The sequence below is a fragment of the Aulonocara sp. 'chitande type north' Nkhata Bay genome, linkage group LG12 (assembly GCF_057382095.1).
Source record: "Aulonocara sp. 'chitande type north' Nkhata Bay isolate Kocher_YH1m ecotype deep benthic linkage group LG12, A_spYH_male_GT1.1, whole genome shotgun sequence".
In the NCBI taxonomy this organism is placed as follows: Eukaryota; Metazoa; Chordata; class Actinopteri; order Cichliformes; family Cichlidae; genus Aulonocara; species Aulonocara sp. 'chitande type north' Nkhata Bay.
This window is the reverse complement of record NC_141355.1, coordinates 33695517-33839695: the sequence shown is the minus strand read 5'-3', so window position 1 is coordinate 33839695 and position 144179 is coordinate 33695517. Positions and strand designations below refer to the sequence as shown.

The window sequence follows — 144179 nt, the reverse complement described above, 5'->3', positions numbered from 1 at the left end:
GCTATCAGAGGCAATAGAAAAAGGAACACAGCGGAATATGTGTAACACTGAGATCATAAAGCTCATCATAGATCAACATCAAAGCAGAGAAAAACATGATGGAGATTTAAAGAGGAGTCCTTGAATGGAAGTGCCTTTGAGGAATTACACTGGAATACAGATGCAAACCAATAGCAATCGTGAATCTTCGCTTTAAGAAGAACAAAGCCGCTGCTTTTGTGCTTCCCCTCCATTTCCTTACTTCCACTGCCTGTGGCGGGTCAATATCACAGATGCTGGAACCTGAGGGGAAGACAAAGATGGAAGAATGCAATCTCCTCACTAAGCCTCGACCCCCTCTGGAGCTTTGGACTTTATATTTCATCCAGTACTGTCAGCTTGCGCCTGTAGCTCCTGATCACCACCACCCTTCATTGCAGGCTCACTGTAGTACAGAAGCAATGTCTCTTCAGGTGGGTCGCTTAAGACCAGCATTGATTTGACGGGTGTTACTCATTGGTCAGCAAGTGGAGGTCAGCACTGTAACAAGCCAGGAGCTGATGGCCATGTCACTGAGTTCTATGATTTAGGCTTTGGACTGAAGCTCACTCTTCAGTAACAAAATGAGAGTTCATGTTTAATCCACATTTTTTTTAAGAGTGAAGACAGCGGCTGTCATAATTCTAATGTTCTCTGTGCTTTTGTTGCCCATTGCTCACTGTGAATGAGCCATTATGCTGTCAAATGTAAACACCATCTAAAATAAATTATGAATGATTAATTCATGAATATGGTAGTTCCATAACTTGTGATATAAATATCCAATGCATATGAAACATATTAAGGAAACAAGATTTTTTGGTGTGCTGTTTTGGCTTTTTAGCTTCAGCATGAAAACACTTGACAACTAATAACTGTTATACATAGCAAACGAGAACATGTATGGAAAAACTAAGTCAGGTAAGAAATAATTCATTCGGCAATAAAAAGAAAGAAATAAACCAAAGGGAAATATATCAAAATGTAAAAGTAAATCATAACCAGAGCAGCAGATGATGATGCAAGGTGCTGGGGAGGAGATGATGCAACTGACATGGATGATGTGACGAAGAAAGAATTTACACACAGCAGGGGGAGCAGGGTAATGAGGACCAGGTGAACATCATCAGGGCAGAGCATATGAGAACAAAGACACAAAGTTAAAGGATTGGAAATGCACAGGCAAAAGCAATTACTAACATAAAACAGGAGGTGGTTATAATGAAGACAAAGACAAGAAAACACACTGGTGAAAGTTTCATTTTATTTGGGCAATTTGTGGTTTTCAGACAGGGGAGTGAGAGAGTCAGTGTGCTTTTAGATAGACATCTTGTTTCAGGGAAACTTTCAAATCCAGCTTTCTTTCCATGTATTCTCAAAGTTTATCTGTGGGTGGTAATAACCTTTGACCCCTGCATAACTTACTTATGCTAGGGAACCGAATCTGCCACAGTAATTCAGAGTCAGTGCTCCCAGTAGCCAATTCAGAAAGCACAGCTGGGGGCAGCGCACACAGACATAATCAGTATATCTGAGGTGTGTTTGTTCAGCCGAGAACACCAGTATCATATTTCTGATAAGAATGAGGTTTAGTGTGGAAGTCCCAGTTTAATTTTGAAATGCTCATATTTGCAAAAACAAAAATGTCCTATGATAAAGTACATTCTTAACATAATATAGATATTATTACATATTGTATATAATAACTACAGTAATTAAAATTCAACCTTATTTTTTCAGAATCGGTACAAAGCAGGAAATAAAGACAAACACTGTGATGCATTAAGTCAAGCAGGAAAACAAGCAGAATTTCAGATTAGCTGAAATGGAATATAAATTATTTACATGAACAACATGACTAATATTACAGGAGAACTATTATACTTTTCCTTTTTTATGACATAAAAAGTTATGCCCGAAATAATCCCTCTCAGCCAAAAGCTCAGGCTTCAGACTGCAGTAAAGGCTCAGTTTCAGGCAATCTTTTCTTAAAGGCAGAGGAACCACTGTTGGTTCAGACTGTGGATACACTGTGTTGATGTACCACGGTTTACTAATCTGGATTATTTTGTGCTTTGAGTCATGCAATGCAGCTCTAGTAGAGTCCAAGAATAAAAATGTAGAGTTGGAAAATGAGGTCCTCTTTAAAATAAGAATTTTTTTTTTAATTTAAATTTTCCCTTAATTCCCCATTTAAAGGGACTAAAGTTCATAAAAGCACAGCCTACGTCATGCTACAGAAATGATTTGTAAATGTAAAAGTTATCAGAATGAATGACTCAGATTGACTCAGACTGACAAATTACATTTTTTCAACTCAATTTTATCTATACAGCACCAAAACAAAACAGCAGTTACCTCAAAGTGCTTTATATTGTAAGGTAGACCCTACAATAATACATACAGAGAAAATATTCCATGTGAAAGACCAAGACAAAGTGGTGTACACGTGAGAAGTGGAACGAAAATCATACATGATTCCAGACATTTTTTACAAATAAATAACTGAATAGTGGGGCATGTGTAATTATTCAGCCCCCTTAGTCAATACTTTGTAGAACCACCTTTTGCTGCAATTACAGCTGCCAGTCTTTTAGGGTATGTCTCTACCAGCTTTGCACATCTAGAGACTGAAATCTTTGCCCATTCTTCTTTCAGTCAGATTAGATGGACAGCGTTTGTGAACAGCAGTTTTCAGATCTTGCCACAGATTCTCGATTGGACTTAGATCTGGACGTTGACTGGGCCATTCTAACACATGGATATGTTTTGTTTCAAACCATTCCATTGTTGCCCTGGCTTTATGTTTAGGGTCGTTGTCCTGCTGGAAGATGAACCTCCGCCCCAGTCTCAAGTCTTTTGCAGGCTCCAAGAGGTTTTCTTCCAAGATTGCCCTGTATTTGGCTCCATCCATCTTCCCATCAACTCTGACCAGCTTCCCTGTCCCTGCTGAAGAGAAGCACCCCCAGAGCATGATGCTGCCACCACCCTGTTTGACAGTGGGGATGGTGTGTTCAGAGCGATGTGCAGTGTTAGTTTTCCGCCACACATAGCGTTTTGCATTTTGGCCAAAAAGTTCCATTTTGGTCTCATCTGACCAGAGCACCTTCTTCCACATGTTTGCTGTGTCCCCACATGGCTTGTGGCAAACTGCAAACGGGACTTCTTATGGTTTTCTGTTAACAATGGCTTTCTTCTTGCCACTCTTCCATAAAGGCCAACTTTGTGCAGTGCACGACTAATAGTTGTCCTATGGACAGATTCCCCCATCTGAGCTGTAGATCTCTGCAGCTCGTCCAGAGTCACCATGGGCCTCTTGGCTGCATTTCTGATCAGCGCTCTCCTTGTTCGGCCTGTGAGTTTAGGTGGACGGCCTTGTCTTGGTAGGTTTACAGTTGTGCCATACTCCTTCCATTTCTGAATGATGGCTTGAACAGTCTGTGGGATGTTCAAGGCTTGGGAAATCTTTTTGTAGCCTAAGCCTGCTTTAAATTTCTCAATAACTTTATCCCTGACCTGTCTGGTGTGCTCTTTGGACTTCATGGTGTTGTTGCTCCCAGTATTCTCTTAGACAACCTCTGAGGCCGTCACAGAGCAGCTGTATTTGTACTGACATTAGATTACACACAGGTGCACTCTATTTAGTCATTAGCACTCATCAGGCAATGTCTATGGGCAACTGACTGCACTCAGACCAAAGGGGGCTGAATAATTACGCACACCCCACTTTTCAGTTATTTATTTGTAAAAAATGTTTGGAATCATGTATGATTTTCGTTCCACTTCTCACGTGTGCACCACTTTGTATTGGTCTTTCACGTGGAATTCCAATACAATTGATTCATGTTTGTGGCTGTAATGTGACAACATGTGGAAAAGTTCAAGGGGGCGAATACTTTTGCAAGCCACTGTAAATACCTCGTCGATCAATCATGTATAGTGCCTCCTCCAATGGTCAAAAATAGCCAGTGCAAAACCAATTGCACCCTTGCAGCATGCTCCAGTCAAGTCTTCTACTGAGGGCAAAATAAGTGTCTGAAAACATCAGCACAAGAGGCACAGCTCTTTAGCACAAGAGCAGCTGTAGTGGGAACAAATTCAAAACATGCCATTTCTCAAACGCTTACATTGTCGTCTGCATTCAAGTGGCGCCGTCCGTCACCCTGGCATTTTCACGCTCCGAGCCTTTATGACCACATCCATTCCCATGATCTCTCCTAACACATCAAACACAATATGAATTCTGTCTCCTTTTCTGCCTCTTTCCCTCCATGCGCCAAATGTTGCTGCCCCCGGTCACTCCAAGCTCATCTCATTATCGACAAGGCCATTTGTCTGCCAGGCAGATAGTCTGCTAGATTTGGATCTGTCAGATGTCAGGTAACAGCCTTCGAACAGGATTGCTGTTTTTTTTTTCCACAGGTCTCTCACCAGAAAGCAAAGCTGTGTTTTGGCAGTAGCAATAAGGCAGTGTCAGAAGAAATGCTTGTTGAAGCTGTAGAGTAAGGCTCTTTCTCGGTGGGTGAGTGAACACACACAAACACAAAAAACAGAGCTAGAAAAGAAATGATTTAAAATTTATAATCAGGAAATAAATTATGAATATTGGCTTATTTACTGCAGTTTCTGAAAAGGAATTCAGCAGATTCATTAAGTGCAGTCCTTGTTTACATGTCTTTATAAGCAGATGTGTGGACTTGAATTTTGACTCACCTAAGGCTACGTCCAAACTACTGTACGTCTGAAAACGATCCGTGTCCACACAATCGTTTTCACAGAGTTGTGCATCCACATTGAAACGACCGAAAACACTTACGTTTCAGTACTGCGCATGCGTTAAACGCAAGAAGATTCGACCTGCCTCATTTCTGTCTGCCGCTTATTTACTTTCCGGCTCTTTGAAACGTTGCGTCAGAATGTCGAGGAAAAGCACAGAGTTTTTTAAATGGACTAACATTGAGGTGGAGTTATTGCTGCGAGTAACACAAAAGTACAAAGTTGCAAAATTCAATTCAATTTTATTTATATAGCGCCAAATCACAACAGCAGTCGCCTCAAGGCGCTTTATATTGTACAGTAGATCGTACAATAATCGATACAGAGAAAAACCCAACAATCATATGAGCAAGCACTTTGGTGACAGTGGGAAGGAAAAACTCCCTTTTAACAGGAGCTACAGTGTGCTCTAATCCCGCTAATAGAATACTATGGTCAACAGTATCGAGCGCTGCACTGAGGTCTAGCAGGACAAGCACAGAGATGAGTCCACTGTCAGAGGCCATAAGAAGATCATTTGTAACCTTCACTAAAGCTGTTTCTGTGCTGTGATGAGCTCTGAAGCCTGACTGAAACTCTTCAAATAAGCCATTCCTCTGCAGATGATCTGTTAGCTGTTTGACAACTACTCTTTCAAGGATTTTTGATATGAAAGGAAGGTTGGAGATTGGCCTATAATTAGCTAAGACTGCTGGGTCTAGAGATGGCTTTTTGAGTAAAGGTTTAACTACAGTCAGCTTGAAGGCCTGTGGTACATAGCCAATCATTAGAGATAGGTTGATCATACACTGAACAAAAATATAAACGCAACACTTTTGATTTTGCTCCCATTCCCCATGGGATGGACGTAGAGACCTAAAATTCATTCCAGATACACAATATAACCATCCCTCCCAAACAGTGGTCACAAATCAGTCCAAATGTGTGGTAGTGGGCACATCTGCTATATTGAGATAATCCATCCCACCTCACAGGTGTGCCACATCAGGATGCTGAATGTTTCTTTTCCAAATATTTATTTATAAGTGACTTATGTATGTATGTATGTATATATATGTATATATTGTACTATTCTTAGTTAGCGTATTGTCTGTCTTGTCTTAATGTTGGTTTAAAATGGAGCACTGTAACAAAAAATAATTTCCCCCAGGGATCAATAAAGTATTCTGATTCTGATTCTGATTCTGATCTGACATCATGAGTAATGCACAGGTGTACCTCAGACTGCCCACAACAAAAGGCCACCCTGGAATGTGCAGTTTTTTGCGCTATTGGGGGTCTGGGGACCCAGAACCGGTCAGTATCTGGTGTGACCACCATTTGCCTCATGCAGTGCAACACATCGTCGCATGGAGTCTATCAGATTGTCAATTGTGGCCTGTGGAATGTTGGTCCACTCCACTTCAATGGCTGTGCGAGGTTGTTGGATAGTCGTGGGAACTGGTACATGCTGTCGTATACGCCGGTCAAGCACATCCCGAACATGCTCAATGGGTGACATGTCCGGTGAGTATGCTGGCCATGCAAGAACTGGGACATTCTCAGCTGCCATCTGCCCTGAACAATGTGAACAATGATTCATCCGTGAAGCGCACACCTCTCCAACGTGCCAGACGCCATCGAATGTGAGCATTTGCCCACACAAGTCTGTTACGGCGACGAGCTGGAGTCAGGTCAAGACCCCGATGAGGACGACGGGCATGCAGTTGAGCGTCCCTGAGACGGTTTCTGACAGTTTGTGCAGAAATTGTTTGGTTGTGCAAACCAATTGTTCCAGCAGCTGTCTGAGTGGCTGGTCTCAGACGATCTTGGAGGTGAACCTGCTGGATGTGGAGGTCCTGGGCTGGTGTGGTTACACGAGGTCTGCGGTTGTGAGGCCGGTTGGATGTGCTGCCATATTCTCTGAAACGCCTGTGGAGACGGCTTATGGTTGAGAAATGAACATTCAATGCACGGGCGACAGATCTGGTTGACATTCCTGCTGTCAGCATGCCAATTGCACGCTCCCTCATTGCTTGTGGCATCTGTGGCATTTTGCTGTGAGACAAAACTGCACATTCCAGGGTGGCCTTTTGTTGTGGGCAGTCTGAGGTACACCTGTGCACTACTCATGATGTCAGATCAGCATCCTGATGTGGCACACCTGTGAGGTGGGATGGATTATCTCAATATAGCAGATGTGCCCACTACCACACATTTGGACTGATTTGTGACCACTGTTTGGGAGGGATGGTTATATTGTGTATCTGGAATGAATTTTAGGTCTCTACGTCCATCCCATGGGGAATGGGAGCAGTAACAAAGGTGTTGCGTTTATATTTTTGTTCAGTGTATTTAAGATTGAAGCATTAATTAATGGCAGGACTTCTTTGAGCAGTTTTGTAGGAATGGGGTCTAAAAGACACGTTGATGGTTTGGAGGAAGTAATTATTCAAGTTAACTCAGAAAGATCAATTGGAGAAAAAGAGTCTAACTTAACATCAATGGTACTAAAAGTAGCTGTAGATAATATTACATCTGTGGGATGATTATTGGTAATTTTTTCTTTAATGATTAAAATTTTATTTGTGAAGAAGTTCATGAAGTCATTACTAGTTAACGTTAAAGGGATGGTTGGCTCAAAAGAGCTCTGACTTTTTGTCAGCCTGGCTACAGTGCTGAAGAGAAACCTGGGGTTGTTCTTATTTTCTTCAATCAGTGATGAGTATTAAGATGTTCTGGCTTTGCGGAGGGCTTTCTTATAAAGCAACAAACTATTTCTCCAGACTAAATGATGATCTAAATTTGTGACATGCCAAAAGCGAGTGAGAATTAAAGAATTTGAAGAAAATTCTTTCAAACGAAAACGCATTAGTGTGGATATTAGCCTTAATGTGAAGTGGGATTGATTACTGGTGTAAATACTTGTGACTTAGAGTTTGTGTCAAACAGAGAACTACATGAAATTTTAAAATAATAAATATAAAAAGAAATGCCTTTGAAAGAGATTGTTTATATGGCTTTCCAACCTCTTTGTGAACAGTCAGTTGTCTATTAATTATTCTTCTTATATGTAGACTTCTGACTTTGATATGCCACAAACAGCTCTGCTGTATTGTGCTTTGGAAATTATCTTAAGTGTTATTCTTTTTCCATACTGTCCTCCTGCAAGAATTACAAGAATACGTTCTTCTAATTCACTTGTAAACCACACTCAGTCCTCCAAGGTCTGTAGTTCTATAGGTCTGTAGGTCTCCACTACTGTTTCCACATTGTGAGTGAACCACCAACACATGTACAAGTCATTAACAGGGAGGTATAATGTGAGTTCTGCAAGACCATCCACTCAATTCATCCTAATTCCAACCTCACCTTCAGTGTCTTTGCCCTCAGAAATATCTGAGTGCTACTCAGCAGCTCTTGAAAAGTTGCCAGGGCACTGGCTGGACAAAATGTCCTCAGTAAGCAGAAATTTGGACTCATTTCCATGAACCTAGTAATGTTTTTATACATGGATTTGCTGGTGGGGTTAAGTAGAAACAGGAAGCTTACATTTATGCGAGAAGCCCGATCAGTCATTATAAATATCTTTAAAAAGCTTTTAAAGAAATATCTCTCAATTTGTGTAATTTAAACAGACGTCTGTGGAGCTTTATGCCAGAGGATGCTTCATGAGGCTGGTGATCTAAAAAACACATTTTCTAAGTGGATTATATTTAAAGGGGACCTCTGCTTTTTCTTATAGTACATATTCCAGCAGTGGATGCTCACTATAAACGCGGCCAATATTTATAGTTTTACTCTTGCATCTTTATTATGTCAATGAGAAGCGGTATCCTTAATGATGTCATCTTAGGCACACAGCTCAGGTTGAGAACACAAGAGTCCAGCCAACTGCTGATCCGATCTTTGAAATGCAAGCAGCTACCAGTAAAGGAAGGGAGAAGGAAGCTTGAAAGGGCTCATTTCAAACAGAAAATGAACTCACCAGCTGCAAGAAGGCCGAGTACAAGTTCAAAAGCATTATTTTGAACTGTAAATTATGGCACAAAAGGTGACGTTTAAAACTGTCTATAAAACTCTTTGAAACTATTTTATATTAATATTTCCAATATTCTGTGCCGTGACTGCCGTCCAACATTCATGAACTGTTTATATGTCAGTATGATGGTATATTAAAAGTGCACATCCCATAATTCTTTCAGTGATTCTATACAGTATGATGAAAATTGATCCACAAGTATGAAAACTTCCAGCCTGTTATCCCATTATTGGGCCCAAAACTTGAGTGCACTTTTTTGTGTTTTGCCATTTAGTGATTGTCGGCCGCATTGCATTTGTCTTGACATAAATGCGATGCATACTGTACTTTTTTGTTCAAAATTTAGAACTTGTGAATTGCAGGTGGCACTGCCATGAAATCCTCTCTAAGATCAAAAGCAGTGCAGAACGCTCACAGAGCAGAAGCCGCTAAGTGTTACTTTTGTGCACCCAACTTTTGTATGTGTCTCCTGTCAACCGGCACCAGAATTTTTAACAAGGCACATTTGTCAGAGAAAACTTTTTCTGACACGTTTTTCACAAAGGTTAGCTTTGGTTCATGCGGCATCAAAAGAGTCCGCCTTATGAAAGAAATACAAAATGAAAGCATCAGGACTACCTGTCATTGTCAGATGTTTTGCATTAAATATTCAACAATCTGCCTGTTTGTTTTTCTCCGTTTGATGTTTGCTGAAGTGTAGTAACACATCTGTTCAACAGGAATTGAATGAATGAACACTGACTGACAGAGGGTAGAATAAATGCAGTGATTCCTTAAAGCCCAATGCTTTTCAAACAGCCTCAACCTTTCCTTTACTGACAGACAGTATGTGGTGATTCTTATAAAAGAAACAGACAGCAGACAATATTGAAGTTACACCTAAGTACAGAAAGCCATTAAGAGTCTTAAACTGATCTTCTTAGCTCCAGCGAAATATGTATTTTTAGATAATTGTAACAAATTATTCATTTGTAAAAGTCAGAATTTAGTAAAAAGTTCCCATTGCTGTTTTCTTCACAACATTTTTTTTTTAAATTTCAACCTCCATTCAGTGGGGTTAAAGAGGGATGATCTGATATCCTCGTGTTGGTGTTGTTCCCAGACCATCATGAAAATGTTGTTCCAGGTTCAACATTGCAAGTGACCAATCACATTGTTGTGACGTTATTCTTTTGCGCACCAAGCCAATTCGTGCATTTATGAAATTCCAGTGTTGCAAGGACAATATCAATTCTGCTTACTGTTTATTAAAGGGTTACGGTTAGGGTTAGGGTCAGGGTCCGTTGATCGGCGGACAGAAGCGGTTTCACGCAGCTTTAGTACAGTTTTTTGTTTTACGCCGGTTTTTCCCGAAGTGGCAAAAGTATGACGTCACAACATTGGTCACTTGCAATGTTGATCCTGGAACAACATTTAGTATGATGATCTGGGAACAACACCAACATGAGGATATCAGATCAACCGTTAAAGAGACAGCCTTTGTTGTTTGCCTTCATTCTTACTACATGCTCAGGTAAGAAACACAGTGGCACAAACTGTAAACAAACAACAGCAGGTAGTAGCATACTAAATCTTAAATACTGACATATTTAGCTTTTATAGTTCACCCTAGACACTGCATGTCGGTGACAGAGAACCCTTCCCATATGGTTTCAACTATCACGCCTGTATTTTAAACCTTCACAAAGAACATAATCATGTGACCCTGTCTTCAGTATCTTTGATAAGCGGCTAATTTCCTGGCAGCTCAGGTATGAGCAGAAAGGAACAACATGCAAAATAACCACCAAAACATTAAACCCTAAAAACTGGACAACTGCAAAATATGACAAAGTTTTAATTATTCAAACACGTCACTGACAATCAGAGATGCGCAGTAACGTGTTCAGAGAAATCCCCGGATCCTCCCACTGACATGACTGCTGCAGCACCGGGCAAACCTCCGCTGGCCCCACTCCTGCTAAACAGGTGAAAACAGACTTAAGAGCAATGGGACTTATAGGATAAAATGTTAAACAAATTTTTTCAAGTCAAAGACTGTTACATATAATTGATTGTTTTTCTTGATGCATAAAGTTAAAAGTTTAAAACTAATAAAACAAGTTTTAAAAAGAGACTTTTTTATTAGATTTAATTTTATATGATGGATTATGCAGCAAAAATAGAATTTGGCTGAAAGGTCTATTGCTGTATTACATATTCAGGGTGTGTATCATGTTTTTAAAAAGTAACTAAGTAATAGATTAACTAATTACTTTCACAATGGCTATTTAATAACTGGGCTGGCCTTATGAAAGTCCCATTATTTAATAGCCACACCTCATATACTGAAAGTGACAAGCTGAAGGGCAAAGCAATCTGAGCTGCTGCTTTCCAGCTGCTAGTGCTGAGACTATAGAGTGGATTTTTTATTGCTTCAGTCCAAAGCCAAAGATCATTCAGCTTGGAGATAACTATGTTATGTTGTGGTATGTAAATGTACCATACACTGTTGAATAGCAACCCTGAGTACCTTGACCACACAGGCTTCTTCAAAGGTAACAAGTTTAATAATCTTAAATGAAATGCATAGACTATATGCTGAACTGTAACCACCTCGGTGCTTGGCTGTCATTCCTGAACAACTGCCGGCAGAGATAAACTCCATCTTAGCTTTTAATAACATTTAAGGATGATGGCACTGGAATTTTTATTGCTATTTTTTTTATATTATTGTTATTAATCATGTTATAACACATTATTTCTGTTTCCCAAAAACAAACCAATAAACAGACATATTTTTGAATGTACCAGTCTTCACTGAAATGTATATTTGTACTAAAATATACATCAATTAGACTCGGAATATGAGTGCATCATTAGGTATCCAGGTTTGGAGTCGTCTCCCACCCCCATTCTCTGCGGCCTGCTGGAGCGGGGGGGCTAGTAGGAGGAGTTGGCCGTCCGGCTGCGGTCTGGGGTGTGGGGCCTCCCTGCTGCTGCGGAGTCGGGGTGGTCTGCCTCTCCCCACCGCAGGGAAAAGGGTAACACCACCTGGGTCTGGGTGCAATTCCCCCCTCCAGGGGCAAGGGTACCTAGACCCGGTTTGTAGAGTACGCTTGGGGAGTGTGATTGTGTGTACAGCGTCTCTTTATGTCTGTCTCCACGTTGGTTGAGTGTGGAGTGAGTGCATATGAGAGCATGAGGGTGGGAATGGATGTTTGTGTCTGTGTGTGCCTGTATGTCTGTGTCTATATGTCAGGTTGGGTATCAGACGCCACCTCTCTGGGGACACCTCAGGCCCTCCAAGGTTTGGAGGCCTATCTCCACCCACCACCACTTCCCCTGCCGGTGGCGGACTCCCTCAGGTGTCGGTGTGTTGGTGGTTCTTTGTGTCTGGGGGTGGGCGTCCGGGTACACACCGGCTCACTCCTTGGCGGCCGCTTGTCGGGGCCTGGGGCCTGGGGCTCGCTCGGGCCCCTTTGGAGGTGGGGTGCCCCCGGCCTCTCGGCCTAGGGCTCGGTCACTCAGGCGCGGCTGGGGGCCGGCGGAGCTCACGGGCGCGTCACTGCAACCCCCCCTGGCTTCTGCTCCGCGGCTGCTGAGTGAGCCCTCATCTGGGACTCTCCTCAGCTCTTACTGGAACAGTGGCGCGGCTGCCCCTCTGTTGGTCTTCCATGGTCTCTTGTGTTCTGGGGGCCTCTGGATGTCTGGAGTTTTGATCTCCTCCATACCCGTTTCACACCCTGGAGGACGGGGCTGTGGCCCCCCCACACTCCCTAGCAGATCATTACATGGAGAAACCTTTGGAATGCAAGCATGCTGATCCACACAGGTATGCACACATGGGTATTCACAGACGCGGACTAAAGCTTTCTTGGCTGCTGCCTCAAAGCACACTGTGCGCTGTCTATCTTGCGTGCTGCACAATATCGTTTATTACTTAGTAAATACTGATATCTATGACTAGCTAGTTTATTGTGATGGTGCTTTGTTTTCTCTATTATTATGTTGCTCTTTGTTGTTTGCTGTCTCCTCTGTTTGTTTGTTTGTTTGTTTGTTTTTTCTCCATACAGGTGACCCAGGAGTTTTTTTTTTTTTTTTTTTTTTTTGTCTCTCTTCCCCCCCCTTCTCACCGTCTCTTCTCCCCTTGGGTTTTCTTTCTTTCTCTCCCCCTCTCTCTCTCATTCATTCCCCCTGTCCTATTTATTAAAAAAAAAAAAAAAAAAAAAAAAAAAAAATGACAAAGGATGAACTGAAGCTCTGCCATCACGTAATGTCGCATACTGCTGTTTCTGATGTCATTTATAAAAAAAAAAAAAAAAAAAAAAAAAAAAAAGGTATCCAATTATTCCAGAGGGACAACCTGCTAAATGCTATTTGGTAGCTAACAAGTCACTAACATTTTCTGTCTTATAGTTGATGCTGAGCAGATAGTGTAATCTCTCTAAGTTTAGCTTTTCACTGAAAACGATACTCAGTGATGCTGGAAAGATGGAAAATGTCCTCTCTCTCACTTTGCTATCAAAACCGGTTAATGTTGGCCAGAAACTTAGCACCACCTCTTTGGCCAAATGTGGTCACTGCTGCAAAAAACAAGGTGATGATGTAGTAAATATGTGAAGTCACAATGGCTATGTGCATCTTTTATACACAGTCTATAAATGAGACCTGCAAGAGTGTGCTAAAATCAGTTAAACTGTGGGCTTATAAAATATGGAAGATCTGGTGGTTGTAACTTAATGTGGGTGGTCTATATCATTACACAGAGGCACACAGGCATTTGCATCAGTGTTAATGGACAACATGAATTAGAGCAGCTTTACACCAGTGTAGGTGTGGGAAGGTGTAAAAGCTAGTTTTCCTTTAGAGTAAAATAACAATTTACAGTTTTATGCTTAACCAAGAAAAGACACTACAAGACAAAACAAAGGTTGTTACCTCACCTTCCTGAATTATTGTCTCTCTACTAAGAAGCATAGAGGTCACATCTCTGTGTTCTTTTTGTCGGCTGCTACAGCTCTTCTTGATGTCTCTACCTTTTCTCTTTCTGCAGGATGTGGAATCTCTGGTCCTACTTAATTACAGATGCCAGTGCCTGCAAAGTAGAGGAACTCAGCCAAGAGTCATAAATACAGCGGGGCTCAGTCAGGGTGCTTTAATAATGATATATGTGGACAAACCACAAACATCAAGAATACACATTAATCTCCCGTCTTTTTCAGAGACGTAAAAATACCATCAAACCAAATGAGTTATGGTCAAAAGTCCTTGTATGCCATTAGAATAATTCTTCACAACATGCACACCTACACAAACACACTCAAAATCACACTGTAAATCATCCAAATCAGAGCGCTCCAAAACAGCAGGCAGGCACAAATGACAGCTAACTAGAGCATTATGAGGGAAACGTGTTATGTCTGGCCAGATTAATGACTTAATTATGGTTGTTTAGCTTCCAACCATAACCTTTCCTCAAATATTGTTTGCTTGTTTTTCCTCATACTGCACGCCTAATTACCTTTGTATTAATTCTACGGTGGAAAATTAAAAGACGTAGCATTGAAGCAACTGTTGAGGTGACTTTGCCAGAAGACCAACCGAGGTAGCATAGCGCCATGTTTCTTAATAATTTCAAAAGAGTAGCTGGCTGTCTTGTGAGTGAAAGAGCCTTAGAAAAACAGGTCAGAGTGCAGGATGTGATGAAGCTTGTTATACTGAGCAAGAGTGGAGTCAAAGTAATATGTACTGTGTTGGCTGTGTTCGCCTTTGTTGCTGGAATCAACTGGATTTCAAAAGGACTATTACAGGGCTGCATGTGCTTTAAAATGAAATGAAAGCTCTGGTTTACTTCATATGGATGTTGTTGAACCACAGCAGTCAACAGAAGTTGAAATAAGACTGACTCTCAGATAGGCAGACATCAAAACAAAATGATAATATCCAGGAACATATAAGCAAGTCTAAAAAATACAATACCATTGATGCTTTCAGTGCAGCTGTGTCACGATGTATTGCATTTTGCACTAATTAGCAAACTGTATTACATTTAGCAAAGCAAATGAATAAATAAATTAAAACTATCTAACATTAGAAAAACTTCTGAATGTTATTCTCTCATTGCATCATATAAAGTGAGGCTCTTCAACATATGAAGATTCACTTCAACTTAGTTCAGTTCAGTTTGATTCATATGGCACTAAATCACAGCAACAGTTGCCTCATGGCACTTGTTGTTAGGTAAAGATCCCACAATAATACAGAGAGAAGGCCAACAGTCAGATTACCCTCTATCAACAAGCACTTGGCAACAGCGAGAAGAAAAACCCCCTCTTAACAGGAAGAATACTTGTGCAGAACCAGCCTCAAGCAATCTGCCGGGACCAGTTGGACGTGGTGTTGTTGGGGAATTTGGCTAATAAGCAAAATTGCTCAATTAAAGCATTGGGTCTCAAACTTTTTGAAGCATAACTTCACAAGCTGCAAAACATTCATGTGTTAACCCAGCACTATTTGTATTGTTCATTAATATGCATACATATATAATAACTAGACTTTGGACCACGAAGGCACCAAACTAGGGAATATCTTTATATAGAATGCCGTTCCATCCCTTCGGCAGAGTTCCAGACACTTGGAGAAACAATTTCCCATGTGCACTTAAGCTGTTTATAAATAAAGTGATGCATTACAAAGACACTTTATGTTAGTTTTTCCATTCATTTTTCTGTTGTCTGTTGCTATTGAGTCTATGAGTCTACTGCTCACAATGGTCTAAAAAATGCCAGAGCACGGTCAGTATATGCCCAGTGAACGGGAAAAAAATCTTATGTTGTTTATAAAAGCAAAGCATAACAATCTTTATAACATTCAAAGTAGTCTCCATCCTACTTCTGCAAAATGTTCAGGAATATAGATTTTTTTTTAATATTTAGAAACCAAACTTGTCCATAGAACCAGTTGCCAATAACTCAAATTAACAAGGCGTGAAAACCAGAGCTTCAGAGCTATGACCTTTTGACTTTTCATTATTCTGGTGAACTTTTCTTTCCAGGTGAACTATCGTTTTTTTCTTGTGAAACAGGTGAGAAGTGGCATAAACACCTACATACAGTGGGGCAAAAAAGTATTTAGTCAGCCACCGATTGTGCAAGTTCCCCCACTTAAAATGATGACAGAGGTCAGTAATTTGCACCAGAGGTACACTTCAACTGTGAGAGACAGAATGTGAAAAAAAAATCCATGAATCCACATGGTAGGATTTGTAAAGAATTTATTCGTAAATCAGGGTGGAAAATAAGTATTTGGTCAATAACAAAACTACAACTCAATACTTTGTAACATAACCTTTGTTGGCAATAACAGAGGTCAAATGTTTACTATAGGTCTTTACCAGGTTTGCACACACAGTAGCTGGTATTTTGGCCCATTCCTCCATGCAGATCTTCTCGAGAGCAGTGATGTTTTGGGGCTGTCGCCGAGCAACACGGACTTTCAACTCCCGCCACAGATTTTCTATGGGGTTGAGGTCTGGAGACTGGCTAGGCCACTCCAGGACTTTCAAATGCTTCTTACGGAGCCACTCCTTTGTTGCCCGGGCGGTGTGTTGTGGATCATTGTCATGTTGGAAGACCCAGCCTCGTTTCATCTTCAAAGTTCTCACTGATGGAAGGAGGTTTTGGCTCAAAATCTCACGATACATGGCCCCATTCATTCTGTCCTTAACACGGATCAGTCGTCCTGTCCCCTTGGCAGAAAAACAGCCCCATAGCATGATGTTTCCACCCCCATGCTTCACAGTAGGTATGGTGTTCTTGGGATGCAACTCAGTATTCTTCTTCCTCCAAACACGACGAGTTGAGTTTATACCAAAAAGTTCTACTTTGGTTTCATCTGACCACATGACATTCTCCCAATCCTCTGCTGTATCATCCATGTGCTCTCTGGCAAACTTCAGACGGGCCTGGACATGCACTGGCTTCAGCAGCGGAACACGTCTGGCACTGCGGGATTTGATTCCCTGCCGTTGTAGTGTGTTACTGATGGTGACCTTTGTTACTTTGGTCCCAGCTCTCTGCAGGTCATTCACCAGGTCCCCCCATGTGGTTCTGGGATCTTTGCTCACCGTTCTCATGATCATTTTGACCCCACGGGATGAGATCTTGCGTGGAGCCCCAGATGGAGGGAGATTATCAGTGGTCTTGTATGTCTTCCATTTTCTGATGATTGCTCCCACAGTTGATTTTTTCACACCAAGCTGCTTGCCTATTGTAGATTCACTCTTCCCAGTCTGGTGCAGGTCTACAATACTTTTCCTGGTGTCCTTCGAAAGCTCTTTGGTCTTGGCCATGGCGGAGTTTGGAGTCTGACTGTTTGAGGCTGTGGACAGGTGTCTTTTATACAGATGATGAGTTCAAACAGGTGCCATTCATACAGGTAACGAGTGGGGGACAGAAAAGCTTCTTACAGAAGACGTTACAGGTCTGTGAGAGCCAGAGATTTTCCTTGTTTGAGGTGACCAAATACTTATTTTCCACCCTAATTTACGAATAAATTCTTTACAAATCCTACCATGTGAATTCATGGATTTTTTTTTCACATTCTGTCTCTCACAGTTGAAGTGTACCTCTGGTGCAAATTACTGACCTCTGTCATCATTTTAAGTGGGGGAACTTGCACAATCGGTGGCTGACTAAATACTTTTTTGCCCCACTGTATGTTCCAGCCCTCTGCTGTTCCACTTCTTATTTGTTATCTACTGAGCAGCTGGCTGGTAATATTTCACCCACAAGTGGAGCCAAGCACTTCAGCCTGGGAGGGGGCCACGGAGCACTTATGTTCCAGCATGCTAATTTGGCTCCGTTTGGTACACCAAGTGCACCAGTTTAGCTTCGAGGCATGTCTGCTCTATTTGCATACCACCACACCCCTGATATTACTTATTAATCTTCAGATGTGACATCTAAGTCCAAAATGCACCAGTCTTAATTAAAGTGTGTTTCTATCAGCATCGCTAATGACTCGTATCTTCAAATGTGCAAAAAGTTTTTCCCTAGAGTAGCTGCAGGCTGCTAAGAGTGTGGGAGGCGACTCAATGACCTTGCCTCAGACATGACTAATTTTGTTAGCTCTTTGTGCTTAAGTGACTCTTACTTTTGTTGAACTAATGTTTATTATTATTTATATTACTATTGGTTAATACTTTATAACTTTGAGGCAATTGGATGCCTTTATGCCTCTGTTTGATGCAAAACATACACAAATGCAACGATGCTGGATGTGCTTGAATCTACCACAAAAGCTGAACAACAATGTGCTGAAAGGAATGGGTGGTTAGCGAGGGGTTGGCTGTGGGACAGAATAAAGCTGCAGAGTCAATGATGGCCTGCAGCATTTGGAGTGACAAGAAAATAAAAGGCATTGAAGCCAAGCAATGTATCATCAATACGCAAACACACAATGGAACTTGCGTTTGAAAGCTAAGAGGCTCTGAAGTGAAACCCCATTATGCCTTTTCTCATCAGCACCGTCTGTCTATCCTACCAGTCAATAACAAGCCAGTCTTCTTTGTGAAAGTGAATCATGACCACTAATCGGAACCTGGCTTGAAAAGCTTACTAAAGATGAGAATTTTTGCAAGAAGTACTTGATAGGTGGATAAAAACTGACTGCAATGTAAAAACATAGACATTTGTGTTTAATGGTAGGGTAGTGGTGGTGGTAGTGGTTTTGGTAATGGTGGAGGGCGACAGTTTTTAGCCAATCAGATCATGAGTTGCATGGGTTGCAGCTTGTTGCCAGGCAACAAAAAAGAGATTTTCCAGTAGGTGAGGAATCTTTACAGTGATTAAACCAACTAAGATGTTATGGCTGTATTTTGAATTTACACATCACTTCTACTCTCAAACCACAAAGAATTCCCTAAGTGAATCCTTAATAAAATTAAAGGCGTCAACATGGTTAATTTTTGCAGGGTGTGATAGTAATTCCACTTTAACTGTATGACATAAACAAGTGCAAACACATTTCCTAAATCTTAAATCCCAATAATAAATGCAGCAGAAGAGTGCAACTTTGGCAGTGTTCTCCATCAACGACAGCGTGATGAGAAACAGAACTCGCAGTTGTGTTGACAAGACAGCGTGGGATGTTTCGCGTCAACATCACCAGAGAAAAATGGCAGACCGCGACAACACAAGCTGGTGCAGTCATAAATGACAGAGTAGCACTGCCAAGGGTAAGAGCCAAAACAATCTCATTAGGCTTTGTAGTGACTATTGAGACAAAACAGGAGGGAAAGATGAAACAAAACTGGACATTCACTGAGGCTTCGCAACAGATAATTTCATGGCACATTACTGTGAATCTGACAGAAGTGAGTAACTGCACATTCAGGGCATGGATGGGTTTGTGAAATGTCAGTAAATCGGTCTTAACATGCAACAAAAGTTAAAGGAAAACCATTTTAAGTGCACACAAAGTAAATCTGTGGTCAAGGAGCCAATCAATTGTCACATTTATGTCATAATTTCCACCTTGTCTTTTGAAATACGAACAAGCGATATTATTACAGCTGTGCCTGTTCTTTTGAGATTATATAAATAATGTGACAAATTCACGTCCTACAAATGAGGATTACTGCTACTTAAAATACACTGACATTATGTAATATTATTATTGCCTTTTCCTCACATTTGCTTCCTTTTTTCTGTCTTGTGCATTTTTTTTTATGTCTGACTGACAAAGCAAGCACACTGCATGCTTATAAAGTAGTGACTTGTCAATCCCGACGAAGGCCTGCCCTAAGGCGTGAAATGCTTTATCATCCTTTTTGACACTAATGGATTCCGTGGATTTAAAACTAGCAAGCGGTGCCATAAACTCATAAGAAAAATGTTTATTGAGTTTATATCTCAAGTGAATGGTAGAGTAATTTTTTCAATAGATTTCAATACAGTTTCACTTATTTAATGCAACCAGAGAAACGGCACCCCTCTGGCCTTTAGAAAGAATGAAGGTTTAAGGCACTTCAGTATAGGTTTCATTGTTCATCTTCCAGCCAAATCCATCTTTTATGTGGTTAAATGTAGAGCTGGACCCATAAGGTGGTTAGTATAGCTTTAGCATGAAGGAAACCTACAATAACTAAATTTTAGCTATATATTCTTTTAGTACTGTCAGCGTTAATCTTGTTAAAATGACGTTAACGCCATGACCGCTTTAACGCGGCAAATCTTCGTTAGCGAGTTAGCGCGGATCGCTCCGTGTATGGGACTGGACAGCGCTAACGCGTTAACGAGCTAAATGCGCTAACGCGTTGACGCCTTGCAGCCCCACGCACAGGGCGATCTGCGCTAACTTGCTAACGGAGATTTGCAGTGTTAATGCAGTTATGGCATTAACGTCATTTTAATGAGATTAAGGCTGACAGCACTAATATTTTTACATTTTATAGTTGCACAACTCACAGTATACAGCTTGAATAGCTTGGTCACTAGATCAAAAATAGGATGGCAACCTCCTTATGATTATGAAAAATTGGTGGTTCATGATTGCACTGACTTTTTCGCAGGGGTTGAGCATGCGACACCCTCAATGCGATGCATCTTATTGTAATAAGGGGAACAACATCTGGGATCTCTGTCCAGAAGAGTGCAGTCCTAGGAACAGCTAGGATACTGCACAGCTCCTTTAAGCTCCCAGGCCTCTGATAGAGGATACAACCTTAAAGGATATATAATCCATTCTTTTGCATTGGACTGCGAGCAGAAATGTTATTGTCAGAAACATCAGCATGGTTAGACACCACTGGATGCAAGTAAGAAAATGTTTTGTGAGATGAGTGAACTAAATCTTTTAGTGTGTGTGCGATCTAGTGAAAGGTGATGATGTATATAGATGGTTATATTTTCCCATTATGATATGCAAAATACTTGAAAGACAGGCAGCAAGGTGTCGAAGGTTTCCATGCAGCTGTCCGAGCAGAAAATCAAATCCAGGCTGATTGAGTTTAGGAACTTCATGCAGGCTTGAAAAGCAGTGAGATGTATGAGTTTTCAGCCTGTGAACTGACAGAGAATGAGCTGCCATTTGGCCTAAAAGCCATCACAGTCCCAAATCATTACTACTGTATTCACTTACAGGGATAAACAGCCACAATTCATCAGGGGGGTTAGTTTCTCCTGTGAAAATGGCAACCTTTCCCCATAACACCTGTATGAATAATTCAGCACTCTGAGCTCTATCAGAGGCTGTCAGAAATGTCAGCCGGTTGGAAGTACCCTTAGCTGCCCCGAGAGGATGTTGTCTCTACACCCTGTGGTGGGGTTAGGGGGTTGCACACTCACTAACCACACATACAGATGACCAAATGCCATAGCTTTTTCAGTGCCAGGATTCCACTGCCTGCAGGACACAGAAGTGCTGAAAGCTCAAGATACCTGCAGTGAGCAAACTGTTGTAGTTTTAAGGTTTTTTTGAGATATGATGCTGGTAGATGTGACCGTTTTTCCATAGGTGATACTGCATTCCTCAATTCCTTTGCTGAAAATAGGAGCTAGCAATTGTTATCTGCACTGCTGTCTTTGAGAAATAAACAAACTGGATTTTTTTCTGTCTTTGCTAAATACTTAAAGATGCTAATCTCACCTGACTTGGCCCAGATGCCTCCTCAGGGTAGCGATATCGACTTTGTTCCAGGCTGAGTACAACCAAATGACAAACTCTGAAAAAGAGGCTGTATAAAAAAGACACAAAAACAAAAGAAGTAACTATTATCAGTTTGCCTTCTGAGTCGAGAGCACTTCCTCAGTCATGAAAAACTCTGCAGCATCCTCATGTGACCTCTGTGGAGGCAAACTGGGCAGCAAGCTAGGAGCAAAAATTGAGATGACATTGCCTATTAAAATGACAATGGCAATTTGTCTTTACATAATTAACTTCAGTGAATAAAACTATAATGATTCTGCAAGATAAACCAATGTTTTCTACAGTATAAATTAAATAACAGGCTGTGAGAGGAGTATAAATGTGGCATATTCATTCAGCAGTCATACCTTACTTCCTCTTGTGGAATCTGGAGGGTTTCTGTTAATGGAATGACCGCCGGTCCTTGGTGGGTCATCTGTAGTCTCTTGTGAATACATCATACGTCATGGGCATATATGTACATATGCCCCTATTAATATGTGGTTAAAGATCCTTTGGCAAGTTACACCTTGACCCTGATATTTGACCACTCTTCTCAGCAGAATTGGTAAAGTGAATTTAAATTACTTGGTTTCCTGGCACGGACCCAATATTTAGCTCCTGAACACAATAACCAGTTTCCCTTCATCTGAGGGTGACGGATTCAGTCAACGTCCAGACAAAGAGGTGATACATCCAAATAACATACATGTATGTATAATTCTTTGAACTGATGATCCTGGAGTCACAAGCACTTGGAAATCAAATCTATAATTCTCATCCTTAGATCTTTCTCATCGTTCTGAGTATTAGTCAGTCCACTGAGTGCTGTCAAAAATCCTTTTTTAAAATCCAAAAGTAGTCAGTCATGATCACAAATAAGAAGTTAATGGTTCTTGGCATTATTGAATTGGCATTATTACTCAAATATTTAAACGAGTGTATATATGTATACTTTTGACCCATTACAGATCACATAAAATCTAAAATAAATTCAAAATTTGTTGTTAAAGATGTATGTTGATTAATCATACCACCCTGGAAAAAGAACAGCTCAAAGAAATTAATAATCACCCAAAACTACCATGACATGCATTCCCATGAGTGTATGTAAATTTCTGACCACTACTGTATCTTGGAATATGCTTGTAATATGTCTATATTTAACTTATAACTTGTATGTAATAAAATTTGGTTCAGATCATGTGACTGTGGAGCAATGCTGGTTCAGTATGTTTTGAGTTTTTAAATAAATCCACAACAGTGTCACCAGCAAAGGACCCCCACCATCACATCACCTCCTCCATGCTTCATTGATGATAACCATACATGTAGAGATCATCCATTCACCTTTTCTGCATCATACAAAGACACAGTGAGTGGAACCAAAGACATCAAATAGACCAAAGTACAGATTTCCACTGGTCTAATGCCCATTCCTTGTGTTGCTTACCCAAACAGATCTCTTCTGCTTGTTGCTTTTCCTTAGTAGTGGTTTCTTAGCAGCTATCCATCCATCCTCTTCCACTGTCTTAGAGTGAGAGGCATGGTACACTCTAGACAGGTCACCAGTCTGTCACAGAGCTAACACATAGACACAGACAACCATTCACACTCACATTCACACCTATGGGCAATTTATTGTTACCAATTCACCTATCCCCACAAACTGCATGTCCGTGCCACCGTGGTGCCGTTCTTAGCAGCTATTTGACTGTAAAGGCCTGATTCGCACAGTCTCCTCTGACCAGTTGATGTAAAGATGTGTCTGCTACTAGAAGTCTGTGTGGCTCTAATCTGAGGTGATGTTAACTTGTGATTTTTGCACCTAGTGACTGGGATGAATTTATCTTCAGCAGCAGAGGTGACTCTTGGTCTTCCTTTCCTGGGGCGGTCCGCATGTGAGGCAGTTTTGTCGTACCACTTGATGGTTTTTGGGACTGCACTTGGGGACATGTTTAAAGTTTTAGCAATTTTCCGGACTGACTGACCTTCAGTTCTTAAAATAATGATAAACTGTCATTTCTCTTTACTTACCTGATTAGTTCTTGCCATATTATGAATTTTAACAGTTGTCAAATAGGACTGTCACTTGTGTACCAACCTGACTTCTGCACAACACAACTGATGGTCCCAACCCCATTAAGAAGGCAAGAAATTCCACAAATGAACCCTGACAAGACACACCTGTGAAAACCATTTCAGGTGACTATGACGGAAGGGCAAGGGTTTGCAGCTCTGTCAATAAAGCAAAGGGTGGCTAAAACCCCCTAAAATCTAAGCCATATTTAGAGTTATTTATCATTTTTTTCTTTGCTACATAATTCCATATATCTTGGTTCATATAACTGATGTCTTCAATATGTATCTACATTGTAGAAAACAAAGAAAAAAATTATATGGTAACCACACACACACACACACACACAAATATATAAATAATAGCTGGGCCGCACTGCAGTGCATGGACAATGCTGGACATTGGACATTTAGCCTCACTTGTGTGGCAGTCTTTTAGTGCAGTATCATTATATGGGCATCAAGGTTATGTTCAGCACCCTTTTAGCAGAATTCTTCCTGGAAACATTAATGTCAGCTGGAGTCCACTTTTTTCCAACAACTCAATGAGCAAATGTTTACTTAATTATAGGGTTAGCTATCAAGAGCTGGGCACCAATTGTTAATTGTGAACCCTTCTATTGTCGGGGACACGTTGTTTCAAAAATAACCAAGAATTTGAAGAGTTAAATCTGATTTTCGAAGCTCTTTTGTGGCAAGAATGACACACAATAGAAATAATTACTAGGGAACTGGGGATAGATGTCTAGAAATTAACTTTAAATAACCACAAACACAAAGCGCCCCTTAATTTCAATAAAAAGTTCTGCATGTCTGTGAGAGTTTCTAAAATATTGTTAGGTTAAATGGAAGCCTTCAGTCAGTTTAATGTATAACACAATGCTAATTCAACTTTAAAATTGCATTATTTACCCATGGGATGGTTTTCCTCCCCTCACAATGAGAGATGGCACAATGTTTTAATGGACGCATGATTCAAGCTTTCACCAAAAAGCAAGCCAAAGAACAAATCAGTCATCAGTCTACTTCATTTGCTCCTTCAAGGAGTCACTTTTACAGCTAAGATTGCTGCTTCAAATTATTTGTTGCTATATGGAGTGCATCCCTTGCACAAACCTTCTGTTTAACCACTTATGTTGCAGAGCAAAGCAAACCGACATCTTTTAAAAATGTTTTTAAAATGTTTCAGAAGTAAAGAATGAAAGAAACTTTTAAAACAACCTCTCAGATATTTTAGGTTTGAGTATTTAAGTCAGTGCAAATAAACATGAAATGCTGATTAAAGAAGACTATAGTACCCAGAGAGTGAATATTGATTTTTTTGTGATTAATAAAGAAAGAAATGCCAGTCCTTTACAATGCATTCCTGCTTAAATGTATGTGAAATATTGAGATGAACTGGACAAGAACCATGCTGAGCTCAAGACTTCAAACAGGACAAGAGAAGGTGCTAGAGGGTGTGGAAATGGCAAGTCCATCATATTTCACTTTGAGCCTTCACTACGAGCGGTCCTGTCTCTGTTCGGCCCCTGCCCAGCACCACCGTCTCTCTTCATCTTCCTCCTCACCCTCCTTCTCCTCATCATCCCCCTGTCCCCACGCGCTTCTGCTGATGGATGAGCTCATTTGCTGCAAATCTCTATCGAGTCAAACCGGGACACTGTTGTTGCCTCTCTGCTACATCAGTGGGCACCGAGGATTGAGATCTCAGCATATAAATACTGTATGTGTGCATAGGAACGCACACAGAAAACGCATGTTCCAGACAGTAAATATGTGTCTGAAGGTCTGTGAAGCGGTTCTTAGTCTGTGTATTTCTGGCAAGAGCCAAGACACACACACACACACACACACACACACACACACACACACACACACACACACACACACACACCAATGCTGTTAGTATTGCATTTGTCTTAACAGCACCACTGAGAGCTGAATCAAAAGCATTGTAAATGCAATACTTTTGAGCCGGAAAGTGCAGAAGATGAGATTGCCTGTTTTTCTTCCTTGGTGATTTACACTGTATATGGCCGCCTTCTTGTTTGCTGTAGTAATAGAGACAATGGATTGGCAGCAGGCATGGTTGAACCAATTCAAAGAACAAATTTCTTTGAGCAGTAACATTTTTTCCATGTTCAAGCATTGCTCGATATTATTTCTGACTCCCTACTAGCTGCAATAACTTGTAAAACAGCTTTCCCAAAATATATTTCGATAGATAAGTTACCCCATTGTAATGTGTCAGTTCTGATACAGACACGTCTCTCTATTTGCCGGCCAGACGGCCGACTGAGCCAACCTCGCAATAACTATGATGAATGCAGTGTCCACAGGAACAAACCAGCCATTTGACACTTCATCCCCCTTGATGCATTATCTCCTAATATCCTGCGGATCCATGGCAGGCTGTTTGAAGCCTTTTGATTTGGTGTGACTGGCCTCTGCTGAGCCCTCTCCTGTGCATAGGTGGCTCTAATCATCTTAAAATGGGCAATGTCTTACTTCAAATGTGTTTTGTTAGTGGGGGCAGTCTTTGGGGGATAAGACAGCATCTGTGTTCCTGATTAGGAAAACTGCCTTCAAAACTTCAAAAGTAAACTGGGTCACGGATGCGTTCCCCATTGTTTGACTGCAAGTCCAAGATGTGTTGTCGTCTGGGTCTAGAATTGTTTATTTTGCGACACAGTTGCGTAAAGAGAAAACTCAGCGTCCATTAAAAGTAGACGAAGTGACAGGTCTGGATGAGTCTACTCTGTGTGGCCTGTGGGGAGGGGGAGGGGCTGATGAATGAGTGATAGAAGCCCTGCCGTGAAATGAAAGGGATCACATACACAGAGAGATATAAAGATACCACTTGTGAAGGGTATTAGCAGTTCAAGGCAGGAAAACAGGAGGGACCATGAAGATGTTCTGATTTTTAGCAGCTGCCAGATGGGATGGCATGAATCAGAAATCAGGAAAAAAAAAAGAGAAAAGATGGAGAAAGGGAGTCTAGTTCCTTCAAAAGACATTTATTATTTTGGGCGAGATGAATAAAGTTCCAGTGATCTTTGAAGTTAATCCTGATTCAAAGCATCAAAACGATTTGGCAATGATGTGTTTACAGTGGGGTGGGGAAACTCATCATCTGAGAGAATATATTCTGAAGTCTCTCATTCCCCCTTATTCTCACATTAGCACACACACAAACAAAACTGTACTGAACTGGGCTGGAGTCATGCTGTCTATGGAGGCTAACAACAACACATCTTTCCATGTGTTGCTCCTATATTCATGTTCACTCGATTTCCCGGATGTGACGGCCATTTAGGATTTTCACTTCATACCCGGGGAGCTTCTTTATCAGCGCTGCTCTCAGCAGCAGTTCTCAGCAGTGTGATTTTATTTTTTGAAAATTAGTTTTTTTACTCTGTTTCTCACATCAAATGTAGAATTTCTGTTTACATGCATAAGTATCTAACTCCATCCACCAATCTTCTTATGAAGAGTAATGTGAAAAAGAAAGATTTCAGGGACTCCAAGCAGTGCGATGAATAACCCGCCCCACGATTTAGTTGCTTGTTAGAACCACTTTTAGCAGCAGTAACTTGAAGCAATCATTTTCTACATCGCTTTATCAGATCATTGTGGAACAATTGTGGTTTACTATTCTTTACACTGTTGCTTCATTTCATTGAGGTTTACAGGCATTTATTCGTGCACAGATCCTGGGACAGCAGTTTATTGGGTTGAGGTTTGGACTTTGACTGCTCCACTGAAGCACCTTTGGTCTCCACTTTGCTCTTGTCTGGACATTGTTCCACAAGTCCTGTGGTTTGTTCCAATGCAACTTTGCAAACCTAAGCTATCCCCACTATGTTCTTGTTGGAGAGAAGAGACTTACTCCTACTAAGACTCATCCAAGATCCTGTCACAGTTTCACTTGTCACTTGTGTCACAGAGGAAGGAAGAGGAACCAAATGCAGACACTTGGAACTAAACTATAATTTAACAAAAAGCAAGCCGTTTATTTGTGGCTGGGAAACGGTACAAAACAAAAGGCAGATGCACACTGAGGCGAAACTGACTAGAACTAAACTGAAAAAACTAAATGCTAAACACAACAGACAAAGAACGAAACCTTGACGATGATTAAAAACCTGGAAACATGACGAGAACTCGACAGGCAGCCTGAGAAGCAATGAATGAAAACACGCAGACTAAATGCACACAGAAGGTGATCAGAGGGAGTGGAAACACACGAGGAAACAGCTGATTAGAATGAACATAATGATGCCACAGGGGAAGTGAAACCAAACACAATGAACATGGGACACCAGACCTCTGCAAAATAAAACAGGAAACATTAGGAGACCTGGACATGACAACACGAGCTTGACAAGATAAGACATGCAGACATGAAACACATGAAGGGCGAGGGAGACTTAAACACAGAATAGAATAGAATAGAATAGCCTTTATTGTCATTGTACAGAGTACAACGAAATTGGAGTGCCACTCCCTTGGTGCAAGTTTCAATAATAAATATAAATGTAAAATATAAAAAGTACAAAAAAAACAATCGTAAGTACTCAAACAATAGTATGTACAATATGTACAGGATAGCAGCATTAATATGATGACAGTATGAATAGCAGCATAATATAATGACAGTGACGGTATGGAATAGGTTCAATTGTTTTTGTGCTTATTTACTACGGTGACAGCTCTGGGAAAGAAGCTATCCCTGAATCTGTTTGTCCTGGTTTTATGTGACCTGTACCGTCGGCCTGACGGTAATAGTTCAAACAGTTGGTTGCTGGGGTGAGAGTGGTCCTTGATGATATTGCCAGCTCTGCTGAGGTACCGAGAGTTTGCAGTGACCTCCAGGCTGGGCAGAGAGCAGCCAGTGATCTTCTGGGCTGTGTTGATGACCCTCTGCAGTACTTTCCTGTCTGCAGCTGAGCACCCTGCATACCATGTTGTTATGCCGTACGTTAGGATGCTCTCTATGGTGGCTCTGTAAAATGTCACCAGCAGCCTCTCCTCCAGGTTGTTCCTCCTGAGCACTCTCAGAAAGTGGAGACGCTGCTGGGCCTTTTTAACCACCGCTGTAGTATTTGCAGTCCAGGAGAGGTCATCAGATATCTGCACGCCCAGAAACCTCATGGAGCGTACCCTCTCCACACAGCTCCCGTGAATGTAAAGTGGGGCCGGGTCTGCTCTGCCCTTCCTGAAGTCCAAGATAAGTTCTTTAGTTTTCGTGGTGTTCAGTTGGAGGTTGTTAACTGAACACCACTCAGTCAGTCTGTTGACCTCATCTCTGTAGTCCGACTCATCCCCCCTTGAGATGAGTCCAACCACTGTGGTGTCATCCGCGAACTTTATGATGGTGTTTGAGAGATGGGTAGGGGAGCAGTCGGATGTGTAGAGCGTAAACAGGAGGGGACTCAAAACACATCCTTGTGGAGACCCGGTGCTGAGTGTGATGGTGCTGGACCGGTGGGGGCCGAGTCTGACAGACTGTGGTCTATTTGTCAGGAAGTCCTTGATCCAGAGGCAGATGGGGGTGGAGAGTCCCAGGTGAGACAGTTTCTGGACCAGGATCTCCGGGATGATATGATTGAATGCTGAGCTGAAGTCCAGAAAGAGCATTCTCACATAGCTTCCTCGGTGCTCCAGGTGACTCAGCGCAGTGTGGAGCGCTATGGTGATAGCGTCCTCGGTGGAACGATTTGTCCTGTAGGCAAATTGGTGGGGGTCCAGAGTGGGAGGCAGACCGGCCCTGATGTGCTGACAGACCAGTCTCTCAAAGCACTTCATCACTACAGGCGTAAGTGCAACAGGCCTGTAGTCATTTGGGCTGGCCACAGCTGTCTTCTTGGCGATGGGGATGATGGTGGAGGTTTTGAGGCAGGGCGGGACGGTGTTTGATGACAAGGAAAGGTTGAAGGTTTTAGTGAAGACTCCGGTCAGTTCGTCAGCACATGCTCTGAGAACCTTTCCATGTATTCCATCGGGACCTGCCGCCTTCCTGGGATTCACTGACCTTAGGGAGCACCAAGTGAGGTGTGTTCTAAGTGTTAGTGTGCCAGTGCTGGGGGCGGGTGGAAGTGGTGTGGCAGCTGAGGGCTTGGTCGTCTCAAAGCGGGCGAAGAAACGGTTTAGATCCTCAGCCAGTGAGGCATCAGTCCTAGATGTTGCCTGGTTATTGCTTCTGTAGTTGGTAATGTGATTGATCCCCTGCCACATTTTTCTGGGGTCGTTGTCAGCAAAGTGATCTGAACACAGGGATGAAGACACAAGGGGAATCTAAGAAACAATGAACTATAACAGGGCAACACAGGCAAAATAGAAATGAACTTAGATAAGCTAATGCCATGGACATTTTTGTGCCATGGACTAGTTTAATGTCAGACAATATTTTTACGGACCAGCCTTTAAGGTGTCGGGGACAAAAACAACAAAATCAAATGATACGACCAAGACAAAAACGGTGGTATTTTGTAAATATAATAATTAACTCAAATTCAGTGTGTTGTTGTGTAACTTTATTAGCAGCGTCCTCCTGAAATGCAGCAACAACATTGAGCGTAACATCCTCCTCTCTGCCCCTTAATGTTCTCTGGTCGCTATGGTGAAGCATAAATATTTCTTTCAAAATAAGACACACAACTACAACACGGGAAAAGACCCAGGGAAACCGAGTTCACGATAAAAACCCTGAAAACCATAAATTTCACTCCTTAGCCTCCACTCTCACGGCCTGGTACCAAACGACTCATGGACTAGTACCAGTCCGTGGCCCGGAGGTTGGGAACCGCTGAGCTAATGAACTTAAACATAAACCATAAACATCAAAATGTATTAAACTCAAAACGCTGGGTCAAATGACCCATGATTGTGACAAATCTTTCTTCCGTTCCTCTGATTTTTGCTTCTTACCTTTTTTATTTTGTGGAAAAGTGTAAACTAATATAATTTTTACCTTTTAAAATAAATTACCTTCCAGTTTCTGAATGTGCCTTTTCACCACCAGTATACAGTACCTGCCATGAAAAAGACATATTATTCACAGATTGCTGTTCACAGATTACTTCAGCTTTCTTTGTTTTTATCAGAGTTCATTATTTGGTTAAAGACCGCTTTAGGGAATTGCCACTCAGTTTTGTGATTATACTGGCTGTTTTGATCAAGACGTTTGAGAATATTTTATTAAATCAGCCCTCTGAATGAAATCACTCAACATTAATTAACCAGAATGTGGTTGGGAAATCAAAAGTAATTTTTCATCTAAGAACAATCAGGTGACTAACCTACCTTTTTATACCTTATAGCTTCCATATTGACAGTTCTTGAGTTTAACCTTGAATCTTAACATGCTGAATATAAAAGATTACGCTCTTCCCCTGAGTCCAATTATTTATTTCAGACATATACAAACAAAAAAAAAGGTTGGAAAACAGAGAAGACATGAACAGGAGCCACTTGAACCTCTGCCACTAATTAACAACCAGAGGAAGTGCAGAGGAGGAAGTAATCAGGAAAATTAGCTGCTGGTGTTTTGCTGAAACCTGCTTGGCTAGCAAGTGTTTCTGTACAGCTGCAAGCCCACATATTGGCTGATAATATATTTGTCCAAGAAAGAAAAAGAAAACCCTACACATGCACAAAAAAGGCAGATATACTATCACAAACAAAAAACCTCACAGCTGAGAATATAATTTGATATTTTGCTGTTAAATGTTTTCTTTAAACTAACACAACGGAACCTCCATTAAATAACACCTACAAAAATATATATATATATATATAAATAATTCTAACAAGTCTTAAAAATTGTAGTCACCCTGCTTTGTTCTTTCCACATAACTGTTAAATTTCTTATCACTCCCACCCCAGCTAGTTTAACGAAGAGTACGAACACCCTATTGCACCATCAGTCTGTGTGTCCTGCTTTCAGCAGAGATGGAATCTTTAATGATGTTTGAAACAAAGGAACCAATTTTTCAGGCAACTCCAGCAGCAGCAGGCAAGAATCCCAATTTAACCGCTCACAGCGTATCCTGCAGACAGAATCTGTGGGTGAGGCATCACACGAAGTGTCAGAAACATCTGTTCAATTTGCTTTGTGGTCCAGTGGACATTGTGCCAAGATCTCAGGGCACACAGCTCTAAAAATGAAGCAGTGATGTGTCTGTCACACTTGATAAAAGCGGGAACAATGATAATCATTCTGAAAGTGGTGGGGAAAAGAAAAATGGAATGAAAAGGAGCTTTGTAAACTGGACACACACACATATGCCACTGAAACATTTAAAATAACAGCAAAAAGGAGCAATTTTGTCTTCTTCTGTCTTCTCACCGAGACAAACTGTTACCACTGCATGTCCTTCGAGGGTAAAAATTCAGGGGAGTTATGACTGGCTCATGACAAGACTGAGGAGTCCAGTCACTGCTGACAAAATAGAGTTCACAGGGATGTGAGAGGAACAGTCTTCAGGCGACACATGTAACATTTCAAACACAAGCCAGCCATAGCCTGCTTCTGCCTATTTGCCATCCTGCCTATAAAAGTTATAAATATAACTAATTAGTCTGCAGCCTTGTTCAGGCCAGCAAAAGGTAGCAGCCTCGTCTTCACACGCATCACCCCATGCCGATGCAGCCTTCTCATGGGATCACATGAGTGCTTAATAAGTGCTAAAATGGACAGGAGCACTATATAAACCCCCTCTGAGTTTTCTGTGTCTCATCACACTTTGCTTTTATCCTTCCCTTGTCCTTTAAGTAGATTTTAATTGCTGGAATTTCACTGATTTAGCCTCAGGAGTTCATAATTTACTGGCTAACTATCATCAGAAGAAATCTGCTGTGTCCTTTTTAAAATCTTCTTTCATTTCTCAAAATATGAGCGAACAGGTCAAAGCAGACACATCGTGTGGGGAGTACAGCAGGGGTGCCCCTTGGTACCCCTTGAGAAAGTGGTGGCATTTGAGCCAGCTTTTCAGTCAGGATGCTGGCCTGCCATCTTTCCTGGAGTCAGGGGATGCTCGCTGGATGGATGTGGACTGGTTGCAGAGGAGTTTGGCAGCCTGCTCCTGGCCAGGGTACATACCCGCTCCGCTGTTTGTGCCCTACATCTCTGGGTCGATGCATCATCCAAGCCAGACGATTAGTAAGTGGAGGGTCATCATGGATGTGGCTCACTTCACCCCCTCAGAGATTTCTCTCAGCATCAGAGATGGATTCCTGGAAGTCAGAGGTATAGAACATTGGCTTACATCTCTGTTAATTAAACAGCTTGAAGAGTTCACTTTATTAACATTGCTAATTACTTTTACACACAGGATAGTCTCGGGTCTTAATGAAGTATTAAAGATCTTATCTAGCTATCAAATATTATCTCAAAGAGTTATTTAAAAATACTTTTCTTATAGTTCACAGGGAAAAAAATCCTTAAAATGAAACACTGATGGAAAAAAGCTGAATGTAACAAAATTAGAAAGCTGCTTAAATAATGTGCTTGGGGAAATTAAAATCACTGCTCTGTGGCAGAAATTAATTTCCGTGTTGAGTGGTTTCTCTATGTTGCTTGATTCCTCTGTGTGTCCTCGCATTCTTCCCCATAAATGGTAATCCGTCCCCAGGGAAGCACGAGGAGAGGCCAGACGAGCATGGATTCATTGCCAGATGTTTTACAAGGAAGTACAGGTATGCAAAGTAAACACTGACAATAACCTGCAGATGATGAAATATGCAGTTTAAGCCATTTAAAACATTAGTCAGCAGCCAAGCATGCACCACTGATGGTATTTTTTCAACAGTACTCAATCTCTCAAATGTTTGCTGAACTGAACATTTAGATATTAGGTACATCTGTTTCAGTATTTACGCTTTGTATGTCATGCCACTGTAAACCTGTTTGTGTCATTATCAGGCTCCCAGTGGAGATGGATGCTACCAAAATCTCATCCACATTTTCTGTGGATGGTTTTCTGAACGTGGAAGCTCCAGTTCCCGAAACTTCTGTCCCTGCTACAATCCCCATTCCCATAAAGGTGCTGATAACTTTAAAGTTGGTTAAAGAAATACTCTATATTTTGATAACTTGCCAAGGGGTGGAAGAAAAGATCAGTACCACTGACATATTTGTCTGGCACATGTAATTCACAATGCTAGAGCGAGTGGGTGGCTTACTCAGATTAGGATGCAGACAGATGTGGAGAAATTCAACATTTCAGGAATTATCTGATGTACTGTTTTTTTGTAGATGAGCCACAAAACATGACAACAGTACAATATTTACCACGCAGACATCAGAGAGGTATTGATCTTTTTGATTTGCTCCTAAGAAACGGTTCCTTTAAAATACAGATTTTTATAGACAGTTTCCTAACAATCTTTTCATATTATGTCCAGTTTAATAACTGTCTTGATTTTGCTGTTATTTATTTTAGTTTTAGTTTGTTTTTTTTAACATATTTATGCATAAATGCAGGTGATAGTAGAGGATAATGGAGAACCGGAGGTAAAAGATGAGAAAGAAGAAGAGAGCGGGAGAGCACCAGACCACCCAGAGTTTGCTTCCTCAGAGGATCACGGGGAAGGCTGTTCATTAGAAGTCCATAGAGATCAGGCCCAACCTGAAGGTGCCACAGTCGGGCTTCAGCAGCATGATGAGAGGATGAAAACAGAAGAGGAGACCCATGAAAAGCCAGCTGGAGATTCCCCCTCCTCAGTGCCTGAAGGTGACGAAAGCACAGACGGCCTTCAAGATTCTTCTACAAAGCCAGAAACAGTGGAAAGCCAAGAAGGCCCAGACACAGACACATCTAGCATAACTCAGCCTGGGGAACAGGTCCAGAGCCAGCAATTGGAAGCAGCAAATATACAGCAAGAGATCACTGAATAAAAACAATATAATGGTGATAAAGTAATGAAACAGCCAGCACTGCTTGCCTTGCTTAGTCTCACAGATGCATTGTAGTCATTAGATATAACAGCCTCGCTATGGGTGGAGCTCCAATAAAGCACTAGCATGTGAAAACAATAAATAATATGCTGTGTGTCATGTTATTAATGTCTTAATGGTTTTATGTTCTCACAATTATAAAATGCGTCGTTATGTGTGATTTTGAAACTGTTTATCAGCAACAAGGAATCACATTTGTAAGAATCATATTCACAATTACCTCTGAAACTATGTTATCAAGCTGTTTCAGCAAAGTGGTTTTGACACTAATCAGGTGCTATATGTTTGCACAGCTGTGCATTAGTCAATTCAACGTGAATTACTTGCTTAAGGGAAAAAAAAGAAAAACTGGTGTGACTCCAGTATTGCTGCTGCCATGGCAACAGCATAATTGAAGTCCATGATTATAATACCAATAAATGCAACACTTCATGTGAGCTTACACATCGCACACAGCGGTGACTTTGGAAAGCCGAAACAGTCCAAGCCTTTTGTTGTTTCCACCGCGTGACTCCAGATTGGAAACTTTTTCAATTCAAACCGATCATCCCTCTTGATTCCAATGCACAGGGAAGATTACATTATTTTGCATCACACAACGGGCAATGGAACGGCCCCAGTCTTTTTTTTTTTTTTACACTCGCATTCAAAGGCTCTGGCAGGGCTGCCTCAATGAGTTCAGCCCATTCTGCAGCACACAGCGATGCCAGTCTCACCCAGCACTAAGCCCTCCGCTAATCTGCTGCCCAATTCCTTCTTTTATTCAACAATAACACCACAGGCTCTCTGGAGCCCTGGAACGGGTCCCTCGAGTGGCACAGTTCTCAATGTAAGACACAGATGTTAAGACACACTGGGCGATTGGCTGGACATGTTTATTGCATCAGTCAATACAAAGACATCAACAGAAAAGAAGGCAGTCTGTCCTCTCCAACAATCATGCAGCCATCATCCTTAATGCTCAAATAGAAAAGAAAATTTCAAACCATATTGCAAAATGCAGAACATTTCAGATTAAGATTTATAATGAATTGGCACTATTATATTTACAATACACTGTGAAATAATATTATATATTGTGTGCATTAATGCAGAAAATTAACCTTCTGGATACACAGAAATATAATATTACCTTTATTTCTTGTCAATTTCAATGACATCATGTTAAATAAAAAAACCTATAGAAACTGAAGGAAGGAAAGGCGAACGAAAGAACAAAAATATATGCTGGAAAGGCTGCTACACTTAAAACTTCACTTTTATATGATTTTCTTTGATTCTAAAGTTTTAAAAATTGAATTAAGCCCGACTGAAAGGAAATCAAAAAGCAGTCACATTTGGCCTTCTACAATTTTTATTAAAAACTCTGCCATGGGCAAATTGTTTACCTGAAAAGAAACAGCCAAATTATTTCATAATTACACCTGTTAATTACTTAAAAAAAGGGACTATTGGACTATTCTGGAAAATTCATAAGCATCTATTTGTTAATGGGAAAATGACACTTTTCATCATTGTCTGAGCTTGTAAAAATAGATTTTCCAACAGAAAAAACAAATGCCTGGTTTAACTTTAATCTGGACATCAAATACCTCCAGGTGTCAAACAACATGAGGCTAGAGGCAACACATTTCACATCAAACTGGTAACTGATTGTCCAGAATGATGTGTTTAGACCATAGGAGCCATCTGGGGCTTGGAGGCTTCCACCTCCTGCTTTTCACCACCTTGGGATCCCTCGTCGCTGAAAAGGTAATATGGAGGTGTCTGCCGAGCTTCGATGATGAGGACGCCCTCAGGAGACAAAGAGGCGAAGACTGTCAGGGGGTCCACGTCTGTGGGGATCCTGATGAGACAGAAGAGAAGAAAAAGTATAGTTTGATTGTTTTAATGTAATTGATTAGAAGAAGTTTACTTGGTCAGGATCATTTTTACGCTGTTGTGTGTTCAGTGTGTTTTTAAGTGTGCGTCGGAGAAAACTGAGAAGAGCAATGATGAGAAACAGCCTAGAGAAAGAGTTCACTTCCTACCTGGAGGTCATGCAAAACTCTAATGTGAGATTTCCTTGTGTAAGAACGAGTAGTGTTGAATGCTGGAGGTTTTTATTGATAACTAATCAAAACTCCTAAACAACCCTCAGTCGAATTATTTTGGCACTTTATATCTAGGTGAGACAAAAAAGGACTTGAAATGAGTCACCCTGTGCACCTTGGATAGCTTTTATTCTAACTCACAAAAAGAAACAGGAGAAATCTCCCTTCAAAAATAAGATATTCTTCAAAAATCCCCCATCTCTGTCACAGAGAGGAAAACAAACACACACACACTCGATCCAGGTGTAGCGTTCCCAGGAAACGAAGCTTCGATATCAGTTAATGAGACTGCCTTACTCGAGTCTGTCTGCAGAATTTTAACACCTGTAAATTTCTGACTGTGTATACTTTCCTAATCTGCAACTCACATCCAGGTAACAGCTGATTTTGTGTCAAGCATTTTTTTTCTCCTGGCTGTTTGCTTTATTTTTTGACACCTCTCATACAGAAAATGTTAGATTTTCCAAAGTATAGTGGGATAATTGGTTTCCAAAACCTGCAGGAGGATAGAAAGTGTTGAGGGGAAAATAAGCCCGAGTTACTATGTGCAAGGATGTCATTGTTTAAAACTTCATATTCATATAGAATGATAGTATTCTCATCAGCTTAAAACAACATTCACACTTGGTAAGTAAGTTATTTAAATCCTATTGTAAAGAAAAAAGAAAATAGGCAGCTCATTTTTGACTGAAGGTACTCTGAAAACTGGGGGTTGGGGGAGATCTCTGTTCTTTGTCAGTGTGGCCAAATATGGTTATTGGAGGGTTTCTGTGCGGGCAGCCAAGTGTTTCAGGGAGTTAATATAAACACAAGACTGGTATGTTCAGAGGATGAGACTTGTGGCCCTCCCCTCCATTTAATTAGAGAGGACCCTCTACTGACTTACCACTCCACTGTGAAATACAAGTCAGAATACACTCAGGAACCTCACAGACGCACACAGGCTGAGAGGTCAAGTCACATCTATTAATATACGCAGCTCAGTGTGTCACTGAGCTTTAAAGTTACCTTTTAATAACAACTCTGAAGCTTGAGCTCACTAACCCATAAGTAGCAACACCAGAAAACCAAAAATGAGACCAGGCACAAAAACACAAAAATCCAGGGTTGCCAATAGAAAAACGGAACAGATGAATATAAGCAGACAATAACATGAATATCATAATACAGTATCCTGTGGTGGAATTATACTAAATTCAATTTAGATTTAGAAGACAAACAATTGGTATAAAGAGATAAAAGTGCAAGGGGAAAGGGAACGTGGAGTCAGCTGGGACAGCAAACAGAGACTCAGAGTTTTAAAGACAAACAGAACTTATGTTGCATGCTGTGTGTGTACTGGATGATATCAACACTCATGTCAAACATTTTCATTCAGCATATTCTTAAAAAAAGTGGATCTTGGGCCTGTCAACTCCCTCTAATTCAGGTAATAATTCAAAAAGGATTTCAGAAAGGTTTGTGTAAGCCAGTATTAAGTGTGCAACCTTGAATAATTTTAATAATTTTAAATGTATCTTTGCCCCTTCTGACAAAGTCAAATAACTCAGTTGGTCCATTACGTGGGACTCCAGCAGAAACCTTATCTTTCCAGCTCGGGGAGTTTATTTAACTTTGGCAAGAGTACAGTTTATCTCAAGCATTGATTCTGTAAAGCTGCCAAAAAAACTAGGCAATATGCTTCCCCCCTGCAGAGATTCGGAGACACAGAGAGACGAGTGAGACCTGGCACAGTGAGCGTGGGTGTTCATGAGGTGTGTGTGTGTAGCACATATAACCCTTTCCTCCATCCCACACACTACACATTTCAGCTAAGTCAGCCTAGCAGTATTATCGGTATTTGTCTTTTGAGAATAGAAGCAAACAGAAAAAAAGAGATTACTGAATAACAAAACATTCACACTTTCACAGACAAACAGAGCAAGGTTGTTGTTTTGCAGCTGAGCTACATGACCTCAAAGTTATCTTTGTCCCCAGGGCTGATTTAACAACATTTTTAGTTAATAACTTACAAATTTCTCAGTTTGGAGAGCAGAAGAAGTCACCCTTGAGTTCTCAGTAAGCTTAAGCTAAGCTGTCTAGTCACTTATTTATCGAGAACATGTGCTATGCCCTATACTGTATTAACTTCTTGCATTTATTCACCGCAGTTGTCTCATGTAACATTTACTAGTTTTTTGTTTTGTTTCCAGTGTTTTGTGTCACAATTGAGGACCAAGAAGCAAAACTCCTGTAATCTTTGTATCTTTTCTTACTGTTACATCTGAATGCCGTTCTGTGCTCCTTCCTTCTTGTTTTTGTTTCACAAGCCCAAGCAACAAGCAACTGTTCCTCAGTGTCACCTGATAAGCATTAAAAAAAGCAAACCCTCCGACTATCTCAATTTCCCTCAGCCAGCAGACTCTGTGGGGGTTTTGTCTCCCCACACTGAAGTATCTGTTCCTACTAAATCCTTGTCTTAATAATTGTAAAACCTGGCTTAATTCATTTGTGTACATGTCGCTACATCCTGAGGGTTGAAACAATACGCATACCCTTCTTTTTCTCTTGCCATTGGACTCTAGCCCCTTGAATCAAAACTTGTGTAATGTGATTGAGACCAATCCTCTGTTTTTTGTCTGCATCTCAAACACTCCAACGCCATCAAAGTTAAAAGTGCATTTTTACAATTTCAAAAGAAGATGGAATTTTTTTTAAGCAAAAGAGTTCAAAGCACACTATGATGTAAATTTCTACCATACTTGACTTTCTGCCATTTTAATTTAATGGAAAATTCTTTTTTACAGGTCAAATTCTTTTCTCAAGCTTTGTCAAAACGGGCACATGTGGTCTTCAGAATAAGTCTCAGATGGAGTTAGATTTTTGGGGGGTATAGAAATTTGGGACAATAGAAATCAATGCCAAGTTTCTGCCAAACAGAAAGTGAGCCCATTGACATCTGGAATGTCTAGCCTTCCATGTATCCCGTCCATGTAGTCCAAACTGCATAAATTCATGGCAAAGTTTTAAGGTAGCCCCAAAATCTTTCTGTCAGCTGTATTATTATTATTTTGGGAGGAGCTAAACTGCTTCTTGGTGCAACTTCTTTGAAGTTATTATTATTATTATTATTATTACAAAAGACTTTAGGTATGAGATACCTTTTTCTCGTAACAAAGCAAGATTTAAAAAAAACAAACAAACGTTTTTTGCTCTGAATTTTTCATATTGGAGTGCAAACAGAAGCAGCAGGCAGATAAATATCTGCATTTTGTACCTTTATCTTACATTATACAGAAAGAAAGGTTTATTTACTACCTACTTTGCAGACAAGGATGTTAAATATAAAGAATAGTTACAATTGGCTTACCCGCTGTAAAATGCAGCATACAGGCTGCTGCAAATCATAATAATCCACACAAAACTTTAGTGCCACTAAACACAGCATATGTACGAGAAGAGCCAAAATAAGAAGGTTGTAGCACTTCAAGTGACATCAACAACCAATCAAATCTCGAGACAGAAGAATGTGTCTACCATGCTAACTCTCTCTCTTCCTCCTTTTCATTCTCATATAGCCCGTGTATTTGTGTATCGAGGACAGTTATTTATATTTGACCCATTGACACCACCAGTCACTCCTGTTCTCTGTATAGTCAGCCTGTCCCGTATATTCAGCTGAGGAGCCCAGGTGTGATCTGAAGGCATTCCAATTAAAAATATTGTGATATGAACAGTGAGGGGCTTGAGCACCTGCTTATTAATTAGCCAGTATGAAATTAGTAGAACTGGACTGACGTGCCAGTGAGATGGTGATTCGCACTGACGATTATCGCTTCCGTTTGAAGTCTTTCCACTGCCCAATTAAATGGGCAAAGGCTTAGAGGCAGGCAGCATGTGGAAACTATTGTGTTGCTCATTTGGGTTGGATTAGTTACCATATGAATAGTCTCTGTAAGAGACTCCTGCTTTGCACTGATGCTGCTTTGTCTATGTAAAACCTACTTTAGGATTCTAGTCATGTTTGGTGTTTTGACTGGAGAGTTCAACATAACATTTAAAACGAGGAATGCAGAATTCACCTTGACAGGTAAAACATTCAATTATACATGCAGGACGTTTTCATGTTGTTCAACAAGCGAATACTTCTGCATGTATCTACATACTCCTCCACTTATGAGCTTCGTATAACATTGGTCGAGCATTTCTTCGGCTTATCTCCCTCCAATTAGTTCTCATTGATTAAAGGCATTTTTCTCCATGATTCTCAAACTACATGAAGATCTGTGCTGTAATGGACTATTTAATATGAAAACCATGCAAGCAAGCAAGCTAACTGTCATGTTCTCAACCATTTGTCCAATTTAGCTGTTATAGGCAGAGGCGGGGTACACTTAAGACATGTCGCCCATAACTTTACATACATACAGTGGTTCATTTTCAAATCTGTAATTAGAGAAAAGGTAGAAATAAAAGTGCAGAAGAGGGACAAAAGTACCAAAGAAGACAGAAAGTCGGGATAAAACTTTAGTACAAGCTAATATTTAATACTAAATTACCTTCTATCTTTTTTTTTCTCTATGAGCCAACTATGCGTTATCTTTCTGGCTGTAGTTTTGTGGTGTTTATAGAACAATGTTTCAATCCCAGTTAAACCTGGCACAGTCAAGTAATACTGAGGCGCTTTCCACAGATTTCTGAAGGAAAGGAGGCTTTATCTTTTTTCAGAAATCAGCATTAGGGAGCTTCAGGGTCAGAAATCTGATGGATAAGTAGCTTGTGGCTTTAAAGAGCACCAGTTCTGCTTTTCTTTATTTTTATGTTCTTCACACTGTTACAATCTGTTCTTATTAAATATATCCAAAGATGAAATCACAGGTAATCCCTAAGAAGAAAAAGCTCCAGCTCCTGCTGTAAAGTCCTGGCTCTATTTTATGCAACACAAAAGATATCTGTAATAAATATTTATCTGAGGAATGCAGCTCTGACTGTGAGCACAGAAGCCCCACTCACCTCCTGTTCAATCCTGCGGTAAATGAGGCGCAGCCAATCAGAAGAAAAATGGCTTAAAGGCAGGTTACTTTAAAGGGAAATGAACTTGTTTTAAACAGTAAACTGGGGGAGCGACACTTACACCCACTAAATGGTAAATATAAAATGTGGAGTTTCTGTTTAATTATTTCCTGTTTTATTTTGGAATCATTGATACTTGTCTCTTGCTGTCACTTTTGTTTTCTCTACGTAGTATCCCTCCTTGTGTTAGTGTCACCTGTGCTGTATTTGTTATTTCCTTTATATTTTGAAATTTCTGGTTGCCAGGTAGTTCCACTCCCATGCTTTCTTCTGTTTCACACCCTTTTTGTGCCACGCATGTGTTCAGCCAGTAAATAGTCTCATCAGTGTGCATAAATGCAGATGAAGTTGTCACATTGTTCCAGACAATAGGTCTTAATTTTTAGTGTCTTAGTCTTCCTGAGATTTTTCTTGTTTCTTTGTGCCCAGCCTTCTGTTTTTGGACTTTGACTTTTGACTGATCTACAATACTGTTTGTCTTGCTGCCTGCTCCATTTTGCATGATGCCTGTTTTTGGATTGAAGATTTGATTTTGACTTTGCATTATATCCTGGGCTTGGTTCTCCCTCGTGTGGAATTGGAAGTGAGCGTAACATTTCGTTTAAAACTATAAGATTTTTGTGCTTCCTTCTTGTGTTTGAGCTGTCAGTGGTTCATTCAAGGAGTGACTGTAATATGTAAATAAGTAAAAGCCAGAAAAAAATATTTTGTGTACGAGAGTTTTGTTCTATTATTTTGTCCACTGGTTACTGACCACCCTATCTTTGCAATTGATTTGTTGTGTAAGTTTCATTTCAAGCTTATTTACACAATGCCAATCCACAACAACAGCTATTTCTTACATTATAAAACAGAGAGCTTAATTTACACAGTAAATTGCAGAAAGGTACGAGTAAGTTTTTGCCAGTGCAAAAACATCACTATGCTAATAATTCTATTTGTCCAAAGTCATTAAAGAAAATTGTCCCATAATCATAACAGCTAACAACAAACAGCTTTGCTGTTAACATTGCACTGGGCTGTATTAGTAAGTATAATGTCTAAAATGCAATGCATTTCACTTTCACATATTCTATAGTCATTATTTGTTGTGAAATATTTCAAAATGCTTCCAGTTTATAGCTCCTGAAAAGCAGAAATCCATATCTCAAATTATTAGAATTATTTCTAAGATAAAAATCTGGGGTTCAGGTCAGGAGAGTTCTCTGTATCATAACAATATTTACATTTTATGACATGCACTAGTATGTGGCCATATATAATGAAAACTGGAGCCTTTTTCCATCCATTATGAGCACCAGCACAGGAAAACAAAATGATAATGGTGCAGATCAAGAATTATACTTACTGTATCTTCTTTGTGAAATTCTTTGTCACTATTCCACCTTCTTCCTGTTTCTCTTCGTGCTTTCCTGTTTGGGAAAAGGAGTGAACACAACTTCAGAAATGATGTAGTCTGACGTTGCGCAATGATTAGGCAAGGTCATGCATTATAAATGTCTCTGTCACCAGTTCAAATGGACACAGCTCATAAAGAGTCCACCCATCACCTTTGACTTCTTAGATCTTTAGTATGGTGTAAATAAAAAAAGGTGTTGATATAACTGAGCTCAAAGCTTGGCACACATCGTGCAGTTTTCCATTGCTCATTCCTTCCAGAATGTTTGCTTTGTGATTGCAATGAACTTGTTGACATGATTTCTCTTTCTTCCTCTTTAGCTGTTTCCTAAAATGATTCCCCAGCAGAGAGACTAATGTTAGAGAGAACATATAACCCTAAAAAGCACCTCTTCCATCTTCTCCTTCACTGTTTATGGCCAGTCTGTTTGTCAGCCTTAGCAAGCAGCTGCTCCTGGACTGCTAAATGTCAATGCCGCTGCCAGCAGCATGGCCTGCCCCACCCCTCGACCCCTTTGTATACCCGACAGGCTCGACTATGTCCTATCCTATACCCCCGCAGTGACGTTTCTAGCTGCTCAAAGTGCTGGACTCCAGAGATCGAGGCTAGAACATGTGATGCTCTGGAGAGAAGTGAGCTACGATCAGCAGTGATGTCATGGGATAATTATGAAAACGTCATCCTGACTTAAGAAGTACAATCGGTCCCCTGATTAAAGATTTAGTCAGGGGAGTAGTCCAACAAGGCCCTCATTTATGTGTTTCTTACGACAGAGATTATAGATTCCAGATGTGTAATACATCATGTTCTTGGAGGAGAGTGGTGTTTTTATGTAACAGATACAATTATCTGTCAATACAAATATCAAGAGCTTGGGTGTAGTTTTCTTATTTGCAGATAGAGGATACAGCTTTTTGTGCTACTTATGAAGAAATTTTATGAAACATCTGATAGGATAAGATAATGACGTTATACTTTTCGAGCCATTACTCAGTGCCATAATTTAGTAACACTAGGAGAAATTAGGTAAACTTGACAGACACACAAAACGCAGTAATTTAGACTTTTCTATGAGCTGGTTGCAGGAATCGACTGTGCTGAGGTAATTTTATTGTGTCAAGGTCAATGCATATTGTATGTAGTTTAAGGTTGGCCAATCTAATCAAATGCAGATCAGACCACAGGTCACAGTACTAATTTAGAGCTCTATTTAACAATGTTTCTCACATTATTCATTTTAGTCTCGGTTCTTCAGTATGTTTAGTGTATTTCTTGTTTACTTACTATTAAGTATTATTGAGTATATACTCATATATTAATATTCCATTAGAGCAGATTTGATCAAAAAGACTTTTTCCGTGCCTTCCAAATCATGAAATATAAGCAAATGTCCTTTGCATGGGTGATTTAATTTACTGCTGTATAATCTGTAAAAGTTAGAGCTATGATTTCATAGCTCTTTGCAACATTAATTTTATTATACAGTAACTCACTCATTTAAATTGTAATGAGTCTTTTAGTTTGCAATATAAGAAGCACGGCCACTTTGACTGATAGGTGGATCCTAACAAAGGGAACTGTAGTTAGACGCTGCCTACAAGGCTCCAGCCAAGCCAATTCAAGCCTTTTGTAGCATTTTTTACATAAGTATCTGAAAAATGACAAGCCTTACTATGTGGCTACAGATGCTCTAAAAAGTCTGTTTTCCCATTTTAGTGTGTGACATTTTTTGTGTGTCACTACTTGCACTAATACAGCAAAGCATCCTGCTAACAAAAACAGGCAAATTAGCAGATAAAATAAAAAAAATTCTTATCTCAAATTGGGCAAAGCCTTTTAATAAGTTCTACATATTATGGATTAATTAATAATTATTAATATTAAGAATCTATTACCAACTTAGTCGTCCAATCTATCATATAAGTACGGTCACTTACTTATACGGCCACCAATAATAATCGTAAAATGCTAAAAATCTGGATTAAATTGTGGGACTTCACAAGCCAATGTTCATCTCTTTTCTCTTGAACTTCTCTTGAGCAACCAACAACAAGGAGATATAAATAGAAACTAATTTTAGGCATTTGAACAAAACACATGTGCTGACATTTTCTTGCTGGGGACACGCGATCTCTCCCTTATGCGTTGCATTTCAGGTTTCAGTGAATCTGATGGACTGCAAAGTTGCTTGGAGTTACTTTACAGACCACCAGTGTGGGTCTCTAAGACCAGATATTCTAATTTAACTCAAATATAAAAAAAACCCCAAAGATCTGCGTTAAAATGCAGCTACACTGTACTTTTCCAGACAATATTTGTGTTCAGCTTGGCTTTCTTTTAATCTTTGCCTCCTCTTTCAGTAAACTTTGAACATGCTTACATGTTAAAAAGACTAGTTCATTCATGTACTGAACACCTCTAACTTGCTTGTATTACATTCACAGTCACACTTCTTGATCACGATGAGTCACCATGACAGACAGCCCCAACATGGCGCTGAGTGAATGACCCAACTGGCATACCAACAATGTGTTTAAAAAAAAGCCTCGGAGCTGTGGGGCCGCTGTCCTCTGTGGCCTCCTCAGTCCTGGGTATCCCTGGAATTCAGCTGTCTCTTGAAACACTGAGTTAAGGAAGCAATTTGTAGAACTCACTCCAGTAATCAGTGACTGAGGAGGAACGTGACAACATCAGAGACACAACCTACCCGAGAACTGTGGGTAAAAGTGAGGCCCTATTTCCAGAACATTCTCTCTCTGGTGTTTAGTGACAGTGAGCAACTCTTCTTATTGTAAACAGAGACTGTTGTCATGGCCTTGCCTTAAATCTAAATTGAGCTCATGGGTGGCTGTGGGAGTGATTCTCCAAGAATCCAAAACAGGTGTCTGAGCTTGAGGATCTGCCTGCCTTGAAGTCCCAGTCACCCAAATCTGTCCCACTCTTCCATATCGAGACTCATTAATTCTGAGGCCATATCATACCACTGAGGCTTTTTCACTGTACTGTGTCAGTCATGGTGCTGAAGGGAAAGATCAGATATTTCATGACCAGATTACAAAAAGGAATTTCAGATATACTGTCTTTAAGTTTTCTTTAAACTGAATACTGATTTTCTCTTTGATTTGGTTGCATTGCTATGACTTTACATGATGCTTGGTCTTTACAAATAAAAACACTTTGCATAGTCTCATGAAACCCTGGAATGTTAAATTAGTAGATGAACAGGCATACTTTTACTTCATTTTAAACATGCAAGAATGATTTGCTGTACTTCAACTGTAAGCATCTATACAACACAAGAAATGAAAGTTATAATGGAAAAAAAATAAAATAATTTATCTTAAAGAAGACAGTATTACTTCAGGCTGCTAGTGGCAGGTGTACTTATGAAGATATGTGCTTTCACAAGTACATGGCACTCTATTTGTGATATTTATATTTAATAATAGGCTTTAAACATAACGTTTTGACCTGCTAATTCAGGTCTAAAGGAATTTAGAAGCATGTTATTAAATGTGTCATATAAATAGAACTGACTACCACAGTGATATACTGCATTTTGATATCAGCGTGTCATTGATGAGACATCAAATTTCCCCAGAAGGTTTTTTTTTTTTTTTTTTTTTAAATGATTCATTTAAAGCTGTTATCCTCATTGAACTTCTTCTTCCAGGAAAAGCGTCTAATTTTCATTTCTCCAATCATACTTCAACTCACCTGACACTTCTACAAATCCGTCTCTCGTTTTTACGTGCAACTCTTCTGGTTTGAAGCTGTGGACGTTCACGCAGACTTTCCAGGGTTCCCCACAAGTAGTGGTGGGTGAACTCCGGGAGGAGGGCTCGCCGTATCTGCTGGTATACAGCTGGGGGCCTCCCGTGGTCTGACGCGGGGGAAAACCTGTGCGTAAACTGCTGCTAAAGGGCGAGGAGCTGAGACGCGTGCTTAGCCGGCCCGGACGAGCCCACCCCGGCCAGTCCATCGACAGATCATCGGGGAAAGGTGGCATCCCAAATTCATCTTCCATAAACCGAGACGCTAACTGATCCCTGAAAGGAGACTGGTCTCTGAATGGAGACTGATCAATGAATGGCGATTCTCCAAATGGATCTCTGGGAAACCTCTGTCGGTTTCCCGTCGTGTAAAAGTCTCCCTCTGCCATATCCACTTGAGTTCAAATCCAGTAATGAAGTTCTGGTATTGGTGCAAAATGAAAAAAATAAAAATAAAAAGTGACTCTCTCTCTATGAGGAAAACTTTATATTGTTTGGGTTAGGCACATCACCATTACTCAATAAGACATTTGTTGATCCAAAAACAAACTTCGAAGTGGTCTCTGAGTTTCTTGAACTGATCTCATTTCTTCTGGCGCTTGATTTTATACCTCGTAGCAGATGAGTCTGCACTGAACAAGTGTCCGGAAAGTGCTGGGAGGATCTGGAGAAAGCGCGCTGTAAAAAATATCCATTAAAGTAGTAATACCAAATCTTAAAATCACAAGACAAAAACACTGTAACAAAACACAATGATTTTCTATTCGCAATATTTATGCTTTTTAGAATTTGTTTTAGCATTCACATACGCGTTCAGGCGTAAGTTAAGAAAAAAATATGGCTTGTTGATGTGACGATTTTCTTTTACAGTGGGCGCGCAACAGCTGATCAAGGCCAAGCCTACTCTTTACCAAACTAAGTTGCAGAGGCCACATGTCACTCATGCAGTTTGAGCTCCCTGGTGACTCACAGACTTTTTAATAGAAAGTAACGCAGAGCTTCGCGTCAAACGCACTGATGTCACGGTACAGATAAAACAAAACAGCTAAGAGCTCGACTTGTGATTATGAAATCTGTTTACTGATCCGAGCGTATTGATTTTTTTTTCTTTTTGAACGTAAAACAAGACTGCAATCATCATCATTCAGAACACGATTTTATATAGCTTTTTCTGAACACAGTCAAAAGGAAATTTCATGGGGTCATAGAGGGGGCGATTCAATTTCAAGGTGACATTACAATGTAGAGTTCACACTGACGCAAGATAAAACGTGACAGTATGAAAAATATGCTTTTTCGGTATGCTCGTTCATGTGAAAAACGGGGAGAATATGCATAATTTTACAATAACATAGAATCACTATTGCTATATGAGCTTGTTATTGAAATTCTTAAAATAGCAAAATACATGATCAAAGGGACCTTAAGCACAAAGACAGCTAGAGTCTGTTGACTGATGCATATCGTCTTCTTTTTCCTCTTAAACTGGTTGATACATTTTATCTATAACATCCAAGGAGGCTCCAATCACATTCTCTAAACAAAATAGTCACACCCTTCGTATAATTTATACAATGCAGATGCATATTTACACCACATATACAAAATAATTTTGCACAAGAACTGATGTAAACTTTACATTGAGAAATGGGGGGGGGGCATTGCCCTGGGTGCCCATCTAGAAAAATCTGTCAACTTGACTGCACAAATCTTCCCATGGCTCCTAGTCAACACTGCTTGTCACGAGTCATCATCAGTTTATAGTTTATGAATGAGTTCTGTGCCAAGTTCCTTCCTCTTCCTGCCTCATATTTCCCTCATTCCTCCAATTTAGATGACATTCAGGGAAATAAGCTGAGAGTATTGAGTGCATAGAGAGCAGTCTGTCAGGCCTGGAGCAGTTACGCAGACAGGATGATGGATTTGAAATGATTGAGAAATATAACTCTTAATCATAAGCCAAGGCAGCTTCAAACTTTTTTTTTGCAGATTGAAACTATGGAGTTGGATCACCCTCAAAATTAACTTTGAAGAAATCTTTTGATACCTTAGGAGATGCAAACGCGAAATGAGAACATTGCCACGCTCATGTCTGTGACATAGTGATCAGCTGCTGGTTAGCAGGAAATAGGTATGTGATTCTATCCAAAGGCAACACATTCAACCTACTACAAGCTTTAATACCCACTAATTAACAGTTTTCTTTGTTTTGCAGTAACCTTGGAGTGCATAGCTTTACTTCAGTCAGGCCACAGACTCAAGCTCAGACACAATCCCAGCAAATGCACTGATCTCTTTGCCAGCCCACATCAGCCTTATCTGACACCTTTCAACACATCCAATTAGCTTACAGAATGTTTAACTTGTTTTAGTCTGTGCACATTTGCTGCATACCTGCAAGCTACTTTGCAACCCACCCTAGCTCCTCCTCTCATGCTGTTTCTGACTAATCAGTGTCACCCCTAATGTGAACCCTGTTGTGTGCTTCTGGTCTCATCTTTTTCTGTTTTGACACAAAAAGACAGCGAGTTCCCAGAACAGAGTCGTGCCTAGAAATATAAATTACTGCAGATGGAAAGTTTTCTTTTGATCATTTGCTAGTTTTTAAAAATGTGAATTACTGTATAAAATGTAAGTTGGTAATTAGCAGGCTTCAACTATGGTGAAAAATTTGTTGCCTTTGGTTAGTTTGGCTTTCCAGTGTTTTTAATAAGTTAGGCTCTATCTTCTAGCTGTGGTGTTATATTTAGGAAACAGACTTGAGCGTGGTATTGATCTTTAAACTCTTGACAAGAAAGCAGATGAGCATATTTTACAAGAATGTCATATTTGTGCTTTAAAAATACACAAAAGATAAAAAGCTTAGACAGTGAGGATAATATTCCACCATTTCATCCAGTCTGTGTTGAACAATATGTATGAGCCGGATTATAATTTACAACAAAATCAGTTACAGCAGTGTCATAAAAACTACAAAGTGACAGTGTTGCATAGAAAGACTGACTACTACTGGGAGTTACAATGAAACAATAAATATTAGACAAGTAATAAATATGTATAGTGCTGCACAACTCAAAACTAGACCTTCTGTTGAGTAACAACTCAAAAATATAATGGTTTATGGGTTTATTCCAGTGGTGCAGCAAGAACACAATTTTCCAAATAAATTGGGAATGTGTGCTGTTTGCAAATTTAGACTAATTTTCAGCAAAGTACAGCTTTTCTCTGTGCCTAATTAAAAAAAACGACCTAGCAAATAAAGTCAGAGACTATTCCCTACATGAACATAGCTACAAATGTGATCTGCTTTGGAGCACAAAAAAAGTTCATCATCTTATATTTAAAACATCCTTTTCTCAAAACAAATTCATCAGATGTTTTGTCAAAAGAATCTCCCCTTGTTTCGATCGCTCTCTGTTATACTACATGGACTGACATTTCAATTGTTTTCCACTTGATCAGAGGATGAATTAATTTGACATTTGAGCTGACAGCCAGTTTGCGTGCTGTCAGGAGGCGGAAACATGTTTGTCCTCCACCTTGTGAAGTGTTGAGATCAGAGCGACAAACCCTCTCTTTATTCCTGATAACAATCCCTGTGAAATCATTTGTAAGTGGATCAAACGGCTCAAATGTTACCTCTATGCTTCATCTATTAGTGCAAAAACTAGGACACAGGTATGCTAAATGCTTGATGTCATGTTAAACATTAGTTACATGTTAACCATATGCACTGTGCACTTGCATATGGCTAAAACATATATTGCAATTCAAAATCAAAATGGGAATGAGGTAATTTCAGTGCTTGTTGAACCCATTACTAAGCTGCATTATGTGCCATAAATTATGAAATAAATAACAGCCTGTTAAAGCATTTGCAAAAATAAATTAAAGTGAAATGTACAGACATCTGGAAAGAAATATATAGAACAGGGATGTTAGGTGACTAAATTCATTAATAATGTTTCTTATATGCAGCTTGCATTGTAAATATCTAGGAGATGAACAGTCTCAGGCCATTGTGAGTGCAGATGCAAAGGATGCAATACAAAAACAAAAGAGACAAAAAGACATTCAGTCTCCTAGCTGTCTGTGGGCAGAGTGAACAAGACTGCTTCAATGGTGGTTGGCCCACTGCTAGGACATTTCCACTCAAGCATCAAAGCTGAGCACTGAGACACACACAGTTGATTGCACTGACAGCCTCTGTCCTCGTTCTCAACGGGAACCACAACTGCAGATTTGGTCTCCTAATGTTGAGAAACCTAGTGCCTGGTTTTGTTCCGTTTGTTCAACGAACCGCGGCTCCGGCTGCGACTGCGGCTCCCAAAGACTGAGTTCCACGATGAACTGCGGCTGTAGCTCCGGTAGGAGGAGTAGCTGTGGCTCTGGCTCCTGCTCCTGCTGCGGCTGATGCTGTACAGAGGGCTGCGGCTGCGGCTGCGAGTGAAGAGGCTGCTCCAGGATGACACGCTGGTGCACCGACTGCTAGAGGATGGGCTTGGTCGGAAGTAAGGAATGGGTCGCTTCCTGGCACTAATGAGAGCAAAAAATATAAGTGATGTAACAAGGTAAACAAAACATTGTGTCTCTTTAATCTCCCAACTTCACTAACCCCCATCTGAGACATTCAGACTTCAGCGGAAAGCCAGTATCATCATCAAGGACCCATTGCACCCTGGACACTCGCTTCCCCCCCATTCCCTTTGGTAAATGCTACAGCTCCATCAGGTCAAAGACAAACAGACTCAATAGGAGCGTCTACCCATGCTTCTACCCAACATGCCCTACCTCCACCCTGATTGAAAGTTAACTGTGCTGTCAACACTCATGGACACTTGCACTCTACTTATCTATATACAGTATTCATTACAGCATTTATTTATTAACAGTACTCATTACAGTATAATACAATCAACATTCCTACCTCTATTTATATAACTGTACAGTAGCAGCCAGCATTCCTACCCCTGTGCAATACCACCAATCACATCGCACCTTATACTGCACTGATCCTACTCCTTACACTGTAGATATATTCATATGTTTTGTTTCTGTATATAATGTGTGCATTACCTCTTAAGCTTATTTTTATCTTTATTTATCTCATTCTCCTATCCAAATAATGTGGAATGTAAAAACCTACAGCTGCAAATGAAGAGATGCCAAACTGTGTTTCATTGTTCTGGTAACAGTGACAATGAAGATCTAAATTATCTTATGTCATCTTAATAACCCAGAAGATCATTTGTAATTGTTGTGTATACAGTTTGATGTGTTGCCCCTAGTGGCCAAAAGCTAACATGCTTAAGGTCAGCAGAATGACTGAAACCCAAGATAACTGGGTCTTCATTATTTATTGTCCCACTATGTTCACATGGTACTCAAGCATGGACTAACCTAGACTTGATAAAGTGATGTAGAGACAAGACATAACCGAACCATAACTTTATTCATAATTTAAAAAACAAACAAACATTTATTTGTATTGGCAGCCCACCATGTGCCTCCACCTAGACTCAGTCACCCTGTAGGCACTGTATCCACATCATTTTCCAGTGCTGACCAAACCCTTATAATCCTTTGGTTATAGCATTTGTTATGTGTTCAGACCATAATAACAGTCTCTCGTTGATTTCTACATGGGCACACTTTTAAAAATTTTAATTAAAATCTTCAAAAATATGGAAATCTTATATGATTGTCACCAACTCATTCACTGCAGGGATAGGAGCGTCCAAAACATTCATAGCCTTTAAAACAATGAAACGATAACTAAACACTATTAACATTTAGTTATAATAATTACATTGTGCTATTTCTGTGGCTGTTTCTGAGTGTCTTTTTTCTCCAAGTAAAAGAAGTGTCATGTTAAAGTCATGGTCAACTTTCTCCTTTCTTTTAAATTTCAGATTTCCTTCTGTCACCATCTGTTTCTTTAGCCCCTGTGGTGGCTTCTGAGCCAACACTTGTCTCATCCTCAGGCTAAATGCCATTTCAAGGTACATAGCTCATCAACACGGGTGAAAGATTTCAGGTTGGGAACTTGTCCAACCGAGGGGGTGGAGGGTGGGACCAGCAGTACATTTTTGCTGCCTTTAGGCATAAAACTGTACATTGTACTATAAATAACCAGGCCAGTAGAGCTGTACCTTGTGATTCGCCGTGCTTCCAGATGGCTTGGTGAGTCTCTCCTCCTTTTCTTCATAGGAGAGTAGGATTTGCGTCTTCGCCTTTTCCCACTAACTTTATGTGTATGCTTCGCATCTGTCTCTCTGGAGCTAGCTGTTCTTTTTCTGTCTCGCAGTCTGGGAAGCAGACATAACATAGTGAAAATTTAATTAACAACAATGTCAATATATGTTTATTCCCATGCATTGCAAATGAGGACTCATTAGTATTTGAAACATGTAGTGAAGTTCACCTGTCGGGACTGTATCTCGAGTAGCTTCCTCTTCGCCTCAGATCAGCTGAATTACTCATTGAGCGTGAATATGAGCTACAGTGACAAAATGAGGAAACATTCTATTGAAGATTACTGACATTTCTGCAAAATAAAATAACAAGTGACGTACTATGGAAACATAAAACCTGCAAGATGAAAGCGAGGGGCTTCGAGAGTAGCGTCCAGAGTATCTGGAACTCCCTGAGGATCTGCTCCTGCTCCTGCTGCTAGATGACCGGGTTTTTGGTCGCCCTTGAGACAAGTCGCTCCTCCTCTCTGAGCAGCTTGATGTCTTTGGGGATCTCACAACCTCTAGCCGACACCCCAAGGTTATCTGCTCTCTTTAAAAGAAATACATTAAGATGTTTCACAACTTTGAGTGAAGAAACCAACTGTGTATCCAAGGTTGGGTTTAAATAAATGCTTCCCTTTATTCTCCACTCATCAGATTAAAGATTCAAAGGAGGAAACAGAGCATATAAACAGCAGCTAAACAAGCTTGAATTCATTCAGATGGATGATTTATTGAGAACAAAAAAAATTACCTCTTGCCATTTCCACTGAAAAGGGTTGCAGACAAACCGTCTTCCCCGTAAGGTTTGCACAAGGAAGCATAGCTGGTCACAGAGTTTCCTGAATCAGAGACATTGTCTCTCTCAGTGAACTTTAGCTTCCCTGGCGAGGCCACACGTTGACAGCTGTTGCTCTTGTTGTCAAGAGTGACACTCCCCTGAGAAACACCAGTTTTGCTTGATGGCGGCGAAGATGTGTCATTCCCAGAATCGTAATCATGTGGACCTACAGTCTGGCTCGTTAAATGCTGAGACCCATTTCCATGTAAAATCTCACTTGCAGGTTTTGACGACAAAGTCTGCAAAGAGACAAACAGGCTGCAGCTTAAAGCCAGGTGTGAACTGATACATGAAACCTGCTACCTGCTTTGATGCACTGTGAATACTCTAGTACAAAGGCACATATTCCCTTGAAAACACAGTGAAGAGATTTCTTTCTTTTTTCTTGGGACAGAAAGCTTTGAAAGATAAAGACATGCAAATTTGAAGCATGCGATTAACCTCGAAAGAAAGTCTGAACCCAACTAAAGTCAAAGAAATCAACAAGAAAACAGTTTTTAAGGAAAGTCTAAACTAAAACAATTATATGAAAGGAACAACAAAAAGCAGAAAAGAAAGAGAAAAACTATGTGTGAAAAGATCTACTGGCTCTACCTCGAGTAAAGAGAAGAAGAGTAAATAATAGACCCCATTGAAAAGCCTCATTTAAAGAACACTGAACAAACATCACAAAAATGGGTATTATGTAGAAATGAAAAGGATTGCAGACAAAGAGGGATCCCATCAGTCTAACTAAGAAAGCCCTCAGAAAAGGACAGATGACTGTGCTCTTTCTCCTGTAAGAAGTAAATAATTAGCCTGCACCGACCTACAAGTAAATCCCTAAATCTGCTGATAACATCCACTTACCAATCAAGATTTCCTCCTTAAGTAGGTAAGGTGTAAAAAAAAAGGGAAGAGCGGGCAACATAAGTGCATCATTAGAGTCGTAAATTGCAAGAAAAAGACAATAACCCTCTCTTCAAAACCCAGAGCTAGTTAGCCTTATATCGGCACTTTTTTTTGTTTCTTCAGTGTTGTTTTAAAGTTTTGGAGAGCGAAACTAGTTACCTTTTTGATTAACTGACCTCTCAATTTCAAATTTTAGTTTTTCCTTAATTGCAAAAAGTCCACAGATGGATAAAAGTAGTGACCTCTTAACAGTGACAGTTAACTAAGCTTTGATTCTGACTCCAAAACACGTGTAAGAGGTTAAGCCAGCCTCTTCTCCCAAAGGTTTCCCATTATCAAGTCTACAGTCAACACAGCAGACCGACCCTGAGGGAAATTTAAGCAAATCTTTGTCCATCTACAATCCTCTTTAACATTTGCAGTGGCACATAATCTGTGTATACTCAGGGGTAAAAGATTTCACTTACAGAAGTACATATTTAAACAAACACATTCTTCATGGCACCTCAAGATATTCTGACAAGGCTGACGTCAAGTAAACATTTAATCTCACATTCTGGCATAAAGTTCTTTTGTGCTTTTCTTTCAGGTTGGTGCCTCAAACACACTACACACTTTCAAAATATAAAACCAATTCACCACATGAACATATGGTGACATATTTTAAAATCAACCACACTCTTTTTTTTTTATCCACTCATACCTACCTGTCCCTTTATGGATTGCTTTTTTGGGGGGGAAGAAATAATAAGCAAAGATCATTCTGCATTACCTTTTGGATTATGTGCCTTTATTCACAAGATCAAACTCCATAAATAAACCTTATGCAAACACTTTAAAGCAAGGCTACCCCCTCAGCGACCAACTGTAAAGTCCTTCTGAGAGACTGTGGGAAATTGAATGCCAGGCATAATTCGATATATGGATTAATTTATTGAATTTCAATTAAAACCCTGTGGTGTTTAATTAAAAACATCCGTCTGTGCAATTAGCATAATTTAATGATTGCTGGAGAGAAATTAAATATATTTTATGCTCCAATAAAACAGAGACAATGGGGTTTTAGGACATAGCTGCATGTATGAGGCTGCTGGAAGAAACAAAAGAACAACAAAAAAACAAAAGAGGAAACTCAAATTTTAAAATTGAAAATCTGCCTTCTAAAAAATGCTTTAAGGATGTGTTTTTTGTTGGTTTGACACTAGAACCACTGAAATGATTTGCTCGAAATAAAAAAAATGTAGTTTTCTGCAGAGGGTTGATGGGAACAAAAGCTGTCATCTTAATTTAAACTCCCGAATAAATGTAACTAGTGAGAGGTCATAGACCAAATTGTAAACACACACCTGCAACTGAATCTTATTCAACCCTTAAAACATTTATGGTTTGCACACAATCCCTTTGTTGGATGTCAATGCAGGAAGCAGGTTGCCCCTAGCTAATGAGTAATATCCCCTCTTACACTGTCCCTAACCCTTAAGTGCTATGTGCTAACTCGAAAAAGCTGCACTCTCATGCATTTTTGATGCCATTAGACCAGAAACAATTGCACGCTGCTTTCAGATAATGGTTTAAGGCAATGTCAGTAACTTCTGTTCATTTGGAACAAAAAACACATCATTATTATCCTGTGCAGCACGTCAGTGTTACTCCTCTTGTTTGTCAGCGAAAAAGTAAAAACACACAGCTTTAAGGTAGGAGACTGGTTATTATTTTTTTACATCACTGAATTTAGCCTGTTATCAAAGTTCAGCCCATTCTCAATCCCAAAAAAACAACACTTTTATCAAAGCCCCTCAGAGATACACAAAAGGTGTCCTCTGGCACTATGCTAATAGCGAGAGATCTCTCACTCCCACCTTATATATGAATGCTTACAGACCTCTTAACAATACATTTAAATGCAGTAATTGGTATTTTTAAATGTGCCAGTAAGATTTAAAGCCAAACCATAGTGTTTTTCCCAGTCAGCTTCAAATCAGTGTTTACAACTAACCAGTGAGAGAAATAAACCTAATGAGCAAGTGAAAACGAGGAAAACAGACTCTATACCTAAACTTCCTGAACAGGACACAAACTGCAGTCCCCTGGCTAACCATCCTGTGACTTACTACTCGACTTTACTTTTAAAGAAGACTCATCTCTGGGCATCTAATTACCACAATTCACGCATCGAAAGACACCAATAGCATTTAACACAACGGCAGTATTTGACACACCGGGATGAGAAAGCTTTTCAAGTGTCTGCTTACTGATGCTGCAGGCCAGAGGGGAATAAGAATTTGCAGTTACAGTGTCAGTTTATTCCGATATTTACGGTAGTATATTGACTGTAGCATGATTTCTCAACAGAAGGAGAAATAAGCCTTAAAATACCCAAATCACACTGTTTATCCAACGTGTTTTGCCAACTGTAATGTAGCGGGGACTCTACCGCCCAGTAATCATATCAGTTTTTAAAGCAGAGAAACAAGAGCTGACAAAATCGCTGAAAAAGAAGAAACCACTAACCACTAACTAAGATTTAGGCCATGTAATGTTTTGTTCAATTTGGTAAATGTTGACGCCTTTGAGGATTGTGAAGAGGGTTTAGCTGAATAAAATATGCTGTGTTTCAACTGGATATAGATGTAAGATTTTGTTCTAAAAATACAGACGTGCTGTTTTTTAATGGCCTATGTAAAAATACTTTCAGAATTGAAAGTAAATTGCCAAACGCAGCCGTCTCACTGTAGGCATTTCAGGTTGCCTGAAAATAAGCCATTTGACATGGCAATAACTGAGAAATGAAACTGAACCAGTGGCAGCACTATGAGAGTCCTAAAGAGTACTTACGGTGCCAGCAGAGAGGATGGAGCGATATTTTGGAGCCATTTTACACACTGATTTGGTTGTAGGTCTCCACTTCATGTCTGTGTAGTTGAGCACTGCATTGGTTTCCTGTCCTACAGCTGCCAGGTCTCCAAATGCTTGATGAACCACAGATTTTTGCAGATGGTGTCTGTGAGAAAATGCTGCATTTAGTTTTCATCATGACAGAGATGATTGTGTTATATTAGAGCCAATTTTGCACGTCAGAGAATGGGATAAAAGGTAACGTCGGAAAAATATCAGACTTTATTTCAGCTACGTTTTGTGCCATTTAGTAATCATAGAGCATCTGTTACAAAATGAATTCTTGAATGTTTTTCCACGTGAAAGATTAAATGATTCATTGGATGAAAATGTTGGAAGAATGTATAATAAAGCCACATAATTCTCATTGTTTGAGTAACCTAAACGGTTTGGACAGATCAGTCAGTTTGAATTCTGGACTTTGATTGGAGTTAAAACTTCTCAGGGATAAAGGTTCAGTCATCGAACTGTACACGCCTACATATACATATATATATATATATATATATATATATATATATATATATATATATATATATATATATATATATATATTTATATATGTATATATTTATATATGTATATTCTCAGTGATAAATGACTGAAATGATTAATTTATATCAGAAAGTATCCAGATATGCTTCTAGCTTTTAGAAATCTTTATGCAGTCAGCCCAGTATGACCCATAAAAGACATCTTTCATAGTATCACACAACCAGAAATTTGCTATATGTCATTATAATTGAGTGTATTGATCTCTAGAGTGCATTTGCAGCCATTTTCTGTGCAGCTGTGATAAGGCCCGGTTGTGCCTGAGTCTGAGGAAGTCACCTCCACCTTATCAGTCATCTCTGCGATGTGACCAAGAATTCGGCAGACACCTCAGACTGATAAGATTAACCAAGGGAGCGGGCTGGGGGTGGGGTGGAAGTGGGGGCGCTGGGCCTACCTGTCCTCTGTTGAAGATTGGCAGGAAGAAGTCTCTGACTCTGACCTCCGATACCGCCGTCTCCGACGTGAGTGAGTCCGAGAACTGAAACAAAACAAAGAAAAAAAAAAAAAAACACGTAGAGAGGAAGCTAAGATTATGATTAGTTTTTTTCACAAAAAACTCCACTAAAGTAGCTTTACATAATCCCTGTCTTCTTGGGCTTGACTTTGGTTTAGCTGTTCAAAACATATCTTTTTGCGCTCTCTTCCCCCTCCCTTTAAGACAACCATTTTATCTGATCGGTGGGCCATTGCAAACACAAGGTCTCTACAGCCTGGTGTTAGGACTTCTGTGTTGATTGGCAGGAAGAACAGTCAGAGCTGTGTGATATATTAAGAATATTTTCTTTTTGTAACACCATTCAAAGAGCAGGAAAAGAGGAGTAAAGCGTTTTAATCATAGCGATTACCAAGACTGACTTAATTATTTGAAACTTTGGCAGTTTTTGCAATTGTATTATTATTAGTATTGTAACTAAATAAATAAATGCATTATTTATTCCATCAATTAAACATACATTGTACAGGATTTACAACAAATTTTACTAATGTCCCAGCTACACATGAGACCTATCAAGCCAAACATGCAAGCAAATAGCATAGCTGCACTTCTCCAAAGATCAGCAGTACAAGAAAACCATTATGCAAACCATTTAGTTTTGAGAGAAACTTGAATTTCTGTTATATGTGTGCCTCTACAGTAAGACCAAAAAAAAGGATTACGAACTTATTAAAACTTTTTTGGGCACCTTTCTTTTGTCTTCCAAAGTCTGGCTAACCTGGAGGGCCAGAGAGTTATCCAGAAATCACACTTTCCAAAGTTTATGTTCATAGTACAGGACAGTTTGCCATGACCTGCGTATGTCATTCTCAAACAGAAGCCTCCTCTGCTATTACATGAAGCAACGCAGAATTGCTAACTGGCAAACAAATCCACACTGACTCCCAACAACTTTACAAATTTACAGCCAAAATAAATATATTTAGAGCCTGGTCTACCCCCTCTTTATGATAAATATGAACGAATACATGTGATGAAGAATAAAAATCGAACTTTTAAATTGTTGTTCTTTGTTCTTTTGCCTTCCTTCAGCTGCTCCCATAAGGGTCGCTACAGTGGATCACCTACCTCACCCTGGCACCTTCCTCTGTCACACCAACCCTCTGCATGTCCTCCTTTACTACACCAATGAATGTTCTCTGTGTTCTTCCTCTTTTTCTCCTGCCTGGAAACTCCATCTTTAATGTCCTCTGTCCAATATATCCATGATCCCTTTGTGCAGTTCCAAACCATCTCAGCCCTTCTTATCTAACTTTGTCTGCAGTCCGCTCAACCCGAGCTGTCCATCTGATATACTGATTTCTACTTCTGGTCATCCTGGTCACTCAAGAAAATATGAACATCTTCAGTTCTGCCACCTCCAACTACACATCCTGTCTTTTTGTAAGTGGCACTCAGTAGTAATGATCTCACTACCATCCTGTAAACCTTCCCTTTCATCCTTTTGTGCCTTCTTTCACGAATCACTCCTGACTCTTGTCTCTGCTTTAAATGTGCATATAATGTACATCGCCACTTGGAGTGACAGGTTGATGTTATGTTCTGTTCTCTATTCATTTGCACTAAAATACATTAAAACATTATCTCTTTAGTTTTTCTAGTAAGTTCATTGTGGTGGCTATTTAGCTTCTTTTACAAAGCAGAGGACTGCCATATACACATTTAATTGACATGTGCTATTTGTCCAATTATCTGCAATTCAGCAGAGGCAAAAATGGCCTCACTAGTAGTCCTTTAGTTTGGATAAATGCAAGAAAACAAACTCAAACCACAATACTCCACATCTGCATGCTTTCACATTGTTTATGTTGGACAGCCAAACATTTCTAATTGGTAGCAGCTATAGTTTTTCTCCTTTCCCCACATTTTTAAACAAGAGTAGTGCTAATGCAAAAAAGTGTCTTGTAGCCTACTGGTGGCCAGAAGTTTAAAGATGAACAGACCAAAAATGGCCCCTGCATACGTTTTGTCTTGAGAAAGATGTTCACAAAACAGAATTAGATTCTCATTTAATATCACACTGAATTATGGATGCTCCTCTTTAATTGAAAGCTGGTGACTAGACAGTTCTGATTTTGCCATCCAAAAAAAACTGTCTTGGAAAAAGGTGAGGCTTTAAAATGGTAGTCAAGCCAGTCTGTTATGGTGCCTACATCTATATTTTATGTGCAGTCTGTGGCCTTTCTCCACCTTGAATTTTCAGCTATCAATGTAAGTGTTTACAGTGGAGTGACTACTTTTCAATTTAATATTCTGTTTACTGTTAAAACAACACTGAAGACATTAAGGCTGTCAAATTTTAGTCATATACTGTATCGCCAAATCGCAACAACAGTTGCCTCAAGGTAGTTCATATTGTAAGCTAAAGACTGTACAATAATACAGAGAACACCTCAACAATCAGATGATACCAGCAACCTCTGTGTGACAGTGGGAAGTTAAAACTCTGTTTTAACAGGAAGAAACCAAGAACCAAGGCTAGATGGATCCATGCTTTCATGTGGTTTTTGCCAAATCCTGTCCCTATCATCTGAACATCAGCGCAGAAATCAAGACTCATCAGACCAGGCAACATATTTTCAGTCTTCTGTGTTCCACTTTTGGTGGGCTTATTCAAAATGTAGCCTCAGCTTTGTGTTATTAGCAGACAGGAGTCATTTGACACCAAGTGTGGTATCCTGTTGCTGCAGCTCGTCTGCTTGGAGGTTCGATGTCTTGTGTGTTCAGAGATGCTCTTCTGCATTCCTTGGTTGTAATACGTGGTTATTTGAGTTACTGTAGTGCTCATATCAGCTCATAGCAGTCTGGCCCTACTCCTGTGAACCCTGACAACAACAACAAGGTCGACAAGCTGGATCTGTAAACCCTAGAGATTGTGGTGTTGAAAATTTCAGCAGCCTGACCGGCACCAACTACCAAAGTCTAGGGATGGGTACCGGTATCCGGTGCCATGATGACATAACGGTAGTAACCAGACCGAAAAACAGCGCACATTTCGGTGTTTTATTTCGGTGCTTTTTTTTCCTGAGCTGTGATACACTTTGATTTCTAGCCAATCATTTTACGTTTCCGAGGATAGTAGGCGGGTCCAGGTACGTACGTTCTTTTAGAGCAGAGCTACAGATTAAAAATGCCCAAGGCGAAGCGGTCAAAAGTCTGGCTGTACTTCACAGCAAAATATGTAAACTCAGCAGCCTGCAACAAGTGCTTTAAGCTGATACTGTGATACTGCGCAAAGGAGGTAACACCTCGAATCCAATGAAACACCTGGCGACGCATAGCGTTTTTTTTTTTAAAGCCGAAAAATGCGCCGTATTTGATAGTTTGCTGCCAGACCTCACACCGAGCACATCTACTGCGGGTGGGTTGCCTGTTATCGGACCCGGAGTTAGCAACATCCCCCAAAAACACGAAGAGGAGAGTCCTGGCCCCTAGCCCTGCCAGTGTAGCAGAAATGATGAGGATGATGATGCAGCAGCAGCCGTTCTTCTCTGTGTGAGTAGCTTAATGTTGTTCGTGTGTAATTTACGTTTAGTAGGCTAACCACGTTATTAAATTAATGTATGTAAGGTGAACTAGCAAACATCATCATAGCTACATGCGGCTGTCTTCTTGTTTGATGGCAGATACTCCCTTCACCCTGGCCAAAAAGGCTAAAATGACCAAAGAAAAAGTGGAGAACAGCTAAACATGAGAGGTTTTTGGAAAAAGTTTGTGTTTTTTCCATTGTTTAAGCACTGCTTCCAGCCAAGAGTGATACCATATATGCCACATAGCTGCAGAAAAAGCTAACATTGTTATCTTTTTACAAAAAAAAACAGCTGAACATGAGAGGTTTAAGGATCAATTTTGTGTTCTCCATTCTTTAGGCACTGATTTGAGCACCGTTTAAGCACCGGCACCGTTTCAAAAGTACCGGTTTGGCACCGGTATCGGCTAAAACCTAAACGATACCCATCCCTACCAAAGTCTCTTAAGTCAGTGGCCCCCAACCCCCGGGCCGTTTATAGCTCCATGAGCCATTTGGTACCGGACTGTGAGAGTTGAGGCTCGAGTGTGAAATTTATGGTTTTCAGAGTTTTTATCAGTTTTTATCGTTACTTTCTTTAATTGTTTTTATCGTTAACTTGTTTTCTCTGGGTCTTTTCCTGTGTGTTATGAATAAATCTTCTTTTTTTTGGTACTGGTACTGGTTTTATTTTGTAGTATTTATCCACGGCAACTTTTTTTTTTTTTTTTTCACAGCATATGTGATTTATTCTTAATAAATTACATTTTCCATTGAACCACATCATATAACAGTTTACATCCTGAGCTGATATCAACATATCAGTTAGAACGAAATTTGATGATTGAACATCAACTTTAAAAAAGCACCAGTCAGGAAGGGCACAGTGTGAGAATAACACAAGCATTATTGAATTTCATCCTTACTTTGATTTATTCTTTTTTTGTGCTTATTGCTCCAGCTGCACATGGAGTCCACACCTTTCTCACTGACGTGAGTGGTTTCGATAAAGGTACAGGGACACTTGCCTCTCTCAGTAAAACCTCAGAATTTTCACTCAAATTAAGGATTTGTTTTTCAAGTCACATTAAGAAAAGCATCCTTAAAGATTGTAACTACTTTTTCCAAGTGCTCTCAACAAGTAAAGGCTCAGTAGTAAGACAGCGTGCAGTAATAAGTAATATCTAAAGTTAAAACAGTTATATCTTTTGTTGACTTTGTTGATATATCCACGGCAACTTAAAGGCTGGTCCGTGAAAATATTGTCAGACATAAACCGGTCCGTGGCGCAAAAAAAGGTTGGGGACCGCTGCCTTAAGTCACCTTTCTCCCAAATTCTGAGGTCAGGATCAGAATCAGGAAGAAAGGTCAAATACAGGCATTAGTGAGGTGCTGCCATGTGATTGGCTTATTAAATATTTGTGTTAACGAGCAGTTGAATGGGAGTGCCTGATAAACAGGCCAGCTTTTATTTATTTAACGTCAAAATGGCATATGTCACATCATCACCTTATGTTTCTTTATTGGCTACTCTGAGTGACAGGTCACATTAGCGAAGGGAAGAGTATAACAGAATGACAAAGTCATGAACGAGTGAAGTGATCTGAATAAAAGAAAAGAGAATAAAGAGTTGTAGTCAGCTGGAAAGCAATGGTTTCCGTTCAAGTCAGCAGCTACCGAACATGGCTCTGTGCTTACAAACAACAATGCGCTCATCCAAAGTCAAATTATAAAATTTTGCAAGATCACAGCATGAAATTGGTTTCTCTTACCCTCTTTCACCCATTTTTCTCTCTTTGTGGCTCAAGTGTTCAATCAGTTTTTCTGTTTGCAAAGGTTCTTTCACACTTAGCTCAAGAAATATAAAAGCGGTACGTTTCTGTATTCACCTATCTTGCCCTTACAGGATAGTATTTTGCAGTATCCTCTCTTTTTCCTCCTCGACAGTGGGTATTCTGAAAATACTGGATGGACTACCATTGCTGGAAGAAGAGGAGGTTGTGAGGGGGAAAAAATAGTGTAGGGCCTGGAGAGTACATTCTGATGCAACAGTCACACACTGACCTTTTCTTGTGCTTGCGTTCATCCTTCCTCTTATGTTTTAAACTTGAAGAGCTGTTAGGATGAAAGAGAATAATATCATGAGAGAGCGGTATTGATACTGACGAAGCCTGCACAGACAGCTTGCATACTTGCTGATACTAAAAGAGAATTGCGTTTCAGGTGGAAATCCAGTAATCTTGCTGAAAGCAGGCACCAACTGTTACACAGGAACTCATCCTGTTATGAACCGTCTTTCTTTTAGAAATGAGATGTGCACAGTGCAAGCAGACATGCAGAGGTTATAGAAGAAAAAAATCATATATGTACCTGTGTTTTGACTTCTTGGAGGTATACCTGAAAAGGGAAACAAGATGATTTAAGTCATAAATATAAAACTCGTGCAACTGTTTTTGTATATTGTTTTAGCATTTACTGTACTTACCTGTGCCGCTTGCTTTTCTTGGAGCTCTTCTTCTTCTTCTTTTTCTTCTTCCTCGGTGGTGACAGGCTGTAAGAAGGAGACCTAAATAAGGAAAAATTTTAAAATAAATATGAATTTAAAGCATTCCTCTGCACAAACCTTGGTTTATTTATTTCCACACCAACACACATCACACTGCAGTGTCATCTAATTTTGGAAACTGACCTTTTCCTCTTCCTCTTCCGCTCAGACTTCCTCTTCTTCTTCTTCCTCTTTGGCCGAGGGGAAGGTTCCTCATCAAAGGACGGACTGTGAGCAAATTCAGAGCAGAGGGGACACGTTTGTTATCTTTTTGGGATCCAATGAATGATACACAGTCTTACATTCAAGAATTTCACAGCGATTTTTGATCTACTGAATCGAAAATATTCTGACTTATATTCTTTCAAGATTACTCAATGCAGAAGCCTTTACACCTATAAAGAAATGTAAATGAATTTCTAATAGCTCAATATCCCTAAGAATTATGCTGTACAGTTTTAAAGCTTGGACCAGCTGTTTGTTTAACCCTCCGGGGTCCAGAGTATAATTGGCTGTTGTTGACTACTTTTGATTATACCTCTATATTTTACCTTGCCTTGTTTGGTATCATTCTTTTCAGCAATGGTACCACATGTCTGAATTTAAAGGTTTTTTTCTTCTCATTTTCACATACTCTATTAACACATTAAATCTAAAATCAGATGCGAATGCAAATATAAATTGTAAATTTAATATACATATATATATACATATACATATATATATACATATACATATATATATATACATATATATATATACACATATATATATACACATATATATACACATATATATATATATATATATATATATATATATATATATATATATACACATATACATATATATATATATATCTATATCTATATCTATATATCTATATATATATCTATATATATATATACACATATGTTTTTGTTTTTGTTTTTTTAAATAAACATTTAAAACTATTTACATAATAATCAGGTGTCCATCAAATAGGATGCCACACAAATTATTTTTGCCACTCCAAAAAATAGTTTCTGTCCACTATAAGACAGAGGAGCACATCACAAGCCTGGTACCTCCAGGCCTGACAGCAGGAGGTGTATCACTCCTCCTGTTTGCCACCTGGAGTCAAACTCTACATTGCAATCTGCCTTTGGTGGCTTTTTAGCAACTGTGACATTCAGCCATTGCCCCGTTGTTTTGACAAACAAAACAAAACAGACGACTTAACTACACACTAAATAAACAAGACAAAACACTAAACGTCACAAATCTCTCAAAACTCACTTTCTTTTTCTCTCACTCTCACTGCTATCACTCCTAAAACTTCCCCCTCTTCCTAAATAACCAAATGTCACATGTTGCCATCTAATATTTGGATTGCTCAACATGGTACATTTGTCCACCAATAGGAAAGGAATGTTTTTTCATGTATTTTTAAGTGCTTGCAGGACTTGAAAAAATGCAGTTTTTACCCATTTTTTTCTTCCAGCAGACAGGAAAAAATATCATGGCCTATCAATACAATTTAAAAATTGGTATATAGTTGGAAGCACTTTTAACACAAGCTGAAATGGATTCTCAGGGAGACTACATCTTGCTGCTATGCCATCTTAAATTGATCATGTGATTTGGGTCCGTCGACCCCAGAGGTTTAATTATTGACTGGTTTACGCTTTACTCCTAAGCTTATGTGGTTAACTTAGTAGTTTCCTATTTTCACACCCAGTATTTACACCACAGTTGTTATTTGCAGCTGTATTTGTATCAAACTGATGAATCAAATTCCTGCAGCCACTGTTTTTTTGTTCTGCTTTTTTTTAACCACACCCTGAAGGAAAAACATAGCTTTACTGCCCAAAATGCTTCACTATGTTCAAAAGCTCTGTAGCCAAATATATAAAGTGTAACTGGTGCCAAGTATTGTTTACTGGAATATCAAAGCTTTTTTTTTTTTTTTTTTTTTGCTGAAAAGCAGCCTTCTACAGGCCAGAGGCAGAAGTTTGCCTTTTGCCAAAAAGCATTTTCAGGTTGGCAGAAACCTTTAGGAAGTTAGGAAAAGTCAAACAATAGAAGTGGTATAGGGTTGAGGTGGATGAATAAATGTTGCGGATGAAAGCACTGGACTGTCATCCAGAAGAGTGTGGTTTGTAAATGGTAAAAATAAATGGCCTGTATTTATATAGCTCTTTACTAGTCCCTAAGGACCCCAAAGCGCTTTACATATCCAGTCATCCACCCATTCACACACAGGTGATGGCAGCTTCATTGTAGCCACAGCCACCCTGGGGCGCACTGACAGAGGCGAGGCTGCCGGACACTGGCGCCACCGGGCCCTCTGACCACCACCAGTAGGCAACGGGTGAAGTGTCTTGCCCAAGGACACAACGACCGAGACTGTCCAAGCCAGGGCTCGAACTGGCAACCTTCCGATTACAAGGTGAACTTCCAACTCTTGAGCCACGATCGCCACGATTTGTCTTCCATTTGCTATCAATTCTACTAAGTTACTAAGTTATTCATTGTATTATTTGTATGGCTAAAATACACCTAGTGTAACACCTCCCAACTAATTAGGCATTTACTTTCATCAATTCATGGAAGATAGTTTGGCGGTGTAATACTATTTTTCAGGATACACACACACACACACATAAACACACACACACACACGAGTATGTGCAAAATCTGCACAATCTACAGTTCACAAATCCGTGGTGGAAAATTTGTCTAAGGTGTCAGGAACATGAAAAACACTGCTAATTAAAAAAGTTTGTTTTTGTGCCATAAATGCAAATTAAAATGTTACTGAGGATATAAATATATAGTATATAAAGATCCAGAAAACAGTCCAAGTTAAACTGCTCTGTGGTCTAGTGAATCAAAATCTTTTTTTAAAAAAAAATCATTGCACTAACATTGTGTGGGGTAAAGGGAAGCAGGACTAGCCTGGTTGTACTTCTTTGGTCCTTCACACAGACAGCTTTGCAAACCGCTGTCTAAAATTTGTAGCATTTACTGTGACAAGGGGGCAGTTTAGGCGAACCGCCACAGCCACTGTACTAGTACACACTGCCTGATAACTTGTACATCTGTGAAGGCACCATAAATGCTGCATAATATACAGATTTTGGAGCAACATGGGCTGCCTTCCTTTTTCCGAGAAGTCCTTGTCTTTCTGAACAGCAAAATACCAAAACAACATTCTGCATGTATTGCAACAGCATGACTCAACAGCGAAACAGTCCGGGTGCTGTAACTAATCTGCCTGCAGGAAGCAGAGAACATTTGGCACACTATGAAATGGAAAATATGTCAAAGGAGGCACTGGACGGTTGAGCAGCTGAAATCCTATATCAAGCATGGGAAAACATTTGGCTTTCAAATCTACAGTAATTGCTCTCCACAGTCCCCAAACATTTTTGCTGTTAAAAGACGACTTGGAGCAAAAAACAAAACAAAACATATATATATATATATCCAATGATCTACAAATGATTTGTAGATCATTGCATTGTGATTTTATTCACAGCGTCAAAGTCTTTTTTTTCTTCTTTTTTTTGGAAACTGATTGATATATTCTTTGGGAATTTGCTGTATTGCTTTCCTCCCTAAAAGTATTTACAGATAAATAACCATGACAGAATGGGTGGGGTAAAATAATCCACATGACTCATCACTGGCAGCACATAACTGCACATAAATGCATCCTGATTCTCTCTCACAACAATCATAAGCAAGATTATCTGTGATCCAAATGTCCCATACGAGATAATCTCGTGACAAAAGGATGAAAAATCCTTTCCAAACTGGTATAGACATAAAACAAATAACATGCCAGCGAACGTCACTATACTTTACTCAGAGGGAGGATCACAGATTTGATCTTGAACTTAAAATACAGACCTTCACTTTTTGAGCTGCAGGGCCTGCTGAGCAATTTTATGATTTCGATTGGGAGATGATAATTTATTTCTGAATTTAACAGGGATAAAGCATAATACTTTAATGTACCATAGCCGAAAGGTAAATTTCATCTCCAGTCCCTGCACAGAGGCAGCTAGCGATATACATCTTGAAGAAGCAATGAGGTACACTCAGTTTTGGTTTCCAAATAATTTAAAGACAGATATTTTACCCTGGCCACCGCTCTGTAATGGTGCCAAAAATGCAGGTGACTGTGAGAATGTGTTGGAATCTCTCCATGTAGCTCATGGATCCTTTATTTCTGCACACATTGTTCTGCGTATAGCCACATTCTCATTATAGTGTGAGATATTCTTGTTATCCATCCTTTCTTCTCTTGAAGTGTGAATTCATCACTATACTGGAAAGAAAATGGTCGTATTCCATCTGCTGACCAGCTTGGTTGCTGTCCAGTGGTCCACTTCATTACTCTTTTAAAATGACTGATGTGGAAAAGAAGATGAAGGTCTTTTGAAGCACCACAGCCCCCCTGAATGGGCCTTTCAAGTGCAGAAGAGACTGAAATTCATAGCAAGGAAATACATGAGAGAGTGACTAACCATATCTGGGTGATACAGAACAACAACAAAAAGTAGTTATCATAATGGGTATAAACTTGTGGATATTTTCTGGAAATTTACAGACTAAGTGGTGTAGTGGTTAACACATTTGCTTGGCAAGCAAATGTGACCTTTTGTTTGCCAAGTCAGAGACACAAATTCCCTTTGGGGATGCATTAGGAAAGGAACAGGAGCCAAATCAAACATGTGGAAATACTTGCTGTGGCAAGGGAGCAAGTAGCTTACGGACTAAAAGATTAATTGTAAAAGTTACTGAATATTTGTGAAAACCGAAGCTGCATTTGTAGCATATATATGTGTGTTTTTCTGCCTAACATTAGCCCTGCATGTTCAAATGCTCCAGTTGTTTCAATCTTTTGCCAAATAAAACAGCCATTAACAAAGGCTTTAATAGACACGCACAGTGCTATTTTTGAGTTAAGGCATTTAATGCATTGTTCACTTGTCCACAAACAACGGTGATGTAAAAAGACACTGATAATTGAGAATTAAACCTTGGAAAACATCTGGCATGTCTTAAGAGTGACATAAAGACATGGGGGATTTGAAATAAAGCTTAAGGATTATGCAAATTACCTTTACTGTACAAGAGCAACAATAAGTTGCACTTGATTCTCTAATGTAATAGAAGTACATAGCAGCTATGGAACAATATAAAAGAAGGAAAAAAACCCTAATTGTCGTGATCAAGGTTTCCAATTCTCTACAGTATAAATTTAATTGCATAAGTGTCAGTGCAAAGTGTGAGCCTCCCACTTTGAATGTGAATGTGCATATGTGTGTGTGTGTGTGTGAGTGTGTGTGCATATATATATATATATATATTCACACACATATTTCAAAGTGAATGAAACTTGTCATTAAAAAGAGAAACCTTTAAAAAAAAAAAAAATAGAATAATGTTACTAATATTCAGGTGTTATTTTCATTGCTCAGCATTTGACTTAAGCTATCAAAATGCCTGCAGATGCAACTATGTACGATATATTTGGAATCATTTTTATGCTTACAGGAGGGTAATTGTTGCCATTTATGTGTCCAATTTAATGTACCTCCCTGTTACACAAACAGAGGTCATGCACATAGTTGAGTGTGATCAGGACTGATCCAGACAGTGACAAACTGCACTCCCCCTTGATATATACGACCACAGAGCTCTGGAGAGTATGTGCCTGTTTCATCGGATGCAGAAGAGTGTCCTGCTATAATAAATGGCCCTGCTTGGAGTAGTCGGCAGTTTGGTAGCATTAGGAACTGAAATGCATTAGGGCTGATTAGACAGTCCAAGCCCAAGTACCCTCTCCTGGTAATGAGAACGCTTTGTCACTCATTAACACCTCTACCATTCTGGCCTTGTAGAAAGAGAGCACAAGACAAGCATTTGCATTTCTTCTTGCCAGCAGAAACACTTTCTTTTGATGAAGTTGAGAGAATGAAAAGGAGAATGAGAAAGCAGTCAATTGCCAGCTGCACTAGGAGTGGTGATTTTGTGAAACAATGGTGTATGAAAGGGAGCTTTTGGGGAACTTTTGATGAAAATATATTCAATTCAACTTTTTTTTTTTTTAAAGAATTGATGTTTTAATCTGAGCCATGATTATGCATGAAGACCATACATGTATGTGACTACATCTAAGATGTCATTACCTATATTACTATTATAAAGAACAAAACATGTCTCTCTCCCATGAAGCACTGAAGTACGTTTATTTCTTCTATGTTTCAAGTGAAGTTCAGACTGTTTTCATTCGATACCCAATTCACTGGAAATAAATCTAAATAGTTTACTTCTGCATTTTGCTCTTTTTGTTATTTGACAACAACTACTCTCAAAAACCTACTCATTACATCAACTTACTATTTCTAGATGGAATCCAGTGTCAGCGGCTTATGGCCTCATGTTATAATTAACTTTTTTTTCTCTGCCAAATTGCTGCAGGCCAATTAGCAAGATAACAATCCACAGAACAAATGTCCTTCTCAACAAAAGAGATTTTTCTCAGGCAATGCTTTGTAAGTGAGACAAAGTATTTGGAAATGGATCTAGCTCGTTAGCCATTTTAATAAAAGGCAATGAAAAAACACATGCATCTAACCTTGATGGCTTGTGGAGGATATATCATGTAATCACATAGCTTTTTTGTGTGTTTTTAAGGCTTTATGGTATGTTATGTTTCCTCTTTTTAGTTGACCTTGCGGTCAAAACAGCGTGCATGGGTTTCTCTTCCTTGTTTTTTGTCTTTTAATATAAATATAATTTGATAGAATTTACCAGCTTGACCTTTATGAAGTACAATCTCTACATACACAGCAATGCTGCAGGTTTTTGATTTATTAATTGTAATGGCTCTACAGTGAATTTCAAATTGAAGAAAGTATCAAGTATCAAGGCCTTTACTGCAGCCGCCCTCAGTTGCTGCTCATTTCAGGGTCTCCCTTCCTTCTGTTTTGTCTTCAGTAACTGAAAAGCAGCTCCGCTGGGTTGAGATCAGATGACTGTCTAGGTCACTGAAGAATATCCAATTCTTTGCCTTGGAAAACTCTTGGGTTGATTTTGCAGTATACTTTGGGTCATTTTCCATTTGCTATGTGAAGTGTCATCTGATCAGTTTTGTTACATTTGGCTGAATCTGAGCAGTAAGCAGAACTCTGTACTCTTCAGAGATCACCCTGCTACTTCAGTAGCCACATCTTCGAAAAACACCAGTGACCCAGCTCCACTGGCAGCCATACATGCCCTATGCCACAGTGTTGCCTCCACCATGTTTAACTGCTTGTTTGCTTCTGATCATGAACTATTACCTCTCTATACTTTTTTTCTTCTGATCATTGTTCTAAGAATTTCATCTATTCAAAGATATTTTTTCATAGCTGTCATGGTCTAGACTTTGATCATGATACAACTACCTCCTTGAGACTGTTCTCGACTCGGATAAACATTCTGAAGGGATTTTTCTTAACTTATAGAGGAATGAATTCTTTGACCAGTCACTTTAGTTGAAGTCTGTCATCTTTCATGTCTTTCTTTGGTGTTGCTGAGCTGGCCAGTGAATTTTCCTTTGCATCAGATTGTTGATTTTGCCACTCTTAAAGTTTTCCTTATCTCTCTTCTAGCATTATTTGGAATTTTCCAATAATGACATCCTTCATGTGCATCAACATCTCTCTGGACCTCATACTGAGAATTACAAAGACCAGATACCAAATGTAAACTCAAGACTTGGAATCAACTCTAGATGTTTTATATACTTGTCACATGATAAGAGGAGGAGGAATGAAGGAAGAGCCGTACACCCATATGAGGAAATATCCTGTGGAAGAACAGTGTCCCAGAGCTCACACAATGCCAAGGTGCACTGAACTTGCTTTGGTATCTTAGTATATTTCTGTTAATGATTCTGTGAATGAATCTTTAATTCCAATATTCCTAGTATTTGCAAAGGTGTCGTTCACAGTCCACGTCTATATACGTATAATACAAATCATTGCAAAATAGATCTTGAGGAGAAGTTGGTTTTGGAAATACAAAACAATAGTCTTTGACCCCAGAGATCAGGGTTAGCCTCCAAGCATGATTTGTGCTTCGATTTAGAAAGTAAAATTGTTTGATTAAGGTTAGGTAAAAGATTTCGGTGTTGCCAAACATTGTGTGTTATGATAGAACCAAATCGGCAGTGATATATGCACTATGGATCTATGTATGTCTATGTATCTATGGCTCCACAAGATTTGCCAGGAGACATCAAATGTAAGCAAAAGAGTGGATATTATAGATAAACAAACCTAAGAATTTGTTGCTAAGTAAAATTAAGCAAAACAAATTCCTGCAGTTATGCATTTTAGAAAGCAGCAGCAATGCCATGTCATCTTGCATGCCACTGTATTATCAATCACATACATAGTCCAAATTAACAATGTGTGGACACATTGTTGCAGTCTTTACAAGGTAGATTTACTTCAAACCTTAAACAAGTACAGAGTCCTCACACTGGACACAAAATTCATTTATGTGAAATATAAGGGCGACATAACAAACAGCAAAAACACAGATAAGTAAGTATGAAAGAATAAAATCAAATCTAACACTGGGCAGCTTAAGGACAGTAGAGTAGATATGCTATAAATACATCGTCTCCTTGATTACAAACAGAGCTCTGGTTTTCTTGGAGTTCGTTCCACATATGTGCTGCATAAAAACTGAGTGATGATTAATCCTGTTTATTTTTCAATACGGGAACAGGAACCAGGCTTGTGCCAAAACAGCTGAGAGGTCTGGCTTGTTCATTATGGCCTCTAACAAACGTGTTTTTAATCACCTTTAGCTGTAATCTTACAGTACTTTACTGGTGATACAATTTTTAAAATTCATTTCTTTATTTTTTTGATATAGCATGAGGTTTTGAGAGTTTGACTTAGTTTAGTATCTCATTAAAATTAATGGATGCTTTACTCAAAGTGGACTTCCTTTCATCGTCTCAGCTAGAACTTGTAGCAGTATTCTCTCCAACCTCCTGCAGCTTCTAGCATTGCTGTGCTTTTTGGTCTGAATGCAGCCGTGTTGTGCAAGATTTGACACTGAAAATGCATTCATTTTATTGCTCTAAACCTCATATAGTAAGACCTACAGTTTCACAATAAGATCCCTGCATGAAGTCAAGATCATCTCTGCTACTGTCTGATGAAATGGATACGCTGCAGAGCTGCTGTATAAGAAAGGGTAAAGTCATCATTTAAGAGGTTTACCAAACCAAATGATGAAAAGACTGTGGTTCAGCAATGGTAGAGCTTTAGTGTACGTTCTATGTGCACTATGTACACTCAGCACACTGAGAACTACTCTGATTTCTTAGTATTTAAATTTTAAAACGCTGTAACTTGGAGCTGCTGGTGAGAAGGGTGTCTCACAGAAAAGCCCCAGTTCCAAAGATAATAATGCTATAAATCTCTCTCACCGTGCTTTCTTCTATCAGATGTCTTTTCTTGCACGCATAAACCAGAAAAATGATTATCAGAAGCCTGCATGCCAGCGTGTTCTCTGCGCTTGCTGTTAAATTCAAAAACAAAGAGAAGCAGCCGCCGGGTAAAGTTCATCCAAAGAGAAGAGATTCATGTTTATGATCCGCTCTTACACTTCAGATGCTGCTTGAGTCATGTTTTACATATCACTGCCTGCTTCCCTGCTGTGTAACTGCAACGGCTTTGAAGGTGTCAGATTAATTAAAAAGGTTTCTTTCCAAAAAAAAGAAAAAAAGAAAGAAAGAACCAACTCTGCCTGGATTGATTTCTCCAACTCTGAATAAAAAGCCTAAAAACTGTTCTTCTCTGCATGTGAAGAAGACTCTTGCATCTGAATGACACAGCGTGGAATTCCTTACACCATTTGTATTTCCTACCCCGATAAGAGTGTTTGCTTTTCCTGCACCGGAATATAGAGATTAGCTTGGGTTTCTTGTTGAGAATCAGGCCCTGAAGGTGTGTTGGTTTTGCTGTTAAAAAGGCTTTATCATCTACAGACGCAACCAAAACAAACTTTAATCACAAAACTCAACTGATCAACAATCGTACATGTTTAAAGCCCATTCTTTTCTCAACCTTCTCATCTCTTCACAAGCACTTGTTTTCTTTTAGTTCAGAAAACCCTCCTGATGATTTTGAAGGATTGCTACTTGGCATGTGTGAAAACACAAAGGCTAACTCACCTCCTGGCCCTGCGATGGCTGCGGTGTTTGCGTCTGTTTCCTTTGATGCAGCCATATCTGTCCCTTGTGTCCACAGCTTTCCTCTCATCAGGCTTGAGCTGCTGGCAGGTTGTAGTTTCTGAGCTGTGGGGGAAGAGAAAAAAGGACAAATAAGATTCAGTTTTTGCTCTCGAGCCTTCAGTGAGAACTTCAAGCGATTTTTGCAGTTGTCCACACAGCTAATGCTTCCATCGCACAATAGTGAGGGGGCATTTAACATGCTTGGTTAGCCTTATTCCCTTTGGTCGACTGGGTATGTGTTTTATTCCCCTCCATTTCTTTCCTCCAGCCACTCTCTAGGAAAATTGGAGGTCAGCCATTTACCATTCAAATCAATGTGTCAATTGAAATACAGTTATTTACATGCCTCAGCTGGCCTGCCATTTTGTGAAATGGTGCTTTCTGCCTTGTGCTGGAACAGTTCTTAAAGTTTTGTCCTTATCTATGACCTAGATATATTTAATAAGACGTAATCAAACCAGACACTCAGATTTTCTGTTTTGTTTTGGGTTTTTTTTTTTTCAAAAGTGAGGAAAATTATTTCTGGCTCCCAAATAATTTTTCCATAAGTCAGGTGTTCGGGTAATTCAACCACTTTTCATCTACAGTGAAATACGGCATAGAATGAATGATTAAATAAACTGAATGATTTGATGTGAGCACACAGTTCTAGCCCTGCTTATTATTCTCTGTTTTAGTCATGGGAGATTTGAGCGTAATTACACATTCTCCTCTTCGTCGAGTGGCTCCCGTCTGATTGTAATGAGAAGATAATCAGAGCCAGAGATTAGGACGTCAACGCCGCCTCCTCCTCTTCCCCCAGCGACGAGCAGGCAGGGCCCGTCGCTTTCTATCTTCCTCACCTTCATTCTCCTTAGCCTCTCAGCATTAGAGGGAGTGCCCCTGACAGGGAACTAATAATGTAAAATGGCAGACTGGGTGCTGCAACATGACCAAGTGTGTGAAAGGTGATAGGGGAGATAAAGACAACCACCGGAAGGATGATTAGTTTGATAAGGAAGGCTGATGGAAAGGAACCTTTAAATAACCTGGTGATTTGGCTAATTTTCTCCTTGCTGATGTAGAGCTGAATAAATGTCAGACCACACTGTTGCCTGGTATTAAGGATGCCTAATCAAATACACTGAATTTCACTGAAGAAAAAAATAGTAAAGTAAAGAATAACATGCCATCGTAATCTCAGCATTTCTTAATGGGGGCCTGTATTATATTCTGATATGGATGCTAAGACTCAAAACATCTACAATTCTACACAAAACTCAAACTCATACTCAAAGATGTATGATTTGTTGCTATAACACAGCAACTAATAGATTTTGTTGAGACATTGTTTTCTAAACTGATTTTTTTTTTTAGTTTTGGTCTATTGATCAAACAAAAACAAGCACAAAAGATGCAGCGTTTTCTACATACCACAAGCCGACATTATAAACAGCATAAGCTGTTATTCACTCATGTAGCAAAGGGAGATGTCAGCGGTGAAACAACTTCAGTAACAGTTCATTAACTGATTTTCAGTATAAAATACAAACGCAGAGTAGAAATGATTTATGAGTCATGTGTTTTCCATACAATTTGTATCCACTTGCAAAATATCCCAACCAGAATCAAAACACATAATATCAACTGAATGATGGCCGTTCATCTTAATCTGGTGATTATAATGAAGAAAAGGGGAAAAAAAAAACCCTATTATGAATCCTTATAAAATACAAAAGAGTCAAGTAGTGGATGCTAACTTTCCCAAAAGATCATTACAAAAATGTACAAAAACACCATTGGTCTCAAAAGGCCAGTCATTACAGACACACACATACACACACACACGCACTGAATCACTGTATCATAACTCCACTGTTTTTGTGAGCAATGTATCCTGATAGTGCTGTATTATATGTAACTATGTTGCTATCTGTAAGTATTTTAACAATATACACAATTCGCTTTAGATACAAGCACGAGCTGAAAACTGCTCTGCCCTGTTGAACTCTCCACTTTATGTCCCTGAACAAAGAGCAATTTTCTTTTACTGGCCCCATTTTGGCTTCTTTGTTATTTGCTGTCACTCTAAAAGCAGCAGTTGATGACTTTTAAATGAAATCAATTTTGCTATCACAAATGCACGTTCCCTTGATCTGGCCCTGCAATTTATGGTTAGAATTTTACAATAAGCACCTGGATTTATTGCAAGCTGCTTGTATCTGTCAAACCAAACCTTGTGCTTATTCTCTTTTCCATGTTCACATGAAGTCCTTTATTCTAATTTATAACCAGACATCAGTTGAAAGTATTTAAAGGGAGACTTCCAAGTACCAAAACTACAAAAAGCAAATCAAAAGAAATACTGTGCATCTTAAGTTAAGGTGCTTGGTGACAAAGTATTACATTAACTGGGGATCTGTTTACCATAAAAATAGGTGAAAGAATCACAGGAGAAGCTCAATTTTCACCCAGAAAACTTAAGTTTCAGACTTTTTTGGGGGGGCTGTTTCTTGTCGTTTAGGTCATTTTATGTACTAAAACAACCTGATAATGGCTTAGTCACCATAACTACTCAGCTAAGCATAAAGAATACCCTTTAACAATGTAAAACACAGAGTTGGTCCCTACAATTTGGGTAACTTTCTGTTTATTCCACATTATAGCCTGATACAGTAGGTGCCAACGAGCCATATCTGCAGGAGGGATCACATCAGACTTAGCGGGCTGATAAAATTCAAAGTGAGGGTAGCATCCCACTTTTTGACTTTTTGAACTCTTTCTTTTATTATGTGCGTCAAGTTGAACGTGTGTGCTGCAGAACATCTCCTTTGGCTGTGTTTCGGGAGGGAGCGAGAAGTGACCATGCTGTGATCAACTCTTGTTCCAGTCTTTGTCACAGAGGGAGAGTCTATCTCCTCTCAACATGAGGCTCCCTTGCTCCATCGTTCACCACTGATGCTGACACGGACAGATGGTACACAAAAACATGCTGCAAACAAGATGACAGTGCTTTTTTTTTTTTAAGGCCCAGTGGCTGTGATTTCCCCCTGTGCACAATTCCAAATTTGAATGGGGGACTGTGTGTGGTCAACAGATGCAGAAGTAGCTATATCAACATATCAAGCAAGAGGTAATTGGCTGAAATAAATTATTTCTGTATTAATATTAAAATATCTAATGCCATGATGGTGCAGGGCAGGGAAAGACGGGCTCCTCCCTAAAGCAGGACCTGTATGGTTTTAACAGAGGACATCATTCCATCTGTTTAACTTTCAGTTAGAGATGGGTGGTCTGATATCATATCATATAATTATAATTCAAAATATAAGTATGCTGCTTTATTTTGGGATATCATCTGCTTTTTGATCCTCATCAACTCATAAAAAGGTCCCAGGCGAATGTGACAAAATATGTTCACAGAAGGCAGCATGGTGAATGAAAACACTGTGGTGAGAAGACCAACACTGTAAGATGAGTTCAACTAAATGTGTGAGGAGAATTGTTATTTGTGGCGTAGATTATAAGTTTCCCATAGAGTAAAATCTTTTGGCAAGTTTTCCTACTTCTACTTTCAGCTGTGTGCTGAGATAATCATAAAACATCACAGACAGCTAGAGTCACAGAAGGATCGTCATAGTTTGTGTACAGTTTCATTGTCCACACCCCATTTACGATGTAAAATTGAGATAAACTGCTACAATGTCTGCCAGGAGCTAGACAGTAATCTGCCAGCTGCTTTACACACCGCCAGCGCACAGTTGGGGGTCTCAAACTCATAACATCGGCTGACACTGTACAGGTGTGCGAGAAGCATGCAGCCAACCATTAAACCCATGCACCTGCAAAACACCGCTGCACAGCTCTGATGTTTGCATTTCAAATGTGTCAAACGTCTCTCTGACGATTAATACAGATCGCATTCTCGGCTGACGCAATTAAATTCTGCTAGATGTTTTCGTGTTTTCATCCGAATTCTGCTATTTCAAATCAAGTTTTTACTCAACGCGTGTGATTAAAACTGCTGCTTGACAATTCAGCAAAGCTTCTGTGGCAGCTTCAGAGCGCTCAGAGCCGTGTCAGTTTAGAGCTTCTTTGGGGACACAACAAAACACACATCACTTGAATGCAACCTTTTCCTTCTAAACCTTATGTGTATAGATACCCCACTTTGACAGAATGAGATCTTACAAGATAGCGCTAAGAGACACCCAAGGGGAATTTGTGCATTTTCTATTCTGTGATCTCCTGAAAGCACAAACAGATAAATGCACTCCCTCGCTGCTGTGTTATGGTCTATCAGCATAAATGATTGTACCCTGACAGCCTCTGCTGCTAGCGTAATTAACCTTTAATTACACATATTTGCAAGTATATTGTACAAGTAGTATCCATGTGTACTTTTGAATTTACAAAAAAAGAGCAAACAAAGAAGGTGCGCTTCATTATGAGCTCTTGCTAACTGGGGAGATATTAACAGTTTTACAGGAATAGTTCAACTATTTGCTTTTACTCCTGCAAGCAGATAGTTAGCCTTTTTTAATATCCCCATATGACAAATTTCATAACTATATTTTGTCTTAAGCAGCAACAAGCAGCAACAAACCAGTACCAGTATGGAACCTTAATACAATCTAGGATCCAGCATTCAAAAATCCATATTGGCTGACTTTCCTCTCATTTTGGTTGCCATGCCATCCTCACAGGTGCACCGTCTTGCTGAGTGAGTGAGCCAAGAAGACTCATGTCTAATGGAGCAAGTGAATAACAAACTGCGCCAAGCAAGTTAAGGGATACGTGGAAAGATCAATACTGCTAATGCTAAAGCAACAACAGGAAAACAACATCTGGCGCTCGATGGATGATATGTCACTTTGTGACACAAAGGAAGAGGATTTAAGGCTGAAGAAGATTACTGTTAAGCATTTCCCCCCATCAAGTTAATTGTTAACACCAAGTAAAGTGCTCATAAAAAATCTTTACTTCAGCAGCACATGTATTGGTATAAACAATCCCTCCCTATACAGTGAAGTAGCCCTTAGTCCAACAGCCCAAATACCCTGATTATTCAGTGGAGGGTTTCCCCTCTAACTCACTAGCTTATAGACATGTCAAGAAAAGTGTAAAAGATAACAAAGAATGAGGGAGGACTTGTGTGACCTTCACCCTGAGAAAAAGAATCAGAAAAAGACTGACAACAGTGCAGAAGTGATGCTTTTATTTTTTCTGTTTCCGTAAATGATTTAAGAGTTTCCAACTACTCATGTGAGATTCAGGGTAGCTAATAAACTTTTCATTATCCCTGTCACAGTGACTGGGAGCAATTGATTATCATTATTACAGGAGTGATGATAGTTGAGATAATTACTAGAGAAAGAGGTGATCTACTACCACAATTAAAATCCCAACACTGTGGTCCCAAGTCACTTTGCTTTAATTTATACTGAGAGTGTTTATCTATGTTTTAGACTCAAGTGGAGAGCAACTTTATCACCATCCAAAGGACAGAAGCGAGCAATTAAATCCCCACAAAGTGAATGAAACACATCTCTCACGTGGTTAAGTCTTAAGGCACACACGACCTGCTAAAACTGTTCAATGAAAAGTTAAAGTGGATACTTTTAGGTCAAGTGTTATAGATTAAATGTCAAGAGATTTTTGAGGCAATCATTCAGCTGAAGAAACACACAAACAGGCCTGCAATTAACTAGTTATAAACAATTAGCCACATGAGCCCCAACCACTTCATTAACACTGCAGAAAGTTGCTGGTTTGAGCACTAGAAGTTTCACAATCAGGAAATGGCATAAAATTATGAAGTACTGATTTAAATGAGCTTCTAAATATGAGCATATATTTTGCAAAGTGAAATAACCCCCATATGTTGCTGTGACAGTCCAGTTTCCATGGCCTCTATTGTGAAAGCATGCTCTCTAAAACATGTCAGCCCACGTTAAAATGTGGTTTCATTTCTTTCAGCTACCAAAATCACCTAATGTTTTCACTCCACAGGGGAGGCAATTTTTCTCCTAAATGTGCGCAGATGGGTAATAGATTTTTGGTGACATTTCTCCTACCAGCTAAATTGCAGCTTTGGATGCAAATCCTTTTGGGGGATTGAGATCAGCCCTAAATTGGCCGCCTCTTCTTCCATACTACGCATGAAGGGAAGGCAGAATGATAGAAGTGAATATCAAAGATGTAAGCCCCAGCTATGAGGTATCAGTGGCTCCAGGCAATTTTCCGTCTTTGCTAGTTTGCTCCAAGTCTAACATTAAATTTCAGCATAAAGCTTTGACAGCACCTTAGGCTGCTATCATGTAATGATGAGAGTAAGTTTTCTCTTTTCTTTTTAATTTTAAGGACCATGATTTATCTACAAATACACGTTTTTTATTATTGAAAAGCTTCCTACAGAGTGCATTAAAAAGTAATTCATTTAAGCAACTTGTAAACTGTTTTTATGCACTGGTATTTAGAATTATCATATTTTTTAGTCAAAAGCACCTGATGAGCATAAAAACTGCATCACAGAAGATGAAACCAGTGGCTTTTATAAAAGATAGATTTCCCTGTAAACCTCTAAAGTCAAAAGAGGTTAAATTAGTCAGTGTTTCACAATAAATTTAAGAATTCTCTTTCCCAAAGATACCTGGACTCCAACTGAACTCAGGCCATCACATTTAAATGCACTAAGTGATATTTTTCTCTCACCAGGCTGAAGAGGCATGTTTTAAACCAAACCACAGTCTTTCCCCAAACCCAACCAAGTAGTTTTTGGTGCCTAAAACTAACCAGTGAGTGAAAAGAAAAGTCAAAAATTGTGTGCAAAAACAAAATTAATAGGCAAGTGAAGTCTTAAATAAAAGTCGACTAACTACCAGACCTGTGACTTAATCCAATATTTGTCAGTGTCCTGTATTACTGAGGCTTGTATGTCAAGACACTGATGCCAAAGTACATTGGGTGCATTTACAACACCAGCAGTGCTGGGTACAAGACATTACAAAGTAAGTTACAAAGTAATATGTTACTGTAATCAGATTGCATTTTTCAGTAACGCAGTAATGTTACATTTCACTATACTAAATTACTTCCAGGACAGAAACAATTGCTTTGTTCTGCTAACACAACTTTGGCTTTTTGCAACCCTCTGCACAGACAGCATGCTAACGCAATGCTTGCACACAACCATTAGGTGTTGTTGTGTTGATATGTGGGACAGTAGCATATAGGTTTATATTGTTACCTGGTAATTACATGATAATAAGTGTAAGGTCAATTTCATCATAATTCATTGTAATGACTTATTTTATTCCAACAAGTAATTAAGTAACATACTGCAGTACTTTTAAGAAATGTAATGCATAATACATAGAAGTTTCTTGAGCTATGAATGTAACACTGAACACCAGCAGAACAGTAGTCATGGAATGAGAGGAGGACACAGAAAGTAAAAAGTAAAAAGAGGGAATGTTACTTGTGCATCGGTATAACAAATACATTAAATGCCATTAAGTTGTATGCCACTGAAACATGATCTTATTGTTAATGCATATTTACTTAATGTTACCCGCTGATATTTTCGGTACAAGTACTTTTTTTTTTCTACCATGGTCCATGCACTCCCTGATTTTTGCTCAAAACAAATGGGATCATTTAGTTGCATGGACTATGCAAAGTTCGCAACATGGCTTTGTAGTTAAATTAAAAGAACTGATTCTGATTAGTCCAATTAAAATGTCTACATCATTTGTGAATATGAAATACACTCATCATCTTTGCCTCACTATCAGCCAATCAAGAATAGCGAGGCCTTTACCCTTGCAGCGGGTGAGTACCATGCGTGCCAGAGTGACTTTGAAGACAAGTGAGGTTGTTTTATTCAATTATTGTGTCCTGATGATAAAATGGGAGCAACATAATGGCTTGATTAATTTCCTTATCACGGTGAGCACAAAGAGTAATTACAACCAAATCCACCGCTTGGTGAACCACACATCAATCAAATTAAAGCAGTCTCCACTCGGCAGCAATCACTTTCAAACAGAACAAATGAGTCGATTGGCTCAGACCCCCGCCTCCGGCCAGAGAAATGTTTACCTAAGAACTGTAACTCCAAGCAAAGGTTACTTAGGTTGATTAGAAATCTCTGAATATGTCAGAAATTTTAATAGAAATTGTGTATGCACAATTATAATGTCGGTATGAGCGAGGTTGTGTAGAACCTGAGTGGTGTTATGTGCCCAAAGCAATCATTATAGCTCATGACAATCTCGACAACTGGCAGCTACAACCTAGCAGGAAAGAGGTTTAGAAAAGCAATCAAATGTCAGCTTATAATAACGTTGGGGCAACTCCATTACCATTGCCCATACAAAGTAGTCATGGTCCTTATTGACTAGCAATTCCTATAAAATTTAGCCTTTACAACATGTAAAGAGGCATGTTGGCATTTCTTATAATTAATGGGGCCTGGTTTAAAGAGATCAGCTGAATCTCTTGGCATGTGAGGTCAATGCAGAAGGAAAACTGAACTCTGACCTCGGCATTCTGTGATAACATGACTGCTCATTAGGACCATGGCGTGGGGAGCTCAATCCACCAGTGTCATTTTTTCTCTTTTTTTAAAAGCCTTATTGAATTGGAAAAAAAAATCTTCCCAAGTTAAAGTTACAGGATGTTGAGTAAAGTAAGTAAGTTGACAGTAAATACTGCAAGGCACAGAGTTACTCTTCACTATAAATATCAGTCAAGTCAGTCATCAAACCACAACCAAATACTGGTGATAAAGCAAATAAACCAATGTCTTTCCCTCAAACTTTGCTTATTTTGCATCTGACAGTGTATTTCATCTTTAAGAGAAAACTGAAAAACATATTTTCATAGACTTGCTTAATAAAGTAGCCAAACAAATAAAAAAAGACCAAATGAAATTAAATGTAAACAAAAATGAAATAATGCTTAGTTTGAAAAGGTAACAATTTAGAACATAAGACAGAACATTTTACTTTCAAATATCAGGGTATCTGTAAAATCATACCATGCTGTCCCTGAAGCTAAAGCTACCAAAGACCAGCTCATTGAAATTAAAATATCTCTGGATGTTCCTCTCCAGAGATATGTAAATGAAAACTGGAACATCAACTGGAGGAGGAACCCTTTTGGAAAATAAATTCATGTTTTTAGCCAGTAAATTAAAGCCTAAGGGCTTTACTTGACTTGGGTAAACCTACTGCATTTCATTTGCAGCTCTTTCTATTTGCCCTCTCTCAGTAGGGCTAAAAATCAAATCAAAGCACAGTATTAGCGCTCAGATTCACAAGAGCTGCTGGAGCTGTGGTTCATTATCGGAGCCACTACAGACGGAGAAGAGAGGAGAACTTGTAGGAAGGCATACTGGGGTATCTTAACAATTGGATAACATCTTAATATGACATGCTGTGACTGCTCAGAGTGTATGATTTCAGCATAAAATGTCTAATTGGAAAGTGACATGTGAAATATAGCTGCAGCAATTCTAAATTGGAAGCTACACCTCGAGGTTCCAAAATGATGGCACCATTCCCTGCTGCTGCTACTGCTGCTGCTATACATTTAATTCTTGTTGAATGTCAGAGAATGAAAGGCTACATTTATGGCAGTATGGTGCATGGAGACAAAGCCAATGGGGTAATTGGCCGCAGTTGACTTCCAATAGCAAAACATTTTAACACAGGCAATAAAAACTGCTCAACAGCAAATAGATAAATCCAACTGATTAGCCCATAACTGTCCACGAATGCCAACATTTTGCTTCCGACATGGCCAAACGCAACAATACTTTACATACTTTAGAGGCAGTAGAATTTTAGCAGTAGAATAGCTCCAGAATCAGATGGTCGGTCCTCACTGCAAATATTGTTAACATCTAAACTGGTAGTGTTTCTCATCTTTCACGCATCATCACGTGTGCATCAATTACTTGCTTCTAAATTGAGTTAGAAGTGATTAGAGGGTTCGTTGTGCAAAGGCGGAGAGAGGGAAGTAGGCATAGTTTGGTTTAATTAGCAGCTTGTGAGCTCCACTTCCTCATTGCACTTCTTCCTGTGTGAAGGAGATTACTGAAGAGCCTTCTGCAGATGCTAATGTACGTGGAGAGCACTGAGGAAGAATCATTGTGAATCCCATGTTTAATTAGCACAACCATGTCACCAGAGATGGAGGAAGCTGCTGAATACTGAGCCTCTGGATGACTGACAGGCGGCGTTCCTGAGTTCGACCAAAGAACAAGACAAAGAAGTTGAATCTTTTAGAAAAGTTGGATGATGGAAACTGTCCTGTTGTGAAAAGGAACTCATTTTGCCAACAAAGTCTAATTTCACCAGTCAAACAGGCAGCTGACAGATGTTTTGGGGATTGGACATCTCTGTTGCTCCATTTTTCAATGTAGGCCAGAGAGATGGAACTGTGTTTCTGTGAGAGCACATTTGTGAGAGCACATTTCTCCCAGTTAATTAAGAGAGTGGAGTAGAAAATAAAACTACCACCTGGCTCAAACTTTATCAGCCAATTACACAAGTAAAATTTACCAACAGCAGCAAAGGAAACCATAAATAACTATTTCCATGACACTAAAGCTAATTTAAAACCCGATTTGACAGACCAGCAGCCATAGCTGTCTGCGTTAAGGACCTTCTGAGCCGCCTTTCCCCACTTGAGTCTCCAATTATCCACCATCACATTTCCTTGTAGTTGCTCCATGGGAATAATTCTTAGCATTAACTTAATAGTTTCTCTGCACACCTGTCTGCATGCACAGACCTCAATGAGCAAACAAATTATGACCCTAGAATTTGGTATTTCAGTCCCTCCCCTACTTCTGCCTTAATGAGCTGCTGGCTTTCCAAACTAATTCGAGTCAGAGGCGTATGAGGTATGCAGCCATCATGACAAGATGAAACTCAATGGGACAGTTGACACCTGGGTGTGGAAAGAAGAGTGGGAAAACCCCTGACAAGATCTCGATCTATGCTAGTAATTAGAAAATGGGTTGAGAGTAGACAAACATGTTCCATTGCTTTTGATTACCGTCTCTCTGTATTTCTTCACCTTCAGCTCTGAATGCTTTTACAATGCAAAATAGCCATATAAATAATTCATGAAGCCCAGCTTATGACCACGTTTGAGAAGATCTGTTCCCTCATTAGGTAATCAAGTGGCCCAGAATTTTCTCTGTTTCTTTCTGTAAATAGATTTTACCTCCTATTGTAGAAAGAGTGTGCAATCATTGGGAAGGGTGAAGCTTAAGAATGAAGAAACCTCTGGATTCCTTTTCATTCTCTCATGTCAGTATCCCTACTTTTATACGCTGAAGAAAGACTGCTTGTCATACTTTACGAAGAAGAGGATTTAAATCATCTGCACCTGTCTCTTCCCCCTCACCTGTTCTCATTATAGTTTTCACATTATCCACTCAGTTCTATCATGCCGAGTCTGGCATTGAAACATGGACAGGTGAGCAATCCCCATGATCCCTCCTCATGTTCTCATCACTGCGCCATCCTGTGCCACCTACCAGGTGTGGCGCACAGGCAGATGGAGGCACAGCATCCAACAAATCCAGCAGATCTACCATCGTTTTGATGCTATAAATGTGCCTCATTGAATGGCATCACATGCAACCCACAGCCAACAAACTCCCCACGCTTTTCATATGCTTGTATAAAACCTCCAGGCTTGTTCGACTTTGTTTCTGTGCTCCTTTAACCTTCTGTCTCTGTCTATTTGAGTCTCATCCAAAAAAGTGGCAAATTCCAGAGTCCCATAGCACCTACTGTCTGTGGTGTATCGGAATCAGGACCTTCTCCCACGATTGCTGCTGTACATCCTTAGTGTAATCTCTCTTTTGCCAACTCTCTTTGCTTTTTTACTCGTTTTTTTCTTTTCTATTCCTCACATTGTCTGTCTGTCTCTCTCTAGTTTACCTTCAGTCATATTTCTCTCCAACTCTGTTAAACAAGCAATTTTAAACATTGTCTGCAGCATGAACATTGCAGGCGCTATACATCATCTCAGTCTACCATGTTTACTACTCACACACAGGGAGTGAGCCTTACTTCCCCGGATGACAGTGATTTGTGGCGCATGTATAAAAGAAACTCATTGTCTACCTACTCTACATGACTGTGCTTGTATATACAGTTTATGCATAAACAGAAGTGTGTACTGCCGCTGGTTAGAAGTGGTACATATCAAGTTTGGCCCTCAGGGAGACTTATATTAGCTACATGCAACCTACCATTCACATCTAAAATAATCAAAAAAAATTGGAGCCGGGCATTCAAAATGTGGCGACTACAGAGAGCAATCAAGACACCCGCTGAGTTTCCCTTCCTCCACCCACTTCTCCCCCTTGATGCTAATCAGCGAGGGAGCTGCTGGCTGTCTGGTAGAGCTGATCTGATTTGAGACAGAAATGCCGTTAGCTAGTGGGAAGAAAAGGCAGAGTAGCCTACACAATATACCATAATCAGAGGAGGCACGCTGATCCAGTGATGGAGTTTGAATACCTATGTGCTTGCCATGTATTCTCCTAGAGATAGTTTGGTCAGTATTACACATTCTTTAAAAGTCAAATACAGGGATACATTTTGTCAGTGTCTGAAGTGTATAAATATGGAAAGTGTCAAAATAAAAAGACGAAGATACTAAAAGTACATTAATATGGCTATGAATTAGTTTGTTAATTTGCTCAAATATATGATCAAATAAATTTAGAATTATCTTTTTACATTTTTCACATTTCTTATTACTAAAATTGACATTTTTAACTAATCCAAGTTTTTTAAAAAGTGAATTATTTCATGTATAATATATAGGTTTCATACTTAGATAGATCTGGTACTTTAACACTGTGCAAAGAGATACTTTGCAGTTTAGTCAGTTATGTATTTTTTATGGTGTAAACCCGTATTTCAGAGGTCTCAAACTTGAGGCCCGTGTCACCTCTACTTGCTTGACCATATATTGACGTGAAGAAATATAATGCAATTTGGCCCTTGAAGTTACTTTTATTGTTGGGGAGGATTTGTTTGTTCTTGAGTGCAATGTTAAAGTAAGTTCTTTAAAAAGAAAAAATAATTTAATATGAAGCTAATATCAGTAGAGAGCACAAAGATGTTGAGGAATTGGCTGTATTAGTTCAGTGAGAGAGTCATTTGTAAAGAAAACAATTTTCACTAGAAGTCAAAAACTAATGTCTGCATGTATTTTGTTAAAAATGAACTAAATTACAGCAGAAGTGCTCCACGTGTCTGGCCAGAAAGAGAGTACCAATTTGTTTATTTGGTAGTTCAATCAAAAGTTTCAGTTAGTTAAGAGTGAGAAAAAGAAATTGCGTTCACATTTGCAGTTTTGTCTTATTGTACAGTTTTTGACATTTAAAAAAACCAAAAAAACGCAACATTTTGAGTAATGAAAATGAGATCACGCTGCCAGCAGCGGTCCACAGCTCATTTAAGTTTGAGACTCCTGCCATATATGAAATAATATTTAAGTTTTCTTTTGAAATCAACATTAAAAAAAAATCATTGACAATGACAATCACTATTTTTCAAGAAAAACTGTCAACAATTCGTCGTTTTTGACCTTTTCATTGTAAAGATTTGCTGTTTTGTTTTCTGAGACATGACAAACCAAGTCACCATCTGGGCTCCTGCAGACAGGGACTAGTTTGTACTATTTCATGACAATTTATAGACCTGGCAAATTCTCTGATTAACTGACAATTGAATGAAGTAATCAGCACAATCACAAATTTCTCATCTTTCACACATAAAACAGCAAAATAGATTTTTTTCTCCCCACTTGAAGCTGGACGGGCCAGATGGAAACTTTATTACCTGTCTGGCCTCTCAATTAATTTGTCGATTTATGTTGCAGCTCAGTATCATGATTTAGGGTGGCAAGACTGACACTGAATAACAAACATATTCAGTGCAGGTTTCAGTTTAGTAGTCCACCACAAAAGAGACGGAAACTTGCCTACTGCACACTAAACTGACCAGATCTGCATGAAGCATTTGTATCAAGAACTGGATTCTACTTTAATGATATAAAAAGATCACAATAGTTACACTGCTTGTTAGCTGCTTATTTTAATTAGCAATATTTGTAATTTGGCCAACAAATATTTTATGCAACAAAATTTACAATGATTTTCTCAAATTAAAGCCAACCTAAAAATAAATTTTTAAAAAGTGTAATTGTGACAATTTCAAAAACCTACACATTATTGTAAAATTAAACTAATTCAGTGAAAAATGCCACCTTCAGTTTATACTCCACAAGTCTACATCCCTACTGGAGGGTGTCTAACCTGCTCGTGGTGATGGTTGGAGGTGACCTTAGTCCATGTTGGTACACATAATTATCATTTCCCTAAGGGGGGACCTATGATCAATGAGAGAGTGACCTCACCCTCTGTACGCACCCCCTTGAAAGTCAGATAATAAATTGGTTCATCTCACCTCCCCTACCATCCCTGTTATTTAGAGGGCTATCCAAAGGAGTCCATTACCTTTTTATGGAAAGGAGGTTCATTCAATTTGCTGGCGACCCAATAAGAACTTTTGTATGGATGCATGGCAAGGGGGCTCAAGGGCAAGTGAATTATTCCATTATGCTTAATGTGTAGGAAGGCAAATGCAGTCAAGGCCATGAGGGGATTTATTTAGCCATGTAACCTCTGTTCCTCAGGAAGAAACAATAACTAACTGAACAGGTAAATTCCACACAGCATCTGTCTGCATCCCTCTTGAATATTTATAATTGATAATATTTATTTAGATTAAAAAAGATTAAAACGTGTTAAATATAAAGCGACAGAGAGGTGTACTTGGCTTTGTTAAGCTGTCCAGCTGCAGATGGAAAAAAAAACCCATGCCATTATGGTTTGGTACTGCTGGACTGTATGAAGATGTAAAACTTCCAAGCGTTCTGTCCAGACATTCAATTCTTATTTGGAGTTTAAAGTGACAAGTGAATTGAAAAGCATCACAGCCACACCGCCTGAAATTACTGGCTTAATGAAAGAGTTGTCTTATATTTGGCTTAAACCCCATTAAAGGATAATCCTACTAAAAGTCAAAGGTTTTGTTTAAAGGATTCACCATGCAGCATTACCAGCATGTACGGTGCTAATGTCGAAATAATAAGCGGCATCAACTGTAAAGCGACATACACATATGGTCTTGGATTGATTAGAGGTAATCTGTATATAAACTCAATAAAGTGAATGTAATTCACAGGGTTCACAGTTGTATGGCCATTAAAGCTGATAAACTAATTTCATGCATCGCGGGAAGATTCTATGAAAAAAATATTGTTCAATATATTCAATAATAGCATACCTGTCCTTTAAAGAAACCCAATACCCAACTTTTGTGTGTGTGTGTGTGACCCATGTATGTGTTTCTCAAGATATATTTAGACACCTACTAGTTCAATTAGTGGGTTATGCATTGGACAAGCTCTTGCTCATCAGTGCTTTTGTCAAGAACTAGTTTTCTACCTGAACTCTTTCTCAAAATATCTGAGTATTGTGTGAATAGCCAAGAATATGTGCACCAAAAAACAAAACAGACAGACACATACGCATAATTCACACAATTAGTTAGCTCTAGCCAATTATTTTCTTTGAGTTTTGAGTCAGTGTGAAAACAGGAGCCATCAGTAACCATATTTAATGTGTAGGCATACAGAGCATACAGATTTATGCACTATTTTAAGTGCATTATGAAAAGCATTGTTGCTTCATAACATAGCCACACATAGCCAGTAAATATACAATACAAATTACATCTTTCATATTGTTTTCCACTGTACACGACGTATTGGGAAATAAGATATGTTCCAAAATAACCCCGTAAGGAAAAGCCTGTCACATGCTTCAAACATTATTTTGACAGCATATTTTTTGTCACCTTGCTGGCAAACATAGATGTACCCTGAGTGAACTGAAGTACCACCATCACTGAGAAGTGTGCATAGAAATAAACTTGAACCTCTCTTCCTTTTTTGTCACAGAAATCCTATAAGTACATTTTCCAGAGTGGAAATAACAGCGAGGGAAAGGCGAACTAAAAGTGACTCAGGAGTTGAGAGTCCACTCTGTGTTCTCAGGGGAACTAAAGGTTCTGGGGTTTAAAGGAAGGTGAGTCTGATCCTGCAGTATTTTGAGCGGGAGCAGATTATAAAAAACATCAGCAGGTGGATGAAAAGTGACATAAGCTGTATTCATAAAGGGCCATTTTTGCACAGTATGGTCAGGAACCACACACAATTAATACATAACCTTGTCAACGTCAATATGCCTGACTACAGCGAAGATAACTTATGTTATTGATATGAGCCATTGTGATGCACACCAGTAAGTAAATTATTATGAAAAGATTTATCACAGCAGGAAATGTCTGTGGTTACTGCAGTTGGTTAGCAATCAGAAGTGAATTTTGAATCAAAGCTGCCATTTGAAACCACTTTCAGATTTAGTTTGCTTTTGGATTATTGAATTGGATTTGAACTGTATGGATGCAGGTAAGTTTAAGGCACCAAAAAAACATTCTGCTTTTAGTTCAGTGTTCATATTTCATGCAACAAGGCTGAAAGAGATAACTTCCCATGTTATAGAGCTGGTTTAGGAGATGCCTAGTTTTATATATATGGATTGCTTTCTCCTAAAATTAATGGAACGAGAGCAAAAATCTCAGCAGCAATGCAGCTTTTCAGAAAACATGCCCAGTTTATTTAAAAACCTTCAAAAGGTTTAGTAGACTTCAAAGTCCAGTTTTGAGTAGATTATTGTTATCAGGAGACCTCTAGCTTCATCTAAATACAATCAGAAAATTGCCCAGATGTGTTTACTTTACAATTAAAAAAAAAAAATTAGATGTCATTGCAAAACCTTCTCACGTTCCCAAGCAATATTGGACCCCAGGGCATGTGGAATGGGGCTTTAGGGCAGGATCAAAATTGATAGCATAGATTATGACCTGGAGGCGAAGATGGTATATTGCTAAACGGGTATTTAAAAACGACTCCTCCAATCTGACATACCCTCACCTTGGTGGCTGTCAGTCAAACAGTAAGACAGTCTATCAGTCAAGCTGGAAGACTGTCCTTTTGCTTCAAAGTTTATGAGAAAAGATAGGGTGTCTGTGAGATTATTTGTCCTTTCCTATACAGTATTAGCCCCTAATCTCCTGCCTCTCTCGGCCCATTCTCAACAGGATGAGGTGCTGTTAAGGGCACTGACAGATGGAGAGAGGGATAGTGGAGGACTTTGGCAGAGAAGGAGTAAATATGTCAATCACCTGAAGCACTGAGGAGTTTTTCTTGGAGAGGAAAAGAGAAAAGTCAACAAGCCCAAGTTCATTTTCAACATCTATCCATTAAAGGCCTTCGGATTAATACACCAGAACACATGACCCCTGGATATTTATTATGCAGTGTGAGTTTAAATAAAATGTTTTCCTTATCAGCACACGTAGTGGTTTGAAATCACGCGCACCACCTGTATCTAAAAAGCTCTGCATTTCAAAAGCATTTTTCATCAAACTGAATAGCGAGGCAAACGTGCAGGAAATCAAGGACTCAGATAAGTGGATTAAAAATAGAAACTATTCTGCTTTTTGACTTTGACGTTGATATCTACATGCATTAAGTTTGCCCTTTGGCCATCATGACAAGGATTATGCCACCAGTCAGGTTCTATTTATTTACTCAAATCATCTTTTGATAGGCCAACCCCCCCACCTTGGATGAATATATCAAACAGAATGAGGGCGTCCTGTTGTTAAATTGTAGCTGACAGCCTAAGGTTCATCACAACATCTAATGTACTGTGCTGTATTCCATTGCAGTAAGTTCTGAAACAATATTCAAATATAGACAATGTAGGTTAATGTGGAAGCTGATTGGATTAGGCAGATGTGCTTTAACTCCAGTCCTTTGGGACATCATGATTATTGCAAACATGGTTCAGAGTTTTTTCTATTTTAAACCTTTGGATTCTTTGCCAAATGCTCCCTTGGTGCATTGCAAGAAAAGCAAAATAAAAGAGTCAAACTTCTAGAACAGTCTTAATAATTTAGCAGTCTTCCTCAGAACTAGGAACTCATTTAGCTGAGCACAAAAGGCACTGGTGCATCGCCCTGGTCGGATCAAAGGCAAAGCATTAATTCGTGGCTTCTCGTTGTAGTCAGATCTGGTGTTTTATTGCAACTAGATTTCTTTAAACTGTCTTCAGACTCAAAGAGAGTGCTGAGACAAAGCAATTCTATTTCTCCTGCAAGGGCACCGCTGAGCCCAAGTTTAAATTGAATGCCCCAAAATAACTGTTTAATTATGTGGCTATCTGAGAGGCTTTCATGTTTTCCAAATGAATCAGGGGGAGTGTGATAACCGATTCTTTCATCGATGTAAAACTGGAAAAAAAAATGTCTCTCAGCTTCTATCAAAAGTGATAGGAAGCCATTGAAATGAGCTCTTGTGCCAGAGACATTAATTAGATTTCTTATAATTAGGTAGACTATCCTCACATCACCCTGATCTGTGCCAGATAAATTTAATTATTGGGCAAATTCTACTCTACCCGCTCTGTCCATATTTTTACAAGGCAGTTCTTCTGAGGATAATAGATGTCTTCGTTTATATTGGTTTACTTTCAAGGTGTTTTCAAAGGCAAATTTCCATCACAGCAGGTAATGAATCTGTTTGTGCTGGAGAGATTTCATCTGAATGTTGATAATGACCAGTTCTTTCTGAAGACCTGTTTAAAGTAAGTGAACCGAAAATGGATCAACAAGGGGCATATTTTAGCTTTTGTGACCATGATTACATATAAAAATTTATTTTGTTAAATAATATTCAAATATTGACAGCTCTCCAAGATGCTTCTCGGTTACTTAACCTATACTTGAAATGTGTTTGTCAGCAGACAACTGAGATTACGGGTGTATGGGAACTGTAGTTTTCCATGTATTTTGCACAAACTACTACAGGAAATGAATTTATATTTTTATTTGCATACACAAAGGAAGGCGATCGTGGCTCAAGAGTTGGGAGTTCGCCTTGTAATCGGAAGGTTGCCGGTTCGAGCCCCGGCTTGGACAGTCTCGGTCGTTGTGTCCTTGGGCGAGACACTTCACCCGTTGCCTACTGGTGGTGGTCAGAGAGCCCGGTGGCGCCAGTGTCTGACAGCCTCGCCTCTGTCAGTGCGCCCCAGGGTGGCTGTGGCTACAATGTAGCTTGCCGTCACCAGTGTGTGAATGGGTGGATGACTGGATATGTAAAGCGCTTTGGGGTCCTTAGGGACTAGTAAAGCGCTATACAGACCATTTAGATATTGGATTCTTAGGGGTACAGCTAACAAATCGTTAACTTAAAACCATAATGGTGAGCCCTATGGTGGAACAGATGGGGATCACCAAAGTAATTAGGACTAACTATCTGACAATTACAAATGCACAAGATTTCGCATGATTTTAGAGTCTTTATTCAGAGCAATGTTTGTATGATTAAAATCTCTGTCATCACACCAGCATTGCCCAAACATATTTAATTAGATGCAATGTGAGTAACAAACATTGAACAGACAGTGAAAACAGCAAAACGATAAAAACTGTGTTTTAGTCAGAAGGTTATTTCCTTCTGCAGAAATTGTTCTGGCCCCTCCCTGGCCTTGTATGTGCATAGATGGTAACCCTGAGGCATGGAGAGCAGCAGCAAACCCCCCTGTACAGAATGAAGCACGAGGCAACGGCAACACAAAGGACATTGATTAAGTTAGTGGAAAAAGAGCGGCTGAAGTGGAGGTGGTTTGCAAATCAGCATGCAGAAATATAGCAAGAGCAGCTGCACCACTACAGCTTAAATAGCATGTCCAATACACAAGATCGGCCAAAAAGATATGCAGACTGGTATCGGCTGAGCTATCAGCTGACGTGGGCTGGCACTGCAATGAGCTGATCTTCCAAGATCTCCCAAACTAATGTTAGGCTCACTTTTAAGATTTCTATTAATATCCTGCAAAGTACCATCTCATCAAGTCTTAAATCTACTCAAACAAACTGAGTCACTGACTGAATGAGTCAGCATTGCATTTGCTAAATGGCATCTGCAAAGTAATTTCTGCACTCATGGTATCCAGAGCCACAGATTCCCTTACACTGACCACATTTAACAAATGTCCAATGACTGAGCATTTAACAAGGCTATTACTAAACTTAATTAAGGAAATAAATGAGCCATTCCCAAGAACCCGAGTGACTCAAATACCAATCTCATGGTGTCTGGGTAGTTTGCTGATGTCATGTAAAAATAATAACTTTCCCGAGTTATCTTCTATAGTCTGAAAATAGAAAGTTGCACGACTGACTCACCATTTGCTGAAATCATTTCAGATTGAAAGATCATTCAGTTGACGTGTGAACGAGAAAGCCAGATAAGATCTCTCTTTGTTTATGCTTGTTTTTTTGTTTGTTTTTAACTTTGCGTTGTCATTTGAAGAAATGATTAGAAGATGATGTTTTTATTCCAGAAAACAAAACTGAACTATTAAATAGTCTAAAAAAAGACGAAGGTATCCATCTATCTTTTCATCTTCCCATTTCTTTGTGAAAGACGAAGATTTTGACTCCACTCTCTTGCATGTCTCTCTTACTTCGGGAACAGCGACAAACCTGTCAGCTCCATTTGTCCTAATCAGTTCTCAGTAAGATGAGCTGGTTACTGCAATGTCAGTCAGAATAACACTCACAATAGGAAGTAGCACACTGGCAAGATAGGTTTTTGAACAAGCCCCCTCTGCACGACTTTCTACTCAGCTTCACTGTCACTCTTTGACCTTGTTACTGACCTTGACATAGTTTCTACTGCTCTGAATCAGCCTCTTGCTTTAGTATTCCTGATCTATACTTGTTCAATATGTCATTAGAGACTGTGTGCCTCTGAAATCTGCCTTGAATCTCTATAGAGCAGCTTCACACAGTGCAATGTAAAACATGCCATGAGAGCTAAAAGCCAAATGTACACTGTAACTAGCCTAGTTTTAATTTAAAACAACCAAACAAACAAACAAAAACAGCAGCAGTTTTGAATATTTGGTATATTTGATGGCTCCAGTTATTTCATTTGACGGCCTCGCTCCTTTTGAAGAGATAAACACATTTAAAAAAATATAATAATTACTAGTAGAAAGCTAAAGGGTGACACTTATGTCAATTTGAAGCATAGTAGTATTTTTTATTAACTGTAGATGTCTTGATGCATGCTCAATCATCCAGGTAAGTACATATCCAAAAGTTGATTCTGTTCATCTCAACGTAGCGCTTTCAGTGGGAGAAACGTTTCATCACTCATCCAAGTGACTTCTTCAGTCTCAACTGACTGCAGGTTTCCTCAAGCTTATAAACAGTACGTTTGCATAATGACTGAAACTAGCACCACTGAAGGAACAATGGGCTGGGAGGTCAGTTAGCTGAGACTGAAGAAGTCACTTGGATGAGTGATGAAACGTTTCTCCCACTAAAAACGTTACATCCAGATGAACAGAATCAACTTTTGGATATTAACTGTAGATGTTCCTGTAGCTATTCTATAGCTAATTTAACTTTGTAAAAACTTATTGTAGATGGGTGAATGGCACCCCTACCATGACCAGTTAACTTTATGATTGCTTGCTTTCTGTTAAAAAGCTCTTAAGTTTGACCCATACAGTCCTATGTAGAGGCAACTCTCCTTTGTTGGGTACTCTGACAGTGGAGGAAGGTTAAGTTAAGAAAAGGTTAAGATAACGGATAATGCGGATAATTCTCATACCTTCTATCTGTGACAGTGCTAACCTCTGAAGGGTGCTTCATTGTCTGTGACACTGTGTCCTTACACGACATTAAAATCTTCCCTAGAGGAGCTATAACTGCACTAATGACTAGCTGTTATACACTAGGAGTGTCTTAAAATCGGGAAACACTGCTATTGATCAACAATCTGGTCAATCCTGACATAAAATACAGTAATTTTACTGCTTAAAGGTGTTAAAAAATAAATTACTACTTAAAAAGAAAGCAAGCAGCAAAAATGAATCCTAGCTAATCGGCACAAAAGACTACCTTGTTTTAAAAAAAATATTATTAGTATTTTGTTATTATGGTTATATATTGAACCGTTCAATAGCATAATGAGGCTAAAGGGCTGAGAATAATAACCTGGAATCATGAGAAGTTTAGTTGTCTCTTATCTTAAGGCAGACGTATTTGCTGTTTGAAAAGGTCATGTGCAAAAGCAGCTAAAAACAAACATTTCAGATGTGATGCAACTTCACAGGAATGTTTCTGAAAATGATCTACGTATAAAGCAACCCTGTCTTTCACCTTGCTGAGAAGTTTCATAGTTTTTAAACCTCTTGTCATTTTTCAAGTCACGGGGTGACACCAAAGGTGAGAGCAAGGCCGTGTGAAGGAAATAATGTGGCGAGCCAATTAATTCCTGCGCTACCATCTCTGATTGCATTTGTGACATCAACACTGCCGCAGTTTGCACCCTTAACCCTGCATCAGTTATGCAAATGGTGGCAATTTCACATGACTGGCAGACCATCTTACTGAAATGAGGATGGGCAAGCAGCAAAAATGAAAAATGGAGGAGGAGGCTGAGACATGGGAGCCACTCAGCCTTGAAATGATTTAAGTGATGAGAAGTTGACTTTGATAAGTTCGCATTTTAATAATGAATACAATGACTGCTTCGGGGCTCCAGTTACAAAGAAGTAGCGCACTCGGCACAAAAAGAAAAAGACCAATGACGCTGATGGTCAGTCCATGTGAGACGAACCTTGAGTTTGTTTCTGAATGCCTTTTGTGTGAATCTGTGTAGATCTACAGTAAATAAGAGACTCCTGGGATGTTTTTAACACCAGAGTTAAAATTGCTTCTAGAATAAAAGGGAGCTTTGGCCTGTTATCCAGGATTTTTCAGATTTTCCAAAATGGCAACTCTGGCATATGCATACATATTTAATGAGGCTTTTGCTTCAGTGCGATTTTAGAGAGAGAGCGATTTCTGCCTACCGTCATTATGAGTGATTGCACTACCTAATGGCATGTTCCAGTTGGATGTGGTAATAATCTGTCTACCCCTGAAGCACCACTGATGTTATTATGATCAGCTGTTGTATATTCAGAACCTGTCACATTATATCATTTAGACTGAGGGTCTTGGAGTTGTGCTAAAACTGACAATTTTTTCATTATTGATCACCCTGGCCTGTGTCTGCAAATAATGTTTAAAAAAAGGGATAGAGTTGCAGTAATATTCACAGACAAATGTATTTTATTCTATTTTGTCTTTTTTCTTTGACGTGATATATTTGAGAAGCTGCAAAAAACTAATTATTCATTTTAAAATAGTTACCAGTTGATCAACTAATCAGTTGATTGACTAAATGCCTGAGCTGTGGTTTAGGGTTTGCTAATATCAGAGTATATTTAGAAAAAACACTCCATTTCCTTTCAGGTAAATTTTGGCAGTAGTGAGACTTCAACAAGAATTCTCTGGTATACTGGTGTGCATCCATGCACATCACTTGTGAATTATTTGATTAATACTAAGACGGTTTCTGGTCACACGTTTTTTGCCAGTGGTACAACTTTTTAAAAGAAAGATGTAAATAAAATACCAAAATCAGATTTAACCTCCTAGGACCTGGTGTCCACACATATGGACATCACACAGTTGTATAGACAAAAATATTACATTTTGCTCTACAAGGGCCTGATATCCACTTACGAGGACGTTATACTGCCACTGTTCTATCCAAATTTAAAGTGAATGTCCTCATATTTGGATCTCCTTTTTCTCAGAAACAAAAATTAGGTAAAAAAAAAATAAAAAATCTGGTAATTCTTTGTTTTTACATTCATCAGGTCGCAATCAGCCCAAATAGCAAAGAGAAATTAAAAATGCATGCCATGAAAGAGTTTGGGTCTTACGAGGTTTATGCACTTCCATCATAAAATATCATACATTAAATGACTAACCACTTCAAAAATAATACACCATGTGCATGGATCTATAATATGCAGACCATGTGAGCAAGCAGTTTGTGACAAACAATAGAGAGAACACTAAATACCAAATTATCACAGGATATTACAGTCACTGGGAATTCATTGTTTTCCATTTCAACTCCACTGAGTAATTACGTATTTTTAAAAAAACTGCACATGACAATAGCACTTTCACATATATTGCATTAGTAAGCCTTTGCTCACTTACACTTTACATCTGTTTTTGTTTCTCTTTATTCTGTTTGCTGCGGGCAAAGTGATTAGCAGTTAAAGTTGAAAGTTGACTCATACCTTTTACATGTCCAGGGAAATCTCTGGTTTGTGAAGATCTAATAGGCTGTAATGAGCAAGCCGTCCCTCTCTCAGTACCACGCTCATTGGTAATGAATTGCTCAAAGGAATAGGTCATCTCTTACTGTCTGTAAGATTTACTACTGTCCATTTCAACTTGAGCCAGTAGAGGACAAAGGAGCGTTTCACCCCCCTCTCTCATCGTCTATTATGAGTTTATTCAATGCTGTACATTATGTGCCTACATATAATTCAATTCCCTTTGGCCACAACTCAAGAAAGGATTTCTATTCATGGGCTGGAATATGATATTCAGTAAAATGTAATAACCTTTGCTGCTCCAGTGTCCTGAAATGGACAATCTCAAAATGTCACTCACAGAGTCTGCACTTTTATTTTCTTCCTTCTCGCAGTCTTTCTTTTGTCCTTCCCTTTCCTGCTTTTTTTCTGTTCCACCAGAAAGTCATTATATCCTTGCTTCACGCTACTGTTATATTGATTTCTATCACCTTTATTATTACAAATAATAACCATTTCTCCTTTTCATTTCTCATTTTACCCCCTTGCCTCGCTCCATCTTTCTTTCTTTTACAAACAAGTCAATTACACAAAGTGGCTGCATTCAGTGACTCTACACGGCATGTGCTTTTCACATAATGCCGTATACGTTTCGGTAATGTAAGAAACTAGAAGTTAATTTTTGCCCTATACAGCTTGATTTGCTTTGACGCTGTTGTGTACTTGCTCCTCAATGTCAACAAAGGATACAGCATCTTCTCTGAAAGCCTTTGAAACAAAGCTCAAAGTAAGTTGAGTCAAAACTTTTCTGTTTTTGTTACCACCTCAAATAGATTCAAGAGGCCAGAACATTACTGAGCCATAGATAAAGATAAGGAACATCTAATTAACTTATTAACTTTTTGTTCTTAAAACAAAGAGCAAAAAAGCAAAAATACAAACAAAATAAAAACACATGTGATCAGACTCAAAGTAGACGTATCAACCAAAGCACTGAAAAATAATTTGCTTTTTTTAAAGGAGAATTTACAGATTTTACATTTCAGACATTTTTGTGCATTGCTTATAATTTCCCGCCTTTATGTTTCCATCTGCTACATTTATTCTTGCAGAGCCTGCACTCGGCAAACTGACAAAATCACAAGCACATACTCCAACACACATCTTGTGAACAAGCGACACAATTTACTATGTTAATGGACTTAAATGCCATGAGTCTTTCTAAATGTCAGTGCACTCGATTTTAACATAAAGTAAGTGAGGCAGGTGCAGAATGGATCCATATTACTCCAGCTCAGTGTATTTTGTGCTCGTAAGCAGTCAAATTTCTAATCAGCAAGACAGAAACTTTCAGATTTGTTTTTTTGTCTGTTATCATTATGGAACTAAATCAATTCAAGCATAAAAACTTGGGCTCAAACAAAATCAGTTCCCCCTTCTGTGCTGTTGGAGCAGCAAATTTCCCTTTACAGCATGACAGATTACAGTCTTGCCTTATGTTTTACCCATGCTTATTGAACTTCTACATCTTTGCATAGCCTTAATGAAATATCTATTGTTGTCGTTTTGTCAGCCCTGAGAGTGGGAAAGTAGGCTCTTACAATTACTTTAGAACAATTTAGAAGATGAGTGCAAACATTTTGTGTGGCTTCTGTTGCATCTTATCATTCATTCATTCATTTGGATCCACTAAATTTTAACTTAACTCTACCTTTTTTAGTATTTAGCACCATTTACAAGTAAAAATGCACTCTTGAATGTTTTATTATTGGAACAAAGATACAAATTTTTTCCTCAACAAGTATAAACACACAGGGATAACTACCCAAAAAAAAAAATCAATTCTAAGTATTCGTAATTAAAGAGTATTTCTGTGTCTTGTGTTGTTAAGTTTCTATTCACAGGAGTTTGCCACAATGGACAAATCTGCATATTTGATTTGACAGATTGTGATTTGTGTCTCCTGTGACTCTTAAACCAGGGATCTTGTATGTTGGTGATGAACAGATTTAAATTAAATATGTAATTTAAAAAAAACATGCTCTATGTCATTTACTGGTGAACCAGTCATTTTAGCACAAAAAAAACACTTGAATTTTGCCTTTCTAACTAAACATTTATTCCCTGAAAAACTAGAAAAACAATTCTCGACTGCATCAAATCACAATCATAAAAATGCACAATTCAGGATATGACACAGTAGCCAGCAGCTACAGGAGGGAGGGGTGTGGGTGGCATTTCCCAAGCAGAGGAGTTGCCACAGTGGGCGAACTGTGATCCCTAAAGGGAAAATTTCACAGCATCTCTGAGATGATGTAAAGGGTTAACACTCGGCTCTTTGCTTTCATCTTAAAAATGATGCTGTTGCTGTTCAGCTTTGAAGGACTTATCATGTCACTCCCCCTCCTCCCCGTGTTATATGTCAACCTCAATATGTTCTCTCATTATATACCTACATGTGTTTTCATGTGTGTGGGCACCTGGACATGCGAGTTTATTTTTTTTGAATGTTTTGTACTAATGAGGAAAGAATATATAAACACAAGTGGAAGGCCGATCAGAAATACATTTGTACTTTCTCAAGGTTTAAAGCATCTGTTAAGGTGCCGCCAAATCCTTGGCACGCCTGAACAGACCAAAGGGCCAAATCTAAACTAAATTGTCCTTCCTTGTGTTCACGGTCTTTATAACCGCTAGTTCAAGATTTCATAATTAATTCTTTAAAATTGAACTTCCTTGCTGAACAAACTTCCCGCATTCACACATTTATCTAAACTGTCTGCATCACTCTGTCACCGCTGCTGTTGCTCTTTTCAGTTTTATGTTATTTCTGTTCATGTTACAGCCACCTCTTTTATTATCTTCATGTCGCCTGTCAGGCATGGGGAGCAAGACAAAGAACAAGATGAAACAGCAATAATAACACCATATACTGATTCTGTTTAGGTATGTTCCTTTTCACTGCTAGGCTCTTGATGCCTTTGGGGGTTTGATGAACTCACTCACTACATACAATAATAATAAAAAGGCATGCGTGCATACAGTACATGTGTGTGTGTGTGTGCATGGACACAGTGCCTTGAAGGGTTCTCAGTAGCTTGATCCCCTGATTCATAAACTCGAATAAACACACAGTCTTACATCATTTTATGGAGTGTGTCTATGGGGACAAAAAATGACACATTTCCTGGACTCAAATATCAAAGGGTCTTTTGAGCTCTCTGTTCAAAGTGCTGCTTTCAACCTTTATCTCTATCATGCTTACACGATATTAAACATCTATCACAAGTTAGCACACGAGTCCAGCTGTAGTCAGGCACAATCGATAGGTGTGTCATTATAGCTAAACTCATTTCTCACCGCTGCGCTGTGCCTTTAAGTTGCCGAGATGAGGATGAAATTTGGAAATGTCAAAGTGAGCTTTAAAAGCCAGAAATATCACCTTTGAAGTAATTGTTGGGTCATTGGCATTCATCAGTAACACCTTCAGACTCCCCAGTGATATATTACAGCCATTTTTTGCTGTAGGCCAGTGAATATATGTCTCATTCGACTTTTAAGGTGGCACTGTTCTGAATGCCAGTTTTTTGGGGGCCTGTTGATAAAGTGAGCAAATTCTTTCATTCCTTCAGCTTACACTCAATCCTTCACATTTATTATTAAAACAAAATATGATCTTGAAGCTTTACTTTTTTTAACTCCAGACTGTACCCCAGGAGACACTCTGAAGCTTTCAGCCCAGGCTCCCTTCCTCCAATCAGGGGAGGGGATTGCGGTGAGGAACTATTCCTCGACACCAACTGAGGTGTTTTGGTGAGGTGAGGGGTGCATGACCGAAAACCTGACCTCAACCAGAATGTATCCAGCCTCAGGCCACGTCATGCCTGGAGAAGACCCTGGACAAACTAGCATGGATGGATGAATGGATGGATAGTGCAGCAGTACGTTTAAGGGATTAGACCTCTGTGGGTTATTTCCACTATGGATTTCTTATGGCCACTTAATGTAAAAATTATATCAGTAAATATTCTGTATAACTCACTACCTCCAGAAAATGCATGTGGAGGTGTATCCCTTTAAGAACTGGTGCAATTTTTTTTTAGATCCTTCTTACTTCAGAGCTACATATCTCATGATGCATCCAGGTCCAGAAGGAGAATTGCACAAAGTGGCAAGGAACTACAAAAGTTGGCACTAATGCAGCTAGAAACTGTTTGCCAACCAACACTACACAAAAAAACAAGAACGCAGTGCTAACTACTCAGTGTTGATGTGGTACCTGTGTGGTGCAATAGCATTAGATGCTGCAGTACAAACAGGAGAAACATGCAGAGCTCAGTCGTCAAAAATTCGGCTTGGAACTCGTTGATAAATAAATAAACAAATAAATAAATAAAAATGAGATGAAGTCCAAACTCCAAGCCAGGAAACTCTAGAGTAAGACATCTCAACTATACAGAACTTTGAGGACCTGTTGAATATTTCCTAGTGAATAACATTGTGGTTAAATAGCAAACAGGCTTATCTATATATCTTAGGAAGGGCAGTGAGTGACTTTTTTTTAACTTCTCTCCACCTTTAACAGTGTTTATCTTTTTTCTTTTGTTTTATTATCATCTAGTTATTGTCACTCATGGCCATAGTGGCTGCTGTTAAGCTTCAATTTTAATGGGCCTCAAAATGTCCTCCTTCCTGCAACTATTCTGTACTTCTCCCTCCCTAGCCCAACTCCTGCAGGCTATTATTTTCTCACAAAAGGTAACTGCATTGACACAAATCCTTTCTGAAACATTCTGTATTCCTTGAGTGAAAATAGGATGCAATAAGGCTTTCTATATGCTTTTTTCTTTTTGGTGACCTCAACTAAACAGTGCATCAGTTTATGTGGTTCAAATGGTTATTTAATTTGCTTATTCACATGAGAAATTTTTAATTCCTCTGGAATTCTTTTGATGCTTTCTAAATAGTTCAGCACTACTTGGGGAAAAGGGGAAGTTCTGTACATGTTAGTATTTATGAAACCCTTTTTAAATTCCATTGGGCAAACTCAAAAAGGCTTCTTCCTGAAGACCTCATGTTTTCATGAGATTTCTTCACCCTATTTCATAGCGAATGCAAAGCAATTCATCTGCCAGTAACACGGCCAGCACCTCCTGTCTTAAACATGAAGGTGTTATTTCTTTCCAGTCTACGGTTTTGATTTTAGAGACAGATATTTAAAAAATAGTTAATTACAGAACCTGAGAGACAATAAATCTATCATACATGCCTCTATTTATTTAAAGTTAAAACTTGCAGAATTGTAACAAATGTTCCAGCCATCTATTAAAAAGCTAAGAAAGGAGACTTTTTAGATTTGGTAACTTTTTACAGTTTTCTCACACATTTATATTTGTCTTTTTTTTTCCCCCCTTGTATTTGAATCGATTAAAAATCCAATTTACCAATGAACCTTTCTGCTTTTTTTTCTCAGCCCATGACGTAAAAAGAGGCGAGAAACACGCTGGATTAGTGCATCAAGTGTGAAGCTGCAGAAGGTAGACTGGTTCAAATGGATTTTGGAGTCAGTATCAAATGGGAATCCATTTTGGTGATAAGTCCGATTCCTGCCTGGGGAGCTGGCATCATCTCCCGCTCTCTTGTCAGCATGCTTCAGCAGCCGCATCCTGTGCTCTGAGTAATATGACACAGACACAGAGAGACCGAGTTAACACACACTGAAAAGATACTAGGAGAGGCAAGGACAGAGATACTGATGCGAGGAGAGGAAGACAAGTCGGGTAAAGATACTCTGCAATGAGGAGAGCGGAAGAACAGACACAGATGTACAACGGCAGACAAACCCCTCGTCCGTCACTAAATCATGTTTGTCATTCTCACAGAGAGAAGAAGAAAGAGAGTGATGCCTCGTCCCAAGGGGAGCTGTGACTGTTACTCCTTGATGTTTTCCAGACTCTACAGTATATCCTGTATTTATTCATGCTCCCTCTCTGAGCATTATTATTCCTGTATTTGCTTAAATGGGCGTGGATGCTGTAAGCATTCTTGCCATAGCAATTTAAATCTAAGACATTTTCTTTAGCAAATTGTGCAATTCCAACAGCCAGGAGGTGGACACGCAAACATGAAAAACTCTGAGAGGCTACAAGCCGTCAGACAATCACATGCTATGAACAAACCGCCACTTAATCAAAACAATTTTGAAGAGAAAACAATGACAAACAATATAATTATAACCCGAACTGCCACTTTATTACAGACAACAGAACGAGCCCACATACTTTAACTCTGCATGTGAACTAGACCGGTGAATCTGTTGAACGAATATCAATTGTTATCTTGTAAATATGCCTGTATCAATCAGGTGTGCAAGAAATTACAGTGCTGGAATTACAAGCATATAAGTTTGTAAACTGCAGTCACTTTGGTCTAATGATCACATCCAGCCACAGACCAACTTTTCATTTTGCAGTTAAATTGCAGTCCACACAATGGCAGAGGTAGACTTATCATATTTCACCAAATCTGGAAATGCAACCTATTGACAATGAGAAAATGTGCATTTTGTTTAAGGATTTGTATTACATTTAAGTGTTAAGTGTAATAAAACTGACCAGCAATGACACATTTTCTATTTTATGTGTTTTCCAGCTTCTTAAATTCATGGTATGGTTGTGTCATGACCAATCTGAGAGGTCAAAACCCAAGGATATGTAAATGCTACTGTTTTTCTGTCACTCAGAAACTACTGTTTCAGCCTTAGATGTAGATTTCAGACCACACCCGACCCCAGTATTAATGGCATAATAAAAACAAAACAAAACAAAAACACATTAAAGAAGCAGAAGAATTATTGAAGTATTTTAAAATCCAATATTTTGAGTTGTATTCAAACTTAAACTAAAGTTTTGAGGCTGCAGTTAGCTTGCATTGCATTCTGTTTAAAGGTGTTCCTGTTATTTTGTCCATCCTGCTGTTCGTTCCCACCGGTGCTGTCAGAGTACAAGCCCCTCCAAACACCCTTTCTCTCTCTTTCTCGTTAAACCAGCATCTGCTGAGGTAAGAGGCCTGAAACCCCCAACCACACACGCATACACACAGACCCACACATACTCACACTTCACCCCCTCCCTTTCTTTGCAGTCTCTCAAGCTTGCCATCTGCCACAGAGTTGGACAAGACCCCACTAATATGGCAGCCACACGCACACACATACACACGCATTACGAGCTTCCACCCTTATTTCAAATCCTCACAACCGCTGAAAAAAACTGCAGGGACACACATGATCGCACACGTATACACACACTCGTGGTCACACGCTATACAACATTAAGTTAGGCATGCTGCATTTTTAATCAGAAGCCCCCACGAGCAACACAGCTTGCAGGGTCATAATGGTTTTGAGACAAACCCTACCCCACTGCATAGAGCTGGTGAACTCCTCCCCTCTTCTGTGTGACTGGCCTGGAGAAGAGGATAGAGGGAGGACAGAGGGACAACAGTGGACTCTAATTACTCCTCTGTGGCTATCTGGCTCCTCCAGCATTTTATTTCAGGAGTTACGGGAGACAGTGAGAGAGAAAGAGGCGAACAGAGAGGAAAGACTAGGATGCCACGAACAGACAGAGACTCGTGCTGATTGAACATGAGGCATCACCCTGTGGCTCTCCCTCAGTCTCTTCTCTTCTTTCCATCTCTGCTTGTTGTACATAATGCCCTCTCGTACTCACTGCAATTGTTCATCACCCCTCAGTTATCCACAGTGAATAATAATGTCTCCTCTTGGAGAGAAAGAGGCAGAGGAGCAAGCCTAAGGCAATACATTCTGATGGTCTAAGCGTTCCCCAGTCACCCTGGGCAAAATCAACAGTGCGGTAGGAAGGGAGCTAGGATGTCCTGCATCCATATTCTCTGGGTGTTGCATTTGTTTGTTTTGTTTTTCTCATTATTTACAATCTGTATCACCCAAGCCAAACTGTAAATATACACAGAGACAGGGCGAGAGACAAACTCTGGACAACGGGGACGCTGCCGTTGTCTTTCACAAATAGACCCAGGCGAATTAGCAACATTATGTCTTCTCTGTGGGGACATTTGCTCTCGCCTGCCCCTGCCATGCCGCCATCATCATCACTGTCACCCGGACGGAGCCCGTGGAGGGGCAGAGCCACTTGAGGAAAGCTTCTTTCCTGGTGAAGCTAAAGTTGAATAGACAGCTGGGCCCCGCTCCAGAGTCTCCAGCTATTGCTTCTCCCCAAGACAAGAACTAACAGACTTAAAAACTCCTTTGTCCCACACGCCATCAAACTGTTTAACTCCTCTCTGGAGGGGAGAGGGAGGGGAAACAGGAGGACAAAGGAGGGGGAACAACTAAGCTGTAGTGCCTCTGCACCTCACTGTACAATACCTTGTGCAATACTTTTTGTAAATAGTCAACAGTGCAATAGACTCAATACTTGAAATGTGCAATTCACTTGTATTTTTATTTTTTATTCCTATTTATTCTATTTATCCCCTTTGTATATTTTATTTATATTTGTCTCTGTATTTATATATGTGTGTGTGTGTGTGTGTGTGTGTATATATATATATATATATATATATATATATATAACAATTCTGTAACTGTAACTTCGGTCGTTGCTGTGCTTTTTGGAAGTCGAATTTCCCAGAGGAACCCACCCGAGGGATTAATAAAGTTCTATCTTATCTTATCTTATCTTATCTTATCTTAAAAAGGCTGCTCAGTTCACAGCAGCCAGCCACAATACATTTCTTTCTTTCTTTCTTTTTATGAGAGCCCATTCAGTTTGCTTCTAATTTATTTTGCCAGGTTCCCCAAATAGACTTGAATCTGTGATCTGCACCAGGCTATGGTTGACTGACAGAAAAATTGTGACTACAATTATTTGGTTAGATTGCGGAGCTGGGGCACAGCGGAACAAATGCATATTTGATCACTTTCTTATAATAAAAAGTCTTTTTTTTATCCATATCCTACAAGCCAATAAAATCTTTTATAACCAAGCCATATGCAGTATTACGGTCCTGCTGTAATAGAAGCCATTAAGGACACATTATTTGATTCACTGTGTCTTTCGCTTGCCTGTGCCAATGTAGGATGAAATGGGCCATTCTAATCCTCATTAACATAGCTAATTTCACATAAGAGAAAGTTGATAGTGGGTGTCAAAACCATTCAAAGGTCACCCAAGCAAGCTACACCATTTGACAGATAAGTATATCCATGTGCCCGTGGCTCTCTGTATGTATGTTTGAACATTTATTCCATTTGTACGTGCCGTTTCAGTTGAAGCAGGGTAACCTCCTCTGATACATTTGAGAAATAGGCAAAGCAGACAGAACAGTGCCTGATAACATGGATAAAACTGTCAAAGCTAGCAGATGATGGTTGATCATGCAGACAGGAGCAAGGATGGGACAAAAACAAGAGAGCAGAGATATGCAGGAAAAGGGCATCAGACATTCATCCTCCCCTGAAGGCCTTAAGTGCTACAGCTAACCTTTGGTCGAAGGGATGAAAAGGGGGAAGAAAATGTCTAACATGCTGCTCCTTTAACGGAGGCTCTGGCACAGCGCCATGTCACAGGGGGACGAAAGGACAAGTCTGACATTAAAAGCACAAAAAGTGCATTCACGTGACCTTTAAAGGGGTCAGATAATTGAACATCAAACTCTTCAGGCCAGCTGTGTTTGGCTGCGTGACACATGTGTCTGCATACATTAGTGGAGAAAGATCATCCAGATGGCTGGGTGATAAATCAATAACAAAGGCATGTTTGAGCTAGGCTCTTACACGACCTCTTTATTTGCTGATTTGCTGATGTACGGATCAAAAAAATGTCTTGGCAGGTGTAATTTCGCACACATGTTGATTACACAGCTTTTTCAGCTTTCTGTATTACACATTTATCTGTATCCTTACAACAAAAATAAATCCAGGTGCCAGGCGATTAATTAAATGTCTTTGACTTTTATATTTTTAAGGCATGCTCTTCTAGAGGAAACTGTATGAACTGGCACTTCTTGTATTTAGAAAAATATGTATATAAAATTAAAGGAAAGTGTGCATCAACTATATCAGCAATAGCTCCACAACCATGTGCTTACAAAGTTTAGGGTTAAAGAAAAATGAGAAGTTTGAGCAAGCGTCCACGTAAGCTGCTGAAGTAATATAGAAGTAAATACTGCAAACCGTAGATACTTACTCAGTCACTCTCCTACTGGCGGTGATGCTAGCCACAATGACACTCTCTGGTCTTGGGGTGGCCACAGCCTTGAAAGTCCCTTTCCAAAACTTCTCAAAGAGCTGCTTCTCTTCCAGCTGGAAGGTGGTAGTGCTTCCCTGAGATCCCAGGGACAGCGAGGCGCCACAGGGACCAAGCTGGAGTGAACGTGGGGGCTGCATTTCTGCTTCTTCGCTCCAAACTGAATCACCTTCAGTCACTCACCCGACAGTCTCCCTTCACTCTCATACAAACGTGCGCACACACGATACTGGTTGTTGCTCAGGAACTGTCCAAGTACTGAATCAAACCGAGCAGAGTGCAGCAGATGCTTTGCTCCGTCTTCTCTTCTCACAGCAGCAGGTCAATGTGTCAGCGCGTCTGTCTGCTCTTCACTCTTGAGCGGGAGCGTGCGGAGAAGGACAAAAGCTGACCCTCTCCAACTAGAGACCGGGTATTGTTCTCCCAGATGAGGAGGGGTAATGGAGATTGTGTTTCTCTCTCCGCCTCTCCTCTTCTGTCACATCTGCTGCTCTTTGGGATGGGGTCTGGGTTGGGTTTGGAAGCCAGAGCGCTCCTTTTTTTTCCCTTTCGGCAGCTTCACACAAAATTAGGCATTCCTTGACAATAGATGGAGCATGCTTCAGTCGTGAGAAGTGAGAGACCTTGTGCTTTTCTTGCTGCTAGAGTGCAGCGTTTTAGTGTAGAGATAATTGTGCGCCCACGCGCACAGGCTGAGGGTTGAGCGGGTGTCGAGGCAAGTGTTGCGGCGTGTCTGAGGGCAGGCGTATCTGTAAGTTGGAGAGTGGGTATGCCAGAGTGTGTGAGTGAAAATCGAGTGAGAAGCTCAGCTGAGAGTGGGTTGTTTTGTGTCTCTCAGCATGTGACGTCAAAATTGGGGGCTGGACACTGAGTAAAGGGGACATCCTCCGTCATCCTCTCTCACTCCCTCGCTGTGGTACTCTCACTCTTCTAAACCCTTGATTAGATTCACTTTTCATTTTTTTTCTCTCTCGCTCCGTTTCTTTTAATCTTTCTGTCTCTCTGCTTGTATTTCTCCTTTCCTCTCTGTCTTCCCTCCATCTTCCTTTTCCCTGTGATTTCTATTAAATACATTTTGGGGGTTTTTAAACCTACAAGAACTAATCAGTTAGACCATAAACAGAAAATAAATCCAAAATTGTTCGTAAATAATTAAAAATGAATTATTAAGCTCATTTAGTATAGTTTTAGTCTTGGACTCCACCAGAGTAACTTTACAAATAATCCTAACGTATTTTATACTGAGCCTTGCTGTAGCCCCTGAGTTTACCCACTGTCAGCATTTGGTAAATGGCAAATAGACTGATATAAATATATAGAACAATTTTCTGTTCTAACTGAGCACTTAAAGCACTTTTTACCAAAAGCATGAATGTGTTTCTACAATCTTTTGTATTTTGAATATGTAATTACTGATATATCTACTAGTTTTTATTATGTTGCAAACAGTGTAAGTCTGTCTTTCTTATCCTCTTCCTTTGTGGGACACACACACACCACACACACACACACACACACACACACACACACACACACACACACAGACGATTGTCTCGTCAGTATCTTGGACAAAAGGCCGAGGTAATCAACATAATAAAAGGCCTGGCTCAGTGAGGAGCAGCCAGAGCATGTGGCTGACACAAACTTCCCCTCGGGGGTTTAAGCTTTTTCCCTACCGTCACTTACCTCCTCCTCTCCTCTTTAGTCTACTTCTACACGACACAGAGCACAGAGGCACAACTCAACAACCCCCTCCCCAGCTCTCCCTTCTTTCTTCGCTCTTCTCTTCTCCACTCTGTCTCTAATGCTGCATATCATCTGCTGGTTGCCATTGCTGAGGACTCTGGAAATCTTCGAGGGGATTACAGACTACTACAGGGATGCCACCCTGTTTATGCTACAACAGAAAACTCAGTGTAATACTTTAAAGGATATATCCTATTTATAGACTTTTGGAATTGCTTGCAGACTTTAATGTGATAGAGCAAAGCTCACTCATGCACCAACAGCTTTTATGTACACAAATTTAACTTTTATTACTATGCTTTTTCCTCAATATTTTCAAATTTTTAGCAGTATATATATTTCCAAGGAATTTAAGATGGTGTTTACAACATTACTAAGATGTTTCATTTGAGCACATTAGACAAGGACTGATGGGGTTGTATAGTGGTAAGCAAGAGGGTCCTGGTTTGCACCTGCTGGCAATCTCGGGCTTTTTTGTGTGTTCCTTCTGTGTCTGTGTGGGGTCACTTTGGGTTCTCTAGTTTCCTCTTCTAGTCCGAAGACATGCATGTTAGGTTAAGTGGTGATTATAAATTTCGTTTGGGTGTGAATGTGAGTGTGTATGGTTGTCCATCTCTCTGCATCAGCCATGTGAGCCTGGTTCTGCCGGAAGTTTCTTCCTGTTAAAAGGAAGTTTTTACTTCTCACACACCATCCGCTCCGAGCTCCCTGACCTGCACTCAATCTACAGCAGGCGGTGCTGGACCAAGGCCAGGAAGATCGTGAAGGACCTCAGCCATCCCAGCAACAGACTGTTCTCTCTGTTGAGGTCAGGAAAGCGATTCCGCTCCCTGAAGACCAACACAGAGAGACTGAGGAGGAGCTTCTTCCCGCAGGCGATACGGTCTCTCAATCACACCACCACACAGTACTGACCCACACATATGGTTCTTACACACACACTGGACTTTCTGGACTTTGTTTTTGCACAACACTGGTCACTATATTCTTCATTTCCAGTTAATACTTGTACAGCTGCTGTTATTGTGTATATATTTATTTATATTTAGATTTCTTCATACATTCTTATATAGTTCTATATTGTGTATTGTGTATTTTGTTGTACAGTTATTTTATTTTCAACTTTAATTTATATATTTTATCTTATTCTTTCCCAGTTAAATTTACCCTTCATTCTAATTTGTGTTGTACAGTTATTTCATTTTTAACCTTAATTTATATTTTATTCCTTCCTAGTTAAATTTACCCTTTTTAATTTTGCATATTTATTTCCTATCTTATTCATAGCCTTTTCCTTTTTTGTTTTCTTTAGGTCACGAGCAGTTGTCCAAGCATTTCACTACATATCGTACTGTGTATGACTGTGTACGTGACAAATAAAATTTGAATTTGAATTTGAATTTTGAATTGAGAGACTGCCATCCTACTGATCTATCCCTGTTATGACTGGTGGGATAGGCCCCAAACATCCTAAAATGAATAAGTGGTTATATATACGCAAATTGTAAATAAATTGTACAGTTCTTATTCCATGACGCATGACAAAACTGAAATAAATACAGAAAAATAGCCCTTTTGTGTTCCCTTTTGAACTTTACTGTGGAAGATTTTATATTTATAATATAAAGAATTTGGTAAGGTTTCTTTGCAGACAGGCTTAATTGTCCAAAGTTAACTTTGCATTTTAGAGTTTCAATAGTTCACTAGATATCTATTTACTCTTCTCTTTGGATACCACTTCATTTGAAAATCTAGGTGTCAAATCCATTCACACAGCTGATTTCAGATTCCAAATTAATCTGCTCTGCTTGCCTCTAACAAGGTGTTTCGCTCTAAGCTGTGAACAAGATGTCATAAACACAAGTTTTGTCTCGCTGTGCTGACTACATTGTCGTGTGAGCCTTCCATCTTTTCTCTGATCAAGAGTTGTAGGCATAGGTGGGAAATAATATCCCTGCCTCCTAATAGGTATGCACAAAGACACGGTGCTGTACCTCGTCTGGATTAATAATGCATATATTAGCTGATAACACAAAACCTTGATGTATAACAACGTCAGAGACTTAATGATAAGTGGCTGCTTCATCAGTGTGCTTTGCATAACGATGGAGCAGAGGCACTCTCAAATCAAACCAGAGGGCACAGACAAGCAGGTACAGCAAAACATAGAATATGTTTCATTTATGGTCGGGAATATCAAACAGCTGTTTCTGCCGTAAGATGATGTTAAGGTTATATTGGAGGGCTGTGCCGAGGGCAGAATGTTGGGTTTCCTCCTGCAGAGTGTTTTTATGAAGTGCTTTTGCTAGCAGTGGTTTTATATGAAAAGCTCAGCTGAAGGACACTAAGCTGTTGCAGAAAAAGTCATTAATTTGTGTAAAGACAATAATTTCATGCTTTAGCCTTGATGTTATAAAGGAATGAAGTGATAATAATTGATTTTAAAATGTTACATGACATCGCATACATCTAAGAGACTTTGTACAATGCTGTGCTTAGTGCATTTATGCTCAACCATCAACATAACATCAAAAATGAAATAATTACAATTATTTAGCTTTTCTTTGCATCTAGCTTTTCAACAACATCTAGCTTCTTGTCATCTCTTTAAGTCTTTTAAAAAAGGCAGCTGAACAATCATCTGTAATTTTCTGGGTTAGTTGATACACAACCGGAGCTAAACAAAAAGTGAATCCACTCAAAGTGAAGCACATAGTATTTATTTATTTATTGTCATTGTCAAGAACAATGAAATTGCGTTTGGGGCTTCCATACAACCCAAAAAAAAAGAAGAAAATAATAAATACCCCTTAAAACCCAAGTGTACATATTTAACCCAGTGTGACTCCAATGCAATAAGACAATCCTTAGCAATAATGTTCGTAGAAATTCAGACAGAGACCTGAGAAACATGACAAAATACAACAATGCAACCCATTCAATATTATTGTACTGTGAGATATGATATCAGATATGATAGTTATCTATTTAAGAAAGAGGGGGGGGGGGCAGGAGGGGGAAGAGAATAAAGATATGATGCACCAATGCAGACCAGTTCATTGCTATTAAGAAGTTGGATATGGTTATTGTCCGTGAGAGGGGGGCAGAGAGTTCAGGAGCCTCACAGCCTGTGGATACAGGCTGTTGGCCAGTCTGGATGTTCTGGCCTGTATAGACCTGTACCTTCTCCCTGAGGGCAGCAGATGGAAAAGGTGGCGCGCAGGGTGATGTTGGTCCCGCAGGATACTGTGCACCCTCCTCAGACAGCGAGTGGGGAAGATATTACTGATCTCTGACAGACTTGTTCCAATAATTCTGCCAGCTTCTTTCACCACCCGCTGGAGTGCTTGCTGATCGGCCTTGGTGCAGCTGGGGAACCACACTAGAAATCCATACGTCAGAACGCTGCTGATGGCACAGTTGTAGAAGTTCAACATCAGAGATCTGGGAATGTGTGCGCTCCGCAGTCTCCTCAGGTAGTAGAGGCGCTGTTGGGCCTTCCGTACAACTGAGGTGATATGGTTGCCCCAGGACAGGTCCTCGGTCACAGTTACCCCCAAGAATTTAAAACTGCTCACCCTCTCCACCGCCTCACTGCCAATGAAGAGAGGCAGATGGTTGTTATGACCCCTCTTCCGGAAATCTACAATGATCTCCTTGGTCTTTTTGGTGTTTAAGACCAAGTTATTGTCGTGGCACCATGACTCTAGTTGTTGCACCTCTGTCCTATAGTTTGTCTCATCATTGTTGGATATAAGTCCGAGCACTGTAGTGTCATCTGCAAACTTAACAATGAGATTGGACGCGCAGGAGGAAATACAGTCATGGGTGAAGAGAGTGTATAGCAGAGGGCTCAGAACACACCCCTGAGGGGCACCGGTGTTGACCACAAGGGTGGAAGAGGTGTTCTTACCCACTCTGACACTCTGTCTACGGTTAGTGAGGAAGTCCACAATCCAGTTGCACAGAGAGGAGTTAAGTCCCAGTTGGTGGAGTTTGGGACGGAGTTTGTATGGCCGGATGGTATTAAAAGCCGAGCTGTAGTCTACAAAGAGGAGCCGTGCATAGGTGTTCCTGTGTTCCAAGTGCTTCAGTAATGTGTGCAGCACTGTGGCGATCGCATCCTCGGTTGACCGGTTCTCCCTGTATGCAAACTGGTGCGAGTCCAGGGATGGTGGAAAAGCAGCTCTGATGTGTTTAATGACCAGTCTCTCCAGGCATTTGGCGGGAATGGGGGTGAGTGCCACAGGTCTGAAATCGTTCAGACATGTGACATTTGACTGTTTTGGGATGGGAACGATGGTTGCTGCTTTGAAACAGGATGGTACCAGTGAACAGGACAACGAGGTGTTATATATAGAGGTGAAGACGTCCGCCAGGTCCGCAGCACAGTCTTTTAGCACCCGGCCCAGCACTCCATCCGGCCCGGCCGCCTTCCTGGTGTTAATGCTCCGGAACACACGCCTCAGCTCATGAGTGCTCAGGACCGGAGCAGGGTCGGTTGAGGGGAGAGGGGACAGGACAGGGTCGGTGTTCTCCCTGTCAAAACGGGCATAAAAGAGATTTAGATCCTCAGCCAGAGTAGAACTGTCGGCTGAGGGTGATGGTGTTCTCCTTTTGTAGTCCGTGATAGCCCTGATGCCCTCCCAGACCTGCCTTGGGTTTGTGTTGTTCTCAAACCTGGCCTCGATACGCCTCCTGTGCTGCTGCTTGGCAGTCTTGATGCCTCTTCTCAGGTTGGCCCTGGCAGCACTGTATGCCTCCTGGTCCCCGGATTTGAAAGCGTTGTTCCTTGTTCGAATAAGTTGTTGAACTCCGTGTGTCATCCAGGGTGGATTATTAGGGAACACACGGAATCGTTTCCAAGTTGTTACATTGTCCACACAGGTACTATTTGAGTTTTTCAAAAGAAGCCGAGGAAATACTTGAAAACTTATTGGTGAGGCTGAATGGTTTTCAGATTTCAAGCTGACAGTAATTGCAGTTGTTAGAATAGACGAATTCATCTTTTTTAAGTCAAAAAGAAACAGGCACGACAAATTGCTCACAAATGCAACATTACTTTTTCTTTATCAATAACAATCAAGCTTTCTTTTTGTGGCACTTCTGCATAAAGTGAAAAAAAAAACAGAAGCAAAGATTCACCTTTTATTTCAAAGCCTCGGCCATATTTTCTTTTCACAGCATTGTTCTGTTTCTCCATCTTCAATTTCAGCATGCACACCTCCACATTACTTCAAGAGAAATCAAGTACTGGTATTATCTGGAGATGGGCTGTCACCACAGCACTCAGAACAGAGCCTACTTTTAAAAAAAAAGGTTTTCAGGAGACATCACTGTATTGCATTTTTCATTTACTGTCACTGCTTTAATTTGCTTTGGTTTTAGTCACACAGACCTAGAGGCATGTCAGAAACCTACTGGCAACTACCAGTCACTAGGGAAAAATGTGCATTCCCTCACTGGTTGACAAGTGTTGGCAGTTGCTTGGTTAAAATGGTCGCAGGGAAGTATGAGGGATGTCAGAACAGGGTTTGTTATTAAAAGTAAATTGAACACTCATTGGTCTAAAATAAAACTAAATGATTAAACAATCCGTGAAAATACAACTGAGAAACCTACCAATTGCTAATGGGACAGTAACAGAAATTTTCATTAAATTTATCAAATAGAAATCAAAATTGTATTATATGTATTCATCTTTGGTTATAATTAAAAAAAAAAAATCTTTACCATAGACATCATATAAACTAAATGCCCTAAGACTAAGTGTAAGTGCACACCGAATAACTCGTTTGTAACATCTTTCTGAACTTATATTTAAAAAAGCATTATAGTTGTAGATGGAAGTTTGAACACAGGCAGCCTGACAACTTACAAGGGCTGTTGCACAGCGATAGCATTTTTACATTGGTGCAGTGGTTTCAACATGGGGATCAGGTTCACAGTGCAGCCACTTCAGGTGGGAAAGGGACAACCAGGTGAAGAACAGTCTGATCGAAAAAGTCCAACAAAGACTGTTCTTCCTAAGGAAGTTGAAGCAAGCACAGTTCTGCCAGAAACTGCTGCTGAACTTTTACAGGACCACCTGAAGGAGCTGAAGGATCTACATCTAGTTTAAGAATACACGATGTGTGCATTAGGCTTGGAGCTCCCACACCTAGAGGATTTCTACAACAACCATCTAATGAAGATGAAATCATTTCACACACCTCACACCCTTTCACCTTCTATTTGAACTGTTTTCATCAGGCAAGAGATACAGACCCATGACATCCCACACAAACAATCGGAGGAAAAGCTTTTTCTACCAAGCTGTTGCCTCCATAACCCCTCACCCAAACTCCCCCATACACTATAATCATGGGCAGTGATGAAGGTCTCAGGACTCTCATTCCACACCAGTAGTTTGCCGATACTGTTGTGTGATAATTGGCACCTTTATTCTAATAAAATTCATCATAGATCATTTTTTATTGTTACTGAAAGATTAAAAATTGTGCATGGACCTTTTTATTCTGCTTCTAAAATGGGGCCAGAAAAATTTCGCGAGCCACTGTGTTACTGTGAAGGTTAAGTGCACCATGGCCTTCCTTGCTTGAAGATGTGATAAAAAAAAAAATTACTGGCTTTAGATATTATATATTTTAATTAACTTTATGTCTTAGATTTTGATGTTCTAGATAAGCTACACATATTAATAAATGTTAAAGTTTACTGAGCAAGTTCATTTTACTTTGTTAGATATAACCCCAAAAAGATATGTAAAACACGGTTACCTCATTATGTCAGATATATGTTTTTTCAACCTGCAGAACTTGTCACGTGCTCTTTATTGCTTGCTGTTTCAAATGTTTCTAAATTTTGGAAAGTACCAATTCATTATTATTTATTAAATTCACATATATATTAATTTTTTTTAGTTTGTTCATTTTAAAAAGTATTTTGATAACAGTATTAATAGTTTTAGCTTTGAGTTCCATATTTTGTAAACGTGTAGATGTAGTGTGGCCTAAATTTTTGTTACAGGTTTCTTATCTTGATGTTTTCCTTAAATTCATAGAATTCATTTTTTTTTCTTAATAGACTTTAACTTTATTTAGTTAGTCTGTGGACACCACGCAAAGCTGCCAGTTTAATAAATGATTGAGTACCTCATAGCTTCAAATTTAATGGTGGCTCAGCTTGTAGACTATCCAGTGGCAAAATTATATTTAATTTTTAATTTTGTCAGCAAGCTAAATTAAGCATATAGCTAAATTTGTGACGCTATGCTAACTATGGCCCTGTGAAAATGAATGGAGTAATATGTGTAATGGGGCAGCTGTATCTTTCTGTATGTCTCTGTATTTCTCACTGCTCTATACAGCCAGTCCACTGGCCACTGCGCTAATGATAAGAGGTGTCTAATGCGGCTAATGGGTAATAGTTACATAACTAATGTTAATGTGTGCACCGGACGAGTTAACATTTATGATAACAATTGGATATGTCAATGTTGACATGAGGGAGCTTTACTCACCTGTGAGATTCCTCCTAAAGTGTTGTTCAGTGTCATGATTGTTAACTATTTCAGAAAACAAATTGGTAGAAAAGGAGGAAACCCCAGCCTGCTCCAAATACCATAGTAGTTCACACCTAATCATGTACCTACAAGGCTTCCTCACCTACAGCTCCCTCAATGAACGCTGAGGCGTGTGAGAGGAAAACAATTAAGTTGCAAAATGTATAAAATCATGAACCTCATTGTGCTCTACACAAGCTCTTTTCAAAGGCATGCGAGCGCTTGAAAGGACAGGGGAGTTGAGATGCAGAGAGAAACTGAAGTGTACTTTGGCCCAAACTGTTAACCACAGTGAATGTTGAAGCTCTTTGGATGTGAGTACACTCAAAATGTTTGTCCTTGGAAACTATTTTGAAAAGTGAACAGAGTTTCAAAAATACACTTGCCAAGTGATTGGATGAACAATCAGCCTATCACTGTTTCATGGACAAACTTTAAAGTGTTACAGTGGCAGCAGCAGAAAGCAACAGGACTTCCAAAATAAAAAATAAAAAATGATGCAATTTCAGAGCAAAAGGCAAATATTCAAATGCATATAGAGAGAAAAACAGTAGGAGACTGTGGGAGATGTGCTAGAAAGACACTGCAGAGGAGAAACGAGCGCAGGTAGGTTTACAATTAAGTAAAGTGTAAAAACAGAAAGATCAAAAAGGGCCATCAATACACAATAATTTAATAATAACAAACTGGTTAAACTAATTAGTGTTTGGAAAGCAGTCATAAAGTGGTGAAGGAGAAATGGAAGTAGAATAGCAAATGTAGCACAAGCAAAGGATTTTACCAAAATAAAACAGGAAATAACTATGACTGAAATCTAAAAAGCACACATAATACTAATAATAATAATTCTATTTGCATTTTTGTTGACGTCACCTTAGAACACAAAACAAAAAGATGAGAATAATAAGAATGCAAAAATATTGAGTATCTTAAACAGGATGGTTATAGCTCATATGCAAATGGTTTAAGCTTTTTGATTTGAACTGTGTTGATCTGACCAAGGTGTAGTGGTAATGAGTTCCAAAGACAAGGTGAAGCACAGGAGTAGTCAGGAGAGAAGCTGAAGGCGAGCAGAGGGCACATGAAGCGGTGTGAGGCTGAAGGGTGACATAGACCAACAGACGGAGACCAAATTACACGAAACGGTGAAAGAGGTAAACATTCAGTGACAAAACAAAAACATGATCAGAAACCTTTTGAAATTGCTCTTTTAAAATCCATGCTATGTCAGGTTACACAATGAGGAATATGCAGTATATATACAGTAGTTACTTATTTGAAAATATATTTTTTAAAGCCATGCAGTATGCCACTGTTTTTCCTGTGCTAGGCAACTCAATAACTTTGTGTCTGTTCATTGAAGTGTGTTTATATGAAAACATGCAATTTTTATGATATAACTCAGATGTGACTTTTCATCCCATAGTAATAAAACAGAGGAATAAAAACAAGGATAATAACCAACTGCTTTTACTGCCCAGGCTCATTACACAACTGACATGCAGACTCTAGAATATTTCATATTTCCTATTTCATTTTCAGTTCACAGTGTAATCAAGCAAGGCAGGTGAATAGGCGGTCAGGGATGGCTGCGCGAAGATCCAGCTGCATGGGGCAAGGGTAAGAGGACACCATCTTGGCAAATTAAATCAGCAGTCTCCATCAGGGTAAACAAACTGCAGGCTTCGAGGACGACATAGCAGATCTCCTTTGCCTGGGCCCAGAGGATACAGAATAGCGCTCATCTGTGGTAAGTGTCACGCTGGGCCGTGAAATATTACGCAGAGCCCCTAAAGATGAGCTAAGGGTCACCTCATAAGCTGTCATTGGAGAGGACAGCAGTCATGTTTGAGGCTCACCCAGAATATAAGGACTTTTGGCACAAAAGGAGAAAATAAGCTGTGTCTTTATAAGGTAAAAACTGCACTTTTTTGGAAATGTAGCAGTTGCTTTAACAGAAGTTTGCTGGATTTTTCTCCTCATGTTCTTTTTGAGCTACTAATAACAAACTATAAAAACTAAATTACTGAGGTGTCAGTGAATAACGCTTTTGGTGTTTTGTTTTTTCCCCTCTGTTTACACAAGCTATTCATAAAAAAGCCAGATGGCAAAGATCCAGTTGATGCAATTGTTGCTTTATTCAACTTGCAGTGCTGCCCTCCAGCCCCTGAAGGCTGAATCCTTTATCTATAAATACACTTGGCAATTAAGAGAAGGTGGAAGGCATTGCCATATGTCGGATGTTCATTTGCTGAGCGAGACTTTCTGCTAACCCAAGAGGCCCTGCTGAGACACTGGCCAAAGCTCTTTCACTCTTGGTGTAGACATTTCTATTATGCACTGCAGAAAAGGGGAACGCTTCAAAACCTAAAGTTTTTTTGCAAACAAAAAATAAAATTTAATGAGCAGTTCTTCTGTTTGAACTAGTGTAGAGTCTATTCAGTATCATTTTACCTCTGATCAATATCATTGGCCATTTACTAATAACCAAACATTGTCTGGATTAGTCGGTTAACCTTCAGATATTAGTATTTCTTAATTGATATGACCATTAACACAAATATAATGATCAAAATTGACCTTATTAATATTTTAATTAATGTGTTAAATCACCTAATCATCAAATGTCAAACTACATCACCGCAGTGTTAAACATCAAATCAACTAGTCTTAATCTCTTACTCTCTCTTATCATGATATGACTGTTTTTTGCACAGCACAATAGAATTCATGATTCTATTTACCCTTTACCTGTGTGTTTTAGTAAGTGAAACACGGCCATTTCACATGCCTGATAGACTTATCAAATATTTATTGCAGCAGTTGTGCAGCACAGAGGCAGCTGGGCTGCAGGAAGTGCTTCATTTCTGTGCTTGGGCACATTTAGCAATCACACCAGACCTGAAATGTGACAGAGTCCAATTGAACCGTGCCCGTGACTGTTTCTTCATTTGAGCCAGAGAGCTGTATGCTGAACCGGGCCAGAGCCATCTTTGTGCTGATGCAGTCTTGACAAAGTGCTCTGGGATGCTTTCATTTCAAGTGCTCAAAAATCACTAGTAGTGGTGTGATAAGCCAGTTCCAATCTGCAGTCCTTACAGACCACTGCGTTGCTGGGTTTCTGTGTAAAGTACTCCCACAATTTAGATGATTGTGGGCAAGTTGGGGTTTTTTTCTTTTCTTTTCTTAGGAGCAGCTGGGACATCTGTGGCTTGGGCGGTATGAGCATGTAAATGTTTGATATATAATACAAACTGCTATGTGCATAGAAAACTGTATGAATAGGTGTATGAATGTGGCTTGTTTTGTAAAAGTGCATTGAGTGGTCAATAAAACTAGAATGGTGCTAAATAAATGCCAGTCTATCCACCATTTAGCTTGTTGTCAGGGAAAATCAATGCCTCGACTGGACGGGGCCAGTTCTGCGATGCACCGTTGGCATAATCAATAACATAAATTACATTGATAAGGCATCCCAATAGTAATGTAGTCAATGATGGGGTTTTTTAGTTTCTGCTCATACTGTCTACTTGAAACTTAGCAACACACTTCTTTGATTTGCCAGCAATACAGTTGTCACTCTGTAGTGACAGTTCCCTCAGTCCCCAAGTTGTGGACTGGGGGAACTGTAAGGTTAGAAGTGTGCACAGATATTCATACACATTATAGACAATATACAGATTTACAATACCAGTCAAAAGATTTAGAACACCCCAGTGTAAGTCTTCTCCTGCTAGCTTACTGCCTTTCATAGTTAGACTTAAAGGAAATGTTGGGACCACAGGTTCACTGGTGTTCTACAGCTACAGTGCATGAGCTTTCTTAGTAAAATTCACATTAACATAATTAATTAACATACCTCGTATGTGGTATAAAGTGTGTCATTTACTGCATATAACTCTCAGAAATTCACATAAATGAAACAAGCACGTGTGCCATAAAAACACTCAGAGTTCTTTTACGAAAAAAAAATGTAATGGGTTTTAGCCATAAATAAATAATCCCTATTCTGCAGCGTGCAATCCATTTAATTGCATTACTTATCAACTTGTCAGAGAAATCTTTAGCTAGATGTCAGGGAATATCCCACAAAAAACATTGTCTCTAATGGAGCGGTTCTGTAGTAGCTGTTTTATATACTTTTTATTATTCTTGTTTATCTTATCTGAACTTATTTATCCATGTAGTACAAAATATGTGGGAGATGAATAGACAAACAAGTGTTGGTGAAAATACTGTGAGAGGCAGAGAGAGTGAAATGCATTTAAGGTAAACAGAGTGGCAGACAAAGACAGGGGAAAAGAGAAATACCTCCAGGCCATGCCTGTTTCGAGTCACTCGTTTTGGCATTCAGAGTCTGCCCTGTTTGCCACTGTCTTTATAAACAGAAAAATCAATATGGCTGCTGCTCTGACCCCGGAGCTAGAGGAGCCCATCAGTGGATTCACTTACAAAACAGGTTGTTGAGGAAGGGCACTGCTCAGTGCAGGACACAGACAGTTTTCAAAGGGGATACAGTTTGGTTTAGAGCTCCAAGAAAAGTAATGCACTCTATGTTCAGACCCAGTATATTGGTCTTACTGTCAACCATCACTATTGCATAATAGGTTAACTAAAGTGTTCAATAAAGCCATGCAGTCAAACACAAGTGGTTCTCGTAGCTGTTCTCCATTCCTTTCTTTTCTTTTCAGACTCTAGAGTATCACTTCCATATGTGAGGAGATATTGCGATCATAAACTCCCTCCAAAGACACAGTTTTTAAATTTTACCTTTGTGATGCCCTAACTGTTGGACAGAAAGAGATCACCTGTTGCTCCCTTCTTTTGTGTCAGGACAAGCACTTCTTCATTTGGTATTTTTCCTTAAGAGAGCAGAGAATCAAGTTTTACTACTAACTAGATTTGCTTTTTAGTGCCAAAAATAAGAAGATCAAGCTGAAGGAATTTACTGTGGCATGGAAAAGTTGGAAATGAGTGTTTTTGTCTTTTTTTGAGTATTAAGTGTTACACAGAGTTTTTATTTGTTGTTGTATACCAACCAAAAATAACAGGTCAGGGGTCCATTAAGACCAGGAGATCATTAAGCTCATTAGGCTTCATACTCTGTCATAAAGGAAAAAATAAAGAAAGGAAAAAGAAAATGCACCTCAATTCTAAGGTTTTACATATTGGCAAAGAATGTTTTTTGTTTGTTTTGTTTTTTGTAAAACACTGGAATTCATACAGGAAGTATTTTTTCTTTTCGTATCCTTCATAAAAAGCTTTGATGCCGAGCGCTGATGTAGAGGAACTCTACCTGTAGGTAATTTGGTAAAGTTAAACTTTGAGTGTCTCAGCTCTTCAAATGTTAACAGCCAGTGGCTATAATTTTTTTAAACTGATGCCAAAACAGTACTTGACACTAGTGTTTGATTTTATTGGTTTGAGGTTGTTGAGGTAGGTGAAGCAATATAACATCTTGAGATTTCCCCCAGAAAATTGAGTACTATGATGTGAAATTTTACTTCTCAGTGATAAGTTTGATAAATCAAAAACAAATAATTGAACATCTAGAAGTAATGATTCACATTCCTTGTTGTAATGACGTCTGTCAGATAGCATGCTGATATTTTGCAGAATAAACCATTTTTACATGAAAAAGGATCTTTAGTTGTTACCTTAATGTTTTAGATAAAGTGGGCCTTCATTTCAGTGGAAATAAGCCACCTTCTGAGTTTGATCAGATTCTAATGGTTCCTTTTATTTGAAATAATTTAATATTAATATTTTTTAGATTTCAAGCATTTCATAACTTTTTTCACATTTTCCTTTAAACTTTCTCGGGCAAGTTCAAAGTTAAAGGTGTAGCATCAAAGGCAGGTTCTAGATTCTAGTTTGAGGAACCCTGCAACACTGTGCAGCTCCAGGAATGAGTGAGGAGGTGAGTTGGAGTTAAACACTGCAGGTAAGTGAATAATGAGACACAAATGTACCTGTAGAAGCCACACCTAATTTGGGAGGAGGCAAGCACAGTTAATGTGACCCAAACACACGATAAATGGAGTCAAGTAGACCAGCACCTGCAAGAGAAGATGGACTGTGACACACACTCACTGAACAGGGAGAGAGTGAAAGAGGCTGATGTACAGTAATGTTAAACTATTCTTTGCAGAACAGCGAGGAGAGAGGACAGAAAGCAACAGAAAGGATGTCTGTGAGAGAAGGGCCAAAAATAAAAAAGTAAAAATACAATCAGTCATCAGAGGAGAAGATGAGAGGAGGTTTAGCTCAGTGTAGGGAGACAGTCAAGAAAGGACAGAAAGCAAATGTAAAAGTGTGAAATATCATTATATGTTGCATTAGATCATCCACTTTTACACTGTTTTATTAATAAAGTAAAATAATTCTGAAATTAATTAAAATGATTTGATCAGAAATGTCTCCTTTTCACTTAAGACATGTAAAATAGGTTGCTCTAACAGCATGATGTTGGTTCTGAAATTCATAATACAAAATAAAGTATCTTCCTTAACTGTCTCAGTATTTTTTGTCGTTATTGTTGAAGTATAGTATATGCCCCTGAAACATCAATACAACAGGCTAATCTTGAATAACTAAAAACCACATCACCTTCCAATAACCTTTGGATGCACATCAAAGTAGTTCAAAAGCTTGTGAACAGTAAACACACCTGACTCAAAGACAGCTGTGTGATGGTGGAAGTGTGTGTGTGTGTGTGTGTGTGTGTGTGTGTGTGTGTGTGTGTGTGTGGTACACATGCACTGAGTCAAACATCTTCCTGAGATGACATCTGACAGTACAAGGTAAATGTAACTCCCTGATGAGCACAGCAGTCTTTGTCATCAGGACAGTGAACAGCAGAGGTACAAAGCAAAACTGAAACCAGCAGACAAACAGATTCTGATGGCTTGAGCATCATTCTGCCAATCATTGCTCCCCAAAATACACTTTTGATTTTCACACCTTCTCCGCTTGACATAAGCAAGATTCACTCCCAAAACCCCGATGGAATCTGGGATTTATTTTTGCTTACATGCTTATAAAATAGACTCTTATGCAAGTGTTCCAGATTTGAAGTGCTCAAAGGCGTAGCGAGTCCATATTGTGCTAGTTCTGTGCACTGAGGGAGAAAAAAAAGAAAAGGGGAGTATGATGATAACTTGACTGAACCCACTATAATTGATGGGTCCCGAGGCCCGAGGCATAAGTGCATTTGAATGTGTGTGTGCGTGTGTGTGTGTGTGTGCGTGCGCGCGCACATGTATACTTGTTCAAGAGTACCCTTGCTCTGTTCAGACTAAATCATTGTAATGGAGCTTTTATGCCAGAAGAACACAATAGGAGAGGACACTCACAGGAGATGGCCTCGTAAGAAAAATCATTTGAAGGCAAATTGTTTTTATGTGTAGTTTCTCATTGAAATGCATCATGAGCAATGGTGTGTTTTGTTCCCTTACGCTCAAATGGCCTTTACCCGCTAGACATCACTAATCGCTGGACAGCTTGACAGGAAGTAACGGTTTGTTCATCACTGTTGAAAAAAATATGATTTGGGAGCCTGCTGGTCTTCTCCAGCCGTTTAGTGTGTTTCCAGCTTAATAATTTTTGATGGAAGATGGGATTTTGCTCCAAGCAGTACTTAAAAAGCAGGATTTATTACCTCGTGTATTGATGTGGATTTTACCTCACTCAGCTATACACATAGGGATGTGAACATTTAAGAATGTTTTTTTTTTATTTTCAACTGCTCAAGTTTAACTGTTGAGTAATGGAAGAAACTCATCTGTCACATGGCAGCAACTCAGTACATTTAGGCGTTTAGAAATAGTCAAGACCTGCTACTAAAGTTCAAAAGTGGAAGAAAGGTGATTTTAGTGACTTTGAGCATGGCGAGCTTTTAGGTTGTTCTGAGGATTTTCAGAAACTGCTGATCCACTGGGATTTTCCCCACGCAACCATCTCTGGTATGGGTCACTGAACCTAAAAAACAACCTTGAATGACCTTTCTCACCTGTACAAGATAAGGACCTTGAAGAAGTCTCAGTCTATCCTGGCTGATCCTAGCCACCTCTAATTGAAGAAGGTTAAGGTGCTTCTGTCTGGCTGCAGATACTTATATGCCAATGTGGAGGACAAATGCACTCAGAAATGAATTTGTCCCATCTTCCACTGATCTTTTGAACAATTCACAATGTTTTCAGTCCTGTTTTTCGTGTATTTACTGCTTATTTATTGTATTTTATTTGATGGTTTTGTGAATTTAGCCCACTGTACGACAAATTGCCCCTTGGGGATAATAAAGATATATTTGATCCTTGAACTATCTCCAGGGTTTATAGAGCATGACCTGAAAAAGAGAAAATATCCAGTGATTGCCAGTTCTATGGGTGAAAATGCCTTGTTGATGCCCAAGGTCAGAGAAGAACTGCTAGAGTGTTTCAAGCTGATATAATAAGAATACAATGGCAACTTGGACAACCATTCGGTGCAACCAAGGTACACACAAGAGCATCCCTAAATGCACAATATATTAAAACCTTTAAGCAGATGGGCTGTAGCAGCAGAAGACAAAACCATGTGCCACTGCTGCAGAAAATCGAGGCGCACTGCAACTGGACAATAGAAGATTAGAAAAAACATCACCTGGTCTGATGAGTCCCAATTTCTGCTGCAACATTCAGCAAGTGGAGTCAGATTTTGCCCATACACAACGTCTTGATGCATGCTCAATCATCCAGGTAAGCAAATCCTAAAATGGTTACTTCTGTTCATCTGGATGTAGCTTCATAAAGCTAAGTCAAAGTGAACAGAATCAACCTTTTGGGGGCTCATAGTCAACATTAAAGCAATGTTCCCTTTGGGGTCTCTTAGTACCAACTGAGCATTGTTTACTAGAGTATTGTTGCTGTCACAAAACTCAAATAATCTCAAACTGGTTTCAGCCAGCAAATCTTTTTTATCCATGATGGAAGTGCAGCTGACAAATTGGCAGCAACTGCACGATGCTATTATATCAATATGGACCAAAATCTCTGAGGAACATTTCCAGCACCATGTTGAATTTGTATTACAAATAATTCAGACAGCCCTGAAAGGAAAAGGTCGTCCAACCTAGTGCAACAGTGTGTACCTAAAGGTTATGCAGTGAGTGTACATCAATATTAAATAAGTTCCTAAAATATAGAAGAAGTTGTACAACCTCCAATGTCACAAAACACTACTAGTACTGCTATTTTTGTATAGTTAGGGTAAGACTGCTATCTTTCCACGTTGTACAACTTGAAAGTCTATTGACCATTCAGCTCTTTATGTATCTTAAGTTTATTATTCATGAATCTTATAGTTTTATTCAAGCCTAGAACTTTGTGTAGAAGACACCCTCACAGGGTAACTTTAAAATACAAATGTGCTACATAATTTATAGCAGTGCTACATGCTTTGAGTTATGCCTTCCAGTGAGACACTTTCCCTCAAATTTGACATAAAAAAAGGAGCCAATTATAATACTTTTGTTTTATTTGCCTTTAAATATATTTCTTACATTTGGAGCACTTTTGTTAACTTTTAAATGAATGACTTTTGGCAGTTTAAAAAAATGGAGGGGCTGTAGTGGGAGAATAGCACACACCTTGACACAGATGCAAATTGTTTTTTGAATATATACCTGGACAAATGTTTAAAAACAGTAACCATGCCTGACAATTTTCACGACTGCCCTATTACAGATGCTGGTGTTTATATAGCTCTGTGCAGTTTTTGCATGCATTTGTTCAGGAATTAGAAAAGTCATTCCAATCACTGGATATATTGTGAGATGAGGAGAAGAACATGTGTTCATTCATAGAGTACAATTAATTCACAGAGCTCAGTTGCTGTAGTTGTAAACAGACCTAGAGGCAGTTATTATGCTAGGCTTTGTCCTCTGAGGTTTGAGTCATCGCTGCTTTAGCCATTTTTTCATGAGCTTTAAAAACATCTTTCATGCAAAGGTTTTGTGCCTTTGTAGACCAGCTGTGATCTGTAAATCTTTCAGACTGTAAAATAAAGATAACGATAGTCGATGTAGTGAATTTATAAAAGTTGAGATGTATTGTCATATCTCATTATTCTGTAAATAGAAATGTGGGGAGCACTTTTTAAATGATTTTACGGCAATAAGCATTATTAAGCGATTAGTAAGGTACTATCAGTGTTTAATTCATCATTTATTTACCATAACTCTTCCTTAGTATGCTATATATGAATACAGTTAGATTATTATAACATTGATTATGATTATTACTAACAATTACAAATTACTAATTACACACTAATACACACACACACACACACACACACACACACACACATACACACATATATATATATATATATATATATATATATATATATATATATGGGAATACTAAGGAGGAGTAATAATATATAAATGATAAATCAAGCATTTGCTATTACCTTACTTACACCTAATAGAGTGATTTTATTATAAAGTGCTACCGAAATGTGATTTTTTTTTAAATTTTATTTAGTATTCAGACTGAAAACAAAATGTGTTAGAAAAAAACAAAGGTCAGCTCCACCTAAGATCAAATTGGACTGTAGGTGGACCCACAAAAAAAAACAGGAATTCTTAATGGTATGATAGTCCAACACAAAGCTGGAACTTTAATAAAAAAAAATTTAATGAACATGTTCATTATGGCTTTTTTGGTCTGGATGCATAATTTTTTTGTGTATTCATTTCTTGTTGTTTTTTCAAAGAACAATATGTAAACCTGCATGATTTTCAACAGTCACCCTCGTATCCAAGCAACATTGTTTTATTTTTAAGGTTTATTAGCCTCAAGAAGGAAGTAGTGAGATTGAAAAGCAGATTAAGAACCCTGAAAATGTTTCTGTTATTAAAGTAAAAATATGTAAGAAACTTAATGTAACACATTAAGTCTTAAAAATATTGATTGTGGAATGCAACATATTGCAGAGTTTTTCAAACTGCACAGTTCTCCACACTGAACATTTGGTTACTGTCATCATTCAGTAATATTTGTGTGTGTGTGTGTGTGTGTGTGTGTGTGTGTGTGTGTGTGTGTGTGTGTGTGTGTGTGTGTGTGTGTGTGTGTGTGTAACTACATGCATGCGAATGTTTCCATGTGTTTTGTTGTACAAAACTTGTGATGTGAATAATCTTCAAGGTGTCTTTCTGTGGCCATCAGTACTTACCTTGTCCACATGTAACATTATCATAAGACTATAGCTTCAGAAATTACCAACAAGCAAAGCCTCGTTTGCTCTCACACATGAGGTTCCTGCCAGCTGGAGGAGATCATCATATACAATGTGATCAGGAATTTGGACTGGTGGTCAGTGATGGGTTTATATTTTATTATTGTCATTTGTATTAAGAAACATGTAATCATTTGTGTTTAGAAGTATATAGTTGATGGCAAGGTTCAAGGTTCAAGGTTCTTTATTATTTGTCACATGCATAGTTATACAAGTATAACACACAGTGAAATGTAGCATATTGAAAGAATGTCTCATCCTAGGAGGTCTGTAACAACTCTGTGTAGCATGAAGAGGGGAGTGTGTTCACTCTGCTTCAGAGTGTTCTGGCATAGATCACACACCTCCTAGGAGAGGTGTATCTTCTCTTGCTGGTATATGGTATAGCAAACACACGTATATCTGGTTAAGTACAAGAGCCTTTTGTTTAGATGGACCGCTAGACTCCTGGCACCAGCTTTGGGGAGTCTTCACGGGGTCACATCTTGACCCCCCCCCCCCCCCCCCCCCCCACACACACACACACACACACACACACACTTACACAGTATTCTTTGTCCACATGTGTGCCTATATGAAACGTCATATGTTAATGAACCTATGCATATTCATGTCACCACAATAAAAAGAGTGCTATGGGGAACCTGGCTGAGAGTCTGACGGAGGTCAAGTGGGTGGAATGACACTTGGCTCCAGGCAGGCCTCCCTCATGCATGAGGAACACCAAGAAGTTTGCCTACTTGCGTCTTGATTTTGCTGTGTAGTAAATTGTCCTGAACGTTCCAGCGAATAGGTTTAATCTACAAACCTATCAGTCAGTATCAGCAGAGAACAGCTATAGTATCAGAACAGGCAAAAGGTGTATGGGGTCATCTTCTCCACATCAGATACAGTGGGCAAAGCAATTATTAAATCCTCTGCTGAATTTGTAAGTTTGCTCACTTAAAAAGAAACGTCTTTACTTTTATGGTAGTTTCATTTTAATAGAGAGAAAAAAAATATCAGCAAAGAAATCTGGAAAAATGCATTACTTAAAAGAGACTCAAAAATTTGACTCCAGGATAAATTAAAACAACAAATAACACGTCAGAATATCACAGCACTGACAATATTACTGCTGTTAGCAGTTCTTTATCATTTTGTGTATGTAAAATTCATCAATACCGAGAATCTTATGTTGACGACTTTGCTAATTAGCTTCTACTGAGTGGGGTTTTTATAGGTGCGTGAATTTTGGTGAAATCTTTACACAGTGCACATGAAGATTATGCTGTGAAAATGGAAAAATGCCCATTAAAAAAAAACCAAATGTGACTTTGACTTTTTTGCACAGTTGTGAATGGACAGATGGCCACCTCGTATACGTGGTTCATCTGTTTGACAGAAGAATTGGGAATTTATTCTCTGAACACATGGATCAACAAACTGAGCTAATCGCTAGTGTATCGACACAGAGAGATCGCCTCTGAATCCCAGAGGAGGAGCGGCTGGCAGACGTTTTGTGTCAATTACAGCGTAAATTCTACATACAGGAATAATATAGGACAAACAGTAAGATGGACCCTAGTTTCAAAGTCTTGTTTTTTCCATCATATACAAGTTGAAGCCTTTGCACCCTCACTCACTACTTCATGGGTGCAGGTTGCATCAATTACAGTCTGAAGGTATAGGTACCATACCAATTATTATACTTCTTTGTCACTACTGCCAAACAAATATCCAATACTTTTTAAATATGCAAAACCTTTCATATAATACCAATGTGCAGAAATAACTGCTATCTTTTTTGACAGGCTAATCTTCTGCTTGATCTGCTCATTTTTATCTTCATGGATAATTAAACATTTGAAGTCTAAATACAGATACAGAAAGCTTGCAGGGTGCCTGTTCTTCACATATGTGAGAATAGTGTGCATATAAGTAAATAGTCTTGTCTCAGACTCTCAGCATGGATCTCAGAAAGTGGACACAGTTAGTCCAGTTACTAAAAATCGTGTTAGTAGCATAATGCAATGTTTTTGTCCTGGGTTCCGTTTGCACTTTTCTATAAAGCTCTTGTCCTTTGTGAAATAAAAAAGTAAGTCCATATCCGCGCTGTAAACTGCCTTATTATTGTTGATTATATAGGTGACTGTAGCGCAAGTGCAAGAATTGATGAGCGGGATTGACAGGCAAGCAGACTAGCGATTCCAAGGAATTTGACTACTAGAAATCAGTTCATGTATAGAAAAGGTTCTCAGTTCCCATCCCTAATTATAAAGTGCTCTAATTGCCTGGTGTTCAAATATTCAACATTCATACTATATCATTACTCTCAGAGATGCAGCTTTTGTTTAAGTGTGTGTTCATTTCTTGAAAAGTAAGATAATTATTCCAGTCCCCCACTTACTGTAAAATGACAGCTAGTTTTAGCATGTAGCATAAATGTATTCAGTTCCTTAATTCTTGGTTTGGTCCTATTTAATATATGAAATGCTAATAGCTGGCTTGCATTTATAGATTTAAGTTAAGTATGTTGTCAAGTGGCATTTCATTGATAAATAACTGCTTCCATCAGAGACTGCTTAAGAGACAAATAAACAAAGAAAACATAATGCTTCAGAGCAAAACAGCAGAGGCTGTTTATTTAGGTTGTAGACAAAATAATGCAAGGGTGACAAAACTAGATGAGAAACTAAATTAGAAATTTAAACTGGAAAACTAAACAGTAGAAACCTGGAACACTAGAAAGATGTGGACACAGGGGTAGGTGAACAAACGCTCCGACAAGGGACAAAGGGGAACTGACACAACATATAAATATGAGCATGATCAGGGAAAGTAGAGATACATGGGAACACAGCTGGAGCAAACTAGACATAAAGACAAGGACTACTCAAGTAAAACAGGAAACACAGCACAAAGACAGAGTCAAGGATGCAAAACGCACAAACTTGGCACAGGAAGAGAATACCAAGCACACAATAGCCAGACATGACCAAGTGCCGGGGAGCTGGAGACACAAGAGACAGAGGGAGAGAATAAACAGAGACATGACTGAGGATACAGATAAATAACTAGAGGGCATGACTAACTCTCATCATGGACAAGACAAAGATACAAAAGGAACCTAAGAGACAAAAACAACCCCCCCCAAAAAAAAAAGAAATACAAATATACTCAGAGACAATAAAGGAGCTGAATTCATGACTAGACCGTACAAAAGTTGAACTTAAAATATCTTCGTCATGTAAGGGAAGAATAAACTAAAAAGAAAAAAAAAAAAAAAGAAAGAAAAAAAATTGCACCATGACAGTCTCTCTCTGTCTGATAAATTTCCACTTTTTCAGAGTACACTGCATTTTCTCAGGTGGTAGAGGGCATCGTCCACTACTCATTAAAAATTGGCAGTTGAACCCTGTGGTCCACATGCCAAAGCCCTAAGCTGCTCCCAACAGCCAAAAAAGGCAAGAATTTTGCATGATGATCACCAGGGTGTCCGTGAGAAACAGGTAAACATTCAAAATCCACTTATCAACCACTAAGATAAAAAGGCAAGATGTACAAGATGAACATAACTTACATTTAATAATAATTCTCTTTTTATAATTAGATTATATAATTATAAAATTATTATTATTATTATTAGTGATAAAAAAAAACTTGTTATTCACTCAATTCAAATTCATTTATGTAGCTCCAAATCACAACAATAGTGTCAAATCACAACCTCAAGGTGCTGCAATAATAGAACTATGATAATATTTATCTCATGTTCTATAGGAATATATCCAAGTAATTATTAAAAATAAAAATGCATCAAAATCAGCATTGCTTCTGATCACTGACCTAATAAAAATAATAATCAATTTGCTGTTTTCTAGTTCTAGTTTTGTCACAGCGAAGCAGTCTGAACAACGGGAATGGACTGAATAGCAGACCCAAGACAGAGGCACAGAATAGTGAAACATGATATTTATTTACAGTGAAGGTGAACAGTGATATGCACAGGACTTAACACAATTGAACCAAGAGCTACTGAACTATAACTGTGGCAGACAGTGACTATATACAGATGGTAAGACATGAACTGCGAGACGTCAAAAGAACTATAAGGTTAAACACACGAGATCATAGGAACATGAACTGTGGAAGGTGAAATCCATGGAGGTAACTGGAGATGCGGGAGTACAAGTTAAACGCACAACAATTGTTTTGGTTTATTTGTTTTACTAACAAGCGCATGGTGTGACCTGGATATGTTAGTACACAGTTACATGCATATATACAATTGCATTATTTTTATAGATGTAAGACATATTTTAGCAGGTGCTTCTTAAAAAACGAACTCATTACACCACTCTTATTTCAGTTGGGAGTGAGAGCAAACAAAGGTTTCTGTAGAGAAACACTGCAATGTTGCAGATCTCGAACAAAATCAGAAACACAGACTGCAGCTACGAAGCCAGCAAGCTGGTGATGCGCTTCTTTTTTTCTCCTTCTATTTGGCCAGTGAGCCAGTGATGTGAAAGACAGTGTATCTTCTTTATTGCAAACCCTAATGGTCTCTGTATTATGTGTAGTGCAGGTAGCAGTATATCCTCAAAGCGAACCCCCAACTGTGGTGAACAAAATGGCTTTGAAGTGTTCTGTTCCCAGTAATTGTCCTGGCTTCACGCAGAGAAGAAAAGCAAACATTTTTAAGGTGATACATTTGTCCCTTGAAAGTGATCTGAGTTTTTTAAGATCATGAATGTAATCATTTGCCTGGAGCCTACGGCCTTGTCTTTGAGGCCACCAATACATGGATTATCTCACGTAGTGTGCAATTTTACAGGATACCATGCTGCATTATCTACTATTCATTAAACACTTTGTTTATGATGGGAGTTCCTGGCTCTGTCTGTTCTTGCACAACAAGGCAGAAATTAATGCTTCAGACCGTTTAATCTAGCGTCAATCGTCTAAGAGACATGCTGAAAGTCAATTATTTGAAAATATGACCATGTTTATGTGTGTGTGTGTGTGTGTGTGTGTTTAATTGAAAACTATCAAGGTATCCTCAATAGTGACTAAAAGCAAAGTAAAATGACTTATTCCACAGTGGTGGAATTACACACCTATTTGTGTATATTGTTGATGTTTTCTTCTTTCTTTAGCTTTCTTCTTTAACTGATGCTGGAAACATTTTATTTATTTATTTATTTATTTATTCATTTATTAGTTTTTATTGGGCTGCATCTTCAAGCAGCAATGGAATGGCTATATTTTTTCCATATTATGATATTTCTACATTGTGAGTTTAGCTTTGTGACTTGCTGACTGCAGAGAAAAATGTGTACCCTTTATATCAAGCAGTAGATAAATCTACCTGCATTAACCAACCCAGTCATCATGATTTATTTCTTGTTCTTTTGGCTTTCCCTTTTCTTATGAAAGTTTAATGAATTTTCTTTGGTACCATTTTTTACCATTTTTCTTATCATTTAAATCTCTCACAGTTTTTCAGTCACTGCTCTAGTTTTCTAGAATTATTTTGCATGAATGAACACCTAACGTACATACTGTATATAAGCCACACAAGAATGACTGTTTCATTTGTTTTGTGAACCAAATCAACCAGTTTTGTTTTGTTTGCAAGATTGTAATCATGGGACAAATTTAGCTGATATGTTGGGATGTGTTGGCCTGCTTGCTATTCTGGTAAATGCATAACAAATTGTTCTGAAAATACTTACATTAATATAATCTATGTTGATTAACTAAAGTTCCTTGATTTGCAATTCAGGTGCATTGTTTTTGACTAGTCCATTTATTTGGTTTGTTTGTTCTCTAACATAGCTATATGCATTCTGCAAACATAAAAGTCATTTTTATGAATGAGTAACATTACTTATGTTTTGTTTTAAGGCCACAAACTCACCAGAAGGCTAAATATCTGAACCAAATGTTACCAACCTGTATGTGCAATGCTTAAAATAATGTGTGATGACTTTCTGGATCATCTTATAAACAGCCCACTTAACTGTTTACTATGTTCTGCCAACTTTGCATTGCTTATAACTTCTCAGAAACAAGGTTATTCATGTTTTGAAATCCTCTCATTTGGTTGTGCCTTGAACCATCACCGTGACATTTTCTTGGCTTGGGGCTCATTGAATTGGCAGCGGCACTTCATTGTTGTCCCAGTGTAAATCCCAGATAATGGAAAATAAGCATTTCCCAGTTTGCTATGCAGCGCTTCCTTCGGTCACGTGTTTGAGGAAGCAGGGTGGACAGGTGGCAAATGACTCTGGAGCCTGATTATTTAACATTTTATGAACTACCCTGTTTCAGGTTCAACTTTCCTTTAATTCCAACATCCTGTGCCCACCAGCACAAAAGCCTTTGTAGTCCCTAAAACCCTTTTGGTGACCTGCCATTACAGACTGCTTTATATTCAATACTACAAGCATTTTTGTTCATATTTGCATTTCATGGTTTTATCTTTTTTCTTACATTTATGCATAAACAAACGTATGTTTTGTGACTGATAAAACACAGCGATGACTTAAATAATTCCTGAAAGCTTGTGTCAAACCTCTGCGCTGCATCCAGGCAGAGTTTGATGAACTAAACGGGGAAATATAGCCTGGGTGGAATTGCCATGATTGCAGCCAAGGGAATCTTCCACAGCTTTATTCAGTGAAAAGAAGATGACAGCAGATCACATTTAAAACTCTAAGAAAATCATTCCAGCTGATTTAACCTGCATTTTCAACACTGCCCACTTTTTTATAGTCAGGATAGTCAGGCAGAGATTAGGCAAATATATTTGCATGTACACCATCAACCATCCATCTCCCCCAATCCTAGATTTGCCAGCCGTATGCATCACATTTGTGTCCCACATTATACAACTCTACCTTTTAATATTCACAAGGAATCGTCACAGTAGCTGCTTGGAAATGACTTAATTCAGACTCCAACTGCTGTATAATTCTGAATCTCAAAATGCAATTAACACAGGGGCCATATCTATTATTTCTTGGCAGTCGTAAAGTATTTCTTGGAAATGAGAAGATTGGCTGATATGAGGAGCCATAAGATATCCTGTATATATATTACGTGCAGTATTTACTGCATACACCTGTAACTGTGACTGTGGGTGTAGGTGTGAGGCCTAAATTCCTGCTACAGTCTGTGGTGGAAGATTTATCTTGCTTCCTGAAAGGTCAAGGGGTCGTCACTAACAAGGAAATTAACACTGGGTTTTGAGAAATATTACTGAGCCTCAGTTTAATAGTAGATGTATGGTATATATGGAGGGATGGCAATATTGTTATTTTGCAGCAGGGGTTTGTCTAGTAATAAAATAAGAGAAATAAAATATCTTATGTTAAAAACACTGCTGGTGGTGTTATGTGTGTAAATCTCTCCAGGGAGACACTTAAATATGAAATATCTGAGTCAGTCCACAGAGAGCTCCTTTTACTTTTAATCCCATATTACTGAAAATGGCTGCAATTTATGTGGAGGGTGCTTTCAAGATAGTCCTTAATGTATGGAAGTGAATAACGCCAAAAGACTAAAAGAAATGCATTGTAAAAGGAAAAGTTGAGAAAACTCAAAATATCAAGGCAACATGACTGTTGTTGAATTTATGCAGACGTGCACATTTACAAAAGATTTGTGGAAACTTGATCTTATTGTTCACCTAATAACAATACAAATCAGGTTTACAATAACATTATAGTTTTACTATTACTATTGTTTACTTACCTTAAAAATATCAGATTTTTTTATTATATTTGGTTTGGAACTGATTTTTACAACAAATGCTAATGCTAATTAGTTAGATCCCAATGCTAGCAGCAGTAGTGCACTAGCTTGTGACCCCACTGCACAAAGTTGAGATTGTGTTTCTTTGCAAGTGTTTGGTGAATGTGGTAACTCTTACACCATGGAAGCACAAAGGTTTCAGCTATCACCTGCGTTCTCTTCATTTAATTTACTCAGCATTCCTTAGATAGCAACATAAAAATCCTTGATTTATAAGGGCAAAATTTAATATTTCCATAGTTTATGTATGCATGTGTGTGTGTGGAGAGGATGGAGGGTTCACAAGTTAGCATGCTGCCAGTGCTTGGCCCAAGGTCAGACAAATAAGAGGATTTCATCAGGAAGGGCATATTACATAAAAATAATAATAATAATAATAATAAATCCAGCTCAGTCTCTCTTGGGGAAATAAAATGAGAAGCTAAAATTGGTAAACACAAAGTTTTAAATTATTTAACATGCACATTTTTAATTTACTAAACAAGATTGAAGGCAGAAATAAATTTTATTGTTAACCTCACAGGATTATTAGGGGAGCAAGAAAATTCAAATTGCCCGAACACATTGTCATCAACATCAACATCTTGATTATTCATACATCCTTTGAAAACATTGCATCTTAAAAAACCATCAAGGGATGCTCAGCTACATTAGGTCTTTTTCTTCTTTTCTCCCTGGTGTTAAGTGGTGGCAGACTGATAAACCGACACAAGAGGGCTTTGTGCAGCTTCTAATGTCCTCCAGCATGCAAGCTACTCTCGAGGTGGATAGATCAGTACATTGGACATATGTTCCCATTATTTGCACCTTCAAGCAAAAACTGGATAAGCATAAAATATAATCACACTGCATAGGAAATGCATGCATTAAAATGACAGCAAAATGGTACATTTTAGCAAATGTTTTATAAAATAAACTAAAATGACACTGGATATATTTAAACTTGTCATAGTGGAAAAAAATAATGACTAAAACAATGTTAGACACATTCTGTTTTGAAGAGTTTCTGCTTTTATACTGGGACACTTAATGGAACTGAACCATTATTCACTCAACCTGTGTTTTCAAATGATCCTTCCAAGACCCCTAAATCAGATCAGAGGAAAGAAGATTGATGGTTGGATTAAAGCTGACTTATATAACTAGTTGCTAACACAGCCGTGATCAGTGTTAATCCAGTTAAATTTTCAGAATGAATAATGTCTGTTTAAGTGGAAGAATATTCTGTACATTCTGCATGTTTTTTGAAGTCAAACTTTTAATATATATCCCATTTCAGCATGTGATAGTGATTATTAATGTGGAGAGAACACTGACCAAAAGGAGTGCACATATCACACAAGAATACACACACAAACACACACATAATGTATAATAAACGCACATCATTTATTTTACAGTTCAGAAAGGGTTCTTTCCTATTATAAAAAACATAGATGTCTCTTTGACCCTAATTAAAATAACAAGATGATGAATTTCAGATTGAGACTTAAGCTTAATGAATCTGCTCAGTTCTCAGCTAAGTTTTAAAATTAATAACTTTGACCTTAATGTACAACAGACGCACTGTCACAATATATTCAATCTTACAACGCTGTCGAAGGGATAGAATCAAATAAAAAGATGTAACAGAGCCTGTGACATTTTAAATTTGACTATATGTGCTGCATAAAATCAACATTTGAAACTTAAGCTTGAAATTACGTTAAAACTTACCTTACTGAGCACTTGTAGAGAACAAATATTACAGCCAAAAACTGGCTGTTCTCTATCCTATTCAACAGAATTCAGTAAAACTCATACTGTGCCACTTATCCAGACCACTTATCTCAGTCTTTTCTTCTGGCTACACAGTGGAAAGCTATCATTGTAGTTAGTTTGCTTAGTGGCACTGGGTTGGAAAGCCTGCACCAGCAAGTAACTGTCTTGTTTCTTTAGGGTATGAACATTGAAATGGATTTGAGTCTCTGAGAGCTTTTTAATTTCAGTTTCCCTGCTCTTCCTGAACAAACAGAGATAGCAGAGATTTTCCACTAAGAATGCTCTGCAATGAAAACAGAAAAATAAATACATTTTACATTTTTGAAATTGCAAAGATTGAAGGTTTGTGCGCTATTGGAATTCTTTTGTCTCTGCCAACTTACTAACCATCAGGTCATCAAATGCAGTGTTAAAAAGAACTCAATTCATATCTTTCAGTTATGTGATCGACTCCTTACGCTAGCGGGCTAAACATTACTCCATCATGACTCAGTAGTGCACAGGTGGTAGTACTGCAGGACAAAACTGTTGTTTTTTCAATCTGTCTCAAGACAAGACTACTTGCATCATCTATCCATGGAGGAAAAATGAAGATATGAAGAGAAACTACAAATTGTTGTGATCCATCTTCTGCTCCAGCAGAATATTTATCCTGTAGCTCTATTTGGGTGACATTTTTGGAGAATCCCTCACATAATTTCAATGCTTTCACAGGATGAAAGCATTGACATTACGGACAGCTACATGTATTTTAGATCTGGGTGAGTAAATAATGCCGCCGTGTGGGAGGGCAAAGGACTGCAGTACGTGTCCCAGTAGCTTTGGCGTCATTTGAAAACTATGAATTAAGGCCCCTGTCAGACGGGGCTAGAAACTAATCAGCAACTCCCTCGAGTCGCTATGAAAAACTGTATTTCCGACCAGCTCACAAGGTTGCTTGCTGTCGTTAGGTAGAATTGGCTACAAAGAGAGTGCTGCAACAAAGCCCACCTTGTGATTTCTTTGGTCGCTAGCAGATTCAATGTAAATATTCACTCACCTACCACAGAGAAGGAGTGAAACTAGAAAAGGCTGCAACACAAACTAGAAATAAAGAACACTGACTTTCAAAGTAAGACTTATACTAAAACTATGTTTATGAAACACAGCAATGTATGTTTTACCTCATCCGGCCAAAGGACTGATGAGCTTATGCAATGACAAGGCGTCCATTGTATGTCCATCCTTGTGTCCCCTCTGAGTTCACAAGAATCACTACTCCTCCTAAAGTGCTGGTTAGCTTTTATTGAAACTTAAACGTACTCACCTAATGGGTCTTCACACAAATTTTACTCAAGGTTAAGGTCATATTTATCGTTTTACAGCCATCTTTCCATTTTCAAAATCCTTACTCCTGCTATAGTATTAGTCAAATTTCAGAGAAACAAGAAATGTTGTCATGCACATGACTGCTTAAAAGCCTCCTTAACTTCTCAGTGGATTTGCATTCTAATTTTATGTTCTAGTCCCTGTTTTCTCTAACTTTATGTGCAGGTGCCTTCATCTATTCAACCCCTGGTAAGTGTCATGACATTGTTTTTTCTAATGATGTTGGTAAGTATTACTCTGTTTTCACCATAATTGACAGAAGCTCTAAAAATTAATCACTCAGCTAAATCATGAGTTGACTCATGCTCAATTTGTTCTTGTGAAGGGCAAATTTGATAGGGCCAGTCAACATTAAAATCAATCTGAGGACAGAAACAGATCGATCGAGTCCCATCCCACTCCAGAAGAAACAGTAACTTATATGGGAGCATAGATCAGCTGTCACCGGTGCAATGTGTGGCCTTCTCATTCTGTCTTTTTTGTTGTCGCCATATTTAGTGAAACCTGGAAGACAGTGTATTTTTTCTAAGAACTGCCAAATGGTGACTGGCTTACTTATAAATCCACTCATATTGACTTTGTTCCATATAACCATTTATTGTTCTTTGGGGTTTTTTTCTGCTTTTTCAGTTTAACACTCAAAGATAATATCACACTGAGGGAATATAAAGAACTAACATGAATTTTCTTTGCCAAAAATTAACAAATAGGCAAATCGCTGTTTTCTGACTCTATAGAATTGACCTTAGACAAACTCGCCACTCTTGTCCAATTATTTTTTTGACTGTGTTCTCCGAGTCCATCAGCTGATCTGTCATGGATCTAATTTCGTCATCTGACCCATATTATCCAGCATTTCATCTCCATCAGCCATCTGCGTACTTTGCTCCACAAATGCCAGTATCTACACTCCAGACTACTTGTGTGGTCAGTCACTTTCTGCTGACCACTTGCAATTCTTTGGTCCCCTATAATCAGGCCAAAAACTGTGTGAATGTTGTATTAGTGTAGTTGAACTCTGGAACTGGATTAAAACAGAACAACAGAACAGAAGAACCACCCCGGTTGAAGGAACCAGTCTGTAATGGCCATGTGATTAATTGCAGGTAAAATGTGCACCTGCATTATAACCTGTAGATGAGAATGAACCTGGTACCCCAGAAATCCGGAAAATGAAGCTTTGGAGCTAACATGTGTTTCATGTTTTTTCTTTTTTTTAACATTATCCACTATCCCAAAATTTGCTTTTGTGCTTGGACCTAATATAAAACTTTAAACTTTGAGATATGACACAATTATAGCACACTTGCCTCCTCACGTGAATTTCAGGTATTAATTTAAGGTATGCCTGCATAACTCATTCCAGACAGTCCCAAAAGGTTGATTGTGTTCATTCGGATGTAGAGTTTTTAGTGTGAAACATTTCGTCACTCATCCAAGTGACTTCTTCAGTCTCAGCTGACTGCAGGCTTCCCCAACCTTATAAACAGTTCGTTGCACAATGACTGAAGCTAGCCCACTGAATGAACACTGGGCTGTGAGGTCAATTTCTTGATCATTAATATGCAAATTGTCATTCTGTGGGCTTTGTTCATTGTTCATTCAGTGGGCTAGGCTCAGTTATTGTGCAAATGTACTATTTATAAGGTTATAGAAACCTGCAGTCAGCTGAGACTGAGAAGTCACTTGGATGAGTGACGAAATGTTTCTCCCACTGTAAACGCTGCGTCCAGATGAACAGAATAGACCTTTTGGGATTTACTTACCTGGATGATTGAGCATGCATCAAGACATTCCAGACAGTAGTAACAAACATTCAGCATCATCCTTCATTTGGATGATTTAAAATAACTGACAGCTTAATCAATACTGGAAGTATAATTATAGCATGTCTTTATCAAAATAGCACACTGTGATGCAATTAACTAATTTGATCTCCCTAAATTATATTGTGGGAGTATAACAACTTCATTTGCATAATTTTTACAACCACAAAGGTACAAGTGTTTAGGAAAACATGAAGTGTTTTTGGCATTTTTTCAAATATCTAATTCTACAGTTTTTCTTGGGGGGAAGCATCTCAACAAGCCCATTTCTAATCAAACAATGTGAAGTTTCTCTTTTTAGGCTTAAGGATTTAAAACTGTCATATCTCTTGAGTCATGGGCACTTCAGGAACTCAACAAAACTTAATTTAAGCAACATACCACACAACAGACATTCTTATGAATGCTCCAGCAGTATATAATCTCTGCTCTTTAATCAGAAAACTCTAGTTAAGATGTGATTAAAATAGGAAATTTCTTCTTTTCATGGAAAAATTCAAATTAGGTTTTAAAAAAACAAAAAAAGCAAACTTGGTTTACCTCTGAAAACAAATACTTAACAAATCAATGTATGTTTTACCAATGAAACACATGTAGTTTGGTAATAAATGTGCTGAAAGTCCCAAACTTTGAAGTTGTTTGTGGCTCCTGTGCTGAGTCACGCTGTCTTTTTCCACTGCATATTCTGTTCATTCAAAGATGTCAGCCATAAACCTCGGGCATTGATTCAGCTGCACTGGAATGAAATAAATGACTTTTTTTTTCACACAGTCTCAGAGTTTTTCCTGTGTGCTTCTACTACCCACTGAGAGCTTAAAGGGGTTTAACAGTGTTTGCCATATATAAGAAGATATCGCAAACAAGGAGAAAATAAGATGGCAACTTTTTTCACGTAAAAGAAGCACTCCTGGGCCGCAAAAGGCAACAACTGCTCTTGAAATGACTCAGTGCCCTTGTGTGAGAGCAAGTTAGTCATATCTTCATAGGGAGTTCTTCCGAAGGAGATAAGACATCCTGCGCTTTCCTCCACCTCTTCTCCGA

At 39.1% G+C, this 144179-nt stretch overlaps 3 protein-coding genes across 4 annotated transcripts; 1 reads left to right on the top strand and 2 right to left on the bottom strand.

Annotated features, from left to right (window-relative positions):
* The first annotated feature begins 32321 nt into the window (after positions 1 to 32321).
* On the top strand, positions 32322 to 34586 carry LOC147317870 (heat shock protein beta-1). Its single transcript, XM_086312976.1, has 4 exons — positions 32322 to 32813; positions 33199 to 33262; positions 33489 to 33609; positions 34050 to 34586. The coding sequence occupies exons 1-4, from the start codon at positions 32459 to 32461 to the stop codon at positions 34461 to 34463; spliced, it is 954 nt and encodes a 317-aa protein (XP_086169102.1). The 5' UTR covers positions 32322 to 32458; the 3' UTR covers positions 34464 to 34586.
* A 797-nt stretch (positions 34587 to 35383) lies between these two features.
* Positions 35384 to 47427, bottom strand: hspb8 (heat shock protein family B (small) member 8). The gene is made up of 3 exons (XM_086315250.1): positions 46785 to 47427; positions 43017 to 43080; positions 35384 to 36369 (listed from the first exon to the last, which is right to left on the bottom strand). Exons 1-3 carry the CDS (start codon positions 47227 to 47229, stop codon positions 36195 to 36197), a joined length of 684 nt encoding a protein of 227 aa, XP_086171376.1. The 5' UTR covers positions 47230 to 47427; the 3' UTR covers positions 35384 to 36194.
* A 357-nt stretch (positions 47428 to 47784) lies between these two features.
* On the bottom strand, positions 47785 to 110594 carry srrm4 (serine/arginine repetitive matrix 4). 2 transcript variants are annotated; one of them, XM_086315248.1, is made up of 14 exons: positions 109731 to 110594; positions 106918 to 106965; positions 75045 to 75167; positions 64952 to 65035; positions 64748 to 64828; positions 64633 to 64659; positions 64327 to 64377; positions 58653 to 58736; positions 57644 to 57809; positions 53831 to 54156; positions 53432 to 53626; positions 53265 to 53339; positions 52993 to 53148; positions 47785 to 51376 (listed from the first exon to the last, which is right to left on the bottom strand). In XM_086315248.1, exons 1-14 carry the CDS (start codon positions 109928 to 109930, stop codon positions 51106 to 51108), a joined length of 1887 nt encoding a protein of 628 aa, XP_086171374.1. In that variant the 5' UTR covers positions 109931 to 110594; the 3' UTR covers positions 47785 to 51105. The 2 variants fall into 2 exon arrangements, with proteins under 2 accessions (XP_086171374.1, XP_086171375.1); XM_086315249.1 differs by lacking the exon at positions 106918 to 106965 and having other exon boundaries at positions 47853 to 51376.
* Positions 110595 to 144179: the final 33585 nt, after the last annotated feature.

Coding starts and splice junctions, on each gene's coding strand:
- LOC147317870 (XM_086312976.1), top strand. CDS start 32,459: ATGAGCGAACAGGTCAAAGCAGACACATCGTGTGGGGAGTACAGCAGG. Junction 32,814..33,198: donor TGGATTCCTGGAAGTCAGAG/GTATAGAACATT, acceptor ATCCGTCCCCAG/GGAAGCACGAGGAGAGGCCA. Junction 33,263..33,488: donor TGTTTTACAAGGAAGTACAG/GTATGCAAAGTA, acceptor TGTCATTATCAG/GCTCCCAGTGGAGATGGATG.
- hspb8 (XM_086315250.1), bottom strand. CDS start 47,229: ATGGCAGAGGGAGACTTTTACACGACGGGAAACCGACAGAGGTTTCCC. Junction 43,081..46,784: donor CGGATTTGTAGAAGTGTCAG/GTGAGTTGAAGT, acceptor TTTCCCAAACAG/GAAAGCACGAAGAGAAACAG. Junction 36,370..43,016: donor AATTTCACAAAGAAGATACA/GTAAGTATAATT, acceptor CTGTCTCATCAG/GATCCCCACAGACGTGGACC.
- srrm4 (XM_086315248.1), bottom strand. CDS start 109,930: ATGCAGCCCCCACGTTCACTCCAGCTTGGTCCCTGTGGCGCCTCGCTG. Junction 64,829..64,951: donor CGGAAGAGGAAGAGGAAAAG/GTCAGTTTCCAA, acceptor TTCCTTATTTAG/GTCTCCTTCTTACAGCCTGT. Junction 64,378..64,632: donor TCCAAGAAGTCAAAACACAG/GTACATATATGA, acceptor TCATCCTAACAG/CTCTTCAAGTTTAAAACATA.